Source organism: Pelobates fuscus, chromosome 9 (genome assembly GCF_036172605.1).
Source record: "Pelobates fuscus isolate aPelFus1 chromosome 9, aPelFus1.pri, whole genome shotgun sequence".
NCBI classification, from domain to species: Eukaryota; Metazoa; Chordata; class Amphibia; order Anura; family Pelobatidae; genus Pelobates; species Pelobates fuscus.
In genome coordinates, this window is record NC_086325.1 from 11,036,778 (window position 1) to 11,158,673 (window position 121,896).

The window sequence follows — 121,896 nt, forward strand, 5'->3', positions numbered from 1 at the left end:
CAGTTGTTACGACACTCGCCGCCTGGAGAGTGAAGCCGCCGTTTAGCCGATAATCCCCTTTCTCCAGAAATGCAGTTCCAGCATAACCGATCATAAGACTCCCGACCGGAGCATACGAATGCGGTAACTCCCGATCAGCAATCCATCCGAAATCCTTCCACAGCTAGAAATAAACGAAAACGCTGTCCCAATAGTCAATCCCTCCACAAACGAGACAAAGCTCCGTTTTGAAGGTCAAGCAGAATATGTTTAATGGGGGCTACCTGCCCAGTATTTATGCAGGTCTCCACCAGGTAGACACTCCCCTAGGGGACCTGGTGGAAGACTGTAAAATATATTAAACAGTAGCCAATCGCAGTGGCTATAACACAAGCCCTCCCCATTTTACCCATAAGACATTTCTTCCTATCCCGGAGATAATTAGGGAGAAACCTAATTAACTCCGAGGATAGGAACCATCGCCATTTTAAACACAAACACACAAAATGCAATAAAATACATAAAATCCGAAGTACCGAAGATATAGTGTTCGTGCAACGTATCCCCAGATAGCCTGAATCTGAGGGCATATTCCTACCGAATAGCGCTCAGATCCGAAGTACACAGTCCAATCGCCATGGAGTCAAAGTCTCTCATAAGTCTTTCGGTGTACGAATGACTCCATGGGCCGGCTATCTGGGTAAGTCCATACGGATGAAGAAAACCCCCGAACGGAACAGGGTTCGTATGCCTCCAAGGGAATAGAAGGAGGGACGGCCGTCTCCAGCGGTGTTCGGTAGATAAAGAGTCCGTTTTTAGATCCATGGGTTTTGCACCGAACACCGCTGATTCGCCTCGTGTCCAAAATGGCCGCCGCCTCGTGGTCGGCATACGAACGACGACCACCCGTACGAAATGGAATGGAGAGGTGTTTGCGGTTAACCACAACGTTCTAATTTGTGGTCAAGGTGTTAATGAGCCGCACACTCCTCTCCTGGGTGGCCGATGTTCGGTAGTTTTACTCGGTACTTTAGGAAACGAAAAACTAATAGCGTACGGACAGGGAATCCACGAATCCCATGGAAACAGATGAACCCGCAATACAGGTCTATGCAGTAGGGTTCGTCACACAGGCCTACAGCGTCTACTCTGCCAACCTCTGCCAATGCACATTGCCACTCTTATCTGGTGTCACAATAGATTGCATTTAAAAAACCCCAAACATTTTTCACTGTTATAGATTGAATAGCAGTTATTTGTCTTCAAGCGGGTGTCAGGCCTCCAGCGTGTACTCTGCCAACCTTTGCCATTGCGCAGTGCCACTCTTATCTGGTGTCACAATAGATTGCATTTAAAAACCCAAAAACTTTTTTCACTGTTATGCATTGAATAGCAGTTAGTTGTCTGCAAGCGTCAGAAAGTCACCCCCTTGCCCGGCGTCTGACAGCTGGCTTGTCTGAACTATTAGCCTGCCAGCTTTTACCATACAAGCTGGTGGAGTCTGAGGCGTTCAAAATTTTTTTAGCTATTGGGTACCCGGACAAAATTTCTTTGCACAAAAGGCAATCCCCAACCTGTACTCGATTGTGCAAAAGGAAGTAATGGCATGTCTGGCACACAGTGTTGGGGCAAGGGTCCATCTGACCACTGATACCTGGTCTGCAAAGCATGATCAGGGCAGGTATATCACCTACACTGCGCATTGGGGAAACCTGCTGACGGCTGCCAGGCATGGAATGCGTGGCTCTGCAGAGGAGTTGGTGACACCGCCACGACTTGCAGGCAGGCCTGCTGCCACCTCCTCTACTCCTCCTACTCCATCCTCTTCCATAACCTCCTCGGCTGAGTCCTCTTCTGCTGCTGCGTCTTGCTCCACATCAACGGCACCCCCCCAGCTCCCCAGGTACTATTCCACATCCCAGATACAGCAGAGTCACGCCGTCTTGGAGTTGACTTGCCTGAAAGCAGAGAGTCACACCGAACCAGCACTCATGTCCGCCCTGAACGCACAGGTGGAAAAGTGGCTGACTCCGCATTAACTGGAAATCGGCAAAGTGGTTTGTGACAACGGAAGAAATTTGTTGGTGGCATTGAATTTAGGCAAGTTGACACATGTGCCGTGCATGGCACATGTGTGTAATCTGATCGAACAACGCTTTGTGAATAAGTACCCAGGCTTACAGGACGTCCTGAAGCAGGCCAGGATCGGCTTGGGGATGTCCGGAGGAGTACTCACAGATCACTGTTCAAGGTCTGTTTGTCTGGATAACCCGTCAGCATTGCCATTTTGCTTCCCAGGGCGATAGTGAATTGTAAAGTCAAAAGGATGTAGCGCCAAACTCCAGCGCAACAGCCTGTCATTGTCTCCCGACAACCTGTTCAGCCACACCAACGGGTTGTGATCTGTGAGTAAGGTAAACGGTTTTCCATACAAGTAACATTGCAGCTTTTTGAGGGCACACACCACCGCCAGGCACTCCTTTTCAATGGCAGTGTATCTACTTCCCTGGGTAAAAGTTTCCGGCTTAGATAAGCCCCGGGTTGCTCGCCGCCATCTGCTCCGACTTGGCTCAGTACTGCTCCCAATCCAAACATAGAAGCGTCTGTATGGACGAGAAAGCGTTTAGTTGGATCAGGAGCAGAAAGTACAGGTGATTTAATGAGCGCCGTCTTGAGCTGTTGGAAGGTCTGTTCACACTCTGGGACCCATACTACTATCTTGGGGAGGTTTTTATGTGTTAGATCTGTGAGAGGTTTAGCTAGGGTGCTGTAATTAGCTACGAATTTCCTGTAGTACCCTGCGGTACCCAGGAATACGAGGACCTGGGTTTTAGTGCGGGGGGTTGGCCACTTGGCGACTGCCTCTATTTTAGCGGGTTCTGGTTTCTGGAGCAGGCTCCTGACTCTGTGCCCTAAGTATTGATCTTCTGCCATTCCTATATGTCACTTAATGGGCTTTAGGGTCAGTCCGGCCTCCCTAATCCGGTCTAGTCCGGCTCCTATGTGGGTCAGGTGTTCGGCCCAGCAGCAGCTAAAAATAGGTATATCATCCAAGTAGGCACAGGCATACTCCTGAAACCCATCCAGTAGCCGATCTACCATCCTCTGAAAGTTAACCGGGGCATTCTTCATCCCGAAAGGCATGACCATAAACTGATACAGGCCGAATGGGGTGACAAATGCCGACTTGGGGATGGCGTCCTCGGCTAATGGAATTTGCCAGTACCCCTTGCACAGATATATTGTGGTGAGGTACTGGCCTCTGGCCATTTTGTCTAGGATCTCGTCTATCCGGGGCATAGGGTAGGCGTCTGAGGTTGTTTTATCGTTTAGCCTCCGGTAGTCCACACAGAAATGGGTTGTGCCGTCCTGTTTCGGTACTAGTACTACCGGAGAGGCCCAGGGGCTGTTAGATTAGTCTTTGGACCTGGGTTCGCTCCTGGGGGTCTAACCGTTCTCCTAACTGTACTTCTCCCAGGTCTCCGCTCTGGCCCTCTTGGTCTAGGAGATCTGGGAGTGGCAAATTATCATAATCTTCAGTGGCAGGTGCACAGATCGCAGTTACCTCTTCCATGCGCTCGTGGTATGGCTTGAGCATGTTCACTTGGAGCATGCGCTTGCCTCCCGTGCCTGTGACCGGACCGATCACAAAGGTGGTATCACAAACCTGCTCTACCACCTTATATGGGCCCTGCCAGGAAGCCTGCAGCTTGTCCTTGTGGACGGGTCACCAAATTAGCACCTTTTGCCCCACCTTAAAGCTGCGGTCCCTGGCTCCCTTATCCTACCATCTGCGCTTCCTGTGTTGGGCCGCCTGGAGGTTGTCGCGTACGTTCTGGGTCAGCATCTCCAGGCGGTCCCTAAACTCTAGCACATAGGGTACGATGGGGATGCCGCTAACAGTCTCGTCTCCCTCCCAGTGTTCCCTAATTAAATCTAGGGGGCCCCTCACTCTCCTCCCAAATAATAGTTTGAAAGGAGAGAACCCGGTGGATTCCTGAGGTACTTCCCTATAGGCAAGTGGGGTAGGAACCTTTCCAAGTCTGAGTGTCTATGAATGTACGGATCATCTGTTTAAGTGTTCCATTAAACCGTTCACAGAGACCATTGGACTGGGGGTGATAAGCGGAGTTCAGTATTTGCTGAACCCCACATATCTTCCAGAGTTGTTGTGCGACTTCGGCGGTAAACTGGGTGCCCCTATCCAAAATAATTTCCTTGGTAAATCACACCCGGGAAAATATTCGCATCAGGGCATCCGCTACCGTCTCTGCGTGCACATTAGTCAAAGCTAGTCCACCACGGTCAGTACATATTTCTTGCCGGAGGGGCTGGGCTTGGATAGGGGTCCTATAATATCTACCGCTACCCTACTGAACGGTTCCTCAATTATGGGAAGAGAACAGAGCCGGGCTTTGTATCAATCTCCCCTCTTCCCTACCCTCTGGCAGGTATCACAGATCTGGCAGTATCGCCTGACGTCCTGTGAGATACCTAGCCAGAAGAAGTTCTGGGTCAGCCTGTGCTTTGTACGGCTGATCCTTAAGTGCCCGGACAGGATAATGTCATGGGCGATGTGTAATAACTCCAGTCTATATTTTATCGGCACTATCAATTGCTTTATGGGTAAGGGAATGGATCCGGACACTATTTTTTCTACAGCAGCCCCTTGCCTGGTCTTTATTAATACGATCTTTGTAGATCTGCAGGGAGGGATCTAGGGCCACTTCAGAACCGAATTCTAGGGGGGATGTCCAGGGCGTGACATTGGGCATGGGGGGTACATTGCTTACCTGAGCCTCAGAGTGGTTAGGCAGAGCTGTGGTGTGGGCCTGCTGCCGGGTCACAACCAGATACGCCTCTTGTACTGCGGTTTGAGGAACAAAAGCTGAAGTCAGCTCCCTCAGGTCGTTGCCCAAAATAACGTCAGCGGGTAGGTCCTGCCTGCATCATCCCCACCTCCACGTTTCCGTGCCCCGCTCCACAATTCAAATGTACCTTGGCAGTGGGTACTTTATAAATGGCTCCCCCTTCCACCCGTACAGCAACACAGTCTACAGTTAGGAGGACCGACCAAGCATCTTTTTCTATCTCACGGTTCCTAAAATCAATGCCAGATACACGTCCCCTGATAGGGGACGCAACAGGGATTAAACAGATAAGAATAGTACTACTTAACACACCTTATAATAACACAGAGAGAGGCAATGCAGAGAGAGGAGTCTGAAGAAGAGGAGTCAGAGGAGGAAGGTGGCTTTGAGGAGGTGGAAGACCAAATACAGCAGGCGTCCCAGGGGGCTTGTTGTCACCTTTCGGGGACCCTTGGTGTTGTACGTGGCTGGGTGGAGGAAGAGGTCTTCAATGACATCAGTGAGGACAAGGAACGGGACATGGCTAGCTTGGTATCCAACCTTGTGCAAATGGGGAGTTTGCGGTTGTGGAAATGGACTGTTTGCGGTTGTTTGCGGTGCATTAAATGCGAATTTTGGTCTGTCACTGTGAAGCGGGCGTAACCCTTACACTACTTGATCAATACAACATCATACAGTAGGTCCCCCCCTCATTATTTTTATGGCCCCCACCCACCGCTCTCGGGTGGGGGCGGGGGGGAGGACAGTAGGTCCCCCCATTGTGATTTATGCCCCCCACCCACCGTGCAGGGGTGGGGGCCTGGGGGGAGGAGGACAGTAGGTCCACCCCTTATCCTTATTTACTGAATATTCCCCTGTATAACAATGTTTGGCATTTAGTGAATATTCCCTATTCTGCTCTGTGTCAGTGTGTATCAGGGTCTCTGAGGACAGGTGTCAATCCATATCTGCCAAGTGACCCTATGTAGGGGGAACAGTCCCTATTCTGCTCTGTGTCAGTGTATATCCGGGTCCCTGAGGACAGGTGTCAATCCATATCTGCCAAGTGACCCTATGTAGGGTGAACAGTCCCTATTCTGCTCTGTGTCAGTGTGTACCATGGTCTCTGAGGACAGGTGTCAATCCATACCTGCCAAGTGACCCTATGTAGGGGGAACAGTCCCTATTCTGCTCTCTGTCAGTGTGTATCAGGGTCTCTGAGGACAGGTGTCAATCCAAATCTGCCAAGTGACCCTATGTAGGGGGAACAGTCCCTATTCTGCTCTGTGTCAGTGTGTATCAGGGTCTCTGTGGACAGGTGTCAATCTATATCTGCCAAGTGACCCTATGTAGGGCTAAAAGTCCCTATTCTGCTCTGTGTCAGTGTGTATCATGGTCTCTGAGGACAGGTGTCAATCCATACCTGCCAAGTGACCCTATGTAGGGGTAACAGTCACTATTCTGCTCTGTGTCAGTGTGTATCAGGGTCTCTGAGGACAGGTGTCAATCCATATCTGCCAAGTGACCCTATGTAGTGGGAACAGTCCCTATTCTGCTCTGTGTCAGTGTGTATCATGGTCTCTGAGGACAGGTGTCAATCCATACCTGCCAAGTGACTCTATGTAGAAGGAACAGTCCCTATTCTGCTCTGTGTCAGTGTGTATCAGGGTCTCTGAGGACAGGTGTCAATCCATATCTGCCAAGTGACCCTATGTAGTGGGAACGGTCCCTATTCTGCTCTGTGTCAGTGTGTATCAGGGATCCTTAGGATATGTGTCAATCCATATCAGCCAAGTGACCCTATGTAGGGGGAACAGTCCCTATTCTGCTCTGTGTCAGTGTATATCACGGTCCCTGAGGACAGGTGTCAATCCATATCTGCCAAGTGACCCTATGTAGGGTGAACAGTCCCTATTCTGCTCTGTGTCAGTGTGTATCATGGTCTCTGAGGACAAGTGTCAATCCATACCTGCCAAGTGACCCTATGTAGGGGGAACAGTCCCTATTCTGCTCTGTGTCAGTGTGTATCAGGGTCTCTGAGGACAGGTGTCAATCCAAATCTGCCAAGTGACCCTATGTAGGGGGAACAGTCCCTATTCTGCTCTGTGTCAGTGTGTATCAGGGTCTCTAAGGACAGGTGTCAATCCATACCTGCCAAGTGACTCTATGTAGAAGAAACAGTCGCTATTCTGCTCTGTGTCAGTGTATATCACGGTCCCTGAGGACAGGTGTCAATCCATATCTGCCAAGTGACCCTATGTAGGGTGAACAGTCCCTATTCTGCTCTGTGTCAGTGTGTATCATGGTCTCTGAGGACAAGTGTCAATCCATACCTGCCAAGTGACCCTATGTAGGGGGAACAGTCCCTATTCTGCTCTGTGTCAGTGTGTATCAGGGTCTCTGAGGACAGGTGTCAATCCAAATCTGCCAAGTGACCCTATGTAGGGGGAACAGTCCCTATTCTGCTCTGTGTCAGTGTGTATCATGGTCTCTAAGGACAGGTGTCAATCCATACCTGCCAAGTGACTCTATGTAGAAGAAACAGTCCCTATTCTGCTCTGTGTCAGTGTGTATCAGGGTCTCTGAGGACAGGTGTTAATCCATATCTGCCAGGTGACCCTATGTAGGGGTAATAGTCCCTATTCTGCTGTGTGTCAGTGTGTATCAGGGTCCCTGAGGACAGGTGTCAATCCATATCTGCCAAGTGACCCTATGTAGTGGGAACAGTCCCTATACTGCTCTGTGTCAGTGTGTATCATGGTCTCTGAGGACAGGTGTCCATCCATACCTGCCAAGTGACTCTATGTAGAAGGAACAGTCCCTATTCTGCTCTGTGTCAGTGTGTATCAGGGTCTCTGAGGACAGGTGTCAATCCATATCTGCCAAGTGACCCTATGTAGTGGGAACGGTCCCTATTCTGCTCTGTGTCAGTGTGTATCAGGGATCTTTAGGATATGTGTCAATCCATATCAGCCAAGTGACCCTATGTAGGGGGAACAGTCCCTATTCTGCTCTGTGTCAGTGTATATCACGGTCCCTGAGGACAGGTGTCAATCCATATCTGCCAAGTGACCCTATGTAGGGTGAACAGTCCCTATTCTGCTCTGTGTCAGTGTGTATCATGGTCTCTGAGGACAAGTGTCAATCCATACCTGCCAAGTGACCCTATGTAGGGGGAACAGTCCCTATTCTGCTCTGTGTCAGTGTGTATCAGGGTCTCTGAGGACAGGTGTCAATCCAAATCTGCCAAGTGACCCTATGTAGGGGGAACAGTCCCTATTCTGCTCTGTGTCAGTGTGTATCAGGGATCCTTAGGACAGATGTCAATCCATATCTGCCAAGTGAACCTATGTAGGGGCAACAGTCCCTATTCTGCTCTGTGTCAGTGTGTATCATGGTCTCTAAGGACAGGTGTCAATCCATACCTGCCAAGTGACTCTATGTAGAAGAAACAGTCCCTATTCTGCTCTGTGTCAGTGTGTATCAGGGTCTCTGAGGACAGGTGTTAATCCATATCTGCCAGGTGACCCTATGTAGGGGTAATAGTCCCTATTCTGCTGTGTGTCAGTGTGTATCAGGGTCCCTGAGGACAGGTGTCAATCCATATCTGCCAAGTGACCCTATGTAGGGGAAACAGTCCCTATTCTGCTCTGTGTCAGTGTGTATCATGGTCTCTGAGGACAAATGTCAATCCATACCTGCCAAGTGACTCTATGTAGAAGGAACAGTCCCTATTCTGCTCTGTGTCAGTGTGTATCAGGGTCTCTGAGGACAGGTGTCAATCCATATCTGCCAAGTGACCCTATGTAGGGGGAACAGTCCCTATTCTGCTCTGTGTCAGTGTGTATCAGGGTCTCTGAGGACAGGTGTCAATCCATATGGCAAGGTGTCAATCCATATCCATTGTGATTTAGGAATGTTAGGTGATTTATGCCCTTTATGGATTAAAACCAGACTCTGTATCAACTGTGTAATTTTCCATGGGAGTTTTGCCATGGATCCCCCTCCGGCATGCCACAGTCCAGGTGTTAGTCCCCTTGAAACAACTTTTCCATCACTATTGTGGCCAGAAAGAGTCCCTGTGGGTTTTAAAATTCGCCTGCCCATTGAAGTCTATGGCGGTTCGCCCGGTTTGCCGGTTTCGCGAATGTTTTGCGTCAGTTCGCGTTCGCCATTCGCGAACCGAAAATGTTATGTTCGCGACATCACTAATCGCTAGCAGAATTTTGTTTTATATTACTGGGAATTGAGAGCCTCTGCACAATCTTTAACTTGAATGTCCCATCATGGGCCACTGATTCCAATGATCCTTGATACATTGCATATGGGAGTTGGCAACTTCCTTTTGGCTTTTAGGGCATGTGGCACCCAAGAGCATGATCACGGTATGTTTACAAGGACAAGCCATGGCTTGAGGGATAAAAGGGCACAGCAGGTCCCTCTTGGTTATAAGAGTATTGAGGTCTTCCATACTTATTATCAGCTTTAATTGAAGAACAAATCAGATGGGAAATGAGTAATGGATATAGTTTTGTAGCAACAGACCTTTTTCAATGGCACCACTCGAATGTACCATTTAACACAGTTTTTATATCTATTCAACTGGTTGTTCTTGAACCACTCACTGACCAGGGCAAAGTTTACATAACAAATACAAGAGGGAACTCAGTAACTGACCCCTATGATGTGATATTATCTTCCAGTCTCATGGAAAATTACCAGAGATATTAATGTTTAAATGTTTCAAAGCAAAGCAAACATCATGTGATAAAGGCAGTTTGTTTAATCTGTTCTCGATCAGAGAATGCCAAGTATTAAGAGCAGAGGAATGAGGTTATAGCACAAATTGTTCTATCAGATCAAAACAATAAGGATTGAGCTGGGTAATTGAGATGTAATGTAAACCCACTTTAATCTGAGAGAACATAGCTGGAATATTTGGGGTAAGAAGAGATACTCTTCTGAATAAGAAGGAAGCATTCAACAATGTGCATTTGTTTGTATATCACCAACATGTAATTTGATCGTTCAGTTTGTAAAGACATATAAAAGGCTAAGTGGCATTTAGTGTAAACGTGTGTATTTAGCAGTAACGGCTAATAGTTACGTAGAAGGAAAAAACAGAATAACCTATATTAAATATGTGTTTTTTAAACATTGAGACCCTGCAGTGGGAAAAGGAGCATTACATCCACTAGATCCCAGGAAACTCTCTTCTACAGAAACCGGAAAAGATCAAACCATGGTGCGGCATTTAATTTGATGTAAATTGCATTACAGTTCAGGACAGGGTTTCTTTAAGGAACCAGTGCAAAAAAATATAAATAAAATTCTACAGTCAAATAATTAAAGGATACTTGGATTATCTGCTTGATTCCTTTAACAATACACCCTGGTCCAAAAAAATATCCAAATTCTATTTAAGTGTCACAAAGATTAAATATTTTTTTTTTCAGTTTAACTCGTGGATGGCATTGTGTCTCAGGGCTCTTTTGATCACTGAAAACAATCTCAGACACATGTGATAATTAAATTGCCAGGTGAGCCCAATTTAAGGAAAAACTACTAAAGGAGGGTGTTCCACATTATTAAGCAGTGCGCCATTTTCATGCAATATGGGGAAAAAAGGGAAGATTCTCTCTGCTGCCAAAGAGAGTGAAATAGTTCAATGCCTTGGACGAGGTATGAAAACATTAGGTATTTCACGAAACCTTAAGCGTGATCATCGCACTATTAACAGATTTGTGGCTGATTCAGAGCACAGACAGGTTCGTGCAGATAAAGGCACATTGCGGAAGATTTCTGCCAGATCCATGCATCAAATCAAGAGAGCAGCTGCTAAAATACCATCAGATAGCAGTAAACAGATATTTGAAGCTGCTGGTGCCTCTGGAGTCCCACGGACATCAAGGTGAAGAGTCCTCCAGAGTCTTGCAACTGTGCATAAAACTTCTATTTGGCCACCCTAACCAATGCTCACAAGCAGAAACGGCTGCATTGGGCAGAAAAATACATGAAGACTAATTTTCAAACAGTCCTGTTCACTGATAAGTGCCGTGCAACCCTGGATGGTCCAGATGGATGGAGTAGTGGATGGTTGGTTGCGACGTCAGCAAGGCGGTGGTGGAGTCATGTTTTGGGCCGGAATCATGGGAAGAGAGCTGGTTGGCCCCTTTAGGGTCCCCGAAGGTGTAACGATGACCTCTGCAAAGTATGTGGAGTTTCTGACTGACCACTTTCTTCCCTGGTACAGAAGGAAGATCTATGCTTTCCATAATAAAATCATCTTCATGCATGACAATGCACCATCTCATGCAGCAAAGAATACCTCTGCATCAATGGCTGCTATGGGGATAAAAGGAGAGAAAGTCATGGTGTGGCCTCCATCCTCCCCTGACCTCAATCCTATTGAGAACCTTTGGAGCATCCTCAAGCAAAAGATCTATGAGGGTGGGAGGCAGTTTGCATCCAAACAGCAGCTCTGGGAGGCTATTCTGACATCTTGCAAACAAATTCAAGCAGAAACTGTCCAAAAGTTCAATGGATGCAAGACTTGTGAAGCTGCTATCAAATAAGGGGTCCTATGTTAAAATGTAACGTGACCTGTTAAAATGTTTAAAAAGTTAAAATGTTGTTATAAGTTTGATTGAAATAGCTTTTGATTTCAGTAAATATGCTGCAAACACAATAAATGACAGTTTTCAGTTCTTTACAACCTATAAACTGTTTTGAAACTTACTGTGCGTAATAATTTGGAACAGTGCATTGTAAGTTTTTTATGTTTAAAAAAATACTGTTATCATTAGGTTTGTTCAATAAAATTTTAATTGTACTCTTAATAGTTGATAACATGAGAATTATGCTGACTGTTATTTACAGCAATTATTTAGGCAAACGAGAAAAAATTAATTTGCATAATAATTTGAAACAGGGTGTAAATATAAAAATCACTCACAGATTTCATAATAATGTGTAACACAATTATGTCACTTTGAACAATAAGACATTTTGTGATGACACTGGATGTGTCTATTGTATATTTGTGAATAATATGAGACATTCTATTCTATCAAACAAAACATGCTCTGCCACAGTCCTGTATTCAATCCTCTTCTTTTGGGATATTCAGGGGTGAATTAACCAATGGAAAATGCACCAACAAATTCCGCAGAGCTGTACAAGAGGTGGACTAACAAACAGGTTTGCAACAAGACAAGTTGGACGTACAGAAACTAAGGATGCATTCTGGGGGGGGGGGGGGGGGTGGATAGTGATATAAAAGGTAAGGGAAGGATGTATTTAATGTATGGTGTTTTTAACCAAGTTTTTAATTATTATTTTCTTTTTTTAATAAATGGAGACTGGATTAGAGTCTAACAGAGCAGGGAAGCGAGAGTGCCACATGACAGGCACAGCCCTAGAGAAGTCTTGAATGTGGGTGTCAGAGGTGGGAGTATGAACAGAGGATAGATGTATAGACTGCAATGACTTCATCGTAAACAACTAATAATGCAATCAGAATATACATAAATATATTTATATTTGCTATAAATATCTGGTTTATGAATGAAAAATAAATTGCAGAACTTTATTCAGGAATCTAGTACAGAGCTCTCACATGTGGGAAGAACATGTGAGAAGTCTACACTAGTGAATCCTTTGTGGAGCTTTTAATGGTCTCCAATGCTAACTCATACATCTCACATTTTCCAAGGGTGCCCACTTAGAAATTTTTAAACTTTATTTCATAAACTCTCTTTTTCATCCACTGGGTCATTTTACCTTAAAGCGGCACTGTCATGACGAACTTACCTTTCCCCAATCGATTCCTCTTCTCTCCCTCTTTTCTTTTTTTTCCTATCTGATCAAGTTTTCTTTAAAACATAAGACAAAGTGGGAATACTTTGTCTTATGTATTTTTCCTACGCTTGACCAGCTCAAGTGGGTCAGAGAAATTTTCCCACAATACTCACCCATTCCTCCGTGATCTCGCAATACCTGCTTTTACTATTCCCTAAATGTCCTGCCAGCAAAACTACTGAATTTCACCCTAACCGAATGAGAACAGTTTGTTCATTCATGTTAGGACGACATTAGGTACATTTAGGTCGGTTGGACATTTCATTTAAATGAATGAAATTCCGATCCGTGCTGCGGCTGCATCTTGCAGCCGCTTAGTAGAAACCCCATAATTCCCACTGTATACGGGAAAAATGTATTTATTTAGTATTAGTAAGTAATCTGCCCCTACTCACTATACCGCGAGTAGGGGCATGTCTACTAAACAGTCAGCAGCCTGTGACTGCTCACTTTTGTAACAAAGAAAAGATAAATATAGCACCCCCCTAACCCCCAACAAATGGCCCTATGATGGGGCATCTTTTAACTAGCGGGAGGGGACATAATGTCCCCCTGAGTCCCCACCCATGCCCCATGAGTGGGGGCTATTCAACTAAACAGGGGACATAGGGTCCCCCTTGGCCCCCACCCATGAGCGGCGGGTGGGATCCCTAAATGAAAAAGGGGGGACCTACTGTCCCGCCCCGGCCCCAACCCATGAGCGACGGCTGGGGGCCCTAAATGATAATTGGGAGGGATCTATTGTCCTCCCCCCCGGCCCCCACCCATGAGCGGCAGGTGGGGGCCCTAACAGACAATGGTGGGGAATCTCTTATTCCCCCTGGCCCCCACCCATGAGCGGCGAGTGGGGGCCCTAACAGTTAATGGGGAGGGGGAATCTATTGCACCCCCTGGACCCTACCCATGAGTGGAGGATGGGAGACCTAAATGAAGATGCGGGGGACCTATTGTCCTCCTCCCCCATCCCCACCCATTGTCAACATGTGGGGGTTAAATGTGTGGTAACTCATGGTGTCACCCCAACCCTCCCCTGTCCCTTAGTGTTCCTCTCTCCCCTCCCTCCCCTGTCCATTAGTTTTCCACTCCCTTCCCTGTCCCTTAGTATTCCTCTCCCTCCCCTGTCCCTTTGTGTTCCTCTCCCCCCCTTACCTGTCTTTTAGTGCCCCCCATTCCCATTAATGTTCCACCCCCCCCCCCCTTAGTGTTCCTTTCCTTTCTCTTTTAGTGGTCCCCCCTACCTGTGTTCCTTTTCCCTTCCGGTACCTTAGTGCCTCCTCTTAATGTTCCTCTCTCCCCCCCTAGTGTCTCCCCTGATAGTGTTCTTTCCTCCCCCCTCCCCTGTCTTATAGTGTTCTTTCTCTACCCCTCCCCTGTCTCATAGTGTTCTTTCCCCCCTCCCCTGTCCCATAGTGTTCTTTCCTCCCCCCTCTCCTGTCCCATAGTGTTCTTTACTCCCCTCTCCCTCCCCTTTCCCATAGTGTTCTTTCCTTCCCCCTCCATTTTCCCATAGTGTTCTTTCCTTCCCCCTCCCCTGTCCCATAGTGTTCTTTCCCCCCTTCCCCTGTCCCATAGTGTACTTTCCTCCCAACTCCTTTGTCCCAAAGTGATCTTCCCTCACCCCTTCCCTGACCCAAAGTGTTCTTTCCTCCCCCTCCCCTTTCCCATGGTATTCTTTCCTCCCCCTCCCCTTTCCCATAGTATTCTTCCCTCCCCCCTCCCCTGTAGCATTCTTTCCTCCCCTGTCCCATAGTATTCTTTCCTCCTGCCCTCCCCTGTCCCACAGTATTCTTTCCTCCTCCGTCCCACAGTATTCTTTCCTCCCCCTGTCCCATAGTATTTTTTCCTCCAACCTCCCCTGTCCCATTGTATTATTTTATTATTTCCTCCCCCTGTCCCATAGTATTCTTTTCTCCCTATGTCCCATATTATTTTTCCTCCCCCACTCCCCAGTCCCTTTGTATTATTTTACTCTTTCCTCCCCCTTTCCCATAGTATTCTTTCCTCCCTCTGTCTCATAGTATTCTTTCCTCCCCCTCCCCTGTCCCATAGCATTTTTTACTCCCCCCCGTCCCATAGTGATCTTTCCTCCCCCCCCCCATGCCCTGTCCCATAGTGTTTCTTCCCCCCTTGGTCCCTGGTAAGTCTCCTACCTTTCTGGTAGCGGTTCGCGGTACAGGAGCTTCAGTTTCCTGTACCCGGCCGGACTGACAGGAAGTGCTCTCTCAGTAAGCACTTCCTTTCAGTACGAGCCCAAAAAAAGGCCAAATAAAAGTCCATATTACCTGTCGAACGTATAAAATAAAAAAAAGAGCGCAAAACAAATATGCCAAACAAAAATGTAGCTGGGGGGGAGGACAATAGGTCTCCCCCATTTTCATTTAGGGCCCCCACCTGCCATTTAATGGGTGGAGGCCAAGGGGGACCCAATGCCCCCCGTTTAGTTGCATAGCCCCCACTCATGGGGCATAGGTAGGGGCTTAGGGGGGACATTGTATTCCACCCCTGCTAGTTAATAGATGCCCCACCAGGGGCCATTTGTTGGAAGGGGGGGATTATCACTGTTTAGTAGACATGCCCCTAATCATGGTATAGCGAGTAGGGGTATTCGGGAGATTTTAATCTCCCTTATGCTATTATTGGGGTCATATTGACTCCCATAGAGTGAGGGAGGACAAGGGATGCGTAGGAAGTGATGGGGAGCACAGCTCCCTGCCACTTCTATTTTTACATACTACAAGGAGGGAGCTGCGAGTGCGTATTATTATTATTATTATTATTATTGCCATTTATATAGCGCCAGCAGATTCTGTAGCGCTTTACAATATTATGAGAGGGGATTTAACTATAACTAGGACAATTACAAATAAACTTACGGGAACAATAGGTTGAAGAGGACCATGCTCAATCGAGCTTACATTCTATAGGAGGTGGCGTGTAAAACACATTAGGACAGGAATTTGCAGTCAAATAAGGTAGGTTGCCCTTTAGGAGAGGGCAAAAGACAGGTGTGTGAGGTAGGGGTTAGTCTTGGAGGCCATAAGCTTTCCTAAAGAGATGGGTTTTAAGGCACTTCTTAAAAGATGGGTTACAATAATCCATGCGGGAAATTACTAGAACATGGACAAGCTCCTTGGTAGTATCTGGTGCAAGAAAGGGGCGGATGCGGGCTATGTTTATAAGATGGAATCTACGGGAGCGTAGCTCCCTCCTTGTAATAAAACGAACAAACACCAATATTCAGTGTTTGTATGTTCGTCTGAAATTTCTATTCATTCCTCCGTCTTTCTGACGAATTAATGAATAGACGAAATTCCCGTCAGAATTTTAGACAATAGCGAATGTCCAAGTGTTTAACTGGGAATGCATGGGAATTTCACAGCGCTATCTAGTAAGTTAAAAACACTATTTGGACTTATTGGTGTTTTAAAGACTGTTCTGGCCCTTTAATTGGAACCCTTTGATTCCATGGGAGAATGTGCCTCTTCCCCTGCCCCGTTTCCTCTCCCATTGTTCTCCAGCAGGGCGTTGTCCCAGGGACACTGCCAGACCAGTTTAAACTTGCTGCTTTGTCCCTCCTCAATCTCTCATCAGCCCTTGCTATTGTTTAACCCCGTGGCAATTTGACTGTGTTAGTGGGAGCGCTGTTCGGCTATATTGAGCACTCAGATCCAAGCTATCTGGGGATAGGTAAAATGGGGGGGTTCAGTTCTATAGAATATTAGTTATGTATTTTTATGTGTTTTGTTGCAGTTGTAACTTAGTGATATTTTCTGTACCTGGAGATAAATGAGTTTACTACAGTTACTCAAGCCAATTATTTACAGGATAGAGGAGAAGACTGACCGGCTGCACAGCCTAAATCTGTGGAATTGTTTTGGGCATGAAAGCCATGCTTGCAGTCGGTCAAATAGGACTTTCATCTAACTTTTGAACCACTGGACCAATTTGTATGATTTTGACATATGTTTGTATACTGCTTATGCTTGTTCTGTAAGTTTTATGTGAACGTGATGTATACTTTTAAAGTTATAAATAATGTGTAAAACTGCATATTTTCCTGCCTGTGATAATTAAGTTAGCCCATTGTGTTTAGTAATTATATCACAGGCAGAGGGGAGGGTTTGTGTGCCTTGGATAGGAGTGTCTGACTGTATTGTAATGTGTTTGATTGGCTGTTCCACAAGACCACGTGGGTGGTAACCTTGTGGAAAATATTGTATAAAATAAAGTCCTTTGGTGCTCATTAAAGAGACCCTTTCTTGAAGCCTTGGCTCGTGCTTGAGGGATGGGATAACTACACTCTGGGGATTGCTATAATCACACTATACTCCCCAGACTAAGCTCTTGTAAGAGCTGTTCCTGGTTCCTGCTCTCTGGTTTTAGGAGAGGTTCACCCACTGAAAGCTGGATCCTGGCCTTGGGTCCAGGGTGGGTGAAGGACGGCGAGGCCCCGGTGCAGCTGCATCGCTGGAAGTGGGGTCTGCAGTGATTATGGTGTCTGGTGGAGTACTCGGAGTCCTCGGCAAGCACCAAGAGCATCGATTGGCAGAGGTACTCGGTCGGAGTGCCAGCATTCCGTCACAGTGCCGCTTTCATATTTTCTGCCATATTTGTGGCCCAGTCATTTAAGTCCCCTTTTTGTGTCCATACTACTGTACAAATGTCTCCTCCTCAGAAAGAGACAACTTCCTCAAGTCTCAGGAAACGTATTACGGTTATTTTTCTGCATATAAGACCATTGAATAAATGAATGAAAATCATCTATAGCTTTTGTTAACCTTTTCATTAGATTTTCTTTTTTTGTTTTAAATGTATTTAAAAAAATTAGAACAACATACCTGAAAGGAACACTATAGTTTAGGAATATATCCAGTGCTTTGCATGTGCAGTAAAATGCAGTGCTGCACCAATCAGATGTTCTCTGTGAGACCATTGATAAAGCTGGCTGAGTTTCACATGGCTATCTAGGAGGAAGTGCTTTTAGTGACAGTCAGAGTGACAACCACTAGAGGCATTGAAATCCAACATTGTAAACATTGCCAATCTTGCAGAATCTTGAACTGCAGGGATAACATGAGAGAGGCATGGCATCTAGACCACTTCATTCAGATGAAGTGATCTGGCTTTCCATAGTGTCCCTTTAATTCAGTTCAGGAAAGGCAAAGCCATGGCAAACATTACAGATTAAGAGGAGAATTAGAAACATTGTTTTCATTTTTTCATGCTGACTGCCAGGTACAAGGGGCGAAGCTTATAACAATGATTTACGAGTAGCAAAGATGGGGGCACCTAGTTGCAGCATAAAGAGGTGTGGATTCCTACAATATTTTTTTTTTTTTTAAACATTACAAATACATAAACATAGGGATAAGGAACACAATTTTTTTTAAAAAAATGCTGGGAATTGACCATCCTCCTTTAAACAGCCTCGAAAGCAATTACTTCTTCACAAGATGGCTTGTTAGAGAAGACTTGAGTTGGTAATACTGCAAAGACCTGAGTGAATATTTTGGAGAGTTGATGATGATTGTTACTCACTGTGTAGGGATACAGTGCAAGAGCTGTCATTCTAACAGAGATGTAAGGTGGAACTCAAAATTCAGCCCACATTCAACACATTGACATGTAGAATATTCCGAAAAGCCCTGTGTACATCACCTACAGTTCATTTCTTCCTTAGTGATATCCAATGTTTGAAATTGTGTTTTCTACTGTAATAAATTATAATTTAGCGGGGGCGGGGCCTGACCGCTGAGCTGAGCGGACGCAGACTGCAACAGCTCCTGTGCCAACCGACTTTATAAGCTACATCTGCCAACACAGACACCCAAATCGGGCACTTGGAAGCTGGATATAGGCAGAGAAAATTGAAACCTACACAAAGATACCTCAAAAGTGGAAATACCGCTCGGCACCAACATGCGGCCTACTCACACGAGCGGCACGGGAGAGACGGCCGCTCTCCCGCCGTTTCCACACCCAGCTGAAGCAATGCAGAGCCCGCGTTCCCCCCCCTATGGACCGGTGGGGGTCATCCCGGTCCACACCACGCTGGGCCACAAGCTCCTACAAACTTCTGTGACCACAAGCATCCCGCATCGTGTGACCAAGATGGCGGCTACTGACCACGCTCCTGGGCCTGCTCTCACCCAGCCTCTTCAAACGCGACATGTGAGTGGGACCCCCCACGCAGACCGCATAGCGGCAGCCTTCGACCACTTTTGGACACAGCTGTGGGCCAAAGTGCCACAGATGCGAGCAGCCCAAACGGTCTCTCAGCAACCCACCACCTCACCTGCTAAACCGGCTCCAAAAAGAGCAACCGAGCCACGCACTGCACCCGGTGCTGGCAGCCCAGAGGCAGCTAAGAGGCACCCGGATACAATTTCCGCTAACCCTGGGTCCAAACTATCTGATCGGCACAAACAAAGGGTAGAGACAGAGAAGAGCGACACCTCATTGCAAGGCTTACCCCCTAACACTTGCCGACCCACGCCTCACCTCACTAGGCGTAAAATCTCTACGCCGCGCACCTGGCACCAACAGAGACGATCTGACCGACCCCCTGGCACTTACCGGAGCCACGTGGTGACCAAAACTCCTCACCGCAATCCTGGGCGGAGAGCCGCAAAGGGGAGCCCGCAAGAGCACGACCCACACCTCCGGAGGGGGAAACTTCGGGTTCACACCAAGACTGAACCTCACCGGGATACCGGCGGAGGAGCAACACGCAACTGGATCAGCAGGAACTGGGTCCCAATAAAAATCTGGGGCAGACGTAACAACGGGTTTGGGGTAACAAGCACCACAAGGTACTCAGACACGACAATGCCTTACGTCCAAGCCATAGGTACATACCGGCGGGATGCAAGCCCAGCACAAAGCGACCATCGTCAGCATGACAGACTGGGCATCGGCTGAACAAGCAAAGACCCTGGACAGTCTCCTGGCACAAACACAGACGGCGCTGCAGTACTACAATTCCATGGGGACTCCCCAACATATACAGGTTCCCCTACGTGAATCTTGCATATTGTTCTCTGAACCTGGCCTATAGAACTCATTCATAGTTGTGTTTAAAGCCTCATAACCGATCAGATATGCTATATGTTGTATTTTATGCGCTGAGTTACTTTAGAATGGCTACTAACTACCACCGCTGCCCTGTATCCTGGACTACACTTCGACGATTTAACGAATTGTGACTCTCCACTTGCCTAGCATATTCTATACGCATGAACCACTATGTTATGTTTAAATTCATTTTTATTTTTATTTTTTCCTCAAATGCGCAAACACGCTAGTAGGCAAACGTAGCACATTCATATAATGCAAGGCTAACCAGATTACAACTGTACATATTTATGTTTAATCTTTTGAAAAGCGCTGCCTAGCGACCACAATGTCACACGTCATTACTGCTGTTGTAGACATGTCCAGCCTAGCCTTTTTTTTCTTTTTTTTGTACGCTCATGATCTTTAACTTACTGTAAAAAAAAAGTTAGGTACACCCAAGCAACGACCCTAGCCTAACCTAGAATAACACTCGACTGTTCAAACGTTGTACATCATAATTATGCTATATCTTGTATTCTCTATGTTCCTATCTTGTTAAGAAAAAAAAAACAGTGCAGTACCTCATGACTACCTGTGCCAAATGTATAACATGATATGTTGTGTTGAACAAGTCACTGTATACAACTGTATTTAAACCTGCACTCAAAAATAAAGAATAAATTATAATTTAGCTCAGGTTGGAGCAGGGTGAGCAAAATATGGGGTATTTTTTTTTTTTTTTTTTAATTACTACTACCATTTGTATAGAACCAATAGTTTCCGCAGCACTTTATAACTTTTGAGCAAGGATATTCAGCATCAGGAAACTGATAGACAAAAAGCATGCTGATAGACACAAAAGGTGAAGAAGGCCGTGGCCAAAAGAGCTTACAGTCTAGAAGGACACTGACTGTTTTACTACAAATAAACCTCCATTATTTACCCATGTCGTGGGGTTTTAAAAATGTTATAGTCTTTAAAGATATGTTGAGGTTATATGTGTTATATTTATGTATGCTCTGGGACGCACAGACAGACCACACAGTAATAAAAGGCATAATCTGAAGGGAAATTAAAAATGTTTGTAGAATCAATTCTAACAGTAAAACTATAGCAATTGTTTATTCATATCAAATAATTAACATCTAGGAAACACAGAGCAATATTACATAATGTGTTTTAAATACCTGTATCCAATCATTCGATTTACATTTATTATCTATTTATCCCCCTGCTTTAAATATACAAATCAGTCACCAGATCAATTTAAATGTAATGCTCACCGGATGATTCATATATTGCAAAAAGGTTGTGGAATCAATATTAATTAAATGGAACATGGAGATGTTAAGTATAGACAGTGCTTTTAGAATTAAAAAAATAAAAAATAATCGTAAAAACAAATATCTGATTTTGCTCTTTAGCGTAGTACGAGGAACTTCCCAGTCGATCGTTTGTCTACCAGTTTGTATATGTTTTTAAAACATGGATTTTAATTCTTTTTGAGGGGGTGTAACTGTTTCGTTTATCAATGTGTATCTGTGTACCTATACCTGCATATACCTGTCTGATGACCTTCCACGTTCTATTCTTTTCAGGAAAAACATCAGATTCATCTTTCTTATCTTTATAAGCAAGCGGTGGAGTTCATAGCAATGATAAATGAGGTACAACAAAGGAATCAACATATTGACATGATTTTATGTAGAAAAAAGAAAAGAAAAAACTATATACATGCGCGTCACGCTCCTTCCATTACGTGTCTACGTATTGGTTTACCCGTCACCCTGGATACCATATCAACAAAACGGCCCGTTCGTGGAAACCGGACAGTGATCAACAGGATGAGAGATTCCACAAATATACTTTCAAAGAAAGTGCATCCAAGTGCTTCTAAATAAGACACGTAATGGAAGGGGCGTGACGCGCATGTATGCGCGCGCATACCCGGAAGAGCACAGGGTGATGGCGGGAACGCACGGAAACACACCTGAGTGAGTAACTAATTGATTATTTTGGTATATATTGGTCACTGTTGCACTGTACTGTATTGTTCTGCTGTTCTATTATTTGACCCTGAGGAAGGTCCCGAACGGGGACCGAAACGTTGGTCGTTTTTTAACCATTATTGAATAAAATTTCTATGTTTTAAAGTCCGGAGAGCAGCCTTCCCTTCTATTCTTCTACATTATTTGGAGCTCTGGTGGTGCGCCCGGCATTGGACTGCCTTTAGGCGTGAGTGCAGGGGATATTTCTATTTTATATATATATATATATATATATATATATATATATATATATATATATATGTACATAAATACATATAGGTATATAATATACCAAAAAAACACACAATTTTGTCATTTTGATTAACATTAATTGCTGACCTTTTTGTGTATCTATATATTAATAATTTGTCTCCCCAAAATTTTCCAAAATATTAAATTATTTAGTGTTTAGTCGGACTGCAATTGTGGTCTGGGACAGGAGCGAGCAATTCATAAAACCTTTGAAATGGTTTGTTGAGAGTTATGGGAGTTACAGTTGAGGGGTTGTTTATTTCCCATTTTAATCACAGTGCGTTCATTGCTTTCAGTCTGTGAACACATCACATTTCAGATTTAATGAATGCCCTCGAAAAAAAGCCATACGTGTAACTAGTAGAAACAGTAACAGTTATTCACTAAAATGAAAATTACCAGGAATTCTAAACAAATTTCAAAACTTAGGGAAAAATAGCAAAATTGTAAATATCACCCAAAACAATTCTATTTTCAGTTCTGCTATTTTGCTTTACATTTAAAACTCACTTTGAATTCTTGGCTGGTCTCACTTTAGTAAATATAACTGTTAGTAATTGTGACTTAGGATATTAAAGTTGAGTTTTTGAAAATATTAGAAACAAAGAATTAAAAAACAAACAAAAAAAAAAAAACCTCTGAATTTCTTTTGATGTGATCTTAATTCTAGATTAAGTAACTCAGCATAGATGTGGATTTCATGTTAAATCGAATACTCGTTCTTCTTGCATAACTATTCATAAGTAAATGTAATTATCTCGTTTTCCCAACACCCAATTAACGTGCTACAAATGACAGCTGGTAGGTGATGGGTATGTTGGAAAATCCTGTCATTTTAGGTTTAATGTCTGAATCAGTGAAACGCGTTGAGGAGGTGAGTGTAAAGTTTTGAAGAATGTTGGTGAGAAACAAGAAGAGCTCCATACGAGCCAGACCTTCTCCAGCACAGATTCTCTTCCCTGTAAAATAAATAGGAGAACGTTGTGGTTGACAAAGCAAATCTTGCATCAGGCGAGATTTTACATAAATGTTTAATCTGCTTTAAATGTTTAAAAATAGTCATAAAAATAAACTATTTAATTTAACAATTTCTTGGCTCAGATGGCCATAGATGAATGACTGGCTAGGATTTTTTTAGGCAAATTGAATACTATAAACATTTTTATTTTCTTTAAATTATATACATTTTTCAAGTCAAGGAAATTATAAATATTGGTCGTCGGTAGTACTGTATAACAGACAAACATCATACAAGTAACTCATTAACTAGGGTAAAACTGCTTCTGCTAACAGGCTTACACCCAGTTCTCGATTAAATTATTTAATTAATCAAAACTAACAAAACAAATTAATAAGTCACTAAATTATTACGTACCAAGACAAAGTTAAACAATCTATTATAATTGGCTTCCAAGCTCCATTCCCATTACTGCCATGTATCTCTCCTCACAAATCATTGCAAATTAATATTATAATATTATAATAATTATAAGTCCTTTACCATAAAATACTGCAGGAACAATGTCTTCACTGTCTCTTCTGGAGTCGTAATATTGTCCTGAAACTTTCATGTTTTTTTTTATTTTTGACTTATTTTGTTTCTTGAGGTATTACACCTATAAGGTGCTGCTTTTAGTAGTCATATTGTTGACTTGTTTTTTTGGTAATATTATTTTTGACTCAAGCATTTTATTTTTAATTGGGAGAAAATATTATATAAGTTATTAGACTTGGAGATTGTTTGAGATGTTAAGTAAATATAAGAAAAGGAAAGACTACAGAGTTAGAACAAACTAACCCTGAAGTCAAACGGACTAAATGGGCAACAGACATGGGTATGACCCAGAACGATATAGACTGGAGGAAAAAGAATCCCAAATGTTAGGGTAGATGGAAGGGAGAGCAAGGGTCCAGCTTCCAAAGACCACTAGCAGAGGGTGTGCCCATATAGGAGGGTAAATAACTGACTAAAGTCCCATGGCTGAATAGATGAAGTAAGCGAAAAAAAAAAAAAAAAAAATCTTTATTAGGAAATTAATGTACTAAAAACCAATATGGTAACCCAAGAAAGTGCAAGACAAACTGTGCAAAAAAAAGGGTGTGTGTGAAAAAACGTGCTACACACTTGGTCTCAATCATAAGTTAAGGTCCCATGGGTGTGCCCCTCAGATATAATACACTATATGTAAAGTATATTATAGGGGGACCATGCAATAGCCTAGAGGCTAAATATAGCAAAATAGGAGTTAGCGGGGTCTAGCAATTGTATGAACAGGAAAGGATGCCCATATACGTAAATAGGGCTCTTCCTAGTTAGCACAGCCCAGAAGCATGCCGCAGTCACCTATATAGATCATAGGAGAGGCAGACCAGTGGTATGAGCTGCCCTCCTAGTAGGGATAACGATAATGGTAGAGATATCACCTATATAGTTGTCTGGGAAAAACATCCAGTAGGTGACCCCTACTATAAGGTATACATGTATAGGTGAAACTAAAAATAAAGTAGAAAATAAAATAAAAAGTACAATTTAGAACTGCCTCTGAATGTCCCCCAAGTTTAAGTTCAGATAGATAGGCAGGCTCCACTTGTGCAGAGGCTAGAGCACCTCCTCTTATATTAGAGTGTAGGAGGTAGAGTGACTAAACTCCTAACTGTATCGTATTCTCAGAGTGCTTAATAGCCATATCTAGAGAGAAAGATATTCAATAACAGACTAGTATAGGGTAATTCCTGATTACTAGCCCAATAGACCAGCAGAGTGGAGTACCAAACCCTTGGGTTATCGCCTGACTTATTCAAAGTCCAATAGGAGGCTAGGCAGAGGAGTCTCTGAGAGACAAATCCCTAAGAGGCTAATAAGCTAATAACTCAAAGCCTTACTACTGCTATTCGGCATGCACACCGGGCAGAGTACAGCCCTAAATCTAGTATCAGCTGTTATTCATATCGATGGCTAAAAAAGAGACCCAAAGTGGTGTATATAAACCCTAAACCCAGCGTCTAGCTCGACGCGCGTTTCGGCGCTATGTGGCGCCTTTATCAAGAGCGGTGAAAACATGTTTGAGATGTTAAACTGCATTTTTGGATGAATTTGGATACGTTTGGAATGATAAGGTGTTTAGCTTAATTCCACACTTAAAAGTACTAGAATTACAGACAAACTAAATGGACATTTTCAGTTCAGGATTCTTTCTAATGGTAAAAGACACTCTTGTAGTGGAGCGCTAAAGTGTATAAATGCAAGGGGTATATATAAGTATGTGCAAAAGTAATTTAATAGCAGCTCAACACACTTGTGATCATTATTTGGAGATACACACATCCCCTGTAAAGGGCACAATTTTAAAAATAAATAAAAAATTAAGTGATGATTGAAGGTAAAAAAAAGATGATTTATGGATATGGGACTGTCGCTAAATGTTGATTTTATTTTGAATTTTTTTTTATATTTAGATATTTGCTCTATTGATAATATTTGCTCATTGATAATGTAAATTTTGTCCAACGTGATGGCATTACTTGCATGGCTGAGAGAATTGGACGTGAGTTAACCAGAACTGTAGAGCTATAGTTACTGTACTTAATTCTGAATTTCTGAAGGAATCTTAGATTATGTTACCTGTGGAAAATGGCATAAATGCATCACTCTTTTTGAAACAGCCATTGTCATCCAGAAAATGTCCCGGGTTAAACTTGTCTGGGGTGGCAAATTGAGTAGGATCTCGGAGAACAGAGCAGAGCAGTGGGTAAACATCAGTGCCCTTTGGAGGAGAAATCAGAACATTTATTAACTAAAAATCCAAAATTCAGGCTTATTATAGTATCACAGTGTTTGTAAGAATATCAAGGAAAATGAAATAAAGAGAAGCATTGTCTGTGAACAATTGCAGTAATTCTTCAGAGTCCATCTGATTGCACAGTGAGGTCAATCAATCCTTTCTACCTTTTCATGGACTTGGAGGAAGGTAGCGGTAAAGTAAACGTTATAGCGTTAGGGATACACCTTTATAGTGTTCCTTTAAATTAGAAATTCATTTTAAATTCACCTTAGTGAAAGCTGTGAAAATACAAACAATTACATCTGTAGACAAAGAGCTTCAGCATATGTGTACACACGCAGCATCAAAAGCCAACGAGAAACCTGCAGTTTATATATCAGATAATATATTGGGTATATGGTATGTTTCACCTGTATGTCCAGATATATATATATATATATATATATATATATATATATATATATATATATATATATATATATATATATGTTTGAAATGCATTTTCCTTAGATAAAATATTTAGACTTAACAACACGTGTTTCATGTCACACTGTGTCCTCCGTACTGGATGTGAAATTGGCCTTAGTTACACTATCACCCGATTTTGAAATTAGGAATCACTTAAGCAATGGGAATAATTTTAATTGATCCTGTGTTGTAATATATTTATAAACTTTAGCAGAGAAACACAGAAACATATAATGTGATGGAAGATAAGAACCATTCGGCCCATTTAATCTAATTTCATAGCTGAATTCAGAATCTCAGTAGGAGATCTTCAAAAAGTTTCAAAGCAGCCCAATTCAGTGTTTGAATGATAGTGTTTTACCTTTTTACCATCAATCACATTACGGAGTTACCTATATATAGTAGTTCTGTGGCAAAATTCTAAGGGAAGAAATCTCAGTATAGACTAATGTGATATTCCCACCAACTGCTCTACTAAGATTGGTGCTCAAATATAAGACGTATATAAAAAGGAGTAGGTTGTAGTATTTCTTAAACACAGTCCAAAAATACTCAGACCTAGAACAGTCAGACCCATTAGCATGCAAAGGACACTCTAGAACCATATCCATCCAAGTGTGTGGTAATGACTGATTGCTGATTCACAACCGTTCAAATGTGGATAGATTTTTTTACAAGTTATAAAACTTTCACGTCAGCTCAGAAAAATCAAAGGCTTTGAATTCCAAGAGAACCTCAATTTTTACCCAACTGTTTGAACACATAAAAAACCTAGAGGCAAACAAACTAGACATGTGCAATTCGTTTTGGTCCGCATGTGAATTCGGATGAATTTCGGGCAATTCGGACATTCGGGTACTTCCGAATGTCCGAATAGATTAATTACCGAATTGCTGAATTGTCGAGGTCCCGAAGTTCCGAAATTACCTAATTTCCGAAGTGTCGAAGTGCCGAAGTGCCGAAGTGTCGAAGTGCCGAAGTGCCGAAGTGTCGAAGTGTCGAAGTGTCGAAGTGCCGAAGTGTCGAAAGTGCCGAAGTGTCGAAGTGCCGAAGTGTCGAAGTGCCGAAGTGTCGAAGTGCCGAAGTGTCGAAGTGCCGAAGTGTCGAAGTGCCGAAGTTCCGAAGTTCCGAAGTGCTGAAGTCCAGAAGTTCCGAAGTTGCCAAAGTTCCGAAGTGTTGAAGTGCCGAAGTGCCGAAATTCCGAAGTTCCGAAGCACAGTATTGCCTAAGAACTAATATACTTACCCAGTGGAAGAATGAAGAATGTTACACTGTATACAGTTTTAAATAAAAAGTATACAAACATAGCCAGGATTCAGCTGTAAGCATTTGCAACACGTACAACAATCAAGTAACATACATTCATATAAAATGCAAGTTACTTAGCCTGTCAATGTAATGACAGGAATGAATAAGTAGATAACTCCCTAATTCCCACGATATTAGGGAGCTATCTACTAAAAGGCTGAAAGACCTAAATTGGTCTTTCAGCCAAATTTATTAATACTAAGTAAAAATTACCGCGAGTAGGAGCATGTCTATTAAACAGAGAGCAGCCTATGGCTGCTCACTTTAAAAAAATAAAAAGGTCCCCCCTAATGAGCCCCCACCCATGCTGCGCAAGTAGGGGCTTCTCACCTGAAGGGGGGACCTATTGCCCCCATGAGCCCCACTCCTGAAAGGCGGGTGGGGGTCCTACAGTAAAATAAGGGGGGGGGACCTGAGCGGTGGGTGGGGGCCCAAAATTAGAATAAGTGGGGGACCTAATGTCCTCTCCCCTGGCCCCCACCCCTGAGCGGTGGGTGGGGGCCCTAAATACTAATAAGGCTGGACCTAATGTCCTCCCCACTGGCCCCCACCCCTGAGTGGTTGCCCTAAATTAGAATAAGGGGGGGACCTAATGTCCTCCCCCTTGGCCCCCACCCCTGAGTGGTGGGTGGGGGTCCTAAATTAGAATTAGGGTCTTCCCCCCTGGCCCCTACCCCTGAGTGGTTGGTGGGAGCCCTAAATTAGAGTTAGGGTGGGGACCTAATGTTCTCCCACCAGGCCCTAAATACTAATAAGGGGGGGGACCCGCCGCTCAGTGGTGGGGGCCCTAAAATAAATGTTACCCCCCAGGTGACTAGGGGTCCCCAAACCCCTAGTCACCCCCATCCCAGAAAAATACTAAGCCCTACCTACCCCCTTCATCCTAAAAATAATGAGGGGAGGCCATTAACTAAGTACCTGTAAAAAATCCATAATAAAAAAAAAACGAGCGCCCAAAAAAATAATGCATCTTCACTCATGGAGGGCTCCACGCAGATTGAGCTCTGCAGGGTGGGGGGAGGCTTATAAAGCCTTGCCCCACCCTGCAATTAGGCTCAGAGCACTCTGATTGGTGGGTTTAATCCATATAACCAGAGTGCTCTGACAGGAAAATGAAGAGACTGACAGGTCAGTCTCTACATTTACCTGTCACAGCACTCTGATTGGTTGACTTGAAATCCACCAATCAGAGTGCTCTATGTAATTTTACACAGCGTGGGAAAGTTCTTTGGAATTTTCCCATGCTGTGTAATTTCACTCATAACACTCTGACTGGTAGTGGATTAAGTATTAGTAAATTTGTCTGAAAGACCAATTTAGATCTTTCAGCCTTTTGGTAGAAAACTCCCTAATACAGTGGGAATTAGGGAGTTATCTACTAAGTGGCTGCAAGAGAAGTCCCGAAGTGCCGAAGTCCCGAAATTCAGAAATGCTGAAGTTCCAAAATTCAGAAGTTACCAAGTTGCCGAAGTTCCAAAGTGTCAAAGTGCCGAAGTTCCAAAGTTGCTGAAGTTGCCGAAGTCCCAAATTGCAAAAGACCCGAATTTCGGAATGCCGAACTGAATCGAAAATGTTCCCCATGCACATGCCTAAAACAAACCCCTTTCATAAAAAACACTAGAATAATATGAAGGGGTGATGGTGCCTTGAATGGCTATTTAAGTAGTTTATTCTAACCTTGGGAATGGTGTATCCATGGAAATGTGTGTCTTTTATAACTGAGTGAGCAACATTAAGAGGTAAAACGTCACTGAATCTTTGGATCTCATGGATCACGGCATCCGTATAGGGCATCTTGCCTCGATCCTCAATGTTTGGACACCTGTTCTGCCCAATGACTCGATCAATTTCTTCATGTAGCTTGGCTGACAAACAAAAAAGGAATTGATTCATTGCCGTTGAAGAATAATGCAGATATAGTACTTTGACCTGAAATGCATTTTAATAATAAACAGCCTACAAATTGCCCTTGTAATGAATATTTCTAGAATGCCTTAGAAGAACTGCTTCTGTACATTAAGATATAATAATCTAAATTGTTTGGCTTGAATACAGGAATGTAGAAATAACATTGTGTATTTAAATGAAAGGGGGGGCAGGGAGACAAAATAAAATATAAATAACAAAACACACACACCCCAGAGCACCTTATACTAAAACAAATTACATTTCTTTCAGTCATCTGATTTTTTCAATAATTTATATAAAAAGTATTTTTTTTATTTTAAAACATTGCAATTCTAGCATTTGATTAGAGACTATAAAATTATACATTCTTATTGTGTTTTATATACATTATGTTTTGGTATCTGATAATTTTGTTGCTTCTACTTTTTATAAAAATAGTTTAATTTTTCAAAAAGAATAGGAGAGATGATTATGGTTTCTCCAACACTCTGGATCGTGTAAGTCTGATAGAATGCTTTAATTAAAATACAGGTCAAGAATGAATCCACATTTTATTGATTTCACAACTTAAATTCTTCAACCTTCTTCTTACCAACAATGATGATCTCCAACCCAATTCTACTACAATCTACACACATTTTTAAATACATCCTAACCTTTTTCACATATTATTCACAAACCCAGTACTACCTCTAGTATGATCTTAACAATGCTTACTTGCAATGACTCAATTCTAGTTCAACTTTGTTCTATTTGCATTTTCTGATGGGCACCACATCTGTCTGACTGAACATCCATTCATCCACCCAACCCCCTCGCCCAGACACCTACCAATTCATCCACCATCAATCCACCTACCTACCACTCTCCATCAATCTACCCACACACACCTTGTATCTCAGGATACTTTACAAGGACGAGGAATCCATGTCTAAGTGTGCTGCTGACTGTCTCTGTTCCAGCAAAGAACAAGTTAAGTACACTGAGCAGCAAGTTGTTCATATCAAACGCAGAGAAATCATTTTTGTTATCCTGTAAAAAGTGTGAAATTTGAAGAGTGTTAGAAGCAATAAACCTACTTTTTTTTCTTCTATATTATGCCCTAAATAAGATTCATATAAACATATTGGCCTTGTTTTGATATTTAAAATCAAATGATTTAATATTTAATATTTTTTTTTAACCATAAAAATATATCATATATAGAAAATATATCAATAATTCAAAAAATAAATCAACTTTCAAAATATTAAGTAATTTGAAAAGCGTGTACAGAAATATAAAATCAGGTCCATATTTAGATGAATGTTTCATTGGATGTCTTGTTGCCTGCTGGTTTAAAAATATAATATTCGGAGCATCGTGCAAGAAATCTGTCTCTTTTTGTTGTTTTTTTAATTCAAAACCTCCAAGCCTCCCTTTTGCCACTTCTAAATTTCTGTACTTCCTCTCCTAGTCTACAATACTTTCAGTTTTCCCGCTTATAAAAGGGAGTAGGAACCCATGACCATTATCTATATTTAATATGTATTTATCACATTAAGGATGTGCAAAACTCTGTGACGAGACCAACCTATTCGTATGGTTTTTCCTATTCGGCTGTTTACAGCATTCGTATGTTTGAGAGCATTCCTATGCTTCTCCAGTTCGGTGGATTGGTGTCTACAGTAGCTGCCTGTATATCTGGAATGGAATATTTCCTAAACGGCCTTTAACCCCTTTTTATGCCGTTACACTCTCATCTTTGATAGTTTTGCCACAAGGCTGGAAAAACATTGTGGAATTTGAAGTTATTTCGACCATTCCTTTCTTCTTGTTATGCCAAACAGTCATTATAACCTTTATAAAAACATCTTTCCTATGAAATATCAAATGCGAAGTACATTTAATTACATTATATTTAAACATATCTAATCTGCTTCAAACATCTTAGAAGAAGTGTGCGATGAAAGCCCCAAACATAGGGCTAGGAGGTAACAAATTAACTGACTCATCTGACATCAAAAGTTTATATTCTGATGGTTCTTCTATGTGTTTCCCACCAATCAGAATGAAGCTAAAATTCAAACAGTTAGTGAACAGGTGACTATTGACAAATGGCAGCGTTCATTGTGCTGTAAAATTAATTAAAAATAGGAATATTCTATAACTTGTACTTATATAGTTACATCTGCTATTTTGAAATAATACAATTACTGCTACTTTTCAAATTCAAACATTCCCACTCGCACTCAGCAGATTGATACTTTGTCAGTAAGTGGGTCAGCAAGTCTTCTAATTCTTCTAATTGATATTTATTTTTGGTTTGATTTGCAGGGGAATAATTGTGTGTTTTTGCTGTTGTACCTTAGATATATTGCATCATAATTCACAGATCAGAAGCACCAATATCACTCTTGGGTTGCAGTTCACTAATCTGATACTTTGTATCTATTTAAGCCCGTATGACTTGTTTAACAGGTGATTTAGGAATCATCTGCACTCCCATGAAGGCCCTACATACCTGGTTCATTTTAATAAGGAAGCAGTCTATGTAATCTCTTGGAGAAGATGGGTCCAAGGTTTCCTGGTTTGTCTTCACACGTTCAGAAACAAATTGCAGCAAATTATTTAGAAGTTTGTCCACTTTCTGATGAGGTCCAGGTACGTGGTTCATGATTTCTGGAATCATATCATGCATCTACAATACAGTCAGTATGAGACCATCTTAAGCATTACTAGATATATAAGAAATGTCCTTCAAGGCAAAGTTCACAAGCTTCAAATTAGAAAAAAAAAAAGAGTAAGTGTATACACGTTTCTATGACTGTACAAGTGTATATGCTTAAAACAGCCTATTTTTAGTTGCTCTCAGATATGTGAGTACATAGACCCAGGAACTGAAAATACATTTTGTGTGGGCCTATTTATTGCAAGGTCCTTTGGAAGAGAACAAAAAATGAAGTATTTTGGCAGAAGTTATGTTAGGAGAAATATAAAAATTGTACTTAATGTCCACACCTAGATTCACACAATCTCTGTTAGGTTATCCTATATGCACTCTTTACCTGCCCCCAGGTGGAACTCATGTGTTTAAACGTCTCATTAAACATATTGAGGAGCTTCAGAAATTTCAGATCTTCATATTCAAATCGATTTCCAAAGACCACCGAGCAGATGACATTTGCAATGGCCTGAACAAAGATATTGGTGGGATTGATCGGGGAACCTGTATCAGAAAGAAAAGAGAAGAAAATATCTATTGAAGTAACTAACTAACCCTACTAAGGGTTAATCATCATGTAGGGGTGTATATAAAAAAATACTCCTCTCTGTCTCATTAGAGATATCTTTGCCAGAAGCTCAAGGAAGCAAGGTGAAAGGTCAGTGTAGGACCTACCTGAGAGGTTTGCCTTGACGTGGCAGGTGGGCATACCCTCCAATGGACATTGGAGTAACTAAATAACCTCCATTTGTTTAAATATACATAGGAATTTGGGAGAGAGCTCAGGTAACCTTTTTTCTTTGGAAGAAACTACCTGTACCTGTACTGCCTCCGAGTAGCATAATCATCACAAAAAGGTATAAGAATAACATTTATACCTTTAACCAATCACAAAAATTAACTACCTACTGAGCTCACAATTTAAATGTTCTCACACAAATATTTTCGGATTTCTGAAGAGAAATTGCTGCAATGTTTAAATATCAACATTATTCTTACTTTTCTTAGATCTGAGTTCTTCCACCAAAAACTGTGCCTCTTCCTGTATTCGCTCTTCAATACTCCTCTTTCCCATTCCAAAGTTTCTCAGGGTCATCAATGTGAACCGGCGTAGCTGTTTCCAGCGTTCCCCATTACTGAGAACAACACCTAATATGAAAGGGACATTTTAGAAGCAAACACTGATATTTCACTTTTTACGGCCTCAGTGTCAAATTTTTAGATACGTTTTCCAAATGATTGGGTATTTTTTGGATAAACTTTTAAAAGGAATAATGAAAAACATATCTTAATAATAATAAATCAAGGCTTAAGTATGTTACAGAGTGCATGCACGGGTACACAATTCTATATTTAAACACCTACAATAAACAGTAAGTAACAACAACTTGCAGCTGTTTTAATTACACACTGCGTGTTGCACATATTGCCAAGGACTTTAAACTCATTATTGTGGAGCTCTTTTTGTGAAGGAGTTTGACCAGTTTCCAAAGGAGGTGTTACAGGAGGTGTGAAGTGCTGCAGTGAGTGTGCTGCTCAGGTAGTGTGGGTCATAGGAGGTGTAGGGAGCTGCAGTGATTGTGCTGCTCAGGTAGTGTGTATTATAGGAGGTGTGGGGAGCTGCAGTGAGTGTGCTGCTCAGGTAGTGTGGGTCATAGGAGGTGTGGGGAGCTGCAGTGAGTGTGCTGCTCAGGTAGTGTGTGTTATAGGAGGTGTGGGGAGCTGCAGTGAGTGTGCTGCTCAGGTAGTGTGTGTTATAGGAGGTGTGGGGAGCTGCAGCGAGCGTGCTGCTCAGGTAGTGTGTGTTATAGGAGGTGTGGGGAGATGCAGTGAGCGTGATGCTCAGGTAGTGTGTGTTATAGGAGGCGTGGGGAGCTGCAGTGAGTGTGCTGCTTAGATGTTGTGGGTTATAGGAGGTGTGGGGAGCTTCAGTGAGTGTGCTGCTCAGGTAGTGTGTGCTATGGGAGGTGTGGGGAGCTGCAGTGAATGTTCTGCTCAGGTAGTGTGTATTATAGGAGGTGTGGGGAGCTGCAGTGATTGTGCTGCTCAGGTAGTGTGTATTATAGGAGGTGTGGGGAGCTGCAGTGAGTGTGCTGCTCAGGTAGTGTGGGTTATAAGAGGTGTGGGGAGCTGCAGTGAGTGTGCTGCTCAGGTAGTGTGTGTTATAGGAGGTGTGGGGAGCTGCAGTGAGTGTGCTGCTCAGTGTGTGTTATAGGTGGTGTGGGGAGCTGCAGTGAGTGTGCTGCTCAGGTAGTGTGTGTTATAGTAGGTGTGGGGAGCTGCAGTGAGTGTGCTGCTCAGGTAGTGTGGGTTATGGGAGGTGTGGGGAGCTGCAGTGAGTGTGCTGCTCAGGTAGTGTGGGTCATAGGAGGTGTGGGGAGCTTCAGTGAGTGTGGTGCTCAGGTAGTGTGTGTTATAGGAGGTGTGGGGAGATGCAGTGAGCGTGATGCTCAGGTAGTGTGTGTTATAGGAGGCGTGGGGAGCTGCAGTGAGTGTGCTGCTTAGATGTTGTGGGTTATAGGAGGTGTGGGGAGCTTCAGTGAGTGTGCTGCTCAGGTAGTGTGTGCTATGGGAGGTGTGGCGAGCTGCAGTGAATGTTCTGCTCAGGTTGTGTGGGTCATAGGAGGTGTGGGGAGCTGCAGTGAGTGTGCTGCTCAGATAGTGTGTGTTATAGGTGGTGTGGAGAGCTGCAGTGAGTGTGCTGTTCAGGTACTGTGTGCTATAGGAGGTGTGGAGAGCTGCAGTGAGCTTGTTGCTCAGGTAGTGTGTGTATAGGACAACCTTCCCCAAACTCCAGAACTCAAGATGTTGCTTAACTACAACTCACATTATTCTCAACTTATCTATTTCATTCATAGAATCATGGGAGTTGTAGTTCAGCAACATCTGGAGGATCGGAGTTTGGGAAAGCCTGGAATATGCGGTGAGGGAAACTGCAGTGAGCGTGCTGCTCAGGTAGTGTGTGTTATAGTAGGTGTGGGGAGCTGCAGTGAGTGTGCTGCTCAGGTAGTGTGGGTTATAGGAGGTGTGGAGAGCTGCAGTGAGTGTGCTGCTCAGGTAGTGTGGGTTATAGGAGGTGTGGGAAGCTGCAGTAAGTGTCCTGCTCAGGTAGTGTGTGTTATAGGAGGTGTGGGGAGCTGCAGTGAGTGTTCTGCTCAGGTAGTGCGTGTTATGGGAGGTGTGGGGAGCTGAAGTGAGCATGCTGCTCAGGTAGAGTGGGTTATAGGAGATGTGGGGAGCTTCAATGAGTGCGCTGCTCAGGTAATGTGTGTTATAGGAGGTGTGAGGAGCTGCAGTGAATGTTCTGCTCAGGTAGTGTGTGTTATAAGAGGTGTGGGGAGCTGCAGTGAGTGTGCTGCTCAGGTAGTGTGGGTTATGGGAGGTGTGGGGAGCTGCAGTGAGTGTGCTGCTCAGGTAGTGTGGGTCATAGGAGGTGTGGGGAGCTTCAGTGAGTGTGCTGCTCAGGTAGTGTGTGTTATAGGAGGTGTGGGGAGATGCAGTGAGCGTGATGCTCAGGTAGTGTGTGTTATAGGAGGCGTGGGGAGCTGCAGTGAGTGTGCTGCTTAGATGTTGTGGGTTATAGGAGGTGTGGGGAGCTTCAGTGAGTGTGCTGCTCAGGTAGTGTGTGCTATGGGAGGTGTGGGGAGCTGCAGTGAATGTTCTGCTCAGGATGTGTGGGTCATAGGAGGTGTGGGGAGCTGCAGTGAGAGTGCTGCTCAGGTAGAGTGGGTTATAGGAGGTGTGGGGAGCTTCAATGAGTGCGCTGCTCAGGTAATGTGTGTTATAGGAGGTGTGAGGAGCTGCAGTGAATGTTCTGCTCAGGTAGTGTGTGTTATAAGAGGTGTGGGGAACTCCAGTGCGTGTGTTGCTCAGGTAGTGTGGGTTATAGGAAGTGTGGGGAGCTGCAGTGAGAGTGCTGCTCAGGTAGTGTGGGTTATAGGAGGTGTGGGGAGCTTCAGTGAGTGTGCTGCTCAGGTAGTGTGAGTTATAGGAGGTGTGGGGAGCTGCAGTGAATGTTCTGCTCAGGTAGTGTGTGTTATAAGAGGTGTGGGGAACTGCAATGCGTGTGTTGCTCAGGTAGTGTGGGTTATAGGAGGTGTGGGGAGCTTCAGTGAGTGTGCTGCTCAGGTAGTGTGTGTTATAAGAGGTGTGGGGAACTGCAATGCGTGTGTTGCTCAAGTAGTGTGGGTTATAGGAGGTGTGGGGAGCTTCAGTGAGTGTGCTGCTCAGGTAGTGTGAGTTATAGGAGGTGTGGGGAGCTGCAGTGAGTGTGCTGCATAGATTGTGTGGGTTATAGGAGGTGTGGGAGCTTCAGTGGCAATGCTGCTCAGGTAGTGTGCTTTATAGGACGTGTGGGGAGCTGCAGTGAACGTGCTGCTTTGGTAGTGTGGGTTATATAAGGTGTGGGGAGCTTTAGTAAGAATGCTGCTCAAGTAGTGTGTGTTATAGGAGGTGTGGGGAGCTGCAGTGAATGTTCTGCTCAGGTAGTGTGTGTTATAAGAGGTGTGGGGAACTGCAATGCGTGTGTTGCTCAAGTAGTGTGGGTTATAGGAGGTGAGGGGAGCTGCAGTGAGTGCTGCTCAGGTAGTGTGGGTTATAGGAGGTGTGGGGACCTTCAGTGAGTGTGCTGCTCAGGTAGTGTGTGTTATAAGAGGTGTGGGGAGCTGCAGTGAGTGTGCTGCATAGATTGTGTGGGTTATAGGAGGTGTGGGAGCTTCAGTGGCAATGCTGCTCAGGTAGTGTGCATTATAGGAGGTGTGGGGAGCTGCAGTGAACGTGCTTCTTTGGTAGTGTGGGTTATATAAGGTGTGGGGAGCTTTAGTAAGAATGCTGCTCAAGTAGTGTGTGTTATAGGAGGTGTGGGGAGCTGCAGTGAACATGCTGCTTGGGTAGTGTGGGTTATAGGAGGTGTGGGAAGCTTCAGTGAGCATGCTGCTCAGGTAGTTTGTGTTATAGGAGGTTTGGTGAGCTGCAGTAAGCGTTCTGCTCAGGTAGTGTGTTGTAGATGGTGTGGAGAGCTGCAGTGAGGGTGCTGCTCATGTAGTGTGTGTTATATGAGGTGTGGGGAGCTGCAGTGAGTGTGCTGCTCAGGTATTGTGTGTTATAGGAGGTGTGAGGAGCTGCAGTGTGTGTGCTGCTCAGGTAGTGTTGGTTACTGGAGGTGTGGGGAGCTCCAGTGAGAGTGCTGCTCAGGTGGTGTGGGTTATAGGAGGTGTGGGGAGCTGCAGTGAGTGTTCTGCTCAGGTAGTGCATTTTATAGAAGGTGTGGGGAGCTGCAGTGAGTGTGCTGCTCAGGTAGTGTGAGTTATAGGAGGTGTGGGGAGCTGCAGTGAATGTTCTGCTCAGGTATTGTTTTCTTAGAGGTGTGGGGAGCTGCAGTGAGTGTGCTGCTTAGATTGTGAGGGTTTTAGGAGGTGTGGGGAGCTTCAGTGACAATGCTGCTCAGGTAGTGTGTGTTATAGGAGCTGTGAGGAGCTGCAGTGAATGTGCTGCTTGGGAAGTGTGGGTTATAGAAGGTGTGGGGAGCTGCAGTGCGTGTGCTGCTCAGGTAGTATGTGTTATAGGGGGCGTGGGGAGCTGCAGTGATTGTGCTGCTCAGGTAGTGTGTATTATATGAGGTGTGGGGAGCTGCAGTGATTTTGCTGCTCAGGTAGTGTGTTATAGGAGGTGTGGGGAGCTGCAGTGCGTGTGCTGCTTAGTAGACATGTGCAATTTGTTTCATTCTGGGCAATTCGGACATTTGGATACTTCCGAATGTCCTAATAGCTGAATTGCCAAAGTCCCGAAGTTCTGAAATTGCTGAATTTTCGAAGTGTCGAAGTTCTGAAGTGTCGAAGTTCCGAAGAGTCGAAGTTCCGAAGAGTCGAAGTTCCGAAGAGTCGAAGTTCCGAAGAGTCGAAGTTCCGAAGAGTCGAAGTTCCGAAGAGTCGAAGTTCCGAAGTGTCGAAGTTCCGAAGTGTCGAAGTTCCGAAGTGTCGAAGTTCCGAAGTGTCGAAGTTCCGAAGTGTCGAAGTTCCGAAGTGTCGAAGTTCCGAAGTGTCGAAGTTCCGAAGTTCCGAAGTTCCGAAGTTCCGAAGTTCCGAAGTTCCGAAGTTCCGAAGTGTCGAAGCACAGTTTTGCCAAAGTACTAATATACCTACCCAGTGGAAGAATTAAAAATGTTACACTGTATACGTTTAAATAAAAAGTATACAAAAAAAGCCAGGATTCAGCTGTAAGCATTTGCAACACTTACAACAATCAAGTAACACACATTCATATAAAATGTAAGTTACTTAGCTAGTCAATGGAATGACAGGAATGAATAAGTTCCCACGGTATTAGAGAGCTATCTACTAAAAGGCTGAAATACCTAAATTGGTCTTTCAGCCAAATTTACTGATACTGAGTAAATATTACTTAGTAAGAGTAAATTATGCCCCTACTCGCTATACCGCAAGTAGGGGCATGTCTTGTAAACAGTGAGCAGTGAGTCATAACTCTTTGATTGGTTACTTTCAATTAACCAATCAGTGTTGTTATGAGTCAAATTACACAGCGTGGGAAAATTCCAAAGAACTTTCCTACGCTGTGCAAAATGACACAGAGCACTCTGATTGGCTGGATTTTAAGCTAACCAATCAGAGTGCTGTGACAGGTAAATGTAGAGATTTAATTGTCAGTCTCTTAATTTACCTGTCAGATCACTCTGATTGGATGGCTTAAACCAACCAACCATAGTGCTCTGAGCCTAAATGCAGGGTGGGGCAAGGCTTTATAATCCTTCCCCGCCCTGTAGAGCTCAGTCTGCGCAGAGCCCTCCATGGGTGATGATGGATTATATTTTTTGCGCTCTGTTTTTTTTTCTTCAAAGTTTGCCGGTCATTATGGATTTTTATTTGACCTTTTTTGGGGCTGAAAAAAGAGGATGTTAGAAAAAATAAGACATCAAATGGTATTTTTTTTAGCTACCTAGTTAATGGTCCCCCCTCACTATTTTTAGGGTGAGGGAGGTAGGTAGGGGTTAAATAATTGTTTGAGGACCCCTAGTCACCTGTGGGGGGTAATATTTTTATAACCCGCCCCAGGTGACTCAGGGGTGGGGACCAGGGGGGAGGACAATAGGTCCCCCCTTGTATGTATTTAGAGCCCCCACCCACCGCTCAAGGGTGGGAGTCTGGGGGAAAGACTATAGGTCCCCCTTATTGGTATTTAGGGTCCCCACCCACTGCTCAGGGGTGGGGACAGGGGGGAGGACTATAGGTCCCCCCCTTATTCTAATTTAGGGCCCCCACATGCCGCTCAGGGTTGGGGGCCGGGTGGAGGACAATAGGTCCCCCCATTATTTTACTTTAGGGCCCCCACCCCCCACCACTCGGGGCGGAACCAGCCTTGCCACTGGGCATTGGAGAAGACTGATTGCCAGCCTCCTGCCATGTGACTATGGCCCCTGTGATGTATTGCCTGCTCTCCTGTACTGCTGAGGTTTGCTACCAACTAGGTGGATTTGGCTATGGAGCTTGTCTAGTGCCCTCTGTTGGTAGCAACCGCAATATGCACTACCTGAATAGCAAGACTAGTTAATTTGCATATTCGAGTAGATTTGCATATTGCTAATTCTGCAGGAATGTGAGATATTTTCTGTTAATTATTGTCTCCCCCACCTCTTTAAAAATATGCCATTGTGTTATAATAAGTCACTGTATGTTGCCTGCTATGATTTGACTGTTTGTAATGTTATTGAGTTTTCACAGCAATGTTAATGTAATTAATGTAATGATGGGCTAGTCCCAAGGAAAATAAAGTTTTAGAGCTTGTTCCTGTCTTGCTCTCGGAAGGAGTCTACGGTGGTTATGGTGTCAGCGGGAGTGCTTGGAGCCCTCTGTAAGCGCTATGAGCCTCCTTCAACGGAGGTACCCAGTCAGGGTGCCAGGTGATCCGTTACAACCCCTTTTTTATTTTAGGGCCCCAACCTCATGGGTGCGGGCCGGAGGGGAGGACAATAGGTCCCCCCCTCCCTGTTTTTCTGATTTAGGCCCTTTTTTGTGGCTGCTCAGGGGTTAGGGCCAGGGGGGACAATAGGTCCCCTTTATTTTAAAAGATCCCACTCGCTCAGCATGGGTGGGGGCTTTGGAGGCTTTGCCCCCTTTTTTTTTTTTTTTTAATGGTATAGCGAGTAGGGGCAACATTTTCTAATACTAAGTAATTTTTAGGTCTTTCAGCCTTTTGGTAGATAACTCCCTAACACCATGGGGATTGGGGAGTTATCTACTAAGTGGCTGTAAGAGAAGTCCCAAAGTTCCGAAATTACGAAATTGCCGAACCGAACAGAAGTTCGGAATGCTGAACCGAACCGAAAATTTTCCCCATGCACATCCCTACTGCTCAGGTAGTGTGTGCTATAGGAGGTGTGGGGAGCTTTAGTGAAAATGCTGTTCAGGATTTGTGGGGAGCTGTAGACCTTATGCTGCTCAGATAGTGTTAGTAGCTCTTGACTCCCAAATACATGTATTTACAGGGTTATGGTTTTTAATAGGATGTGAATTCTCATTAGGTCATTCGTTGAAACCATGATTTTAAGTGGGATGTTTAAAACCTGCCCCCCTCCCTCCCCAACAGCGTTTATACCATCTAAAACCACCATCTGCCATCAATATCCAAGGTCACCTGCATTTTAAATTTGAACTGAGAATGGTCTAGAGATTTGTTTCGCCTTTTGAAACAGCAACTAGATGCATACTTGCAAAAACTGAATATTCAAGGATATCATTTTTCAATGTAGGGCATAGGCGTGCGCACCAGGTGGGCTGGGTGTGCCAGGGCAAACCCTAATCCCCGCGGCAGGCGCTATGTGCCTCCCTCTGTGGGCCTCTTTGATCTCCCTCACCTAACCACAGGCAGGGAGGGAGGCAGGAGAGGACCTGGGGAGCTCTTGCCAGCGGCAGCGCTCAGATCTCCCCTCTGGGGCTAGAGTTCACTCTCCACTGGACCACCAGGGATGGCAGCAGCATGGCCCCCCCTCCCTACATAAGGTAAGAAGGGAGGGGGGATATTAACTAAACAGCCCCCCCACCCCACACATTACACACAAACAGCACACACACACATACATCACCCTCACACTAACAGCACCCTTACACATACACGCACACACACACACACACACACACACACACACACACACACACACACTAACAGCACCCTTACACACACACACACACACACACACACACACTAACAGCACCCTTACACACACATACAGCACTCTTCCACACACATACAGCACTCTTACACACACATACAGCACCCTTACACACACATACAGCGCCCTTACCCACACAGCGCCCTTACACAAACAGCGCCCTTACACACACAGCACCTTCACACAGATACACACACATCGCCTGCACACACACAGCACCTTCACATACACACACAGCGCCCACACACACACTGCACCCTCGCACACAACGCCCTTACACACACACAGTGCCCGCACACATAGCACCTATACACACACACACACAGCACCCTCACACACAGCAGTATATGCGTGTGTGTGTGTATATATATCTTTGTGTATATATATATATATATATATTTATATATATACGCGGCGTGTGTGTTTGTGCTTTAGGGTGCACACCCTTATACAATAGGGTAATAACTGATGTAGGGTAATAACTGCTTGATCCAAGGATAAATGACTGCCATTCTGGGGTCAAGAAGGAATTTGTTTCCTAGTTTGTTGCAAAATTGGAAGTGCTTCAAACTAGGTTTATTTTCCTTCTTTTGGATCAACAGCAAAAAACAAATGTGAGGAAGGCTGAACTTGATGGACACAAGTCTCTTTTCAGCTATGTAACTGTGTATTAATTGTTCTTGCAACTGTAGCTAAAAGAGTTTGCTTTATTTTTTTATTCCATGTGCTATTGGCAGGCATTATGTTCAGATTCCATCTGGAGTTCAGGAGTGTGAACAACAAATAAAGCCACAAACTGTGCAATTATCATTATTCCGTTTATTTGGAGCAGGGGTGAGGCTCAGAATGTGCTGCCATAGTTTCTCTTTATTCTAAATCCTTGTTTCTTTTTCTTAATCTATTTACAGTGAATTAAAGTATTTTACATTGTAATATCCCTTGAAAACAGGCCAAACAGAATTAACTGGGACATTTTAAAGCTACCATGAACCTACCTAAACGTCGGGCTTCTATACCTACTGACTGATGTGAAACAAAAAAAGCGCAATTTACTTAAAGGGACACTATAGTCACAAGAACAACTACAGCTTCATTTAGTTGTTCTGATGTGTATATCCAATCCCTGCATGCTTTTAAATGTAAATGTGAATGTGACAGAACTATCCGTCAGTAAACACTGCCTTTTTTGCGAAAAAGAGGTTTAGGTTCTAGATATACACCTGCAATGAGACTCAGATATTTATAATCGGAAGAAATAATTATTTTAGTTACAATTATAAGCATTTAAATAGCAAATTGGAATGTTAGTGTTTTGCACAGAAACGCGTTGGACATTACTCACCATGTCCTTTGAAGACTCTGTCAACTGTCGGCAGCTGTCCTCGGCCACTAAAATCATCGGCTTGGTCTATAAGGGCTTCTTTAATAGTTTGGTAGCCAGAAAGAATAATAACTGGCCGGGATCCAAAATAGATGGTGTACACCGAGCCATACTTCTCAGCCAGCTGTAAAGGGAATTTTTTAGTTTTATTTCATTATCATTATGGTAAAAGAAACATTATGAAGCATTAGAAGAGTTTTGTTAATAAACCCCTGTTCTTACTGTGTAACAAATGTCTTGAAAACATTAATGTTTCTAGTGAGGAAGTGCAGTAGTGGCTATGGTACAAGGAGTGACCTGGCAATACCCCCCACCCCCCAGTGCAAGCGGTCACACAATTTGAAACATAGAATGTGACGGCAGATAAGAACCATCCGGCCCATCTAGTCTGCCTAATTTTCTAAATACTTTCATTAGTCCCTGCTAAATTTGCTAAAGGTTTGGGGTCTGCTGGACGCCTGTCGATACCATTGCTACTGTCAGAAGCTTCCTTCACTGAGCTAAGACTGGCAGGGCAAAGTCATCTAACACTCAGCCAATGAACTGTCAAGAAATAACAGAAGGTCCAAGTAGGATCTTCCTGCTCTCACTTCTGGCTGTAGAGACACAAAGAGCGACATCTCGCTGTCCTCAAATACGAAGTCAAATTGATTTGAGATTTCCCTCAACATTATTTATTGTAATCATCAATTTTATAACAAGATACAGAGGCTCATATTGCATAACCCTTTCTTTACTGTCCACCAATAGCAGCAAAGAATACAAACAGAATGAAAAAACAATGAACATACAGTAACATAGGCCCCTCCCTGCACAGGTCCCAGTATAATAGGCAGCACTTCGCTTCCATTTCCCTCTTTCTTTGCTGCTCCAAAGATAAGTACAGCTTACATTTTTACTCCTATATATTACTTATTTATTCAGTGATTTATTGTTATTGATATTATTATTTATTGTCATTTATTAATATATTGTTTCTTCTCTGTTGATAGATTCAATATTATTATTTTATTTTATCCTATTAGGAATGTTTTTTCTCCGTTTAATTATTTATGTTTGTTTATTACTATGTATGTATTGTTGTCTCCCAGGGTTCCAGACCTTCTTTGTGAGATAGTTAATTTGTGTTGTTCTCACTTTATTTTCCCTGGTTACTCTTATCTCCTTTTCAGTCTCTTATCTTTTCTCGCCGTTTCTGGCTCCATCTCTCCCTCTCACTGCCTTTGGCACCATTTTGTGCTTCATTCTCCTTTCTGTTCGGCTGTTTTGGTGCATGAATCTCGCCCGTTCAGCTAAATTCATCGCAAACACATGCCGTTCGTTATTTTTTACTGGTATATAGCATCATTCGCCTATCTGCCGCGTTCTACTAAATTTGTTCGAACGGCTGTTTTTTTCCATTTATCTGTTTTATTTACACAAATTCGTCTATTTTGACAAACGTTCGGTTCTTTCTATCGACAAATTCACAGGTTTTTGCCGCAAATCTCGTGAGATTCTCGGCGGCTACTTTCTGACTTCCCGTCTCTCTACCTCATGTGTGTGTGTGCCACTGGTCTGGGCCCTGGTGAGATATCGTTCATTTTCTCCATAGTTTTGGTGACTAACCCTTACTACTTTGTTATGTTAGCTAATAGGGATATTGTGCCTTCCTGCTCCCCACCCTCTGGGGAGATAGATACCCCATTATCTCTGGGAGAGACCCCTGTCCCCTCAGGCTCACCACCAACTCTGGCAGACAGGCCCATCCACCCTGAAGGGGACCAATTCTTGGCACTACAGCGCTCGGTGACAGATGCCATTATGGCAGCCATGGGGTCCACGTCCTCTACCCTCTCCCATACCATCTCCCAGGCCCTCCTGCCACATCCTTAGGATGCACACATGTCAGGTTCCATGACGCCTCTCCCGCGTCCCGCTGTGGACCCATCTGGGGATGCACCCAAGAAGGCGACCCATAAGACTAAACACCCCTCTCCCTTTGCCTCCAGAACTATTAAGACTGGCATACCTATGGTCGCCCCAGAAAGCGTGTACCATCCACACAAAAGAGCCTTTCCGCACCAGGCAGAATGGGCGTGGCTATGGAAATGTGCCAGAGCACAACTTGAGAGTGACTCCAACTCAGAAATCGGGTCAGGTGAGGAGGCTATGATTGAGTCAGATGATGACTCTGATGTTGATACCGCTGAGCTGGGCCTTGACCTCCTTCCCTCTGCTCAGGCAGAGATGTCCGGAGGCGACGCAGGGGCGCTTCACCCCGCAACTGCGGGGTCCACCCTCTTGGATCCATTGGGAGAACTTCTCTTCGACCCGGATGAGCTACACCATCCGAGGTCAGCGCAGTGGCTCCCAGCAGACCATGTAGCCAAGAACCTCAGTAAAGCGGCATGGAACAAATTGAGGGCAGAGTGTCCGAGGCCTATGGTGCCAAATAAAGTCTGGAATACCCAAAAATGACCCAATTCCTGACTTAATTGGACTGGAATCCACATAAGGGCCTAGACTCTGCCCTAAAGTCATGCCAGGATAAGCACTTAGACGTTTTTGGCCCACTGGCAAAACTTTTCAAAGACCTGGTTGGGTCCAAAGGGCTATTTGTATTGCCAGTAGTGTCAATACCTCCCTCTCTATTGAATGGCGTAAAGCCATTTTATTCAAGATAAAGCCTAAACTGGCCAACCTTGCCCTCACAGAGGCTGGGAAGGATGCCCAAGGTTTACTATTTGATGACTCCTTAATTAAAGACCTGGAACGCTTTGTATTGGCATTTACAGCCCTTGACAAGGCCCAAACCTCCATGAGATGGGTATTCCAGGGAAGGTCTCTCCAGGGCCGGCAGATCTAGGAGCCATCTGTCTGGCCGGTCCTACTTTCAGTCCCGTGGCTCAGGACGAGGCTCCTTTCAGCACCGCTCCAACTTCCAGGAGACGAGCACCCGTTCCCCATTCTTCCCATTACGCGGACGCCCGTGGTGATCCAGAGGTTTCCGTGGTAACACCGGTTCCAGATGACCTTATGGGGAGTTTACACATACCTCCTGTTTCTTCTTATGTTTATGTAGGGGGCAGACTCCAAAATTTTTTCCCAGCCTGGGCACAGATAACTTCCGACCCCTGGGTACTAAACACTATTCGCGAGTTCCACGTAGACCTTGTAGTGAACCCTGTAAGTATCCTTCTCCCTCCGGTATCGCAGGTTGATCAACGACAAGCTATCCTCGCTCCTCGCCAAGAGAGCAATAGAACGGGAACCCCCGGGCTCCACAGGAGTCGTAAGCAGTATTCCTGGTGGAAAAGAAGGGCGCCCAAATGTGCCCAGTCATAAACCTGCGCCCACTCAATGCCATGGTGAGGTACTGCAATTTCCCATCAATTGAGAGACCTACTCCTTCATGGGGACTGGTTGGCGAAGCTGGATCTCAAGGATGCATTCCTCACAGTGCCTATAGCCACAGAATCCCGAGATCTCTTGCATATCCATTGGCGGAAAGAGACTTGGAGGTTCACCTGCCTTCCCTTTGGCCTTTCATCGGCACCATGGTGCTTTACCAAGCTGCTGCGCCCAGCAATGGCCTGGCTATGCAGTCGAGGCATTTGTCTAATCATATACTTAGACGACATGCTGCTCATGGCCAGGAATGCTCCATACTTCTTGCGCACCTGCGGCTGGCGGTGAACCTACTCTCCCGCCTAGGTTTCATTATCACCCGGGAAAAGTTGTGCCTGACTCCCGCCACTCATATGGAATTCTTGGGATTCCTAGTGGATACAGAGACGGACACTCTGAGCCTTCCGATGTCCAAGACTTGTTCGATACGCAAGGAGCTCCGTAGAGCTCTCATACGGCCGTAACTCACCTTGCGGCAACTGGCGCGCCTCATCGGCCTCCTCACATCCTCCATTCAGGCAGTGTTCCCGGGTCCGCTCCACTACCGCGCACTGCAAAGCCTGCAAAATAGCTCACCTGAGGGCCAGCGCATCGTACGCGGACCTGGTGTCGCTAGACAACGAGACAAAGGACGAACTGCGAAATGGTGGATCCTCAACCTATCCGCTTGGAACGGCAGGGCGATCTTCGGCTCCATGCCTGAGTGCACCATCAACTCAGATGCGAGCCTCCATGGCTGGGGGCTCATTGCGCAGGTATGTCGACAGGGGGTCGCTAGTCAGAATCCGAATCCCGACTGCACATCAACGCACTGGAACTCTTGGCAGGCTCCTTCACGATCCGCAGCTTCGCGAGGGACCGGGCTCATACATGCATCCGCCTCCGCATGGACAACGTCTCCACGGTGAGGTATGTCAACCACTTGGACATTACTCAGTCTGCGGTTCTGGCCAGATTGGCAAAAGACTTTTGCTTAGACCGGAACCTGGTGGTCCAAGCGGAATACCTACCAGGACTACACAACATCCAGGCGGACTGGGGTTCATGACATCTATCGGACTCCAGCGACTGGAAATTGGACACGAACGTGTTCTCCAGTATATTGTCTCTTTGGGACCCCTTTGCTATAGACCTATTCGCATCCCGGCTCAACACCCACCTCCCGCGATTCTTCAGCTGGCGGATGGACCCGGCGGCAGAGGCAGTGGACGCCTTCCTGCAGGACTGAAGCGGAGGCCTCCTATATGCCTTACCCCTGTTCTCCATGATCCCTAGCCCCCTTCTACACTCCTGCAGATACCAGGCTAAGCTGGTCCTAGTGACCCCTTTCTGGGAAAAACAATCGTGGTTCCCTCAGCTTCTTGGGATGACAGTGTGGGATGAACTGCTACTGGATCCGATAGGGTGTTGCCACCCTCTCCTGTTAGAAGGTTCCCTCCCGCTCCTGGCGTGGTGGATTTCAGGGGACCCTAGGAGGTCCAGGGAGTTTCAGACACTACTAGACGTCTGCTGGCGGAGGCATGGGCTCCCGGCACTAGATGGGCATATGGGTCAGCTTGGACTGGTTGGTGCCTGGCTAGGGACATGGATCCCTTTTCAGCCCCTGTGACCACGGTCCTACAGTTCCTGACTTCCCTCTTTGAAGCAGGTAAGGCCTACAGGCTATCTCCTCACTGCATCAGGGTTTTGATGGCTGCCCGGCGGGACAGCACCCCCTGGTGTGTCGGCTCCTCAAAGATTCTCACCTTTCCCGGCCGACCAGACCATGTTACACCGCAACCTGGGATGTATCGGTGGTATTATCCTTCCGCGCTCTCCCTACGACAACTATCAGCCAAGTTGGTCTGTTTGTTTTGTCTCATCTCCTGAAAAGGGTCTCGGATGTCCGAGCACTGGATTTTGATGCCAGATCATATACCACAGAAGGAGTAACATTCAATATCAGTAGACGCACCAAAACATCTATTAGGTCAATATCTTATCCGAGTTTCCCCACTACGCCGGCACTGTGTCCAGTGGCTTGCCTCCGGGAATTTAAGGATTGCACCAAGCTACACCGTTCCGCATCCTCTCCCCATCTGTTTTTATCCATCCGTCCTCCGTTTAACCCCGTCACTAGCACCACTTTGTCTCGCTGGGTTAAATGGCTACTCTCTCAAACCGAAACAGGAGAACAAACTAAAAAAGATGGTCCCATGTGATACAATACATGTTAACAGTGGTATTCACAATTGAATTTCAAATAGAAGGCTAAAATAGCCGATCTGAAAACATAGATTACAGGGAGAATTTTTCCAGCTCAGCTATTTTTAACCCTGATATTATGCAGGAGGAGCAGAAAAAATATAACAACCTATATATATTTTTTAAATTAAATATGTAATATTTAAGTATATAACAAATAGTAACCACCCGGGTGCTGCCGAGCGGTGAAAGAGGTAAACAAACATTAATGTTTTGACCCTCCTGGGTTTTTATCAAGATACATACTGTGGAACTAAACATAATATTTATAGAATAAAACTAATTGCCAATGCAAGTGGAAATTCTGTATGAGGATCCCACAATGCTAGTGGAACAGGTGGAATTGACAGTATAGACTTCATACTGAACAATAACTTCTTTTGGTATGGGGAAGATATATACCTACAGGTTAATGGTACCGCTATGGGGACCAGGTTCGCCTCGAGCTATGCCAATATCTTTATGGCCCACTGGGAAAATCTGTTCATATGGCAAGGCCACCCGTGGGGGGCCAACCTGGTCTTCTATAGACGGTACATCGATGACTGCTTCTTTATCTCGATAGGAAAGGAGGCAGACCTGTTAGATTTTCTCTCATACATCAATAGGAATGAGTATAATTTATCCTTCACATATAAATATAGCTTTACGGACATAGACTTCCTAGATCTGATCCTAGATACGGACCAACACATTTTGAAGTCTAAGACCTTCTTTAAAAGAGTAGATGTCAACAGCTTCATTTTGACTTCTAGCTGCCATTATCCATCATGGTTATCCAGTGTTCCATTTAGCCAATTTATAAGAGTCAAGAAGAACTATACAGACCCAGAGGTATGTGGTTTACAACTTCAAAAGGTGAAACAACAATTCACAGAGAAAAGTTATGATGTAGAATTATTAGATACAGCCCTCATGAGAATAGAAACCATAGAACGTTCCACACTTTTGGATAAAAAAACAGGACAATGCTAAGCAATATAAGTACACTGGTGACCTATGCCCCCTAGTGCTCAATTACAGTGCACAAACACATTTTTTTTTTTTTTTTAAAAGAGTGTGCAAAATCACTGGCACTTGTTACGCCAGGACCCCATACTAGCTCCGTATTTACCCATAAAACCAAAAATAATCTTCAGGGGAGCACCCACGTTAAAGAGCAGATTTGTACATAGCTACAATAAGCTGAAGAAAAGGAAGCACTTTTTAAGTGATGAGAAAGGCTATTTCAAATGTGGAAACTGAAACATATGCAAACTAACAAGCACTAGAGGGAAGAACTGCATGACCTTTCAGTCCTTGGTGACAAAGGAAATATTTGATATTAAAGAATGCATTACGTGCAATACCAAACAGGTTATCTATATGTTGGAGTGCCCGTGTGACCTCCAATATGTGGGTCAAAAAAAAAAGAACATTAAAAATCAGTCTTAGAGAGCATGTTTACAACATCAGAAGAGGTTTCGAGAAACACTGTCTGTACAGCCACTTCAAAGTACATCACAATAGTGATCCGGCACTACTCACATATTGTGGTATTAAGAAATTAGCAAGCCATCAAAAAAAAAAGAATATAGACAAGAGTCTGTCCGATCTTTATATAGAATTTTACAATCTTGCTAAAGCCAATAAGCTATTTATTTCTGACATGAGAGCATCAGCTATTAAAATCTGCCAAGAAAAGATAAATGCACAGATCAAAAACAGGATAGAACGTAATCTAAATAAACTTAATATTAAATATTATTATAAGAATAACCATGTTGACTTAATGCTAACAAATAAATTAAAGAAAAAAAAGGACTGAGCAAAATATCTCCAAATTAGGAGATGGAACAAACTTTATCTATAAACCAGATGAAATTGACAGTAAATTTAGGTATTTTTATGAAAAATTTTATAATTTGAATAAGTCTCCTGATATAGGTTCGTTGGAGAAATACTTAGAAAAATCTAATTTGTTAAAAATATCATATGACCAAAAAGAAAGACTTAATAGAATTATATCTCAGAATGAAGTTGAATTAGCAATTGATAAGCTTGTTAATAGAAAAGCCCCTGGTCCGGACGGGTATACGAACTCGTTCAACAAGGTTGTTAAAAAACAACTTCTCCCGTTGTTAACGAACACCTTTAATGAAATGGCGACTAAAGGGTCTGCCTCTGTAGACCTATTAAGGACACATATCACTCCGATTTTGAAACAAGGTAAAATCCCCCATGAAGTGAGTAACTATCGTCCCATTTCTTTGGTTAATGTTGACGTTAAACTTTATGCCGCAATTTTAGCGGAACGATTAAAAACAGTATTGCCATCACTCATCCATCAAGATCAGATAGTCTTAATGTTGGGGAGGCACTCATTTAATAATACACGTAGGGTCCTGAATCTGCTGGAGTGGGCTCGGGCTAAGGGAACCCCCCTAATGACCCTGTCGGTGGATGCTGAAAAAGCCTTTGACAGGGTCGGGTGGGGGTTTTTGAGGAGAACTCTCTCACAATTCGGTTTTGAGGGGTGGTTCATGGATGCAGTTGGGGCTATTTATTCGAACCCTCAGCTCGTATAGTAACTCGTGATATGCTCAGACTGGTTCAGTATTAATAATGGGACAAGGCAGGGGTGCCCTATTTCTCCCCTACTATATGTGTTATCAATAGAACCTTTGACGAATAATATCAGACAAAATGATAGGATTAGAGGAATGGGTACACAAGATGATGAATGGAAGATATGTTTGTATGCAGACGATATTCTAATTTCTATTACAGAGCCCCATGTTTCCCTCCCATATTTAATGCAAGAATTTGATAACTATAGTAGTGTCTCAAACTATAGCTTGAATATGAATAAAACAATAGCTATGTCTATTAATATACAAAGAGACAAATTAACATTATTAAAGAAAGATTTTGATTTTAAATGGACGGAAAATGAGTTTTAATATTTAGGGGTGATTATATCTGCAGATACAAAAAGGACTATGGAAATTAATTTTTTGAAATTGTTAAAAGAAACTAACACCCTATTAAAAGAATGGAGAGTGCATGAAATCTCCTGGTGGGGAAGGATCAACACCATTAAAGCCTACATAATCCCAAAATGGGTTTATCTCTTTGGGATGCTCCCTCTCTCGATATCTACACACTGGTTAAGTATGCTACAAAGTAGTATTACATCTTATATCTGGAGAGGGAAAAGACCAAGAATTAATACATACACCCTATCTAGGAAAGCCCAACAGGGGGGATTAGGATACCCCTTAATTTCCCAAATATATCAGGCTAATATGCTGGTACATGCCAGCAATCTCCAATTAAGTGATTCTAAAAATCAAGCTTGGTATAAGATCGAAGCAGCTAGAACTGGATTAGATAATCTTGAATTTCTCCTTTGGAGAGAAGCAAGTCAGAATAATCAAATGGCTGAGATTACATCTCAATATCCTCTATCTTTATTACAAACACTAAAAAAAAGGAATATTATAAAGAAAAAACTAAAAATCAACAAAAAACTTTATGCGAACTTGGGTTTAAGCTCTTTAGAACACTATATGCTGGAGATTAATCTGGTAAACTGGTATAAAGATCCTAATCTCAAGATAAAAGATCTTTATAATGAACAACAATTAAAAAGCTTCGAAGCTCTTAAAGATATGCTGGATTTACCCCCTAGAGAAATATTTAACTATCTTCGTATAAAGAGCTATCTTAAAGATAATTTATTAGTCTTAGACGGCCAATTTGGAAAACTGTTTGGGAATTTTTTTTTCAGCTTGAGGGCAAAAAAGGTGTTCTCTCATGCGATAGAATTAATAAAACTTAAGGGTAATCCAGATATCCCTGACGCTTTAACTAAATGGGAAAATGATTTGGCAATTTCTATTCCATTTAACATTTGGTGTAAATCCTTTATGATGACTAAAAAAGCTATACACTGTTTAAATATTTTAGAGACCTTTGCCAAAATTATGCACAGATGGTACTTGGTACCGACTAGATTAGCAAAAATATCCAACTCTTATCCGTCAATTTGCTGGCGGTGTTTCCAACAAGACGGCTCTATGCTCCATATCTGGTGGGCTTGTCCCAGAATTAAGCCTCTGTGGAATATTTCATTCAATTTAATATACAGGATCAGAGGCCCTAGACTGGAGCATAAAGCAGAAATTGCCCTTCTCCATATTATGGGTGAAGAAATAAAGGATGCTCGCGAAATTGTGATTATACATTGTTTATTAGCAACTAAAATTCTTATTGCGAGATTCTGGAAAAGTACTTTGATCCCCAATAGAGACCAAGTTATAGCCCAATTATTATATCAACTAGAGATGGAAAAAGGGATCATCCTTATGAATGATTACCCTAATGTTGAGATTCTGACGTTATACTCCAATCTTGTTGATATGACTAAAGGGCTGATATGAAACATCTGGACAAATGTAATAGATTATCCATAGACTTTTCCGAAACCCAGTAATGGATATTGTCTTATGGGCTCTATGGCCATATTCTGACCATATATTGGTAATAGTGCTACTCCTTGCTTATATTCCTTTTTTTTTTTCTTTCTTTTTTTTTTTTCTCTCTTTTTATTATGGAACTCACGACCTGTTATTTTATGTCATTATCTCTGACTAGTTATATTTGTCTTATATGTTTTGTCTCTTTGGGTAGTGGGTTTCTCAGAAATGTGATGACTCGACTTATTCATATTGTAATTCAAACCTATATGCATTGGAAGAGTTATTTCTTAGATATATATGACTTAATCCGATATACCCTATGTGATGTAGTCGTTACCGAGAAAGGTTTTTTTTTTTTTTGTAACACCTCTCTCGGTTGTCATATTGTATTTTCTTTTTCGTCTTTGTCTTTTTATAAAACTTAATAACAAAGAATTTATAGAACAGAAAGTAGAAGAGCCATGGAGGGGAGGTGAATTGAGCAAAATCCTAACATAGCGGGACATGTTCTGGATTTATAGCCTGAAAACCCTGGCACCTTTAGGTCTGAATGCAGAATTGGAATTAGCGAATATATTATGATATAGTAGTAGCCAGGGTGCTACGATATGGATGAGATTCTATAGCACCTATAGCTGACTTGCTCCCCATTTATATATGTTCACAGTAGTTGGATTCTTTGCCATCTGTAGTTAATTTGTATTTTTTATCTTATCTTTATTTTTGTTGTATTGTGCACTACAGACTTAGTTCTTGCTCCATGACACGGAAGGTACCTGTCAATGTGCCTTTGCCACAAGAATAGGCTTTTTTGTTTTGTTCTTACTTTATTTTATGTCATTCTCTTCCCCTTTTTCCCATATTCCTTCTATAAAGGCATATAAGAAGGAGAATATGTATATATTTTTAAGTTGACCACGAATTCTTCAATATCTGAATATACTTCCAATAAGGAACGATTGTCTCGTAATCATAATTTACTTGCCTAAATAATAGAGACCTGTACTTGATTTACACGATCCATCTATACATAAAATATCAGAACTCAATTTTATTTGGTACATGAAGCATACCCCTCTTGGGGATAAGATAGGTTATCACTGTACAAAATATGTATGGGTAGGTGAAATCCCCGTTTAGTTTTATACAGCTCAAAAAATCTTTATAGACACGAGTGGCAGTGTTTAAAAAGCACTGAACTAAACGGCAAATCTAAGATTGAGTAAATGTGGTGGTCTCTTCCACATTCCTGATCGTTTAAAACATTTTGTATATACAGCAAAACGTAGGTTACATCTGTTTCAACTAACAGTGTTGCGTCCTCAATATAAACATATCTCTAGAAATAATTTGGTAGGTCTAACAGAGAAAGGTTAGATAACTTGGGAAATATTGAATTAGCTAACACTGAAAACATCTAGGTTTTCAAGGTAGGAAATGAGGAGTGTCCTTAGAAATAACTGAGCACCGATAACAACGATAAGGGACAATACGAAATTAAACCTTATAAAACGATCGTCAAGTAGGGAACATTGAAAATATGAATGACACAGTATATGATCTCCTGTATGTTTTATTTTGTATTTTATTTGTATTTTATTGTATTTTGGTCCTTTGGCTGCCTCTATGCTATTGCTCTTGGACCCTAATTGCCAGGAATTTAACACCATCTTCCAGGAGTTCCATAAGTGTATGGAGACACGCCAATTTTATGCCTTCTATGTGTAAGTGCAACCAATAAATGTGATTGTTTATTATATCAACAAACTTCACTATATTTGATTTCCTTTATTTTCACATGTTTTACTGGAGGATATAACAGCTCATATCCATCATACTACCCCTGAGAGGGTGACAAGCCTGATCTTACCTTCATTTGTGAGTGTATCTACATTTATATTTACTCACACTATTTGCTCCATACTATTTTACGCTATGTTACCTATCTGATTTTTATACGATTATATCCACGGATATTCGACTTGAATTCAGGTTGTTTCAATTTAAAATATTCTACGTATTCTGGGTGTTCTCCACTTTTTTTGTACAGTATATGATTGCCTGAATCAATTGTAGAGATGTACAATGTATTTAACACAAAGATATTAACGTTTATTATATTGACAGCAATATGTATTTTATGTGTATTTTATTGTTTAAAAAAAATATATATTGTTTCAAGAATATTATAATTGTAATGTGCAACAGCTCTTAATATGACACTTTGTACATACGTTTTAATGTTTTATATACTGCTAGTAGAATGCTACCATTTTCTAATGTGAGCATATGCCTTTAAAGACCTTTAAATCTGCTTGCCCGGTAAATTATAAAACCGCCAAGCAACGGCCGCAGCACCATTCTTGAGAAAGCCATCAGAAGAAGGGCGAAACGCGTTGAAAGGTGCCTGCGACCGAGCTCTGCAGTGTATTCGATCTGATAAGATTCTGGTAGCCAGTGGGATTTACCCTCAGCGTTTCTCCTTTAGAAGATCGCTTGACAGCCTGTCTTTGTGCACGAGGCAGACGCTGTCGCCTCTGGAGAACCGGGCATTCCCTCTGATACCTTGGGAGAAGGAGCTGCTATCTGAGCCGATATTGTGGTCCTTAGTGATAAGTACCACATTTTTAAATTGTAAGAGTTCCTATTTGCGGGGGAGGGGGGGATTTTTTGTACTGGGGAAATGAATGTTATAGCAGTGATGGCGAACCTATGGCACGCGTGCCACAGGTGGCACGCCGGGCCCTCTCTGTGGGCACGCGGCCATAGGTTCGCCACCAATGCAGAGTAGGCACCTGCCTGCCCGAAACGTCAGGCGCCTACTCTGCTTCCGGGTCGGGAGGCAGGGGGAGGAATCTGTGATGCAGCTTCCCTGTCCTCCCGTGCGATGCTGTGTGGAGCGTTGCCGAGCGTTACCATGGCAACGCTCCACACAGCATCGCGCGGGACGACAGGGGAGCTGATTCACAGATCCCTCCACCTGCAGTGCTTACCACCACCGGACCACCAGGGATGGCTGTGCCGCCCCCCCTACTTCATTAAAGGTAAGAAGGAGGGAGGGGGGGATACTGACACACAGCATCCGCACCCCTACCGCCCCAGCAGTACCCCTACCCCCCAAGAACCCCTATCCCCCCAGCAGTACCCCTTCCCCCCCACAGCAGTACCCCTTCCCCCCCCACAGCAGTACCCCTACTCCCCCACAGCAGTACCCCTACCACCCCCAGCAGTACCCCTTGCCCCCCCACAGCATTACCCCTACCCCCCACAACAGTACCCCTACCCCCAGCACCCCTACCACCCCCAGCAGTACCCCTTCCCCCCAGCAGTACCCCTACCCCCAGCAGTACCCCTTCCCCCCACAGCAGTGCCCCTACCCCCACAACAGTATCCCTACCCCCCAGAACCCCTATCCCCCCAGCAGTACCCCTACCCCCCCAGAAGTACCCCTACCCCCCCAGCAGTACCCTACCTCCGCCAGCACCCGTATCCCCCCAGCAGTATCCCTACTCCCCCCAGCAGTACCCCTACCACCCCCAGCAGTACCCCTACCCCCCCAGCAGTACCCCTACCCCCCCAGCAGTACCCCTACCCCCCCAGCAGTACCCCTTCACCCCAGCAGCACGCCTTCCCCCCAGCAGTACCCCTACTCCCCCACAGCAGTACCCCTACTCCCCCAAAGCAGTACCCCTACTCCCCCAAAGCAGTACCCCTACCCCCCACAACAGTACCCCTACCCCCCCAGCAGTATACCTACCCCCCCAGCAGTATCCCTTCCCCCAAGCAGTACCCCTACCCCCCACAAATAGTACCCCTACCCCCCACAGAACCCCTACCCCCCACACACAGTACCCCTACCCCCCCACAGCAGTATCCCTACCCCCCACAGCAGTACCCCTACCCCCTACACAGTACCTCTAACCCCCGCAGTACCCCTACCACCCCCAGCAGTTCCCCTACCCCCCCAGCAGTACCCCTACCCCCCAAAGCAGTACCCCTACCCCCCCACAGCAGTACCCCTACCCCCCACAGCAGTACCCCTACCCCCCACAGCAGTACCCCTACCCCCCACAGCAGTACCCCTACCCCCCACAGCAGTACCCCTACCATCCCCAGCAGTACCCCTACCCCCCAGCAGTACTCCTACCCCCCACACACAGCACCCCTACCCCCCCACACAGCACCCCTACCCCCCACACAGTACCCCTACCCCCCACACAGTACCCCTACCCCCAGCAGTACCCCTACCCCCAGCAGTACCCCTACCCCCCACAGCACCCCTACCCCCACAGCACCCTTACCCCCGCCCAGCACCCCTACCCCCCACACAGCACCCCTCTCACACACACATTACCCCTCATACACACACATACAGCACCCCTCTCTCACACACACACACACACACACACAGCATCCCCCCCACACACACAGCACCCCCACACACACAGCACCCCCCCCACACACACAGCACCCCCACACACACACAGCACCCCCCACACACACAGCACCCCCCCCACACACACACAGCACCCCCCACACACACACAGCACCCCCACACACTTACACAGCACCCCCACACACTTACACAGCACCCCTCATACACACACACACAGCACCCCTCATACACACACACACAACACCCCCCCACACACACAGCACCCCACACACACATGCATCCCCCCACACACACGCACCCCCACACACACACGCAATTGCCGTGTTGGCACTTTAAGGAAAAAAAGTTGGCATGTATTGCGGTTTGGGCACTCGGGCTCAAAAAGGTTCGCCATCACTGTGTTATAGAGTTACACTATATTTTGTCTCTCTTTGCCTTAAAGGACTATACAGCACATCCTTGGGTCCTATATTGCAATAATAGGAATCTGGACTTTCCCCCCAAGGGACCTACATGTGAATTATACAGACTTTGGACGGTTTAGGAAACATTTATGCTGTATTCATTGATACAGTTTCATTGATACATTTTTAAATGTATATTTATATGCTATAAATATTGTGCTTTTTTCCCCAGTATGTATCTTGATAAAGACCCTGGAGGGTGGAAACATTGATACCTGTTTTGTTAATATACTTTTTGTTGAACTTTGAGATATAGATATATATATTTGTGGTCGGAGACAATAAGCCGAGTTATGTTAGTGGTGCCGAGTCATTTGTGGTGTGCCAAAACCGATGTTCGGGTAGGCCTGTAAAAAGATGACCCATCAGTTTAAATGGCTTGATAAAGAGAGTGGTGAGTGGGCTGAACCAGACAGTCCCAGCCCAGAGGAAGGGGCAGCCTGTGTGTTTACAGACCAGAATAACCCCTCCGACAACTACAGCCTTTAACCCCTCTCAGGACTGGACTGTTTTTGCGATGTTGTACATTTGCGACCAGGCCTCTTTTTACACTTTTGTGGTGTTTGTGTTTAGCTGTAATTTTCCGCTCTCTCATTTACTGTTCCTATACAAATTATATGTTGTTTTTTTCAGGACAAAAAAGGCTTTCTTTACATACCATTATTTATATAATCTCATGTAATTTAATTGAAAAAAAATAAAAAAATATGATGAAAAAAATACATGTTACATACAAAAGCGAATAAAAAAAACTGCTAAATAGATTCGAAATTTTGTCCTGAGTTTTAAAATATCCAGTGTTTACATGCTTTTTTGCTTTGTTTTGCAAGTTATAGGGCTATAGGTACAAGTAGGATATTGTGGTTTCAAAACATACATTTTTTCAAATTTATCAATAGTGACATTGTAACACTATTATCTGTCAAAATTCTCTGAATAACACCTCACATGTACATATTTTTTTTAACGTAGACAACCCAGGGTATTCAATATGGGGTATGTCCAGTCTTTTTTAGTAGCCACCTAGTCGCAAACACTGGCCAAAGTTACCGTTCATATTTATTTGTGTGTGAAAAAGTAAAAAACTAAATTGAACGCTAATTTTGGCCAGTGTTTGTGACTAAGTGGCTACTAAAAAAGACTGGACATACCCCATTTGCAATACCTTGGGTTGTCTTCTTTTGCAAATGGTATGCCATCATGGGGGTAATTTTCATTCCTGGGCTACCATACGCTCTCAAAGGCAACGTAACCAACCTGCCCATTTTCAATGTAAAAATATTTGACCCATATATTTGACCCTGTAACTTTTAAAAACGCTATAAAATCTGTACATGGGGGTACTGTTAAACTCGGGAGACAAAATATTAGTGTTTCAAAAAAGGAAACCGTATCACAACAATTATATCATCAGTAAAAGTGCTGTTTGTGTGTGAAAAATTTGAAAAAAGTCACTTTCACTGACAATATCATCGCTGTGATAGGTTTTACTGTTTGGAATCACTAATATTTGTGTTCAGCAAAGTCTCCCGAGTAAAATGGTACCCCCCATGTACAGGTTTTAGGGTGTCATAGAAAGTTACAGTTAAATTCTCTGCAATTTCGGCCTGGGTTGGCAGGCAGGTCCCTCAAATTGCAATTAATAAAATTATTTAATTATGTAAAAATATTACAGAAATACGCACGTAGAATTTAAATGTATATGCACATTTATATATTTGAATTCTACGTGTATATTTATATAATTATTTATGTAATTTTGTATATAAACAAATGTATATTTCGTATTATTTTTATTTATTTATATATACATATATATATATATATATATATATATATATATATATATATATATATATATATATATATATATATATATTAGAGAAAATTTATTTATACTTACCGTAATTTTCTTTTCCTGGCTATTATTCATGGCAGCATTTAACATATGGGTTTAGCTCCTCCCTCTAACCCTCAGGACAGGAAACACAATCAATCAAACAATTAAGCCTACCTTCCCCTACTATATTAGGTACCCCAGTATCCTCCACACCTCAGTCCAGTAACAAGACAAATAAACCAAGAGAGGGCGGGAGACCAAATGCTGCCATGAATAATAGCCAGGAAAAGAAAATTACGGTAAGTATAAATAAATTTTCTCTATTCCTGGCTAATCATGGCAGCATTTAACATATGGGATTCCCAAAGCAATAACCCCTCAGGGAGGGTAAGTCATGCTACAAAAATTGTTTAATATCCACTTAAGGCTTATAAGAGTTCAAGACCGAAAGGCCAAACTCTGAATCAGAATGAGAAGAGACATCCACTCTGTAGTGACGTACAAAGGTCTTCAAAGACGACCAATTGGCAGCTTTACAAATGCTCTCTGCAGAAACCCCTGACTCTGCAGCCCATGAAGTAGCAATGGACCTTGTGGAATGAGCTTTGATGTCCTTGGGAACCGGAACCTGTTTCGACCTGTAAGCTCTAGAAATAGCCTGAACGGTCCAGGAACGAAGGGTAGCGACAGAGGCTGCTTCACCTTTACGAGAACCCCAAGGAATCACAAACAATTGGGGAGACTTTCTCCAATTAGCTGAACGTCCAATATATGTGGAAAGACACCTCCTCAGGTCTAGTGTATGGCATCTTACTTCTTCAGGAGATGATGGATCCTGAAAATACCCCGGCAGGACAATCTCTTGATTCAGGTGGAAGGAAGTAACAACCTTAGGAAGGAACTCAGGTCTAGGGCGTAGCACAACTCTATCATCGAAGAAGGTAGTGAACGGTTGCTCAGAAGACAGTGCTCTGATATCTGACATTCTCCTAGCAGATACCAAGGCCAGTAACAACAGGGTCTTTAGAGAAAGAACCTGCATAGGGACCTCATCGATAGGTTCGAAGGGATGTTCCGTCAAGGCCTGCAGAACCAGAGGCAGATTCCAAGGAGCCGAGAATCCCTTGATAGTAGGTCTAATCCTAATGACAGCTTTGAAGAAACGAATCACAATAGGATTTAATGCCCAACGAACACCAGAAAGAGCTGAAAGAGCCGAGCAGTGCACTTTAAGCGTGTTAAGTTGAAGGCCTCTCTCCAGGCCTGCTTGAAGGAAACCCAGAACCTGAGACACGGAAGGGGAACTTAAATCTTGAACCGTGGAATTACACCATCGTGCAAAGGCTTCCCATACCTTATGGTAAGTAGAAGAAGTAGAAGGATTCCTGGAACGTAACAGGGTTGAGATAACCTGGTCCGAAAGGCCATGTTCAACTAGAGACTTCCTCTCAATAGCCATGCATGGAGCCTGAATTTGTGAGGCTCCGGATGAAACACTGGACCCTGAATCAGCAGGTCTTCTGATATTGGAAGTTCCCAAGGCAGGTCCATCGATAGTCTCTGCAACAGGGGAAACCAAGGACGACGAGGCCAGAAGGGAAGAACAGCTATCACCTTGCAATGTTCTTTGGAGATCTTTCTCAGAACAGCGTGTATGAGCGGAATCGGAGGGAAGACATAAGCCAGATTGAACACCCAACTGATGGATAGAGCATCCTGAGCAACTGCCATTGGATGGTATCTCCTTGACACAAAGCATGGAACCTGCGCATTCCGATAGGTTGCCATGAGGTCTACTTGGGGAAGACCCCACTTCTGGACCAACTGGGCGAAGATCCTCTTGGAAAGTTGCCATTCTGAAGCTTCTATCAGGTGTCTGCTGAGGAAATCCGCTAATACATTCTCCTTCCCTGGAAGATAGGTGGCACACAGGCCTTCCACATGATTCTGAGCCCAGGTCATAATGGGAACGATCTCTCTCATCAGGGCTACACTCCTTGTTCCGCCTTGATGGTTTATGTAGGCAGCAGCTGCTTTGTTGTCCACTCTCAACTTGACCCAGCAATGCCTGATGACCTGTTGAAAATGAAGAAGAGCCAGGAAAGTAGCTCTTAGTTCTCTGATGTTGGAAGGCAAGCATTGAGTTTTCGGTGGCCATTTTTCTTGAAAAAATCGATTGCCTAAATGTGCCCCCCAACCTGTCAGACTGGCATCCGTCGTAATGACCACCCAGTCTATTTCTCGTAAGGGGAATCCTCGGGAGATATGTTCCCACGACATCCACCAAAGGAGCTTCTGTTTCAGAGCCGAAGGAATGTGAATCAGTGACTCCCAATCCCTCGAGCTGGTCCTGAAATTTTTCAGAAAAAATTGTTGAAGAGGGCGAAGGTTCCACTGCGCCCACCTGACAAGCTCTATCGTGGAGGAGAGAGTCCCCAGGAGCCTCATAAACTCTCTTGCCGAGGCCGAAGTCTTCAGTCTGAAGTCTCTTATCCGATCTTGAAGTACGATCTTTCTGTCGTGTGCGAGAGATACAATCGCCGTGTCTGTATTGAAATTCGCTCCCAGGAATATTAGTTCTCTTGAAGGATGCAAGTGACTCTTCTCGTAGTTGATGAGCCAACCGAAATGAGAGAGTGTCGAGGACTAGTTGTCTGTGTTGAAATATTATTCCTAGGTCCGGGGCCACTACCAGGATGTCGTCCAGGTAGTGAAACACCGCTACACCTTCTTTTCTGAGCAAGGCAATGATGGTGACCAGAACCTTCGAGAAGGTCCTTGGGGCCGTGCTTATACCAAAAGGAAGGGCCTGAAATTGAAAGTGTTCTTTCCGGACACAAAACCTGAGAAACTTTTGATGGGCGATCGTGATAGGGACATGAAAATAGGCATCCCTGAGATCTACTGATATCATCCAATCTTGGTGATGAACAACAGGGATGATGGAGCGAATGGATTCCATGCGAAATCTTCTGACTCTGAGGTAAAGGTTGAGCTGGTGGAGGTCTAGAATAGGTCTCCATTTTCCTTCCGGTTTCTTGACCAAAAACAGGGGAGAATAATAACCCTGGAATCTTTCTCTTATGGGTACAGGTACGATGGCCTTTTCCATAAGAAGATTGTAGACATAGAGACTCAGAATCTCTCTTTTTTGGATGTTGGCAGGAAGCCTTGTGCGAACAAACCTTGGTGGAGGCGGATATTCTTCGAATTCCAGATGATAACCTCCGCTGATAATGGATCTGACCCAAGCATCCGGAATGATTTCCCAGGCCCTCTGAAAGAATGAAAGACGTGCTCCCACTCGAGGAACCTGGAGTAAGCCACCTTCAGAACTGCTTGTTGGGGCGAAAGGAAGAAGTCTGCGTCTTGCCCCTAGAGGATTTTACATTCTGGCCGCTCTTCCAATTGGAATGCCTAGAGAATTCTCAGCCTGGTCTGTAGGTCTTACTTTCTCTAAAGTAGCCTTGATCCCTAAAAGGTCTGCGGTCCAAATGAGGTCTCTTAGGACGTCTATCTTGAGGCAGCATGACCTGTTTAAACTCCGCTGCTTTCTTAATAGCTTCATCCAGCGGTTTCCCAAAAAGCACTTCTCCCATAAAGGGAAGTGAGCATAAATTATTCTTAGAGGAAAGGTCTGCCCCCCAGGACCTTAGCCAAAGCGCCCGTCTAGCGGTGACTGAATGGGCCATAACCTTCGAAAGAATTCTAATAAGGTCAGTGGAGGATTCCAAAAGCCAGTCACTGGCGAGTTTGATATCCCTTAAGGATTCTGCCATCTGACGTCTACTAACACCTTTATCGATGTCATCCTCCAAGTCAAGCAACCAGGAACGCATGGCTCTAGACAAAGCAGAGATGGATACGGCCGGGTGGCAACCTAAACCCGCTGTCATGAAGGCTTTAGATAAATCAGCATCTATCCTTTTATCCATGGGCTCCTTAAGGGAAGCATTGCTATCAATCGGAAGCGTAGATCTTTTAGCAACCTTAATGATAGGAGCATCCACTTTAGGGACCGTAGTCCACAATCTGGAATCCTCCTCTTTGATCGGGTATAACTTTGAAAGCCTTCCCTGACTAGTAATCCTTTTACTAGGAATTTGCCACTCGTTCCTCATCAGGTCTTTAATCGAGCTGTGAACTGGGAAGGAAGTTCTTTTCTTATGCAAATCTCCAAAATGTCTGTCAGAAGCCGAACATTCTTTGGCCTCTTCCGGCAAATCTAATGTACGTCTAACAGCCATAATCAAATGCTCCATAGCATATACTCCTCTTCGCTGGAAGAGATTGGCTCTAAATCCTGGTACGCTGAAGGTTGTCTGTATTCGTCTTCAGACTGATCTGAATCCATGCCGAAGGTCTCACCTCTTGATCTCTTATTCTTGTGAGATTCAGCAATTCCCTCTACCACTGCTTGCTTAATCCAATACGCAATATCCTTTGCTGAGGAGGTAGAGGCTTGCGGTGACTTCTGGCGATCAGATTCACCTGCGACCATGGCTAAGCATCTTCTGCAGAGCCTGCAGTTATCCATAGGCCTTGCTCCACATCCCGGGCAGGCTGCCGGTTTTTCCCTTCTCCTCGATGGGGATCTGGGACAGGACCGGTCACGAGGGCTGTAAGAAACAGAAGTCATAAGACTGTACCCTCTATGCACTCTTTTTGTAACGTGAAGAAAACATAAAAAACATTGCTCACCTATGACCTATAGCAGATCTCGTTGATTTTGCAGAAGGGGATGATGGATCCATACTGACTGTAGGGCTAAGAACATTAAAAAAAAAGGTAATGTATTCCCAGCCCAATATTATGAAGATTTTAAAAGAAAAGTAATTCACTTACCTGCAGAGATTTAAGAACAGTCTACTAGAGCACTGTATCTGTAAAGGGAACTGAAAACGAGCGTTTTTAAGTCTGAAAACCGCCATTTCAAATTTCCCGCTCTGCACCTTTAAAGGATCGCACATGCGCACTTGGTCGCGAGATCGCGAAACCGCCATTTTGGACATGGGCAAATTTTACTCTGAGTCCGGTCGGACGCATTGCGCATGCGCGAGCGTCTTACCGTTATGCTGATCGTCTGATCGAGGTCTGAAGCACACACAGGACGCCAGAGGATTCCCACAGCCTGTGGAACTAACCACCCAGGCTCCCAGGGGTTCCCAACTCCATGGAGATTGGGCTACATGTGCCTGGGCTTCCTGAGGAGGAATTATTTAAAAAATTATTTAAAAAATTATTTTAAAAATTATTTAAAAAAAAAAATATTTAATTTAATTTACTTATTGTTTGTATTTTTTAATATATATATATATATATATATATATATATATATATACAAAACAGAAAGGAGTGCACTCGAGAGGGCTTTTTTGAAAAAATCAATGAAGTTTATTTTGCAAACGTGCAAACATTCAGAAACGATCAAGTCGACGTTTCAGTCCACGAAGGACTTTTATCAAGACAGTGAATAGCAGGAAAAATAGTGATTTAAATACGGTAGAGCAGAGTTTTGATTGGAGAGTGAACTATACGAAAGAGAGGTTGTGACGTAATCAGTGCTATGTCAGAGGTCAGAAAACGTTATCTCAAAGTAGAGAGATTAACCCTGTGGAGTGTGCATAGTGAATGGAAAGTAAACAAATGGATTGCCGAGATGTGGGAATTCCCATACTCGAACATCCTTAAAATACAAGGAAGATCTATAGAAAAAGGAGGAAAAAGGTGCCACCCTAACATACAGATCTAATAAGAGATCTAAAAAGTAAATATATATAAACCAACGTAGTAGATATCAGTAAGGGTAGCAGACCAATCCCATACAGGGAATTCAAGGACCTAGAGAAATGCAGTCATCAATATCGAGTAACATATACGCAATATACAACAGGCTTGGGTTACATAGTCTGTAAACACTAAAGAGAAAGAAACAAACAAAAAAGGTTACTGTGTTATCCTGATAAGGCTATTTGAACCGGCAACAAATGAACACAACATTATCTTTTTAAAATAAAGCAATTCAACGGATTGATCTCATTTAGTCCCCCTGGAGACAAAGTCCCCAGTGTAAAAATCCAAAAGTCTTCTCTCTGGAGAAGCAATGTGTCTCTGTCACCCCCCCTCACCGGGGTCGGAACATGTTCAATGCCCATAAATTTCAAGGTTGGTAGTGAATGTCCCATCTCGAGAAAATGTTTGGCTATAGGAGTAGATGCAATGCCACTGGAGAGTGCTATTCTGATAGTTGACCTGTGTCCTCTCATTCGTTCCCTTAAGTCATTAGACGTTTTCCCAATGTACATAAGGCCACAGGGGCATGTGATCCGATAAACGACATGTGTTGTAGTACAGGTAATCCGTTGTCGTATCTTATATTCTTTGCCAGAATGGGGGTGAAAAAAAGATTTTCCGGGTGTCATGTTGTTGCAAGCTGTGCATTTTAAGCAGCGAAAGCAGCCAGGATTCTGTTGTGTATGTTGACCCGGGGTTTGTATATCTGTATGGACCAGATAGTCCCTTAAATTCTTATTTCTCCTATAGCTTATCATTGGACTCTGCTGGAATATCACAGGTAATGTTTTGTCTTTTCGGAGTACTTCCCAATTATTCCGTAGCTTTTCAGATATATCCCTAGATTGTGAGTGATAAGTTTGGGGAAAGGTTAGTCTTGTTTGTGTGTTCTTTGCCGTAGGTCCATCTGTATATATTTGTAATGCCTTAGAGTATGCCTTTTCCAATATAAATCTTGAGTATCCTCTTTGGGTGAATTTTTCAAACATCTCTTGTACCTGTGAAGCAGCCTTAATGGAGTCCGAATTATTCCTCAGTACCCTGATGAACTGGGATACCGGGAGAGATTTGATAAGGTTAGGAGGAAGGTTTTAAGGATGTTCGAGTATGGGAATTCCCACATCTCGGCAATCCATTTGTTTACTTTCCATTCACTATGCACACTCCACAGGGTTAATCTCTCTACTTTGAGATAACGTTTTCTGACCTCTGACATAGCACTGATTACGTCACAACCTCTCTTTCGTATAGTTCACTCTCCAATCAAAACTCTGCTCTACCGTATTTAAATCACTATTTTTCCTGCTATTCACTGTCTTGATAAAAGTCCTTCGTGGACTGAAACGTCGACTTGATCGTTTCTGAATGTTTGCACGTTTGCAAAATAAACTTCATTGATTTTTTCAAAAAAGCCCTCTCGAGTGCACTCCTTTCTATTTTGTTTACGTTAACGGCTGAGGCAGCACCGAGGCAAGCACAAGACCGGAAAATTGAGTGCGGGACATCCGATATTCTATTACCCAAGAGAGCTCGTATAGCCAGGGCTCATTCCACGCACCAGACCCAGGAGAGTTACGTTTTTTACAAGGATTTTCTTTGATGGAGGAATTCTTGACCAGAGCAGGAGCGTTTCCAGATCATGCTGAGGTGTTGCAATTTTCTGAAGCAGAAGCAGCAGCCATACTTTGGCCCCAATCGGACTCGGACCTACCTGTATCATCTGAACCACGGGACATTGTAAGAGAATTACAAAAGCTGAAACAAAGACAAATAGATCTCGAACTACACGCCACTTACCTTTCAGACTATTATCGTATGAAAAAAATACCCAGAGGCTTTCGGATTAAGAATGTTCCTACCATTGGAAGAAACAACCCAGAGGTATGTCGTAAGTGGATTGGCATATTAAATAAATGTTCCTTAGATTTAATGTTGGTTGTGATTGAGGAGGTAGGCCGAGAATTAAAAATTACCAAATTTAAAATATCCGATTATGAAGTATCACACTCTACTACAATAGCGGCACCTAATTGTGACTTGTTGATTCAGAAATTAACTGAAGATTTGAAACGTTATAAAAACGATCTGGTTAGGTTCAAGAGAGAAAAACTCGCAAAAGTTCAGGCAGACTATTCTGAACACAGAGTATACAGATGGCTAACTGGAGATAACAGCATACCTGTATACAGAACCTACAAGCCCCGCATCAGAACACCGATTGCGTCTACGATTGATTTTACCTCAGGCGAATCGGCGTCTGAACAGAGGAGCTTACAGAGGGAGAGAGCCTACTCCAAAAACTCTGAACAGAGCGATTCATCTTTTTTAGAACCAGGCCTTGGTCTGGTGAGAGAATCGATCGGTGGGGGTCACTCCGGCATAGAGCACCCGCCAAACATCAACACTACACTCGGAGGGGGCAGAAAGGGAAGAGGCACTGGACACAGAGGACGACCACCACGGAGACGCTAGAAGATCCCATTATCAACTTATCGGCCAGAGCTCTCACTGATACAGAAATTATGCTACTGAAGAAAGGTCTTTCTTTTGTCCCTACATCTAGAATTCACAAATTCCAATGGGAAATCGATCAATTTAAGTTCAATAGAAAACTCCGTTTAGTAGACTACTTCAAAAATTCTAATCGGCAACAACAAACCAAAGAGGTGGAAATTGAACGATTCAAGTTGCGAAGCTCATTTGACCCCATTACCTCTAATACCACACTTAAAACTTTCTCTCAAATGCTTAAAACTGATACAACAGAAGCACTGATGAATAAAAGACAGTCCAGATCCAACATTTCCAAAAGCGAAAGAGAGGCTCTACAAAGTTTGGCTAATGACATGTCAATTATTATACGGCCAGCGGACAAGGGTGGTGCACTAGTCATTCTACAATATGAAGACTATAGGGCAGAAATCCTCAAACAGTTATCGGATACGAGGGTCTATGAGTATACTCTTGTAGACCCAGTGAATGAATTCAGTAAGACCATTCAACAGACACTACAGAGGGGCTTGGAATCAGGCTTCCTCACTACTGCCGAGTTTGAGTACTTATTTGAAACCCACCCGAGGTGCCCGATCATTTATACACTGCCGAAGGTCCATAAAAACTTGAAGCACCCACCAGGCCGACCAATTGTGTCTGCAATTGGCGGCCTTTTGGAACCCATTGGAAAATGGTTAGACACCAAATTCAAGAAACCAATAATGTCATTACCGACTTATGTGAAGGACTCTGCACAGGTTATAACTACTTTGAGATCCATTGAACTCCCTCCACAAGGGGTCTTCTTGGCGGCTATTGATGTAAGTAGTCTATATACCATCATTCCCCATGAAGAGGGAATATTTGCTATGCAACAAGTACTATCACAACATCAAGAGAAAATTGAGCCTCCAATTGAATATATCCTTGAACTACTGGAACTATGTCTCACACTCAACTACTTCAGATTTGAGAAGTCTTTCTACATTCAAATCTCGGGGACCTCTATGGGTGCCCCTATGGCACCTATGTATGCGAATGCATATATGCATGTCTATGAACAGCGATACATCTTACAAGAATACGGCCAATATATTTTGAAGTATTTCAGATATATCGACGACATCTTCATTATCTGGTCTGGGGAAGAACAAACATTACTTGATATGTTACAGTCACTCAATCAGCTTGACTCACCTGTTAGACTAACATATCAAATTGACAACAAACAGATGGACTTTTTGGATCTTCGGATTTACATTGAAAACAACAAACTGGGCTACACTCTGTTTACGAAGAAGACTGATCGTAACACGTTATTACACGCCACCAGTCATCATCCTCCTAACCTTATCAAATCTCTCCCGGTATCCCAGTTCATCAGGGTACTGAGGAATAATTCGGACTCCATTAAGGCTGCTTCACAGGTACAAGAGATGTTTGAAAAATTCACCCAAAGAGGATACTCAAGATTTATATTGGAAAAGGCATACTCTAAGGCATTACAAATATATACAGATGGACCTACGGCAAAGAACACACAAACAAGACTAACCTTTCCCCAAACTTATCACTCACAATCTAGGGATATATCTGAAAAGCTACGGAATAATTGGGAAGTACTCCGAAAAGACAAAACATTACCTGTGATATTCCAGCAGAGTCCTATGATAAGCTATAGGAGAAATAAGAATTTAAGGGACTATCTGGTCCATACAGATATACAAACCCCGGGTCAACATACACAACAGAATCCTGGCTGCTTTCGCTGCTTAAAATGCACAGCTTGCAACAACATGACACCCAGAAAATCTTTTTTTCACCCCCATTCTGGCAAAGAATATAAGATACGACAACGGATTACCTGTACTACAACACATGTCGTTTATCGGATCACATGCCCCTGTGGCCTTATGTACATTGGGAAAACGTCTAATGACTTAAGGGAACGAATGAGAGGACACAGGTCAACTATCAGAATAGCACTCTCCAGTGGCATTGCATCTACTCCTATAGCCAAACATTTTCTCGAGATGGGACATTCACTACCAACCTTGAAATTTATGGGCATTGAACATGTTCCGACCCCGGTGAGGGGGGGTGACAGAGACACATTGCTTCTCCAGAGAGAAGCCTTTTGGATTTTTACACTGGGGACTTTGTCTCCAGGGGGACTAAATGAGATCAATCCGTTGAATTGCTTTATTTTAAAAAGATAATGTTGTGTTCATTTGTTGCCGGTTCAAATAACACAGTAACCTTTTTTGTTTGTTTCTTTCTTTTTAGTGTTTACAGACTATGTAACCCAAGCCTGTTGTATATTGCGTATATGTTACTCGATATTGATGACTGCATTTCTCTAGGTCCTTGAATTCCCTGTATGGGATTGGTCTGCTACCCTTACTGATATCTACTACGTTGGTTTATATATATTTACTTTTTAGATCTCTTATTAGATCTGTATGTTAGGGTGGCACCCTTTTCCTCCTTTTTCTATAGATCTTCCTTGTATTTTAAGGATGTTCGAGTATGGGAATTCCCACATCTCGGCAATCCATTTGTTTACTTTCCATTCACTATGCACACTCCACAGGGTTAATCTCTCTACTTTGAGATAACGTTTTCTGACCTCTGACATAGCACTGATTACGTCACAACCTCTCTTTCGTATAGTTCACTCTCCAATCAAAACTCTGCTCTACCGTATTTAAATCACTATTTTTCCTGCTATTCACTGTCTTGATAAAAGTCCTTCGTGGACTGAAACGTCGACTTGATCGTTTCTGAATGTTTGCACGTTTGCAAAATAAACTTCATTGATTTTTTCAAAAAAGCCCTCTCGAGTGCACTCCTTTCTATTTTGTTTACGTTAACGGCTGAGGCAGCACCGAGGCAAGCACAAGACCGGAAAATTGAGTGCGGGACATCCGATATTCTATATATATATATATATATATATATATACAATATATATAGTTATTATATATATTATATATATACATGTGTAATGTAATTATAAGTGTATTTTTATATTAATATATGTACATATTATTATAAAAATACACATAGTATGATATTATATGATATATAGACATATATTATATAGATATAATATATGTCTATATATCATATATATATATATATATACACATATATGCATTTTTTTATTATTATTAACATTAACTTTATTTTTTCTTTGATTTTACACTAGCAGGGAGACTGCCTGTCAGCAAAGACAGTCCCCCTGCACGCAGACACATGGACACCTATTGTGACCATGTGATTGCTCTGTTGAGCGATCACATGGCCCCAGGGGTCCTAATTCGCCATGGGGAGACTGTCTGGGCTGCAGGCCATCTCCCCACAACAGGAGCACAGCCGATCGCCGCCGGGGGAACGACGGCGATCGGGTAAGTACATCTTAAAGTTAGGACGGTTCAGGACCGTCATCAGTCGGCAACGCAAAAATGCAGATGACGGTCCTGAACCATCCTCAGTCCTTAAGGGGTTAATATATATATATATATATATATATATATACACACACAGATAGATACATACATACCTATTTATATACCTTGAAGTGGCAGGGGGGTCTACATCAAACGGCCATTGGAGTAACTAGATAGCCTCCATTTATTTAAATGTAGGAATTTTGGATAGAGAGCAGGTAGCTCTGTTTTCTTTGTTTTTTTCATTGTATATATTGAGGCTGATGTGTGCTATGTTAGTGTGAGCTTGAGAGCAGGACATCTTTTTGTGTATTTGTATTTACCTTTTGTATCACATAGCCATGTTACAATGCAGCCGCCCACCCCATGTGTTCCCTATTAAGGTGTTTAGTCCCTATTAAGGGTTAATAAGTATGTAGTTGTTTAGTCCCTATTAAAGGTTAATAAGTATGTAGGGGGTTAGTCCCTAGTAAGGGTTAATAAGTATGTAGGGGTTTAGTCCCTATTAAGGGTTAATAAGTATGTAGGGGTTTAGTCCCTATTAAGGGTTAATAAGCAAGTAGGTGTTTAGTCCCTATTAAGGGTTAATAAGTATGTAGTTGTTTAGTCCCTATTAAAGGTTAATAAGTATGTAGGGGGTTAGTCCCTATTAAGGGTTAATAAGTATGTAGGGGTTTAGTCCCTATTAAAGGTTAATACGTATGTAGGGTTTTAGACCCTATTAAGGGTTAATAAGTATGTAGCAGTTTAGTCCATATAAAGGGTTAATATGTATGCAGGGGTTTAGTCCTTATTAAAGGTTAATACGTATGTAGGGGTTTAGACCCTATTAAGGGTTAATAAGTATGTAGGGGTTTAGTCCCTATTAAGGGTTAATAAGCATGTAGGTGTTTAGTCCCTATTAAGGGTTAATAAGTATGTAGGGGTTTAGTCCCTATTAAAGGTTAATAAGTATGTAGGGGTTTACTGCCTATTAAGGGTTAATAAGTATGTAGGTGTTTACTCCCTATTAAGGGTTAATAAGTATGTAGGTGTTTACTCCCTATTAAGGGTTAATAAGTATGTATGGGTTTAGTCCCTATTAAAGGTTAATAAGTATGTAGGGGTTTAGTCCATATTAAGGGTTAATACGTATGCAGGGGTTTAGTCCCTATTAAGGGTTAATAAGTATGTAGGGGTTTAGTCCCTATTAAGGGTTAATAAGTATGTAGGAGTTAGTCCCTATTGAGGGTTAATAAGTATGTAGGTGTTTACTCCCTATTAAGGGTTAATAAGGATGTAGGGGTTTAGTCCCTATTAAGGGTTAATAAGTATGTAGGAGTTTAGAAAAATACCCCTCTCTGTGTCATTAGAGGGTTTTTTGTTTTTTTTGCCTAAAGCTGACAGAAACGAGGTGACTTGCAAATGTAGGACCCTTGCAAATGTTTGCCTTGACGTGGCCGGTGGGCTTACATCTAATGGCCATTGGAGTTACTAAGTAGCCTCCATTTATATAAATATGCACAGGGATTTGTAATAGTGCGCAGGTAACTCTTTTTTCTTTTGTTACTGTATGTATTGGGGTTGATGTGTACTATGGTCATTGCTGCTGCTCAGGAGTAATGGGAATCTGAGCGCAGGACTTATTTTTGTGTAAACATGTTTATATGTATATATTTTTTTCTATTTTTTTAAATGCTCCTCTCGTTATTTCCCTCCATTGCTTACTTGATCTGTGACTAAAATCGCATTTTTAGTGACTCTGCTAATCAATTATCTTTTTTTGGTCCCATGAGTGGAATTCAGAATATTGACACTACCCCCCAAGTGTGTGTGTTACGTATTTCAGTTTGGTTAATCTGTAATTTGAGTACATTTGTTTATAAATAAAATGAAAACATATGGGCTTTGGTTTAACGTTTGTAAAATAAGCTTCTCAAATGATTTCCAAAAAAAAAAAAAAAGGAATGAACGTGTATCCACAAGTCATTCGAAAGCTTATCCAAAAATATTAAAATCAAGGTCACGGTTTGCAAAATAATCTGAAATGTATACTCTTATAGATATCTTCCAATTAACAAAGACATACATAGTGTAAACCAGTATAAGCAATAACACCAAACACTCCCCCTTTTTATTTTTTTATTTTATTTGTAAATTGTTACATTTCTGTAAATGAGGTTGTGTTTAGATAGTTATCCCTTTCATATTGCCAAGGAAAGCCATGCAAACCTAATTTGAAATAACCTAATTGTGAATGAATAAAGGCATTTTTAATCACAAAAAGTATTAAATCACAAGTACTCGGTTTGATTTTTAAGGCAGATGTAAGGAGCAGGTTTTCCAATGTATGCAGAGATACTGCAGAAAACACACATATGGATCACCGTCTGAAGAGCAAGAATCGCAATAACCTTTTATCATCTCTTCCAACTGGAATTAGCAAATATGATAAATAAATTGCAAACCTGTATTAGTGACTTCACAAGCTCCCCTTTCTTCACTTGAAGAAGGTTTCCAATCACAGGAAAAGGAGTTGGACCAGGAGGCATGTTGCGCTTTCTGTACATTCGATCCCATGTTGAATAGATTATCATGTAGGAGATCAGAAGAGCCAGTATTAGTATCCCTAGCACAGTCAGGTCCATCTTCTATGGAATGGTAGCCTTCTGCTCAAGAATTACCCTGTTTGCTGGCTATATAGGAAAGAGATCACTGGGATTGTGCCAAACATGGTTTGTGCAATGTCATAGTTCAGTCTGCATTGCCAAAATCCAAAAGGTTCATAACAGGTAAAGTTGACCGATAAAGTAAATACATCTCTTGTTACAGGTATAAAGTAGTTCATGAAACAATTAACTCTGAATAACTCCTAATTGTGAGGTTACAAGGAAACCTGAATAGCCAAAAACTATTCTGAATTACTGAACTTATGACTCGATCTAGGTGGCACAACAATACTGTAGTAGATGGTGGTGGTGGTCGCAAGTCTTTTCTTAACTGTAAATGTCCCAGAGGTAGTCATTGGATCTGCTTTTAGGTTCTATAACTGTTGACTGGACATTCTGGTTGCCGTCGGCTAATACTTTGCTTTACAGAACCACTTTGAAGCGTGTTTTCTCCTTGGACTGCTAACATTCTTTATTGATCACTGTTCAAGTCCAGTGAACACAAAAGTCTCTGTTAAAGCCTCCCAGAGTGTCTTGCATTTATTGTTCCCAACGGTAAACCTCACCAGGATAAATACATTAGTATAACTTCCATAGTAATACACCTAACTATTTGAGCATCAGCAAGGAGAGGAAGGAGCTTCTGTCACTCCAAGAGTTAAGTGTACAGAAGGGATGCACATCATCTGTGGCGAAACCAACTTCGCCACTGTGAACTGGAGAAGCCTGGTTGCTAGCCTCGTGCCCTGCGACTATGGCCCCTGGACATATTGCACTGTAAAAACTATATTTGGGCATGTAATAGTTTATATTACTGCTACTGGGCCTTTAAGGGCCATCCGTGGACCTATTGGGACTTGTGGGATACTGTACCTTTAAGACTGTGGAGCATATTACAGTAATACTGCCTTTAGTCCTTTAATATCCTGTATGCATTTATGTGTTCAGTTAACCTGGGTTATATGTATGCAGCATTCATCTGATTGTTCGGTAGAATCACTCCATTCAGTATATTGAGTGAAACTACCGAACAACCAGACCACCCAGGAATAAGTGTGCCTCCAATTACCGTTTGCAACAATGTTGCAAACGGGTAATTGGCAATCAGTGTAATGTATTCTTTGTCCTCTGGGTGGCCGCCATTCGGGAAACGAACACATGGCGGCGGCCATCTTAAACTCCCGAACAGCGGTGTTTTGCCGTCGAGTGTCTGGAACTAAAATCGGACACTCGACTAGGCAAACACCGCTGAGACCTCCATACTTCCAGAAATTCGTATAGAAACTACCGAATGGCCCGCCGTTCGGTAGAAAGAACCCCACAAACAAGGGAATTCATTCAAACCCTCTCCAGGCTCTATAACACAGGCAATTCGCCTGTGTTCATTCCCTTGTCTGTGACCGACCGCAGGGCCAAAATGCATGGAACTGTTTTCGGATACTTTACCCATGCGGTCGGTCAAATCTTTGGAACCCTATATCTCCCGAACCGTTTATCCGAATGAACTGATTTTTGGATATGTTGTCCCCCTGAATAAGGGTTAAAGGTGTACCCCCTGTTTTTGGGGTACATCCAGAACTTGGTTAAAAATGTGTACTGTATAATTGGGTTTACTGTTATCTGAGGGGAGGGGATGTGTGGGCTGAACCATGTATGTGATTGGTTATTTTATGCCTCCCCCTGGGTGTGGCCTGTAAGTGTACAAGTGTAATAAAAGCCAGGCTGGATGAGCCAGTCCAGAGTTCCTGTTTAACCCTCAAAATGAAGTGTCGTCTCGTTCTTGGGGGGAATTGGATTGTAAGCTGACTGCCAGGAGTGTAAGCGGATTGTATGCTTTTCTTGTTCAGCTGTTCCAGTTCGGAGTGTTATCTTGTATCCAGTTCGGGAGTTTGGTGTTCTGCAGTAGCTGTGCCTGTCTCTCAAAAAGGGGATTATCGCCTAAACGTATTTTAACCCCTTGTCTGCTGAAACGGTCCGTTACATCATCTATTAGGCTTTTTTTTTTTTTTTTTACATATTAATCAATTTATATGAATGCCAGAAAGACTGCAATATTAAGGGGTAACTACTACATTTTAGGCCAACAATTTTACTATTCTCTTTAGAATTGTGATTGAACATATTGATTCAACTGCACATGCTGTGTGTGACGAAAGCACCTTTGTCACTGGTGTTTGGAGGGGCCTGCTTGCCAGCCTCTTGCTCCAGGTCTATGGCCCATGTATTAGACTGGGATACAGACTGGAGAAAGGGCTTTTGTTAGTGTATTTTTCCCTCGGTTCAGTCTATGGGACAGCCTATTGGATTGTGCCTATGGTTTTCGTTTATACGAACAAACTACCAAACAGCCGGACAACTGACAGTGTGTAACTAATTTACCTCCCAGGAGCTGCAGTTAAACGCAGCTAATTGACGAATGGCTGGGTGGTCGCCATTCGTATAGTTGAACACGTGGCAGCGGCCATCTTGTTTAGTTGAAAGTGTGCAACTCGAACACATCCGACACGCGTTCAAATCGGACATGCGACTGCACGAACGCGCTGAACTTTACCTTCTCTGAACTTCGACGCTTTATTATTATTATTATTATTATTATTGCCATTTATATAGCGCCAACAGATTCCGTAGCGCTTTACAATATATTGAGAGGGGGGGGATGTAACAATAAATAAGACAATTACAAGAAAACTTACAGGAATAATAGGTTGAAGAGGACCCTGCTCAAATGAGCTTACAGTCTATAGGAAGTGGGGTATTAGAAACATTAGGATAGGAAATATCAAGTAGGAGTGAAGCAGAGCTGGAGGAGAGAGCAAAGCACTATCCCATAGGGACAGGTATGTAAGGGAGAGATTACTCTGGGAGGCCATACGCTTTCCTGAAGAGATGGGATTTAAGGCCCTTCTTAAATGATTGAAGACTAGGGGAGAGTCTGATGGCAGTAGGCAAGTTATTCCATAGGAGAGGAGCCGCCCGTGAGAAGTCCTGCAAGCGTGAGTTGGCCGTACGGGTGCGAGCAGCGGTCAGGAGGTGGTCGCGGGCAGAGCAGAGGGTACGAGGAGGGGCATACCTCTGGATCAGTGAAGAGATATAAGAGGGGCTGGAATTGTTCAGTGCTTTAAATGTATGGGTTAGCACTTTGAATTGACTCCTATAGGATACAGGGAGCCAATGTAAGGACTGGCAGAGGGGCGAGGTGTGAGAGGACCGACTGGATAGGAAAATCAGTCTAGCTGCAGCATTCATTACAGACTGTAGCGGGGCAGTACGGCTTTTGGGGAGACCAATCAGGAGAGGGTTACAGTAATCCATGCGGGAAATTACTAGAGCATGGACAAGCTCCTTGGTAGCATCTTGCGTAAGAAAGGGGCGGATGCGGGCTATGTTTTTGAGTTGGAACCTACAGGACTTGGCAACAAACTGGATGTGAGACTCAAAGGTGAGACCAGAGTCAAGTATGACGCCAAGACAGCGCGCTTGTAGGGAAGGACTTATGTGGATATCACTGACTTGAAGGGAGAGTGAGAGAGGAGGATCAGTATTAGGAGGAGGAAAGACAAGGAGTTCAGTTTTAGAGAGGTTAAGTTTGAGAAAGCGTGATGACATCCAGTCAGAGATGGAAGAGAGGCAAGCAGTGACACGTTGCAGGACGGCCGGGGAGAGGTCCGGTGAGGAGAGGTATATCTGAGTGTCATCAGCGTACAGGTGGTAGTTGAATCCAAAAGAGGCAATAAGTTTTCCAAGAGAGGCAGTATAAAGAGAAAATAGAAGGGGACCAAGGACAGAGGCTTGGGGAACTCCAACCGAGACAGGGCGAGGGGAGGAGGTATCCTTGGAAAAGGAGACACTAAATGAGCGTTGGGAGAGATAGGAGGAAAACCAAGAGAGGACAGAGTCACAGAGACCGAGTGATTGAAGAGTTTGAAGGAGGAGAGAATGATCAACTGTGTCAAAGGCAGCAGAGAGGTCAAGGAGAATTAATATGGAGTAGTGACCTTTGGATTTAGCGGAGATTAGGTCATTAGTCACTTTGATAAGAGCGGTCTCAGTAGAGTGGAGAGGGCGGAAGCCAGACTGAAGAGGGTCAAGGAGAGAGTTGGAATTAAGGAAGTGAGACACACGGGTAAAGACAAGTCTTTCCAAAAGCTTTGATGAGTAAGGGAGCAGGGATATGGGACGATAGTTCGAGGGGAAGGACGGGTCAAGAGATGTTTTTTTCAGGATAGGTATTACAGTGGCATGTTTAAGGTCAGCAGGAACAGTGCCAGAAGAGAGAGAGCAGTTAAAGATGTGTGTTAGGATACGCACAAGACAAGGGGAGAGAGATCTGATGAGGTGAGATGGGACAGGATCAAGTGGGCAAGTGGTGGGGCGAGAGGAATGGAGAAGTGCAGCCACCTCTTGTTCAGTAGCTGGGGAGAAAGTCTGAAGGGTAGGGAAAGCATGATTTATGTGTGGTTGAGAAAGAGAACGGCAAGGAGGGGAGAATTGTTTCCTTAGCTGTTCAATCTTGTCAGTAAAGTAATATGCAAAGCTATCAGCTGTAAGGTTAGTTTGGGGGGTGGCCACAGCAGGGCGGAGAAGGGAATTAAAAGTGTCAAAGAGACGTCTGGGATTGCGGGAGCATGAACTAATGAGAGAGGAAAAGTAGGACTGTTTGGCGAGGGCAAGGGCTGCGCTGTACGAAAGCAACATGAATCTATAATGAAGATAGTCTGCCTGGGTGCGGGACTTCCTCCAGGAGCGTTCAGCACAGCGGGAGCAACTCTGCAGATAGCGTGTTGATTTATTATGCCAAGGTTGGGGTCGTGTTCTCCTCGTGGTGCATGTTTGGAGTGGGGCTGCAGTGTTCAAGGCAGCTTTAACATTGACATTTACACGAACGGTTGCCGTTCGTCTATTTGAACTGACTTTAACATGGGAAATAGACCGGCCGCACAGTCATATTCTGTGAAACTGTTTTGGGCAGGAAAGCCATGCTGCAGTCGGTCAAAAGAGACCTCCATAGACACTTGAACCCCATGGCAATTGGACAATGTTCGTGGGATCTGAGCGCTGTTCGGTTATATTGGGCGCTCAGATCCAAGCTATCTGTGGGGGTTCACATGTGGGGGTTCAGTTCTGTGAAACATAAGTTGTATTCATTTTAATGTGTTTTTGTTACAGTTTTAACTTAGGAATATTTTCTGTACCTGGAGATAATTGAGTTTACTACAGCCACTTAAGCCAATTATCTCCAGGATAAAAGGGAGGAATTTTACTGTGTATGTGGGAGTATTACTGTGTTAATTATTGTTCCCATTGGGTTGTGTCCCTTTTGTCCCAGTTTACCACCAGGTCCAGGGGGTGTGCCTCTGGCCTGAAAATGTGTATAAAAGAAATGCCTTTGTGCTCATTAAACAGATCATCTTGCACCTTCATGAAGTTTTGGCTCATGTTTGGGGGATTGGAGAACTACACTCTGGGGATTGCTATAATCACTATACTCCCCAGGGTATAATCACTAAGCTCTGTTAAGAGCTTGTTCCTGATCCTGCTCTCTGGATTTAAGAGAGGTCGACCTACTGGAAGCTGGACCCTGGTCTTGGGTCCAGAGTGGATGGAGACGGCGAGGCCCCAACCAAGCTGTGGCAGTTTCACTGTGCCTATGTCCTTCTGCTCACTTTTACATCATATGAGTGGATAGTAAGTTAACAAGGAATCATGAATAGTCAACTGTTTGATACCAAGACCTAAATTGCAATCTGGTGTTGGCATCTGATCAAAACGTTTTTTTACTTTTGGATGGTAGCGTGTAAAACGTATCGAACCAGTCAAAATTCAAATTTGTTTATTGTTTTTATTTATTTTACCACAGAAGTATGGAAACATTATTGTATTAAAACTGTGCTTAAGCAGTGCTTTCGTGTTAACCTTGCATTGTCTACTTCAAAAGATTAATATTACACGGTTAAGACAAAAACAAACAAACAAACCTCCTTTGAGGTTGAAGGTTACAGACTGCCATTGATAGAGCTAAAAGATAAAAGTTGTGACATTAACCTTAAATCTGTTATAAGTACATTGTAGTGTTTGTAACTCTAAACAGACATTTCACTTATTGTGCGCATGTACATTTATCATTATACTAGTGCTGACATCTGTTCCTGCTAGTTCATCCAAATTAAATTAAATGATCACCTTCCATATCCTGTCCGTTTCAGGAAAAATATCAAATGTATCTTTCTCACATTTGTGAGCAAGCTGTGGAATTCATAGTAATGATAAATTACATATTAACATGATTTTATGTAAAAAAAAAAAATGTAACAAAATGATATATATTATTTTTTTTTTTTTTAGTCTACAGGAAAACCACCAATGTCTGTAATTTTGAATAAAATCAATTTTGGACCTTTTGTGTGTATCTATATATTAATTATTTATTTACAAAATATGCTACTTTTTGTTTTGTTTTTTTCTTTTAACCCCATAAGAATTCAACTTCTGGACTAAAAGGGAATCATGAGGGAATATTTTCATTATGTGTCCTTAAGGGGTTAAGATAGACTCTTATTGAGTTTTACGTGAGATTTACAGGAGTTGCAGTTGAGGGGTTGTTTCCTACCCAAGTTAATCACACTGCGTTCATTACCTTCAATCTGTAAAAAATGAGTTTCACAAATTAGGGTAAAATAGAAAAAAACAGAAAAATGGCCCAAGAAAAATCTATTTATAGTTCTGCTATTTTGCTTTAAATATAAAATTTTATTTGAATTCTTTGCCAGTCTCACTTTAGTAAATATCCCTGTTAGTAATTGGGACGTCGGGTATTAAAGTTAGGCTTTCAACATAAAACATAAAAATTATCTAAAAAAAAAACTCTGAAATTCTTTTGATGTGATCTTAATTCTAGATTAAGTAACTCAGGATAGAAGTGGATTTCATGTTAAATCGAATGCTCGTTCTTCTTGCATAACTATTCATAAGTAAATGTAATTATCTTGTTTTCCCAACACCCAATTAACGTGCTACAAATGACAGCTGGTAGGTGATGGGTATGTTGGAAAATCCTGTCAATTTAGGTTTAATGTCTGAATCAGTGAAACGCGTTGAGGAGGTGAGTGTAAAGTTTTGAAGAATGTTGGTGAGAAACAAGAAGAGCTCCATACGAGCCAGACCTTCTCCAGCACAGATTCTCTTCCCTGTAAAATAAATAAGAGAACGTTGTGGTTGACAAAGCAAATCTTGCATCAGGCGAGATTTTACATAAATGTTTAATCTGCTTTAAATGTTTAAAAATAGTCATAAAAATAAATTATTTAATTTAACAATTTCTTGGCTCAGATGGCCATAGATGAATGACTGGCTAGGATTTTTTTAGGCAAATTGAATACTATAAACATTTTTATTTTCTTTAAATTATATAAATTTTTCAAGTCAAGGAAATTATAAATATTGGTCGTCAAACCATATTTGGTAGTACTATATAACAGACAAACACATCATACAAGTAACTCATTAACTGTAGCGGTACTTACCTTATCCGGGGGCCGGACGCGGTCCTCTCTTCAAGCCGCGCGCGGTCCTGCGGCTGCACGAGCCGCGCGCGGCTCGTCCGACTGTTCTGACAGGAAGGCGGGCAGTGACCGCGAGAAGCGGTCACGTGTCCCGCCTGCAGCTAAGAGCGCGCCGCGAATCTTGGGCGCGCTCTTAAAGAGACAGTGGGAGCCTAAATTGCAAAAAGGCTCCCATTGGCTCCTGTCATGCCAATCACCCCATACACTTACCTGTTGGGGGAGTGGAAGTGACAGGAGCCAATCACATTAGTTTGAAGGCTACTTATACTTACCCTTTTCCCTTAGTTCCTTGCCCTATCGTGGTTTCTGCTACAGTTCCCTTTAGTGCTTGTTGTGTTCAGTTGTGTTTCTCCGTATTTGACCTTGGCTTTGTATTCTGACTTCGTTTTCGCTTTATCCTATTCTGTACTGTTTGCCGGCTTGCTGATTCCTGTGTACCAGTCCCCGGCTAGTTTTCGTTTACGCTGTCTCTTTGTGCCCTTGACCTCGGATCGTTCCTGACTCTGTCTTATCCTATTACGTCGAGTCCGGCCACTCTAAGGTCCGGTAGACGTATCTCTCCTCTGTACTGTCATCTGTTAGGGCTGGATCCTGCGTGTAGGGGTATATACTCGTTACATTAACTAGGGTAAAACTGCTTCTGCTAACAGGCTTACACCCAGTTCTCGATTAAATTATTTAATTAATCAAAACTAACAAAACAAATTAATAAGTCACTAAATGAATACGTACCAAGACAAAGTTAAACAATCTATTATAATTGGCTTCCAAGCTCCATTCCCATTACTGCCATGTATCTCTCCCCAAGAATCATTGCAAATTAATATTTACCAAAGTCCTTTACCATAAAATACTGCAGGAACAATGTCTTCACTGTCTCTTCTGGAGTCGTAATATTGTGCTTCTGAAACTTTCATGTTTTTTTTTATTTTTGACTTATGGTGTTTCTTGAGGTATTACACCTATAAGGTGCTGCTTTTAGTAGTCATATTGTTGACTTGTTTTTTTTGGTAATATTATTTTTGACTCAAGCATTTTATTTTTAATTGGGAGAAAATATTATATAAGTTATTAGACTTGGAGATTGTTTGAGATGTTAAACTGCATTTTTGGACGAATTTGGATACGTTTGGAATGATAAGGTGTTTAGCTGAATTCCACGCTTAAAAGTACTAGAATTGCAGACAAACTAAATGGACATTTTCAGTTCAGGATTCTTTCTAATGGTAAAAGACACTCTTGTAGTGGAGCGCTAAAGTGTATTAATGCAAGGGGTATATATAAGTATGTGCAAAAGTAATTTAATAGCAGCTCAACACACTTGTGATCCTTATTTGGAGATACACACCTCCCTTGTAAAGGGCACACTTTAAAAAAATAAATAAAAAATTAAGTGATGATTGATGGGAAAAAAAAGATGATTTATGGATATGGGACTGTCGCTAAATGTTGATTTTATTCACAAATTAAGTCCTCAAATTAATATTCGTGGATAAGTTGTTGAAATGATTGAAATATTTTGAATTTTTTTCTAATATTTAGATATTTGCTCTATTGATAATATTTGCTCATTGATAATGTTAATTTTGTCCAACGTGATGGCATTAATTGCATGGCTGAGAGAATAGGACGTGAGTTAACCAGGACTGTAGAGCTATAGTTACTGTACTTAATTCTGAATTTCTGAAGGAATCTTAGATTATGTTACCTGTGGAAAATGGCATAAATGCATCACTCTTCTTGAAACAGCCATTGTCATCCAGAAAATGTCCCGGGTTAAACTTGTCTGGGGTGGCAAATTGAGTAGGATCTCGGAGAACAGAGCAGAGCAGTGGGTAAACATCAGTGCCCTTTGGAGGAGAAATTAGAACATTTATTATCTAAGTTTGAACACAGTTTAAGAAAATACCTAGAGGCAAAAAAAACCCTTTCATAAAAAACACTAGAATAATATGAAGGGGTGATGGTGCCTTGAATGGCTATTTAAGTAGTTTATTCTAACCTTGGGAATGGTGTATCCATGGAAATGTGTGTCTTTTATAACTGAGTGAGGAACATTAAGAGGTAAAACGTCACTGAATCTTTGGATCTCATGGATCACGGCATCCGTATAGGGCATCTTGCCTCGATCCTCAATGTTTGGACACCTGTTCTGCCCAATGACTCGATCAATTTCTTCATGTAGCTTGGCTGACAAACAAAAAAGGAATTGATTCATTGCCGTTGAAGAATAATGCAGATATAGTACTTTGCCCTGAAATGCATTTTAATAATAAACAGCCTACAAATTGCCCTTGTAATGAATATTTCTAGAATGCCTTGGAAGAAATGCTTCTGTACATTAAGATATAATAATCTAAATCGTTTGGCTTGAATACAGGAATAAAGAAATAAAATTTTGGATTTAAGTGAAAGGGGGGGGGGGGGGGGGGGGTGGCAGGGAGACAAAATAAAATATAAATAACAAAACACACACACCCCAGAGCACCTTACATTAAAAAATATATATATTTCTTTCACTCATCTGATTTTGTTTCAATAATTTATATAAAAAGTATTTTTATTATTTTAAAACATTGCAATTCTAGCATTTGAATAGAGACTAGAAAATTATAAATTCTTATTGTGTTTTATATACATTGTGTTTTGGTATCTGATAATTTTGTTGCTTCTAGTTTTTATGAAAATAGTTAAATTTTTCAAAAGAATAGGATGCTTAGTCTGATAGAATGCTTTAATTAAATATAGGTCTTACAATGACTCAATTCTAGTCAAATACTCTTTTCCATTTGCATTTTCTGATGGGCACCACATCTGTCTGACTGAACATCCATTCATCCACCCAACCCCCTCGCCCAGACACCTACCAATTCATCCACCATCAATCCACCTACCTACCACTCTCCATCAATCTACCCACACACACCTTGTATCTCAGGATACTTTACAAGGACGATGAATCCATGTCTAAGTGTGCTGCTGACTGTCTCTGTTCCAGCAAAGAACAAGTTAAGTACACTGAGCAGCAAGTTGTTCATATCAAACGCAGAGAAATCATTTTTGTTATCCTGTAAAAAGTGTGAAATTTGAAGAGTGTTAGAAGCCCTAAATAAGATTCATATAAACATATTGGCCTTGTTTTGATATTTAAAATCAAATGATTTAATATTTAATATATTTTTATAACCATAAAAATATATCATATATAGAAAATATATCAATAATTCAAAAAATAAATCAACTTTCAAAATATTAAGAAATTTGAAAAGCGTGTACAGAAATATAAAATCAGGTCCATATTTAGATGAATGTTTCATTGGATGGCTTGTTGCCTGCTGGTTTAAAAATATAATATTCGGAGCATCGTGCAAGAAATCTGGCTCTTTTTGTTGTTTTTTTAATTCAAAACCTCCAAGCCTCCCTTTCGCCACTTCTAAATGTCGGTACTTTGGAATTGGAGATCCATCAAACTTCATTCGCTCTGGGATCGGCGGCATGACGTAGGACGTGGGACGTCAGCCGGAAGTGAGGTGTTGCGTGAGCGTGGAGGTGGCGTGTGGGGAGAGTAAACTATAGGAGCGGCGGCGTTCTCTAACTGAGGTCTAACTGAGGTGTCCGAAAAACTTTGCAACTCCGAGAGGTAACGACCGAGGAACGTTCCTGGCAATACTAACCATAAGGTACGCCTGTGGCACGATCAGAGGAACAACGGCGCATAATCCGAGGTACCTGCCAACAATCATCTTAATACCGCCAGGTACCGGCTAATGAGATTGCCCTATTACACCAAATCTAAGGTATGAGCTGATATTTGACTCTTTGATGAAGTAAAAAGTCCTATAATCGATTAAGGTAAGACCCTATCTGGACTTAAAGAAAAGCTCGTCTTTTTGGGGGGAAAAACAGATAAGATAAGGAGGACTATTTAAAGAGACTAAAGAGACTAAAGAAAGCAAGGGAAAGACGGTGGGGGACTCTGGGATAGAGGAGAAGGGGGGAAAGGGACATGAAAGCAAGAGAGAAAGATATAAAGGAGGATCCCAAATCCCAAATCAAAAGACAATGGCCCCCAGGAAAGAGAAACAGGTGGAATCAGATAAATCTGATAAATCAAAAACCATAAACACCTTTTACTCCCCAAGATCACACAATCCCCCACCAAAACAAACAAGATTATCAATTACACCAGAGGACTCCCTGCTCCAAACCAATATAGAAGCAGGGAGTGCAATAACACAAAAAACATGCTCACAAGAAAGTATGATAGAAGCATTGGATAATCTGTATTGTAAGATTAAACAAGACCTCCAAGTAACATCAACTGAACTCAAAAATGAAGTAATAGAAATAAAAGAGAAATTAGAAAACCAAAATCAAAGTTTCATAAAATTACAAGATGAAATCCAAACGCTTCAGGTACAAAATAACTTAATGAAATCTAAAATACTAACTCTCGAACAGAAACTCACAGAAATAGAGGATAGATCAAGAAGGAATAATATCCGTATAAAAGGTATACCAGAAAATATTAATCACGATGATCTGGAAAAATACCTAAAAGAATTTGTGGGCCAATTTGTTGATAATCACTATGAAGGAGTACATCCTTTTGAAAGATGGCACAGATTACCAAAACCAACGGGAATTAACCCCTCTGAGCCTAGGGACGTTATAGTCCGATTTATGAACTGCCTCACAAAAGATAAGTTTCTACAGAAAATCAGATACCAGAGACCACATGATGAAAAGTTTTCAGGACTCACCATATACCCTGACCTATCAGCAGCCACACGTATGACTAGGAAAAAATTCCAAGATATAACACTGCAACTACGAAAAAATAATATTCATTACAGATGGGGTTTTCCTGTAAAACTAATTATCCCTCATAAAGGGAAAACTATAACTATTTCTGACCCACTAGAGGATCTGGGTAAATTGGGACTATTTTAAACGGAACGCCACCGCCAAAAATACATAGAGAAAGAGATGTGTATGGGGGTTAAGTAGAGGAGAGGGAATTTTTTTTTTTTTTTTTTTTTTTTTTTTTTTTTAACGAATAATGAATTATGGTTTATTTGAAAAAGAAATGATAAAATAATAGAAATATAGACATAATGAAGAAAATAACATTAGCAGGATTATAAACGAAACTGTAGACTATGATGAACGACCAAACATATACATAGAATCTTAAATTCTCTATACCGTTCTATAACAACTGTGTGACAGTGTGACCTATAGCGAGTGTGAAGGCGTTTAATAGAGATTAATTTAGGGTTTTCTCACGCTAAAAAATTTTTTTTCAGGCACTTATAATAGAAAGACACGTATAACATTTAAACTATTTTTAGGCAAAATTAACAATCAAGGGGGAGCAACTTTAAAGAAAATTGGACTCAGTAGATACCTCAATGAAATGGGGTAATTTAGAATCCAAATACACAACACCTGAATCAAATAACAGATAACTTAAAATGCATTTTATAGTTTTTTCCTTTATTTTTTTTTTTTTTTTCTCTTTTCTTTGTTTTCTATTGAGATAATGAAACAGAGGTCACGTATAAAATGGATTAAGGGAACAAAATTTAATACACAATATACACAATACACATTATAGATAATTATAGATAATTAACACTACTAATATTACAATAGGATATTGATGGTGGTGAATGGTGATAATCAGAGATATATTACTAAAATCACAATGAAGCTGAAGGCCTGGGCAGTCAATATAGAAATAATCATAAAAATCAAGGTATTTGGATGGGAAGGGTTCATTAGTGTGTATATATATCTGTGTATGTCTATATACATATATGTAGATACGGGTGAGTGTGTGAATCTGTATACATGTATGTGTATGTGTGTGTTTGTATCAATTATCCTTTTTTTTTTTTTTTTTTTTTTTTTTTTTTTTTCCTCTCCCCATCCACACACCACGTCAGCAACTGTGCTCTAGCTAGGAGCTCAATTTGGAGTAGCTAGACAATGTATAATCCAGTGGAATATTATCCAGGGATTATTCCAAACTGGAGACCCTGTTTTCCTTTAAGGGATATAGGATTACTTGTATGTATGAATGTGTGCACCAGGGGCATATGGAGAGTGAAGTGGAGTGAAGTTCTCAAAAATATTACTATAGATTACAAAGGATCAGTAAAGATCTGTGAATATGGTTAGGGTGCTATCTATTAATGCCCAGGGTCTGAACACCCCCCAAAAGAGAGGATATTTATATGATACAATTAGGAAAAATAAAATAGACCTATGTTTCGTTCAGGAGACACATTGGCAGAAGCAGAAAAATAATTACTGGAAATTTTCTAAATTCCCAATAATTTTTACATCAGACTATATTAAAAAGAAGAGAGGAGTCGCAATAATAATTTCAGCACATATTAAATTCGAACTTATCATGGAAAAAAAAGATAACCAAGGTAGAAGTCTGATTCTAATCTGTAAGTTAAATGAAGAAATATATACACTAGTAAATTTATACGCACCAAATATCTACTCTAGTAAATTTTTTAAATCACTTTTTAAGGAAATCGAAAAAATCAAAAAAGGAACTTTATTAATAGCTGGGGATATGAATGTTACACCAGATGTAAAAATGGATAGAACACTAACTAATAAGAGTAATCATTATACAAGAAAAATAATTAATAATGCCAGATCATTTACTAATGCCATGATAGAACACGATCTATATGATATCTGGAGGGTTCATCACCCTAACACCAGGGATTATTCGTATTTCTCTCATGTACATAAAACCTATTCTAGAATAGACATTTTTCTAACAAATTCGTACAGATTACATAAGTTTGAGAATTCCAACATTGATAATATATCCTGGTCAGATCATGCACCGATAATAACTAATATTAAACAAAAAAATGACACCAAGGTAACTACACCTTGGAGGATGAAAGATGAAATTCTAGACTCACTATCTGGCCTAAAATACTTGAAAGATCAAGCAGAAGAATTTATAAGATTTAATGATAATAAAGAAGTATCCAATACTACTCTTTGGTGTACATATAAATGTTTCATGAGGGGAAATTTTATAAAAATTGGAGCAAAATTGAAAAAAGAACAGGGGAAAAATTTAACGGATCTCTATATAGAACTAGCTATATTAGAAAATACTAATAAAAAAGATTTCAATATATTAAAATTAAACAAAATTAAACAAATACAAACTCAAATTAAAATTAGTTTATCAAATAAAGTGAACAATGCAATTATAAGGTTAAAACAGCTGTGGTATCATGGAGAAAATAGAACGAGTAAAGTTTTTTCTGATAAACTAAAATTCAAAAAAAGACAACAAAGAATTACAAAGATCAAATATAACAACAAAGATCATTTATCCCCAATTGACATAGGGGAAGTATTTGGTCAATATTATAAGTCACTATATAACCTCCCAAAGATTACCTCAACGCCTGAAGAGATAGATACTTTCCTATCTACCTGTAAATTACCAAAAATTAATATAGAACAGATTAAAGATTTGGAATCTCCGATATCTATGACAGAGATTACCCATGCTATAAAAACACTCCGCAAAGGGAAAGCTCCGGGACCAGATGGTCTAACAGATTCCTTTTATAAAACATTTTCTACCCCTATTGCTTCTCTTCTCTTTAAAGTTTATAATGAAGTAAGAGACCAGAAAAAATTCCCCAACGAAATGTTACAAACAATGATTACTCCCATTTTAAAACCAGAGAAAGACCCACATTTTGTATCGAATTATAGACCTATTTCGTTATTAAACATTGATATAAAGATCTTTTCAAGGATAATAGCTGATAGAATAAAAAAAATTGTCCCGACTTTAATCCATCCGGATCAAGCCGGATTTATCATGGGTAGGAAAGGAGCTCATAATGTACGCAGACTTTTAAATTTAATACAGGTAATAGATGATAATAGGATCCCATCGTTGTTTGTGGCCGTGGATGCAGAGAAGGCCTTCGACAGGGTAAACTGGTTGTTCCTGTCGAGGGTCCTCAAAGCATTTGGGTTTCAAGATTTCATATATGATTTGATCTGGTCTCTTTATACTAACCCAACGGCGAGGGTTATGGGAAGGGGTATTGCATCGGAATGGTTTGATGTAAATAATGGTACACGCCAGGGATGTCCACTTGCCCCATTGCTATATGCTTTGACTATAGAACCACTCGCCTCAGCCATTAGATTAGACCAAAAAATTCAAGGGATTCATCTTGCCGGCAAACAAGTCAAGGTTCTATTATATGCAGATGATATAATTCTAACATTAACTGAATGCGAGGATTCATTATGTCATTTTATGGAATTAATTGAGAAATACAGATCTATCTCTAATTATAAAATCAATGTAAATAAAACACAGGTGATATACACCAACTTACCAGAACAACAACTTCTAACTCTAAAATCTAAATTTTCATTTATTTGGTCGAGTGAGAGCATAAAATATTTGGGAGTTAAAATAAGCTTTGACTGGAACCAAATAATTAAAATTAATTACTACCCATTGCTCAAAGATATGAAAGATACGTTACTTAAATGGAATAATCTATACGTATCATGGATAGGGAAATCTAATGCGGTTAGACATTATTTACTACCCAAACTTGAATATATAATGAGAACCATTCCTATGAAAGTCCCAAAAGACATATTAAAAGAATATCAAAAAATATTTTCACAATACCTATGGGGGAAAAAAAAATCAAGAATAGCCCTCAAATACATAACTACAAAATTTAAGGACGGTGGAATATCATTCCCAGATGTGTATCAAATACATGACGCAATTATGTTCTCCCATATCCTAGAATGGAATAACGATAATATGGACAACTTGTGGATAGACCAAGAGCAAATCTCGAGTAATATATTTGATATTAAAATGTTATATTGGATTGATTCTTCAACATTCGCTAAATTAAAAATACAAAATAAGATAATACTGGATATTTTTTCTAATTTACAAACTTTGAAGAAGAAATTACAGATTACAGAACATCTAACTATAAATTCACCAATTGAAATAATACAAATATATATAGAGGACATTAACATTAAAAAATGGAAAGACAATGGTCTTGTAAAATTAGCTGATATCCTAAAACCAGATCTTAAAATAAAATCGTTTCAACAAATTCTTACTGACACAAAAGGACTTGATAACGAACATTTTACATATATTAGAATCAAACACTTTATACAATCTAAACCAGTACATAATATTTCACTTATAGATAATGTTCTTGGTATAGAACATAAGAATAATATGGTCTCAAAAATAAACAAGGTTCTATATAGTAGATACAATAAGGGAAAAATGAAATCTATGTTGAAATGGGAAAATGATATTGGAACTGAGTTTTCATTGGATCAATGGAGGGAGTCATTCGATTTGCTTGGAAAAGCGATTCATAGTATAAGTTTGTATGAATTACAGACTAAATTGGTCCATAGGTGGTATATGGTTCCAGCGAGAGTTGCAAGATTTCACTCTCCCACAGAACCTCTCTGTTGGAGATGCTTAAGATGTGACGGAACGTTTAGACACATATGGTGGGATTGCAATGCTTTGGATCCTTTAAAGCAAGTGACATCCACAAAAATCAATACCATTCTCAAAATAACAATGGACCTTTCTCCACAACTATTCTTGCTACATATGAATATTCCTACTAAAATTAAAACTATAAAATATCTAATAATTCATATTCTAATGGCGGTTAAAATTTGTATCGCCAGATATTGGAAAACTGTAAATACTCCTTCATGGAGAGAGGTGGAATCCCAAATAGGATATCAACGTTTAATGGAGAAACAGGTATATAGAAACCTTAATATGACAAACAAACATATTAAGATATGGGAACCCTGGACAACTGAGATATCCACTAACCAATAACATAGAATATACTAAAAGAAACTGGTCCTTAAACTTATAAATTTCCGCGATATGCTCCCTAATGCCCCTGGTGCACTGTGTGAATGAACAATTTTCCACGTATGTTTTGTTTGTTTAGTCTGATAAGATATGACCAGGGGAGCTAGGCATCATTCACTAGCTAACATAGATTACGAGAAGGCAATTGACATGATGCTGATGCTCCATGGCCGGTCTTACGTTAAATTAAAATAATATAATAAAACGAATTTTGATGAAATCTTAAATAGAACTTTTTGTATATACAATAACATATGATGAATTGGCACCTACCCTATTCCTAAGCGATACCAACTCATGGGACAGAAGCCGTTCTGATGTAAAAAAAGAATAAATTTTTTTAAAAAGAAAAGAAAAAGAAAGGAAGAAAGGAAAAAAATAAAAAAAAAAAAATAAAAAAAGAATATAAATGTCGGTACTTCCTCTCCTAGTCTACAATACTTCCAGTTTTCCCGCTTATGAAAGGGAGTAGGAACCCATGACCATTATCTATATTTAATATGTATTGATCACATTAAGGATGTGCAAAACTCTGTGACGAGACCAATCTCGCCACTGTGCATTGGAGGAGCCTGGTTGCCTGCCTGCTGCCTTTTGATTATGGACCGACATTTAAATACTTTATTTTCCTATGCAGAAAGGTCTATTCATGTATTTCTGCCCTGGCATTCGGTAGATTCTCGGATTTACTGAATTAACTAATTTAACCCAGATAGCTATGCCATGGAGCCTTTTCATGTAATAAAAGACTTTCCATTGCAATTGAACGGTATGTGCGTGGTCTGAGCGCCATTCAGTAATAATGTGCGCTCAGACCTAAGCTATCTGGGGATATGTTGCATGTCTGTATTTTATGTAATAAATGTAACCTTGTGTATTTTATTGTATTTTACTGTATTTTGCTACCATGTGCCTAATGGAGTTTTGCCTCTGTCATTGGAGATAATTGGATTACTTCTCAATTATCTCCAGGATAGAAGACCCTGTGGGACTGGTTTTGGGCAGAAAAGCCATGCTTCATTTGGTCACAAAGGACTTTGATCTATCTTTTGAACCAATGGACCAATTTGGATGATTTTGACATATGTTTGTATTTGGAGTATGCTGATTATGTAAGTTTTATGTGAATGTGATGCATAATTTTAAAGTTATGAAAAATGGGGAAAAACTGTATTTCTCTGCCTGTGATAATTACATTACCCATTGTGTAAGGTAATTGTATCACAGGCAGAGGGGAGGATTTTGTGTGGGAGTGTCTGAGTGTATTGTACATGTTTATTGGTTGTTTTCCAAAACCCTGTGGGTGGTACTAATGTGTAAGAATGTGTATATAAGAACAATAAACCCACAGTTCTGTCTGTTCCTGCTTGACCCTCAAAACGGAGCCTTGTCTCGTTCTTGGGGGCCTTATTGTATGCTGGTCCAGTTCGACTGCTAGGAGTGTAAACCTATTCGGATAGTTTTTTCCTATTCGGCTGTTCACATCATTCGTATGTTTGAGAGCATTCGTATGCTTCTCCGGTTCGGTGGATTGGTGTCTACAGTAGCTGCCTGTATATCTGGAAGGCAATATCTCCTAAACAGCTTTTAACCCTTTTTATGCCTGGGAGTGCCGTTACAATTGGTGGCAAGCGGCAGGATCGTTCCTACAGCCAGAAGGACAGCTACAAGGAGACACCATTCCTTGGATTTACAAATTGGGGGCAACGCTTGTCTGAGTACAGCGACCTTCACAGCACCAAGATGGAACCAGCAGTGTCGTACGAGGAAGGTGACATGGACAATAGAGATGCAGTCCGAAAAGGCATCTGGTACCAGGCACTGGGTATAGCGGAGTACCAGAGGGGCGAGAGACTCCCCAAGGAAGACCGGCGATTGCAGAAGCGACTAGCCCTGTGGACACCCTTCCTGGGAGAGCAGCCCCTGGAGGAATGAGTGAAGGAATTGGAGCTCCGGGTATGGCAGGAGATGTGGCTGGAAGAAGCCTACCAGGCGCTCTGGTGGTATGGGGCACAGTACCTGCCCTGGACAGCCGAGCATGACAAGCCAGAGGGAGAGGAGTTTGATGGTCCTAGCTTGTTATGGGAGACTCTCAGAGACTCAGTTTGGGAGCCCTACACAAGCCCGGTTCTGTGATCTCTTTGAGTGGAGGGAGAGCAGGTATGACTGGGACGACACTCACGAAATTGAGCAAGACCTGGTCCACCTGGTGACCCGGGAGATGGAGCTGGAACAGGGCTACCAGCAGCTGTTCCACTCCAGTGAGAAGGCTCAGCAGGAGAGCAGAGTGACAGATCCAGAGCCAGACCCATTCATCTGGGATGAGATAGTAGAGTTTTACTGGGAAGAACCCCAGGTGGCCGGTGGAGATGGGACCAAGGTCTCTCCACCGGTCCTGCAGGGAATAGGGAGCCAGTCTCCATTCCCCAGAGGCAGTGTGATATGCAGGGAATTGGGAGCCCAGTCTCCATTCCCCAGTGGCAGTGTGATATGCAGGGAATTGGGAGCCCAGTCTCCATTCCCAAGCGGCAGGCAGAGTTACAGGGGGCAGAGACAGTCGGTCCTGTCCCCCAGCAGCAGAGTGTTTTATTGGGAGAGGAGAGCCTTGACCTCCATCCCCAGTGGCAGAGTGTCCAGCAGGGAATAGAGAGCCCAGTCTCCTTTCCCCAGCAGCAGGACACTGTATTGGGAGCGGAGACAGTCGGTCTCCCTCCCCAGCGGCTGGAAGTATGTTTGGGAGAGGAGCTTGTTACCCCCTCTCCCCAGCGGCAGCTTAACGCACCAGGGGGAGACAGTAAGCCCCACAACCATGGTACTAATGTGTAAGAATGTGTATATAAGAACAATAAACCCAAAGCTCTGTCTGTTCCTGCTTGACCCTCAAAACGGAGTCTTGTCTCGTTCTTGGGGGGGACTTACTGTATGCTGTTCCAGTTTGACTGCTAGGAGTGTAAACCTATTCGGCTGTTTACAGTATTCATATGTTTGAGAGCATTCCTATGCTTCTCCGGTTCGGTGGATTGGTGTCTACAGTAGCTGCCTGTATATCTGGAAGGGAATATTTCCTAAACGGCCTTTAACCCCTTTTTATGCCATTACACTCTCATCTGGAATTTGAAGTTATTTCGACCATTCCTTTCTTCTTGTTATGCCAAACAGTCATTATAGTCTTTATAAAAACATCTTTCCTATGAAATATCAAATGCGAAGTACATTTAATTACATTATATTTAAACATATCTAATCTGCTTCAAGCATCTGAGAAGAAGTGTGCGATGAAAGCCCCAAACATAGGGCTAGGAGGTAACAAATTAACTGACTCATCTGACATCAAAAGTATATATTCTGATGGTTCTTCTATGTGTTTCCCACCAATCAGAATGAAGCTAAAATTCAAACAGTTAATGAACAGGTGACTATTGACAAATGGCAGCGTTCATTGTGCTGTAAAATTAATTACAAATAGGAATATTCTATAACTTGTACTTATATAGTTACATCTGCTATTTTGAAATAATAAAATTACTGCTACTTTTCAAATTCAAACATTCGCACTCGCACTCAGCAGATTGATACTTTGTCAGTAAGTGGGTCAGCAAGTCTTCTAATTCTTCTAATTGATATTTATGTTTGGTTTGATTTGCAGGGGAATAATTGTGTGTTTTTGCTGTTGTACCTTAGATATATTGCATCATAATTCACAGATCAGAAGCACCAATATCACTCTTGGGTTTCAGTTCACTAATCTGATACTTTGTATCTATTTAAGCCCGTATGACTTGTTTAACAGGTGATTTAGGAATCATCTGCACTCCCATGAAGGCCCTACATACCTGTTTCATTTTAATAAGGAAGCAGTCTATGTAATCTCTTGGAGAAGATGGGTCCAAGGTTTCCTGGTTTATCTTCACACGTTCAGAAACAAATTGCAGCAAATTATTTAGGAGTTTGTCCACTTTCTGATGAGGTCCAGGTACGTGGTTCATGATTTCTGGAATCATTTCATGCATCTACAATACAGTCAGTATGAGACCATTTTAAGCATTACTAGATATATAAGAAAGGTCCTTCAAGGCAAAGTTCACAATCTTCAAATTGGAAAAAAGAGTAAGTGTATGCACGTTTCTATGACTGTACAAGTGTATATGTAGAAAACAGCTCATTTTCAGTTGCTCTCAAATATGTGAGTACATAGACCCAGGAACTGAAAATACATTTTGTGTTGGCCCATTTATTGCAAGGTCCTTTGGAGGGTAACAAAAAAGGGAATAATTTGGCAGAAGTTCTGTTAGCAGAAAAATAAAAATTGTACTTAATGCCCACACCTAGATTCACCCAATCTCTGTTAGGTTATCCTATATGCCCTCTTTACCTGCCCCCAGGTGGAACTCATGTTTTTAAAACACTCATTAAACATATTGAGGAGCTTCAGAAATTTCAGATCTTCATAATCAAAACGATTCCCAAAGACCACCGAGGAGATGACATTTGCAATGGCCTGAACAAAGATATTGGTGGGGTTGATCGGGGAACCTGTATCAGAAAGAAAAGAGAAGAAAATATCTATGGCCATTGGAGTAACTAAATAACCTCCACTTGTTTAATTATACATAGGGATTTGGGAGAGAGTGCAGGAAACTATCTGTACCTGTACTGCCTCCGAGTAGCATAATCATCACAAAAAGGTATAAGAATAACATTTATACCTTTAACCAATCACAAAAATTAACTACCTACTGAGCTCACACAATTTAAATGTTCTCACACAAATATTTTCGGATTTCTGAAGAGAAATTGCTGCAAGGTTTAAATATCAACATTATTCTTACTTTTCTTAGATCTGAGTTCTTCCACCAAAACCTGTGCCTCTTCCTGTATTCGCTCTTCAATACTCCTCTTTCCCATTCCAAAGTTTCTCAGGGTCATCAATGTGAACCGGCGTAGCTGTTTCCAGCGTTCCCCATTACTGAGAACAACACCTAATATGAAATGGACATTTTAGAAGCAAACACTGATATTTCACTTTTTACGGCCTCAGTGTCAAATTTTTGGATACGTTTTCCAAATGATTGGGTATTTTTTGGATAAACTTTTAAAAGGAATAATGAAAATCATATCTTAATAATAATAAGTATGTTACAGAGTGCATGCACGGGTACACAATTCTATATTTAACCCCTTCAGGACCGGCCTGTTTTTGCGATGTTGTACGTTAAGGACCAGAGCAGTTTTAACACTTTTGTGGTGTTTGTGTTTAGCTGTAATTTTCCGCTCTCTCATTTACGGTTCCCATACAAGTTATATATTGTTTTTTTCAAGACAAGAAGGGCTTTCTTTACATACCATTATTTGTATTATGTCATATATTGTATTTTAAAAAAAATAATAAAATATGGTGTAAAATTAAAAAAGAAAAACGTTTTTGGACTTTTACTTGAAAAATCTTTTACTTATCTACAAAAGCTAATTAAAAAAACTGCTAAATAGATTCAAAATTTTGTCCCGAGTTTAAAAACACCCAGTGTTTACATGCTTTATTGCTTTTTTTTTGCAAGTTATAGGCCTATAAATACAAGTAGGAAATTGCTGTTTCAATATATATATATATTAAATGTATCAATAGTGACATTGTAACACCGTTATCTGTCATAAATCCCCGAAACACACCTAACATGTACATATTTTTTTAAAGTAGACAACCCAGGGTATTCAAAATGGGGTATGTCCAGTCTTTTTTAGTAGCCACCTAGTCACAAACACTGGCCAAAGTTAGCATTTATATTTGTTTGTGTGTTAAAAATGCAAAAAAACGCTAACTTTGGCCGGTGTTTGTGACTAAGTGGCTACTAATAAAGGCTGAACATACCCCATTTGCAATACCTTGGGTTGTCTTCTTTTGCAAATGGTATGCCATCATGGGGCTAATTCTCATTCCTTGGCTACCATACGCTCTCAAAGGCAACCTAACCAATCTGACAAATTTAAATAATAAAAAAAAAGTAAAATCAAGCCTTATATTTGACCCTGTAACTTTCACAAACACTATAAAACCTCTACATGTGGGGTACTGTTATACTCAGGAGACTTCTCTGAACACAAATATTAGTGTATCAGAACAGTAAAATGTATCACAGCAATAATATCCTCAGTGAAAGTGCTGTTTGTGTGTGAAAAATGCAAAAAACTTCACTTTCACTGACAATATCACCGCTGTGATATGTTTTACTGTTTTGAAACACTAATATTTGTGTTCAGCGAAGTCTCCCGAGTAAAACAGTACCCCCATGTACAGGTTTTAGGGTGTCATAGAAAGTTACAGGGTTAAACACAGTGCTAGCAAATTAAATTATCTGGACTTTTGGCCTGGGTTGGCAGGCAGGTCCCTCAAATTGCAATCATTAAAATTACTTAATTAGGTAAAAATATTACATAAATACTCACGCAGAATTTTAATATATATACATATTTATATATTTGACGTCTACGTGTATATTTATGAAATTATTTATGTAATAATGTATATGGACATATGTATATTTCGTATTTTCTTTCTTTCTTTATTTATACATAGATACATATATCATTACATTCTAAGTGTATTTTGATATAAATATATATATATATATATATATATATATATATATCAATATCAAAATACTGTTAGAATAAAATTGAATATATATATAATTTTTTTTTAATTATTAAAAAATATTTTTATTTTTTGTTATTTATTTTTATTAACATATTATTTGTATTTTATAATAATATATATATACCATATATATAGTAATTATATATATTGTATATATTCGTGTGTAATTTAAATATAAGTGTATTTTTATATTAATATACATATATATAAATATAAAAATACACTTAGTATGACATTATATATGATACATATACATATATTATATATAGATATAATACATGAATATATATCATACATATATATACATATTATTATGTTTTTACACTGATTGCTTTATTTTTTTAACTTTATTTTTTATTTTCTACTTGCAGGGAGACTGCCTGTCAGCACAGACAGTCCCCCTGCAGGCAGACACATGGACACCTATTGCGGTCATGTGATCGAGTGATCACGTGGCCGTGGGGTCTTGATCTGCCGAGGGGAGACTGCCCGGGCAGAGAGGCAGTCCCCCTGGACCGGGAGGAGCCCTGATCGCCGCCGGGGGACCGACGGCGATCAGGTAAGTAGCCCCAGACCATTATGACGGTTCAGGACCGTCAGCGGTCCAAACGCACGTTTTACCGCTGACGGTCCTGAACCGTCAGCGGTCCTGAAGGGGTTAAACACCTACAATAAACAGTAACAATACTTGCAGCTGTTTTAATTACACACTGGGTGTTGCATATTGTCAAGGACTTCAAACTCATTATTGTGGAGCTCTATTTGTGATGGAGTTTGACCAGTTTCCATTTTATCATGACACATGAAGTACTGGATGGTATAGTGTGTGTTATAGGAGGTGTGGGGAGCTGCAATGGGTGCGTTGCTCAGGTAGTGTGTGTTATAGGAGGTGTGGGGAGCTGCAATGGGTGCGTTGCTCAGGTAGTGTATGTTATAGGAGGTGTGGGGAGCTGCAGTGAGTGCTGCTCAGGTAGTGTGTGTTATAGGAGATGTGGGGAGATGCAGTGAGTGTTCTGCTCAGGTAGTGTGTGTTATAGGAGGTGTGGGGAGCTGCAGTGAGTGTGCTGCTCATGTAGTGTGAGTTATAGGAGGTGTGGGGAGCTGCAGTGAGCATGCTGCTCAGGTAGTGTGTGTTATAGGAGGTGTGGGGAGCTGCAGTGAGCGTGATGCTCAGGTAGTGTCAGTTATAGGAGTTGTGGGGAGCTGTAGACCTTATGCTGCTCAGATAGTGTTAGTGGCGCTTGACTCCCAAATACATGTATTTACAGGCTTATGGTTTTGTATAGGATGTGAATTCACATTAGGTCAGGGCAGGGCTCGAGTCCTGCAGGAACGCATGGGAACGGCGTTCCTGCACTTTTTCCAAAGCAGGAACGCCGTTCCCAGTCCTGCAGCACCTGCCCTGCTACCTGCACACAGGGGCCATCACACGCTGTGTTCCCTCTCCAGCTCTAACTCTCGCGAGACGCGCGTCTGTCAGAGCGTTGCCACTGGTTACCATGGCAACGCTCCGCACAGGCGAGTCTCGCGAGAGTTAGAGCTGGAGAGGGAACATTGCGTGTGATGGCCCCTGTGTGCAGCGGCTGCTTCCCTCCACCGGACCACCAGGCGATGTCCCCCCTCCCTGACAAGGTAAGGAGCAGGGAGGGGGGTAAAAAATAAAAAAATATAAACACATAAGTTAAGTTAAAATAAAAAGGCTCCACACACACACACAATCCAGCACACACATACACACACACACACAATTCATCACACACACACACACACACACACAATCCAGCACACACACACACACAATCCAGCACACACACACACACACACAATCCAACACACACAATCCAGCACACACACACACACACGCACACAGGGCCGCCACCAGAAATTTGGGGGCCCCTAACTGAGCTCAGGGTCTGGGCCCCTGGGGGCCCGCCTCCAAAAACCGCCCACAGAGACCGCCTCCAAATCCCGCCCACAGGAATACACACACAGACACAAACACATTCACTGATACAAAAGGACACAGATACACACACACACACACACACACACTGATACATACTAACAGACACACATACTGATACGCATATAGGCATACATACTGACACACAAATACTGAGACATACACACATATACAGACACACAGGCGTACATAGTGACAGACACATACTAACATAGATACAGACACACATGCATAAGGACATACAGACACAGACACATTCATAATGACATACAGACAGACATTCATACTGACATACACACATTCATACTGACATGCAGACATACATACACTGACATTCATACACACATAATGACATGCATACAGATAGACATACATGCATACATACATACAGACATACATTCATACTGGCATCCATACAGACACTGACATCCATACATACACACATTCATAATGACATACATTCATACTGGCATACATGCATTCATACAGACACACATTCATAATGACATGCAGACATACATACACTGACATGCATACACATAGACATACATGCATACAGACAGACATACACACATTCATAATGACATGCATACATACATACACTGACATTCATACACATAATGACATGCATACAGATAGACATACATTCACACACAGACACACAGACAGACATACACACAGACAGACATACACAGACATAGACAGACATACACACACACAGACAGACATACACACACACAGACAGACATACATACACAGACAGACATACATACAGACATACATACACACACATACAGACATACACAGACAGACAGACATACACACACAGACATACACACACAGACAGACAGACATACACACAAACAGACAGACATACATACACACAAACATACATACACACATACATACATACATACAGACAGACATACACACAAACATACATACACACAAACATACATACACACATACATACATAAACACAGACAGACATACACACAGACATACATACACACAGACATACATACACACAGACATACATACACACAGACATACATACACACAGACAGACATACACACATACATACATACACACAGACATACATACACACACACAGACATACATACACACAGACATACATACACACAAACAGACAGCCATACATACACACAAACATACATACACACATACATACACACAGACAGACAGACACACACACAGACATACATACACACAGACAGACAGACATACACACAGACAGACAGACATACACACAGACATACATACACACAGACAGACATACACACATACATACATACACACAGACATACATACACACACACAGACATACATACACACAGACATACATACACACAAACAGACAGACATACACACAAACAGACAGACATACATACACACAAACATACATACACACATACATACATACATACAGACAGACATACACACAAACATACATACACACAAACATACATACACACATACATACATAAACACAGACAGACATACACACAGACATACATACACACAGACATACATACACACAGACATACATACACACAGACAGACATACACACATACATACATACACACAGACATACATACACACACACAGACATACATACACACAGACATACATACACACAAACAGACAGCCATACATACACACAAACATACATACACACATACATACATACACACAGACAGACACACACACAGACATACATACACACAGACAGACAGACATACACACAGACAGACAGACATACACACAGACATACATACACACAGACAGACATACACACATACATACATACACACAGACATACATACACACACACAGACATACATACACACAGACATACATACACACAAACAGACAGACATACACACAAACAGACAGCCATACATACACACAAACATACATACACACAGACATACATACACACAGACATACATACACACAGACAGACATACACACAGACATACATACACACACACAGACATACATACACACAGACATACATACACACAGACAGACATACACACAGACATACATACACACACAGACATACATACACACAGACATACATACTCACAAACAGACAGACATACACACAAACAGACAGCCATACATACACACAAACATACATACACACAGACATACACACAGACAGACATACAAACAGACATACAGACATACATACACACAGACAGACACACACACAGACATACATACACACAGACAGACAGACAGACATACACACAGACAGACAGACATACACACAAACAGACAGACAGACATACACACAGAGCTCATTTTCCAGCCACCCTCCTGTTTCTTACCTTGTCTTTGCAGGAGGGTGGCTGGCTGGGGCTGATGGGACTGTCAGTCGGCTGGCTCTCCCTCTTCATTGTCGGGCAGGCGGGGCTCTCCCTCTTCATTGTCGGGCAGGCGGGGCTCTCCCTCTTCATTGTCGGGCAGGCGGGGCTCTCCCTCTTCATTGTCGGGCGGGCAGGCTGTCGGGCGGGCGCTCCCTCCTCCCGCGCGGACTACTTCCTCCCAGCAGCACTTGCGCTGCGGCGGCAATTTATTTTTTAAAGGGGCCCGGTCGCGCTATACCACGGCCACAGCGCTGACCGGGCCCCTGAAGATATGGGGCCCATCGGGTGGCCCTAAGGCCACCCGATGGGCCCCATCAGCGTGCGGGCGCCGCAGTTCCGCTGCTACACGTGGGGCCCGGGCGGCCGGGCCCCCCAGGGCCGCCGGGCCCGTGACAACCGTTATGGTTGTCACCCCCTGATGGCGGCCCTGCACGCACACACAATCCAGTGCACACACACACAATCCAGCACACACACACACAATCCAGCACACACACACACAATCCAACACACAGACACAATCCACACACACAGTCCAACACACACACAATCCAGGACACAGACACACACAATCCAACACACACACACACAATCCAGCACACACACACACACAATCCAGCACACACACACACACACACACACACACACACACACACACACACAATCCAGCACACACACACACACACACACACACACAATCCAGCACACACACACACACACACACACACACACACACACACACACACACACAATCCAGCACACACACACAATCCAGCACACACACACACACACACACACACAATTCAGCACACACACAATCCAGCAAAAACACACACACACACACACACAATCCAGCACACACACACACAATCCAGCACACACACAATCCAGCACACACACAATCCAGCACACACACAATCCAACACACACACAATCCAACACACACACAATCCAACACACACACACACACAATCCAGCACACACACACAATCCAACACACTGACACAATCCACACACACAATCCAACACACACACAATCCAGGACACACACACACACACACAATCCAACACACACACACAATCCAGCACACACACACACACACACAATGCAGCACACACACACAATCCAGCACACACACACACACACACACACACACACAATCCAGCACACACACACACACACAATCCAGCACACACACACACAATCCAGCACACACACACACACAATCCAGCACACACACACAATCCAGCAAACACAATCCAGCACACACACACACAATCCAGCACACACACACACAATCCAGCACACACACACACAATCCAGCACACACACAATCCAGCACACACACAATCCAACACACACACAATCCAACACACACACACACACAATCCAACACACACACACACACACACAATCCAGCACACACACACACAATCCAGCACACACACACACAATCCAGCACAAACACACACAATCCAGCACACACACACACACACACACACACACACAATCCAGCACAAACACACAATCCAGCACACACACACACAATCCAGCACACACACACAATCCAGCACACACAAACACAATCCAGCACACACACACAATCCAGCACACACACACACACACACACACACACAATCCAGCACACACAATCCAGCACACACACAAACATCATCCAGCACACACACACACACACACACACACATCATCCAACACACATCCATCATCCAACACACACACATCATCCAACACACACACATACACAATCCAACACACACACACACACACAATCCAACACACACACATCATCCAACACACACACACACACACACACACACATCAACCAACACACAGACACATCATGCAGCGCACACACACACACACATCATGCAGCGCACACACACACCATCCAGCACACACACTTCATCCAGCACACACTGCATTCATTATACACAATCTGCACTCACTACAAACACACTACATTCACTACACACACTGCACTCATTACACACACACATTGCACTCACTACAGTCACTAAACACACTGTACTCACTACACACACTACATTCACTATACACACTCTGCATTCACTACATACACATTGCATTCATTAAACACTGTGCTCTCTACAAACACACTACATTCAATATACACACTGCACTCACTACAAACACACTACATTCATTATACACACTCTGCACTCACTACAAACACACTGCATTCATTATACACACTCTGCACTCACTACAAACACATTACATTCGATATACACACTACACTCACTACAAACACACTACATTCACTGTACACACTTTGCACTCACTATAAACACACTGCATTCATTATACACACTGCACTCACTACAAACACACCACATTTATTATACACAATCTGCACTTACTACAAACACACTACATTCATTATACACACTCTGCACTTACTACAAACACACTACATTCATTATACACACACTATATTCATTATACACACTATATCACTACAAACACACTACATTTATTATACACACTGCACTCACTACAGACACACTACATTCATTATACACACTTTGCACTCACTACAAACACACCACATTTATTATACACAATCTGCACTTACTACAAACACACTACATTCATTATACACACTCTGCACTTACTACAAACACACTACATTCATTATACACACACTATATTCATTATACACACTATATCACTACAAACACACTGCATTTATTATACACACTGCACTCACTACAGACACACTACATTCATTATACACAATCTGCACTCACTACAAACACACTGCATTCATTATACACACTCTGCACTCACTACAAGCACACTGCATTCATTATACACACACTACATTCATTATACACACTCTGCACTCACTACAAACACACCACATTTATTATACACAATCAGCACTCACTACAAACACACTACATTCATTATACACACTCTGCACTCACTACAAACACACTACATTTATTATACACACTGCGCTCACAACAAACACACTATATTCATTATACACACTCTGCACTCACTACATTCATTATTTATACTCTGCATTCACTAAAAACACACTACATTCATTATACATGCACTGCACTATATGCATAGGAGTGTAATTTTGTATTTGTTTTTTTAAGGGGGGGTGGGTGGGAATCTTGGGGGGAGTTCCCACACTTTTTCCCCAGGACTTGACCCCAGGGTCAGGGGTTGAAACCATATTTTAAGTGGGATGTTTGAAACCTGCCCCTCTCCTTCCCTGACAGAGTTTATACCATCTAAAACCACCAGCTGCCATCAATATATAAGGTGCCTTGCATTTTAAAGTTGTACTGAGAATGGTCCAGAGATTTTTTTCACCTATTCATTGTTATTACAACTGTAGCTAAAAAGGTTTGTTTATTTTTTTATTTAATGTGCTATTGGCAGGCAATATGTTCAGATTCCAGATCTGGAGTTCAGGAGTGTGTACAACAAATACAGACACACACATGGTGCAATGTCATTATTCAGTTTATTTGGAGCAGGGGTGAGGGCGAGGCTCAGAATGTGCTGCCATTGTTTCTCTTTATTCTTAATCCTTGTTTGCTTTTCTTAAAGGGACACTCCAGGCGCCCAGACCACTTCTGCCCATTGGAGTGGTCTGGGTGCCAACTCCCACTAGTCTTATCCCTGCAAGTGTAATTATTGCAGTTTTCATAAACTGCAATATTTACCTTAAAGGGTTAACTACTTCTCTAGTGGCTGTCTACTAGACAGCCACTAGAGGGCACTTGGGTGTTAATAGCACATGAAAAGTGTGAGGACTCCCAGCATCTCTGAAATCCCCATAGGAAAGCTTTTTCCAATGCTTTCCTATGGAGAGGTCTAATGCACGTGCGCGGCAATGCCACGCATGCGCATTAGGTCTCATCCCGCCGGGGGCCGCGTATGCTCAATAGGTCTCCCCCTCCGGATGACGTCGGCGGGGGAGGAGCGTGGGCAGACCCTGACCCAGCGCCGAGGGACATCGGCGCTTGATACAGGTAAGTCACTGAAGGGGTTTTAACGGTTTGTTTTCCTGGCACTTGAGAGTCCCTTTAATCTATCTACAGTGAATTAAAGTATTTTACATTGTAATATCCCTTGAAAACAGGTCAAACAGAATTAACTGGGACATTTTAAAGCTACGATTAACCTACCTAAACGTCAGCTTGCTATACCTACTGACTGATGTGAAACAAAAAAAAGCACAATTTACTTAAAGGGACACTACATGCATGCTTTTCAATGTAAACACTGCCTTTTTTGCGAAAAAGAGGTTTAGGTTCTAGATGTACACATGCAATGAGATATTTATAATGGGAATAAATAATTATTTTAGTTACAATTATAAGCATTTAAATAGCAAATTGGAATGTTAGTGTTTTGCACAGAAAAGCGTTGGAAATTACTCACCATGTCCTTTGAAGACTCTGTCCATTGTCGGCAGCTGTCCTCGGCCACTAAAATCATCGGCTTGGTCTATAAGGGCTTCTTTAATAGTTTGGTAGCCAGAAAGAATAATAACTGGCCGGGATCCAAAATAGACGGTGTACACCGAGCCATATTTCTCAGCCAGCTGTAAAGGGAATTTTTTAGTTTTATTTCATTATCATTATGGTAAAAGAAACATTATGAAGCATTAGAAGAGTTTTGTGAATAAACCCCTGTTCTTACTGTGTAACAAATGTCTCAATAACAATAATGTATCAAGTGAGAAAGTGCAGTAGTGGCTATGGCCCATCTAGTCTGCCCAATTTTCTAAATACTTTCATTAATCCCTGCTAAATTTGCTAAAGGTTTGGGGTCTGCTGGACGCCTGTCGATACCATTGCTACTGTCAGAAGCTTCCTTCACTGAGCTAAGACTGGCAGGGCAAAGTCATCTAACACTCAGCCAATGAACTGTCAAGAAATAACAGAAGGTCCAAGTAGGATCTTCCTGCTCTCACTTCTGGCTGTAAAGACACAAAGAGCGACATCTCGCTGTCCTCAAATACGAAGTCAAATTGATTTGAGATTTCCCTCGCCATTATTTATTATAATCATCAATTATCCATTTGTTTCTTAGGGCCGATTGTTAGCGCCCCGTGCATTTCAAATGTGTTGAACTCTGCCACATCCTTAAATCTGTAATTTTATAACATGACAGGAGGCTTCGTATTTGCTTAAGTCTCTCTTTACTAGAACTCCACAGCAGCACAGAAAACAACCAATCAGAAAAAAGTTAAGTATTATAAAACTCCCCTCCCCATGCTTCATTTCCTCTTTCTTTGCTGCTCCGCATCAGTACAGGTCAGAGTACCACTGCCTCCTGCTTATAGTGGGTGGCTTTGGGATTTTATTGCTTATATTCAGTATTTTAGATTCTATTTTGTAGATTGCACTTGTGGAATTTAGTCATAGATATATTTATCTTCAGTAATGTATTTATTTATTTATTTTCTTGTGAGATTTTTTCTTAGGTATTTATATTTTTCTGCCCTTGCTGGATTTGTTCCAGTCATGATGTTTTATATCTTGTGTGATTTCTTTGTCCCCTGCAACTTCGCTGTAGTTTCCTATATATTTGTGGGGGGTCTTTGGGGTCCTTGCTGTTCTTTTCTTGGACTTGTGCCCACCCCCTGTCCGTTTCCCTTGGATTATGTATGCCCATTTTTCATGCAAGGTGCTTCCGCCTGTTCCTGGCAGTGTGTGTGCTGCTCGGGGGCTTCAGGAGGCTTACTTCATCTGCCTCCTTAGACCCCCGAGCTCCGGGACCGCGGATTTCATCTCCGGCGGTCCCATGTACTTTGCCGGCCGGATCTTCTTTCCCACGTGGACGCTCGCCGCGGCTGCCTCCGCCCGCAGACCTCATGTGTCCGACCAGGCGGGGGAGAGTCCGACCGGGAGAGAGTGCGACCGCTCGCGACCCCTCCCCCGTCGGTACACTGCATTACTTGGCACGTTGGAGGTCTGCCTCCACCCGGTTCAGTTGTCATGCTGCATGTCAGTTTGTTTCTTTCATTAGGTGACTGCATGCAGCTTGTGCTTGCACCTTTTCTGTTTAGGGGACAATGTAGTGACATTTTTCCCATGAGATTTTATATCCAGGTTGATGTATGCATGTGTGGGTGTATGTATTTGTATGTATGTATATATGTAGATTTGTGTGTGTCCATGTAGGTGTATAGATGTTAAGATGTGTATATTTAGATTTTGTGCCCATAAGAACGGCCTGCTATGTCTGTGCCCGTTAAAACGGCCTGCTATGTCTGTGCCCATTAAAACGGCCTGCTATGTCTGTGCCCATTAAAACAGCCTGCTATGTCTGTGCCCCATTGAGTGGCCTGCTAGGTCGGTGCCTACTTGAATGGCCTTCTATGTCTGTGCCTATTTGCTTGGCTAGCCGTTCTGTGTCCGTTCATTTGGCCTGCTGGGCCTGTGCCCTACACACGGGCCTGTACTATTGGTACCAAACCCCTTTTTGGCCGCAGACCTGGGAGAATATCACCAGGTGGCCACCAGTGACATGGAGGTAGACAGGTGTCCAGACAAACACCATTGCCATAATGTTCAAGAGGACACCAGTATACCGCCATCTGAATATGGTATGCTTGAAGGGCAAAGTGGTATGCCTGAAGGGCAAAGTTTCTTATGAAGACCCCGGACAAACCCATGGTTTACTCCAAACCGGCGACGGCACATCTCCAAGGAGAACTTCGCACAGGCAAGGACCGGTACTCAGACACCTTCAGGAGATAGCTGTGTTTTTTCCTTGTCTTTGCCAGTTACTGTCAGGATCGGGACAGGGATCCAACACGCAGAGTACAAACAGTAGCCAGATACGTATACCGGACCTTAGAATGGCCGGACTAACGTAAGTAGTACAGTATAGAATGGTCAAAGACAAGCCGAGGTCGAGGGTAACAGAAGACAGGTAAGCGAGAGACAAGCCGAATCAAGGGTAACAGAGATAAGCAGAGTAAGGTAAACAAGCCGGGTCAAAACCAAAAGGGATAATAGAATACACAAGCACTGAGTGACTAGAACAAGCTAGAACCACGACAGGGCAATGAGCTAATGAAGGAAGCTCTGTTAAATACCCTGTTCAGAGCAGTAACCACGCCCCCAAGGCGTCCTGATTGGTCCTGCAGCCATTGACTGACAGGTTGTTCCGGGGGAGTGTCCTGATGACTACTTCCTGCCTAGATGCTGTAAAAGGCAGTCACTCCCTCGCGGCCGGCCTAGCATGACCGGATAGACCGCGGGGAAGGGAGCCATCAGACCGTCTGGGTGGAGGAACAGCTAAGTCTCTACCTCTTTCGGAGGTAGAGACCACAGGTACCCTGACAGTACCCCCCCTCTCAGATACGCCCACCGGGCGGAATGAACCGGGACGAGATGGGAAGCGAGAGTGATACGCCCTGCGGAGACGGGGAGCATGAACATCCTCCTGAGGTACCCAACTCCTCTCCTCAGGACCATATCCCTTCCAATCAACCAGATATTGTACTCTCCCCCGGGAGATTCGAGAATCAATAATAGAGTTAACCTCATACTCCTCCTGACCCTCCACCTGAACGGGGCGAGGAGGGGCTATTGTGGAGGAAAATCTGTTACATATGAGTGGTTTCAGCAATGAAACGTGAAATGAGTTCGGGATGCGTAAGGTATTAGGAAGAGCTAAACGATACGCAACTGGATTGATACGGGTCAGCACCCTGTAGGGTCCAATATAACGAGGAGCGAACTTCATGGAGGGCACTTTTAAACGGATGTTCCTCGTGCTCAGCCATACCCTATCACCTGGAACAAAGACCGGAGCCGCCCTTCTACGTTTATCAGCGTGTTTCTTGACCAACATAGAGTTGTGCACAAGGATTTGTCGAGTTTGATCCCACAACTTCCTCAAATTGGCAACATGAACATCAACCGACGGCACCCCCTGGGAAGGGGAATCCGAAGGAAGAATAGACGGATGAAAACCATAATTCATGAAGAAGGGGCTTGAATGAGTAGAATCGCAAACGAGATTGTTGTGTGCAAACTCCGCCCAAGGAATCAAACCGACCCAATCATCCTGGTGTTCAGAAACAAAGCATCGTAAATATTGTTCAATTTTCTGGTTGGTACGTTCAGCAGCTCCGTTAGACTGAGGATGATAGGCAGAAGAAAAGTTTAATTTAATACCAAGTTGAGAGCAGAAGGACCTCCAAAAGCGGGAAACAAATTGGGAGCCTCTGTCCGATACAATTTGAGAGGGTATCCCATGTAGGCGAAAAATCTCCTTAGCGAATATCTCTGCCAATTCGGGAGAAGACGGGAGTTTAGGCAGGGGAATGAAGTGTGCCATCTTAGTAAACCTGTCAACCACGGTGAGGATAACAGTCTGTCTTTTAGAGATAGGTAGATCGACAATAAAGTCCATGGCCAAACAGGACCATGGTTTTTCTGGAACCTCCAAGGGTTGCAGGAATCCACATGGAAGCGTATGGGGTTGTTTGGTTTTAGTACAAACTTCACATGCAGCGATGAACTCCTCAATGTCCCTCCGTAAAGCAGGCCACCAGAAGTCCTTAGAGATCAACGCGTAAGTTTTGCGGATACCAGGATGTCCCGCCATCTTGCTATTATGTAAACACTGTAAAAGTTCCAGTTGAAGAGCAGGAGGAACGAAATGACGGCCCGCAGGAGTCTGTTTAGGTGCTAGATGTTGCAACTTAATGATCTCGGCCAGTAATGGAGAATGAATCCTGAGATTCGTATTAGCAATGATATTGCATTTCGGAACTATAGAAGAAAGAACTGGTTCAGGTACAGTAGAAGGTTCATATTGGCGAGATAATGTAAGTCAGTACATAATTGAAGTGAGTCAGGAATAAGGACCAACGAGCTTGTCTAGAGGATAAGCGCTTAGCCTCCCCAATATAGGACAAGTTTTTGTGGTCCGTCAAAATCGTAATAGGGTGTAGGGTCCCCTCCAACAAATGTCTCCACTCCTTTAAGGCTTTAATGACTGCTAACAGTTCCCTTTCCCCGATGTCATATCTGCTCTCAGGCCCAGAAAATTTCTTAGAGAAGAAACCACAAGGGTGTAACGGTTTATCCACCCCTAACCTTTGAGACAGAACAGCCCCAACTGCTGTCTCAGAGGCATCGACCTCGAGCAAGAAAGGCAGAGTCGTATCAGGATGGACTAGAATGGGAGCTGAGGCAAAAAGTTCCTTGAGAGTCTTGAAAGCACCCAGAGCTTCCTTAGACCAGAACTTAGTATCAGCCCCTTGTTTGGTCATATTGGTAATAGGCGCAATGATAGAGGAGTATCCTTTAATGAAGCGCCTATAGTAGTTGGAAAAACCAATAAACCTTTGGATAGCCTTGAGTCCTTTGGGCAAGGGCCAGTCTAAAATAGATTGAAGTTTTACAGGATCCATTTTAAAACCCTCCCCAGAAATCACGTATCCAAGAAAGTCTACCTGAGACTGATCAAAACTGCACTTCTCCAATTTGCAATATAGACCATGTTGCAGCAGCTTGTGTAATACCTTTCTGACCTGTCTATGGTGAGTCTCAATCTCCTTAGAGTGTATTAGTATGTCGTCCAGGTAAACAATAACACAATCATGCTGAAACTCCCTAAGTACCTCATTAATCAAATCTTGAAATACTGCAGGAGCATTGCATAGTCCAAATGGCATAACAGTGTATTCGTAATGGCCATACCGGGTATTGAATGCCGTCATCCACTCGTGACCTTGCTGGATTCTCACCAAATTGTAAGCCCCTCTGAGATCTAACTTGGTGAAGATTTTGGAGCCCTTAAGACGATCAAATAACTCGGTAATCAGTGGGATAGGATAGGCATTTCTGACAGTTATTTTATTCAAGCCTCGGTAATCGATACAAGGTCTCAGCGTGCCATCCTTCTTCTTAATGAAAAAGAACCCAGCCCCGGCCGGAGAAGAAGACCTCCTGATGAATCCCTTTTCTAAATTCTCCCGAATATACTCCTCTAGAACCGAGTTTTCCTGAACAGACAAAGGATATACATGGCCCCTCGGAGGCATAGTGCCGGGTAGAAGCTTAATCTTACAGTCAAATGACCTGTGTGGAGGCAAAGAATCGGCATTCTTCTTGTCAAACACTGCCCTTAAGTCTAGGTAAAGGTCTGGTATTTGTCTTTCTGTGGACTGAGTAGGATTCTCCGGTATGTTAATATTAGCTAATGGAGAAACCTTGCACAAACACCGATCCTGGCAGCCCTGGCCCCACGAGAGTATCTCTCCTAACTCCCAATCGATAATAGGGTTATGTTTTTTCAACCATGGGTACCCCAGAACTATGGGAACGGAAGGAGACGAAATGAGCAGAAGAGATAAATTCTCCACGTGTAGGATACCCACATTTAAATTAATGGGTATGGTCTCACGAAAGATAACAGGGTCTAGTAGTGGTCTACCATCTATGGCCTCAACGGCCAAAGGTGTCTCCCTTAGCTGGGATGGGAAATTGTTCTTACTAGCAAAGGCTTGGTCGATAAAATTCTCAGCAGCACCGGAATCTATCAATGCCATAGCCCTTACTACTTCCTTCCCCCAAGTTAAGGAAACTGGTAGCAGAAGCCTGTGATCTTTATAATCAGGAGTAGAGGACAAAATAGAAACACCCAAGGCCTGTCCTCTAGAGAGACTTAGGTGCGAGCGTTTCCCGGGCGGTTAGAACAGTTCGAGAGTAAATGACCCTTGGCTCCACAATACATACACAAACCCTCTCTTCTCCTGTGCTGTCTTTCCTCCTCAGAGAGGCGGGTATACCCTTTCTGCATAGGTTCAGTAAGCAAAGATATCGTGGAGTCAGGACTTGGAACAGCGGGAGCTAACCTAAAAGAAGGTCTCTGGTTCCCCTCTCGAGTGTTCTGTCTCTCTCTTAGACGTTCATCTATACGAGAGATGAACGAAATTAAATCCTCTAAATTCTCAGGGAGTTCTCTGGTAGCAACCTCATCAAGGATTACATCAGATAGGCCATTCAAAAATACATCCATATACGCCTGCTCATTCCACTTGATTTCTGCCGCCAGAGACCTGAACTCTAGTGCATAATCCACCAGTGTTCGGTTCTCCTGTCTCAGGCGCAACAGTAATCTGGCTGCATTAACCTTTCTACCTGGAGGGTCAAATGTTCTTCTAAAAGCAGCTACAAATGCGTTATAGTTATAAACTAATGGATTATCGTTCTCCCATAGTGGGTTGGCCCATCTCAGAGCTTTCTCAATGAGTAGGGTGATAATAAATCCTACTTTTGCCCTATCTGTAGGATAAGAGCGAGGTTGCAATTCAAAGTGGATACTAATTTGGTTTAAAAAACCACGACACTTCTCAGGAGCCCCACCATAGCGTACTGGGGGGGTAATGTGAGAAGAAGCACCCACTGTGGCTACCTCTAGACCTGAACCGACAGGAGAAACAGGGGTATTACGTATCTCCTCTGGTGGTTTATTGGCACAAGCTAATAGAGCCTGTAGCGCAAGCGCCATCTGATCCATTCTGTGATCCATGGCTTCAAACCTAGGATCAGGAGCAGCCAGCTGACTGTTTGTACTTGCAGGATCCATTGGCCCTGTCGTAATGTCAGGATCGGGACAGGGATCCAATACGCAGAGTACAAACAGTAGCCAGATACGTATACCGGACCTTAGAATGGCCGGACTAACGTAAGTAGTACAGTATAGAATGGTCAAAGACAAGCCGAGGTCGAGGGTAACAGAAGACAGGTAAGCGAGAGACAAGCCGAATCAAGGGTAACAGAGATAAGCAGAGTAAGGTAAACAAGCCGGGTCAAAACCAAAAGGGATAATAGAATACACAAGCACTGAGTGACTAGAACAAGCTAGAACCACGACAGGGCAATGAGCTAATGAAGGAAGCTCTGTTAAATACCCTGTTCAGAGCAGTAACCACGCCCCCAAGGCGTCCTGATTGGTCCTGCAGCCATTGACTGACAGGTTGTTCCGGGGGAGTGTCCTGATGACTACTTCCTGCCTAGATGCTGTAAAAGGCAGTCACTCCCTCGCGGCCGGCCTAGCATGACCGGATAGACCGCGGGGAAGGGAGCCATCAGACCGTCTGGATGGAGGAACAGCTAAGTCTCTACCTCTTTCGGAGGTAGAGACCACAGGTACCCTGACAGTTACTCCGTATCTGCCTCCCGGAATCCTTATAGGTGTCGGTAGTTTTTTTCCCACATTGGGTTAGCTCCTGGCCCTGTCCAGTGGGACTTACTTTTGTTACCTTCCGGCCTGCTGTTTGCCTTCTATCTGAGATAGAATTGGTGTTTTGTATCTTATCTTCGTTAATTGTTGCCCTTTTGTTTTCTCATGACTTCCTTTTCCTTTTCGCTCGGGTCGTCGCGAGGCCTGACTTGACCTCCTCCGACCTCCCGGGCACTCGTGGATTGCGGAGAACGTCTCCAGCTTTCCTCAGACTACCAACGGTCTACCTGGACCCCGCGCGCGCGCACGGGATCCAGATAGTCGGTTGATAGTTTTCCATCGTTGTTTTCCGAAGATTGCCCTCAGCCTTATGCTGACATTTATAAGAGGTGTGCCCTGCAGTTTGGTCACCCTGAGTCTCTAGGGACTCTAGTTTGCATCACAGGAGGGTGCGGCCCTCCATCACCTCGATCCAAGTATATTTATTTTCAGGAACAGAGGGCGAACCCCTTTCATATACAGAACCGGATACTGATTTGTTATTAGAGGGCGCAACCCCTCCCTCGACCTCAACCAGATACTGGACTGGATACAGAGGACAGGTTTGGAGGACACATTCTCATAGAGAGAACTGGTCACGGAGGTAGACTCTGCTGTTTGTTATTGAAGGGTGCGACCCACTCAGGCTAGCAGCCGGTCGCTATTGCGGTATGCGATCTCATTAGTAGAGAGCGCGGCTCTCTCATACACTCGACGCCCTATAGTACCGGCCATTTGTTCATCACACAGGCTTGTACCTGTGCAAGACATTGAGGACTGCATAGAGGGGCGTCCTTCCTGCATTCAATTAGAGCTGACATCCATGCTACTGACTTCGTTCTAGAGGACTGCCTGGTCATGCAAAATATAATTTTTTAGACGGGATCCCTCTGTTCTATCCCCTGTAATGGTTCTATTGGACCCGGACCACTGTAACACGCGGGAAATACTCACAGAGGTATAACGGGGGGAGACTCCCACTTATTTACACACACTCCGGGAGATGGTACGGCTAACGGATAGTCCTCCGGTATTACGAGAGTGCAGGTTTTTGGTATATTCTGCACGATATAATACAGAGAATTGCTTTCTGTTTTGGATATCCAGACCATTACGAACAAACTGCGAAGGCAGTTTTTCCCATGTCAAGATGTCAGGAGATACGGAGACCTTCATGGAGCAAACGGGCACTGCCTTGCTCGGGTGACAAGATTAAGGAGGGCATATTACCCGGTCTGAAGGTAAAACTGTACGTATTGACAACATGGTAAGATCTTGGGATAAGATGGCAGGACTGGCAGATGGCAGAACATGGTTCGGAGATGGAGGACCCTCCGTCTCTGCTCTATTTATCCCTAACGGGAGCCATTTTGTTGGATTCGCGCTAACCTACTTTTCAACTACCGTCAAGGAGACATACGAGACTTTATGGAGGTGCCTGGTGTGCCCCGACTCCTACACAGACATCTTTCACTCTTGGACGGGGGCATTTCTGGATGGAAATCTGCTTTCCGGTTTGCTTTTCACATTCCTTTGAAGATTTCTGGGATTCACTATTCCCAGAGTAGTCGACCACCGTTTCCTCCACACAAGTTTAGTTCGGAACCTTGAATGGACGTTCTTTGGAGTCTTTTCTCTACTGCGTCCGAGGATTACACAGTCCATTTGGAATATTGGGATCACTACAAAAATACGGCTGGTTTGGCCATACTCTTGCCTGGATTATGAATAGGAGTAGTCCCAGAAGATTGGAAGTTAGTGAATGTTGTGCCCATTCACAAGAAAGGTAATAGGGAGGAGTCGGGCAACTATAGGCCAGTAAGCCTTACTTCAGTAGTAGGGAAAGTGATGGAAACCATGTTAAAGGATAGGATTGTTGAACATCTAAAAACACATGGATTTCAAGATCAGAGACAACATGGGTTTACTTCAGGGAGATCATGCCACACTAATCTTATTGATTTTTTTGATTGGGTAACTAAAATTATAGATCAGGGTGGTGCAGTAGACATTGCTTACCTAGATTTCAGTAAGGCTTTTGACACTGTGTACATAGAAGGCTTATCAATAAACTGCACTCTTTAAGTTTGGATTACAATATTGTTGAATGGGTGAGGCAGTGGCTGAGTGACAGGCAACAGAGGGTTGTAGTCAATGGAGTATATTCGAAGCTTGGGCTTGTCACCAGTGGGGTGCCTCAGGGATCTGTACTTGGACCCATTCTCTTTAATATTTTTATTAGTGATATTGCAGAAGGTCTTGATGGTTAGGTATGTCTTTTTGCTGATGATACTAAGATATGTAACAGGGTTGATGTTCCAGGAAGGATAAGCCAAATGGCAAAAGATTTAGGTAAACTAGAAAAATGGTCAGAGTTGAGGCAACTGACATTTAATGTGGATAAGTGCAAGATAATGCATCTTGGACGTAAAAAACCCAAGGGCAGAGTACAGAATATTTAATAGAGTCCTAACCTCAACATCTGAGGAAAGGGATTATGGGGTGATTATTTCTGATGACTTAAAGGTAGGCAGACAATGTAATAGAGCAGCAGGAAATGCTAGCAGAATGCTTGGTTGTATAGGGAGAGGTATTAGCAGTAGAAAGAGGGTAGTGCTCATGCCATTGTACAGAACACTGGTGAGACCTCACTTGGAGTATTGTACGCAGTACTGGAGACCGTATCTTCAGAAGGATATTGATATCTTAGAGAGAGTTCAGAGAAGGGCTACTAAACTGGTTCATGGATTGCAGGATAAAACTTACCAGGAAAGGTTAAAGGATCTTAACATGTATAGCTTGGAGGAAAGACGAGACAGGGGGGATATGATAGAAACATTTAAATACATAAAGGGAATCAACACAGTAAAGGAAGAGATTATATTTAAAAGAAGAAAAACTACCACAACAAGAGGACATAGCTTAAATTAGAGGGACAAAGGTTTAAAAATAATATCAGGAAGTATTACTTTACTGAGAGGGTAGTGGATGCATGGAATAGCCTTGCAGCTGAAGTGGTAGAGGTTAACACAGTAAAGGAGTTTAAGCATGCGTGGGATAGGCATAAGGCTATCCTAACTATAAGATAAGGCCAGGGACTAATGAAAGTATTTAGAAAATTGGGCAGACTAGATGGGCCAAATGGTTCTTATCTGCCATCACATTCTATGTTTCTATGTTTCTATGTTTCTATACTCTTATAGATATCTTCCAATTAACAAAATACTCCCCTTTTTATTTTTTTATTTTATTTGTAAATTGTTACATTTCTGTAAAAGAGGTTGTGTTTAGCTAGTTATCCCTTCATATTGCCAAGGAAAGCCATGCAAACCTAATTTGAAATAACCTAATTGTGAATGAATAAAGGCATTTTTAATCACAGAAAGCATTAAATCACAAGTACTCGGTTTGATTTTTAGGGCAGATGTAAGGAGCAGGTTTTCCAATGGATGCTGAGATACTGCTGAAAACATACATATGGATCACCGTCTGAAGAGCAAGAATCACAATAACCTTTTATCATCTCTTCCAACTGGAATTAGCAAACATGATAAATAAATTGCAAACCTGTATTAGTGACTTCACAAGCTCCCCTTTCTTCACTTGAAGAAGGTTTCCAATCACAGGAAAAGGAGTTGGACCAGGAGGCATGTTGCGCTTTCTGTACATTCGGTCCCATGTTGAATAGATTATCATGTAGGAGATCAGAAGAGCCAGTATTAGTATCCCTAGCACAGTCAGGTCCATCTTCTATGGAATGGTAGCTTTAAGCTCAATAATTACCTTGTTTGCTGTCTTTATAGGAGAGAGATCACTGTGATTGTGCCAAGCACGGTTTGTGCATTGCCAAAATACAAAATGTTCAAAAAGGCTAAAGTTGAGCGATGAAAGTAAATACATCTCTTGTTACAGCTATAATTCATGTTCATGTACTTTATGAAATAATTAACTCTGAATAACTCCTAATTGTGACGTTACAAGGAAACCTGAATAGCCGAAAACTATTCTGAATTACTGAACTTATGACTCGACCTAGGTGGAACAACACTGCTGTAGTAGATGGTGCTGGTGGTCGCAAGTCTCTGCATAACTTTAATTGTCGCATAGGTAGTCATTGGTGTAACTTGGATCTGCTTTTAGATTCCATTACTGTTGACTGGACATTCTGGTTGCCCTCAGCTAATACTTTGCTTTACAGAACCACTTTGAAGCTTATTTTCTCCTTGGACTACTAACATTCTTTATTGATCACTGGTTACCGACTTACCGTAATGATAATTGTACTACTAGTGACCATTTCTCTGGCTTATTGGACCATATTTTAAAAGTCCAGTCAACAAAAAAGTCCATGTTAAAGGGTCCCAGAGTGTCTTGCATGTATTGCTCCCACCACTAGACCTCACAAGATGAATTATATTAGTATAACTTCCAATGTGATACACCTAGCTATTTGAGTATCAGCAAAGAGAGGAAGGAGCTCACATAGCTTCTGTCACTGCAAGGTTTGATTGTGCAGAAGGGATACACATGATCTATTAGGCTTTTGTATATTGTTTCTTTTTACATATTATTCACTGTATAGGAACGCCAGCAAGTCGACTATTCCGATAGATATCTATATCAATGAAACTAAATGATAAAAGTTGTGACATAAACCTTAAATGTGTCATAAGTACATCATAGTGTTTGTAGCTCTAAACAGACATTGCGTGTAATGAAGCCCATGGAGAAAGCACAGCTTAGGGAATAGGGCCATGACAGGGCTAGGAGGCAGGCTAAGGGGTGGGAGCAGTAAGGGATTGGCAGAGCAGTGCTTGGGGGTTGGTGGGGGTCATTTTAGGATCCCTCACTCTAATTTCTCACCTAGCAGAGTTGGTGCACGCTTGTTGTGATCTGATTAGGCCTTGTGAGTTTTATTTTTCTTGCAGGATGGCCAGGGCCGGCCTTAGGCCTTTAGGCGCCCTGTGCAAAAAATCTTCACAGTGCCCCCCCCTTCCCCACTCCTTCCCCCCCTCCATCCCCCTTCCCAAACACCCTGTCACACACACACACAGGCAGACAGCCATACACACGCGCACACAGGCAGACAACCAAACACACAGAGGCAGACAGACAGCCACACACAAAAACAAAGGCAGAGAGCCAAACACACAGAGGCAGACAGACACACACACACACACACACACACACAGGCAGACAGTCACATACACAGATAGTCAAATACACAGTCACACACACACACACACACACACACGCACGCAGACAGTCACACACACAGAGAGTCAAACACACAGTCACACACACACACACACACACACACACACACACACACACACACACACACACACACACACACACAGGCAAACAGTCACACACATACAGTCACACAGACAGTCACACACACAGTCACACATACACACAGTCACACATACAGTCAAACAGTCACACATACACACAGTCACACACACAGGCAAACAGTCACACACATACAGTCACACACACAGTCACACACACAGTCACACATACACACAGTCACACATACACACAGACAGTCACACGCACAGGCAGACAGTCACGCACACACAGACAGTCACACACTGACACACACAGACAGTCACACACACAGACAGACAGACAGTCACACACACACACACACACACACACACACACACACACACACACAAGCAGACTTTCACATAGTTACCTCTGTTAATTAAGGAGGCAGACAGGCAGTGCAGCTCCTGGATTCTGGTTGTTGGGGGACTCCTTCCTGCTGCCCCTGCAGCAGTGTTCCGGCGCTTTTAGCTCCGCCCCCGCCGCATGGTAAGCTCCGCCCCCGCCACAAATTTTTTTATTTTTTTTTATTCCGCCGCCCATATGTGAGCTGTGTCGGCTGCAGGGAGCCCCCTGCTCCATGGTGCCCTGTGCGGACGCACAGCTCGCACACCCCTAAGGCCGGCCCTGAGGATGGCTACACGGTCGGTGGAAGAGCTGCTTGCTGGCATCCAGGAGGCTGCTAGGAGCAGGGGGACAGCATGGCTGCAGGAGCGACTGACAGCAGTGATGGCAGCAGCGGAACAAGATGGCTGTGGAGGAGGGCGCCCAGCGCAGCTGTGGAGGCGTCCACAGCGCCTTAGCCAAGGAAGGGCAAATGAGGGGGTCCCCACAGGACCTGCAGGCATGGCGGGAGCCGGCCACAAGGTGGCATCGATGGCTCCGCCCCCTAGAGGCAGGGGGGCACGGGAAAAAGGCCCATGGTCCACAGGCCCCATCACCCCAAGGCAGAGCGGCACATGGTCCAGTGAGTTCGGTGCTTGGAGAGCAGGCTCCCGTGGGCGGCAGAGAGAGCCTGGGAGTTGCCACAGCGAATAAACCCTCTGCCGGAAGAGGGGCCCCTGGAGGTGACCGGCAGGACGGTCGGGGTGAGCGGCCCAGATCTGGACGTCATCGTGTCTCAGGAGGGACCAACAGCTCTCAGGTAGGTACTGCCCCTGGTGGGTTAGCAGCAGGCCCCGGCACCACGGTTGGCACTGTTGGAAGGGAAGCAGGTCTTCTAGGGCTTTACCCATGATGCAGTCACTTCCCCCTGGGTTAAAGCATGCAGTGGGCCCCTCTAACACGTGGGGGGGTCACTAACCCCGGGCAGGAACACCTGGTAGCCAGCAGCAAGGGGTCCTTGAAGCTGTCCACCGGGAAGGGCATGGCGGGCCTCTCACCACAAGGGGGCACAGCCAAGAGAGTGCGCAGGCATCTGGCGGGGCCCCCTGGGGGGTTCCCTGGCACGGCAAGTTATTAGGGTATGGACAGGGCTGCCCCGATGCAGGCGCAGGTAAGCCTCCAAGTAGCGTCACCGGTTCACAATCCACGAGACACTGCCGCGAGGCGGTGGGGGACTTCCCGGACGTGGTTAGCGAGAAGCTGTTCAAGGAGGTCCAGTTGGGTCGGATGGCGGGGCCATTTGTGGTCACCCCGCTGTCCAACCTGCGGGTGTCACCATTGGGGGTGGTCCCCAAAAAGGAGATGGGAAAGTACCGCCTCATCCATCACCTATCTTACCCCAAAGGGGGATCTGTCAACGATGACATTGCCAGGGAACTGTGCTCGGTCTCCTATGCAT

The 121,896-nt window shown here is 42.7% G+C and overlaps 2 protein-coding genes across 2 annotated transcripts; both read right to left on the reverse strand.

The window, feature by feature from the left end:
* Positions 1–22,693: 22,693 nt before the first annotated feature.
* LOC134572296 (cytochrome P450 2G1-like) lies at positions 22,694–73,947 on the reverse strand. Its single transcript, XM_063431177.1, has 9 exons — positions 73,760–73,947; positions 42,739–42,901; positions 33,215–33,364; positions 32,559–32,719; positions 32,015–32,191; positions 30,402–30,543; positions 29,281–29,468; positions 25,668–25,809; positions 22,694–23,004 (listed from the first exon to the last, which is right to left on the reverse strand). Exons 1-9 carry the CDS (start codon positions 73,937–73,939, stop codon positions 22,823–22,825), a joined length of 1,485 nt encoding a protein of 494 aa, XP_063287247.1. The 5' UTR covers positions 73,940–73,947; the 3' UTR covers positions 22,694–22,822.
* A 6,412-nt stretch (positions 73,948–80,359) lies between these two features.
* Positions 80,360–118,526, reverse strand: LOC134572297 (cytochrome P450 2G1-like). Its single transcript, XM_063431178.1, has 9 exons — positions 118,347–118,526; positions 106,965–107,127; positions 96,325–96,474; positions 95,868–96,028; positions 95,329–95,505; positions 84,446–84,587; positions 83,522–83,709; positions 83,228–83,369; positions 80,360–81,144 (listed from the first exon to the last, which is right to left on the reverse strand). The coding sequence occupies exons 1-9, from the start codon at positions 118,524–118,526 to the stop codon at positions 80,963–80,965; spliced, it is 1,485 nt and encodes a 494-aa protein (XP_063287248.1). The 3' UTR covers positions 80,360–80,962.
* Positions 118,527–121,896: the final 3,370 nt, after the last annotated feature.

Coding starts and splice junctions, on each gene's coding strand:
- LOC134572296 (XM_063431177.1), bottom strand. CDS start 73,939: ATGGACCTGACTGTGCTAGGGATACTAATACTGGCTCTTCTGATCTCC. Junction 32,720..33,214: donor AGAACTCAGATCTAAGAAAA/GTAAGAATAATG, acceptor TTTCTGATACAG/GTTCCCCGATCAATCCCACC. Junction 23,005..25,667: donor ATTTATGCCATTTTCCACAG/GTAACATAATCT, acceptor TTTATTTTACAG/GGAAGAGAATCTGTGCTGGA.
- LOC134572297 (XM_063431178.1), bottom strand. CDS start 118,526: ATGGACCTGACTGTGCTAGGGATACTAATACTGGCTCTTCTGATCTCC. Junction 84,588..95,328: donor TCCTTATTAAAATGAAACAG/GTATGTAGGGCC, acceptor CACTTTTTACAG/GATAACAAAAATGATTTCTC. Junction 83,370..83,521: donor ATGGATACACCATTCCCAAG/GTTAGAATAAAC, acceptor TCTCCTCCAAAG/GGCACTGATGTTTACCCACT.